This window comes from Sceloporus occidentalis, unplaced genomic scaffold (assembly GCF_023333645.1).
Source record: "Sceloporus occidentalis isolate IW3139 unplaced genomic scaffold, rSceOcc1.0.p SCAF_76, whole genome shotgun sequence".
NCBI lineage: Eukaryota > Metazoa > Chordata > Lepidosauria > Squamata > Phrynosomatidae > Sceloporus > Sceloporus occidentalis.
The window spans coordinates 4181014-4313651 of NW_028317056.1; the positions used below are offsets into that span (position 1 = coordinate 4181014).

The window sequence follows — 132638 nt, forward strand, 5'->3', positions numbered from 1 at the left end:
GGATCTTGGTGCTTGGGGCAAGGACGTTGGTCATGACAAGTGGCATTGCCACCAGGTGGCTCAAATGCACCCATCCTCCTTGTGGTGCAGCTGACCCTCTTGACCCATGGAAGTCATTGCCCTGGTTGGCTCATATGATTCTAAGATGGGGTAACTGGAGAATTGGCAGGTTGAGTTTTGACGATCAAGAACATCGACCCAACTTGGTAAGATCTTTTGGCACTTTAGGTGTGCTGGCAAGTGCCAGGTGGGGTCCACCAAGCCGATGCAACTGATAAAGATCTGCATTCATGGACATGCAAGAGAGGTCCATCTCAACTCATGACTGCCTAAGCCAGTTGCCATGTCTAATCCATCACAGCCGTGGACCCTTTGGAGGTCTTAGCAGAAAAAAATTAAAAGCTAAATAAAAAAACAAATCAGGGAAAATCTTCCACCAACGCGTTTTCCCCCGGGGCCATGAAACCTGAAAAGTTTTTGGAAAGTTTTTGATTGCTGATGCGCGTTGCAGGATACCCAACTTCATCGTCAGAATGTAAAGTCCTCAGCAGTCCATAGACATGACCTTGTATTATAGTAAGGGCCGGTCTTAGTGCCCTGAGGGTCCGGCACCTGCCTGGGGTGCATGGGCCAAGGGCCATCAGTAGTGACCCTATAAAAAAGAGCCCCTAATACGTAGAGGTTAGTCTGGTACCTAACAGGGGTGCAACAGAAGCCTCCACCATGTCAGAAAGATCTATGCCTCTCGTTCTATGCTTTCCGCATGGGAGGGGGACCAAGGTGCTTCTTGCCTGGGGAGCTGTTTGGTCGGGGGCCAACCCTGGTAATAATTATCTGCTGAGTTCAACATACTTGTCCCTGTTGGGATACTCACTAAATGCTTTATTATTATTAGTCGTTTTATATAGCGCCATCATATTCCGCAGCGCTGTACAATGGGTTAATACATGTCACCCATTGCAGGAAAAAAAAGCCCTCGCGGAGATCCCTGATGGACTCGGAGCCAAGCGCGTTTCTCAGACCACCTTTAAAATAAATTACTTTCCAAAATGCAAAAGTGTTCATATTTATTTTAGTGGATAGACCCTGCCGACTGATCGGCCCCCATTCGGCCCCCGTCTAGTCGCCCGTTTCTCCTGCTGTAAAGACTCAAACCTTAATCAGTCGTTGGTCTCGTCTTAGATTCAGGAGCCGTATGCCTATCCCATGCATGTTTAATACCCTCACTGTTTTACCCTCTACCACCTCTGCTGGGAGGCTGTTACAATCTCATGCGTGATTAAGTTCCCTAACCTCTGGCTGTAAGATTTAAGGCTCATCTCTGCCCAAATAGCCATCACCCTAAAGAAAATGATTTTTCGGGTGGAATTTTCCGAATATTTTCCCGCTTGGTTCTACAAACGGGAGATGACAATGGATGATCTCTCGGCCACCCCTGGCTATTGTCTGAACGAAGTAAGTTCTGCCCCGGGTCGCGGGACAAGGTGTGAGCAGCCTTGGATATATCGAGTATACAGGGAGGCGTTTTTATGTCGTTTCTTGGCAGGCAATGGATATTGACTCGGGGATTATTGAGATAAGGTGCTTCGTCGGAGCGTTTTGATTGGACCGTCGGGTCCAGAAGTTGACTTTTTATCGCATATTTTAAGTAGCACTTCAGAGAACAGCTCCAGCTGCACTCGAGTCTCATTCCTCCGCTTCCCTCCAAACCGTCGGGAGACACAAGTGGAAGTTTATGAATTAAAGGTTGTGAAAGACTTCAGGAATCCAGGCGCTCGGGTTCTTTTGCTCACAGTAAGTATAAAAATTAAAAATACTCGAAACACCTTCCAGAAACTCTTCAATTCCCTAATAATATATATATATTTTTTTTTACTTTTTTATATTTTCTTTTTATGAATTAAACATAGTTTCTAGTATCTACAAAAATAATATTCTCTTGTATAAAATTATAACTATCATGAGATATTGGTTATGGTGAAATGTGTGGGGTTTTTTTGTTTGTTTTTTGTTTTAGATCTTTTTTATGATATTATTATAAAAATATTAATATTATTATAATACTTATATAATATTAATACTTAGAATTCAGTATTTTAGCCCTTTAGAGTATAAAGAATTCCTTATGAAATTGTAAAGATTCCTCTGTTTGTCCTGAGTTGTCGCCTCTAATTTTTAAACACATATTTTTAAAAAGTATTTTATAAAAAAAATGTTTTTTAAAAAAAAAACATTCCTCTGATTTTAAAAGTACTATTTTTTTTTAAATGTATTTTTAAAATATGATGTTGCTGAAATGGTCACAACATTTTTTAATGATTTTTTTGTGAAAGGGGAATTTTGCGTTTAGAGAAGGTTTTTTTTTCTTATCGCAGAGGTTGATATTTTCAAGGATTTTAAGAAAAAAAAAAATGGAATATATGATTTTTGTTGTGTTCTTCTTATGTGATAGTTAACAGCTGTTGGTTTACTTGGAGACGTGGAAAACGAAGCATCTGTTTATTCTCATAGATGTTGTTTTATACGGTCGCTTATAATAAAGATCCACAACTGCATGGAATGATTGACATCAGGTGTATCCGAGATCCAACGCAGAGTATTAAAGAGAGGGGGCTACATACTGGTTCTCGCCGTTGGTCTCGTCTTAGATTCAGGAGCCATATGCCTATCCCATAAACATTTAAATTCCCTCACTGAAATAGCCTCTACCACTTCTGCTGGTCGGCCATTCCATTCTATTTACTCTACATCCTCTTTGTAAAGTAAGACGGTCCTCCGTCGATTCATCACACAATAGAATAACGCATAATGGAGTGTTGCGCTTTTTTTTACATTTTTTTAATTACCAAATAATGTTTTTCTGATCAACACCAGAAATCTAAATTTCTAAAAAGTTTTAATTTGATTTTTTTCCAGACTTAATAAGAAAATTGGTCACTAAAATGAAAAAAAAATAGAAAATGGATAAAATGGATATCAGGGGTGTCTTTGAACCTGTAATTGGTCTTTTCATTATAGATTAGAGGGACTAGTTTGGGGTAAATTGAGGTCATTATATTAATGTATAGTAATATCATACAGATGATTGACAGCGTGAAGCCAATTTTGCCGTCTTTTCATTACGGGAGAAATGAAAGTCACAGAAGCGGGACGGCTCACAGCGCAGAGAAAGATCCCGATTGGAACGAAGTTCTATGTTCTAGACCCGACCTCATTATTGGTGCTTCTTCTAGATCCCCAAACCTTGGATCTGAGATAAAATAGAGCGCAAGTTCCTAAAAATAAGCTAAGGTTTGGACGGGGATGGATAAACTCTGTAGCTGACGAGAGGTTGGGGATGGACCGAGGCGGTTATTGAATTAGTAGAATGGAGAAGGCTTATTGGAGTCCAAAGGGTTCTCCTTGAACTCTGGACCCAAGTGACCCAAGTGGAGAGGCCGGGATCGCGTGGCTCAGACGATAAGATAATAGTTACAGTCCGGGGGGCACTGAATGTGGCTCCTGAACGTGGGAACCTCGCACCTGCTTAGCCGATAATAGCCACGGTTCCAGGGACAGATCGTCCTCAGCTGGCCGCGGTGGCCACTGTCTCCCCAGCGTGAGCCACATCACGCTTGATTAACTCTTCACAATGTATTCGGGTTACTGAGGGTTGTTTGGCGTCGGGCAAGGATAAGCCATTTGTGGCAAGTTCCAGCTGTTACTAAACTACAACTCTGAGCATCCTCAGCCTATGCTCACCGTGGGGTGATGGGAATTGTAGTTCTAGCATTATTAAAAGTTCAAAGAGAGAATTTGTCACAATTTAGACAATCGCGCCCCGGGGTTTTTGGATCTGAACGATTGAGCTGCCTATTAAACGATCTCAGTAGTGGGATGCACTCTGGTGCCCTGATTTGTAATTCTGGGCATTCTGGGCACTCCGAGCTCAATCGGAATGCTGCTGGGTCTCCTGAAAGTTCTTTGGTGGAGAAGAAAGGCGATCGAAGCCACAATAAGGGACATTTAAACAAATAGCTCCCTAACTGATACGGGCCACCGAAAGGGGTAAATTGGCTACGAGGTCCTGGGTGCCAGCGTCTATTTGCCCCTCCCCCCAGGGCAATAAAGAGATTACCCCTTCCCGAAGGTCACTTTAAGGAGTGGCATTAGGCGCACTTGATGCCTCGCGGGCGTTTTGTCGCAGGGAGCGCCGCAGGATAGATAATGGTCGTAGGAAGCGGCTCGGAGTGTCCCGGGGAGCAGGAGACCTTCTTACGAGGTTAGGAATCCCGATGAGGTCTCTCCCGAGACAGCTATAGAAAGCGAGATACGTGACTTTTCCGCTATCTCTCTCCCCGCGATAACTTTTATCGGCATAAAACTTTGCACCCTGCGCACTTCTGTGCGTTTAAAGGGACAGCCGCTGATCAGGGGATACGATGTTACTTTTTAAGCAGAGCATTTCCCCTTTTTTATTTTTTTTTACCAATTAAGCCATGGCAACCATTCAGACTTAGGGTTTGGATGGTAGTAGATACGTGGGACAGCCTCCCAGCAGAAGTGGTAGAGGGTAATACAGCGAGGGGGGTTTAAACACGCATGGGATAGGCATACGGCTCCTGAATCTAAGACGAGACCAACGACTGATTAAGGTTTGGAGAAACGGGCGAATAGACGGGCAAATGTTTCTTTTTTGTGTGTTTTTTTTCTTCTCAGTTTAAAGTAATAGTAAAAGTGATGTTTTTGTTAAACGTTCATTGATTTCTTCTCACTATTTTATTAGGGCTATAAATCCCATTTTTGTGCACGATCTACGAGACCCATGACTTGCAGTTAAATAAGACTTTTTCAGCTTCTCTTACGATAATAAAGGTGATAAAAAGTTCTAAAAATTAGCAATTTTAACCGATAACAAAGACTTTAAGAGACTTTCAGAAAGGTTATCTGTGATGTTGTGGTTTATCTTGACGTATTGATTGGAAACATTCGTTATTACGTAATACGCGAAGGTTCCCAGTGATAGAAACGACTGCGTTGAGTTAATCGAGCCCTACTTCCCTTATAGCCGAGACAATGAACGACGTGGAAATGGGGCGGCTGTCCTTCAAAGACATCGACCTGGATATGAAACAAAAGGACGCCAAACCCCACTGGTACGAGAAGTACGTGCAGCCCTGTGTGGCCGAGCTCCTGGGCACGGCCCTTTTCGTCTTCGTCGGCTGCGTCTCCGTCATCGAGAACGAGGACTCCACGGGCCGGCTACAGCCGGCGTTGGCCCACGGACTAGCGCTAGGGCTGACTATCGCTATCCTGGGAGGAATAAGGTGAGCTCTATCTCGGTGTCCTTCATGACACCAACGTGTCATAAGATGTTGTATCATGATGTCATGATGAGGGTATTCTTACAGACAGGGTCTGGCGCTGACCTGTGACCCAAGGATAATTGATTGACAAAGCCGTTTCCTGCTGTTTTTATACACATTATCGGGGCTTTTAGGGCTGAAGAACCCTGCGATCCCCTCATACCCCGCAAACCTTGCCCCGGGGGGCATCAACGGACTAAAGGGGGGACAGAAGGGTTTAAGGTCCAAAGCGGGACTGGTTCTTGTAAACAGGGACACTTGGGATGTTTGCAATAAAGGCGGCCCTGATAGCCTATGTACGGCAGAAACAGCTAAGCGGCAGCCCCATTGCAGCTTATTGTAAACATTAACTACCGCTTAAGCTCCGTAAAGTAAATTGTTATGGCTGAAAGAGCCGCTTCAGATAAGAAGCAACAATATTTCCCTTGGTGGCCAAGGTCAGCTCCGTGTCAGTAAACCCCGAACGCGAGGATACTAACCGGTCTGCAGAGACCCCCGCACTGACGGACGCCTCTCCATCGCTATACCTCCTAATGCTTCCATTGGTCAAGGCCGGAAGCTTTTGTGTTAAGGGGGTGTGGTTAGGGGTGTGGCTGGAGACTTTTTATGGGACTTTGTGACATTTAGAAGAATAATGTATCGTCTTCACCCATCTCCTGCTCCATCTTGGTCACTTCTCCGCATGGCTTCCACGCTTCTTCTCACAACTCCTTTCTTCTCTATGACCTCTTCCAGAAAAAACCATCACTCATTCTTCTTAGGGCCCAAATCCAAACTACCGTTGGCCCCCATATGCATTGCTCACAACTACATCCAGGTACTCTCAGCACCTTCACCAACCACTACCGCCTCCGAGGCCCACCACAGTCTAACGGTCCATCAAGGTCCATCAAGCCACCGACGTATTACTAATAAAAGCAAACTATTGTTCTAAGGGGCTGATAGTTCTTTTATATTTTGAGGTATTTTATTTTATTTCTTGGTTTTCCTCGTAGTGGTGGACATTTCAACCCCGCCGTGTCTCTGGGCGCCTGCATAATCGGAGGGCTTAATATCATACTGGTTGTCCCGTACTGGATTTCCCAGCTGTGCGGGGGGATGGCTGGAGCAGCCCTGGCAAAGGTAAAATATTCAGACCTCCCATCCAAAAGAACATTGGACGCCATTTCAATTTTGAGAAGGTCTCCTTTTAACTCAATTTTTTTGACCAAATTCAATCTCAAAATCGAAGAAAAAAATGTTCGAGCCAAATTAAATCTCAAATCCGACAATTAACGGTTGGCGCCCATAGTTTGGATTAAATGAACATTATAATTCAGATTTGATCTTAAATTTGGAATTTGGAGCTCTGTGGGGTTCTGTTTTTTTGGGTATGATGGGTTCCTGCCTAGAAAGAGCAAAAAAGATGGTCTCCTAGCTTCTTATCTTCATACGTTGTAAAGCATCTCGGCATATGAGCCTCTGCTGTGCTAGGAGTTGTGATTTTACACGGTACTTGGCTCTTGCCCCCCAGACATTGCCCTTTATTCACGAAACTGCCCCTTGTTTCAGGCTATGACCGTGGGTATCAATTATAATAACGCCACGGGAGCGGCGTTCACGGCCGTGTCAGAAGACGAACAGGTACCGCGAGCCATCGGAGCCGAGATCATCATGGCGTTCTTCCTCGTGCTCGCTGTTTGCATGGGCGCCATCAACGAGAAGACACGGACCCCTCTGGCCCCGTTTTGCATCGGATTTACTGTCACTGTGGATATTCTGGCTGGGTAAGGGAAATATCTACCCCAAGAATATTCTATACTCTCATGCCCTAGTCTCGGGCAAACGCCATAAGTACCTTCTCCTCTTATGAATACTCAATGAATACCTAATGTTCCACCACCATTGTGTACCATGCTGCACCTAATGCTCGCCCCGTATTGAGTATCTATTACTTACTCACTTTACTCTCCCATATTTATGAGGACCAGATACTCTCCCGCTGCTCCTTCACAGGAATACACGAGGCTCTCCTCTGTTTCTGTCGAATAATGTCTAATATCTGCCCTTATCCTTTCAGGGGCGCTATCTCGGGGGCATGTATGAATCCTGCCAGAGCTTTCGGTCCGGCCGTGGTGGCAAATTACTGGGACTATCACTGGGTATATTGGGTAGGACCCATGTCGGCCGGATTGCTGGTGGGAGGACTGATCAGGTAAGAGACAGACATAAATTGGGAAAGTCATTTTAAAGATGGGCACATAGGAAGCCAATGAGCAGCTCTCTATTTACAATTCATTTGAACGGCCAAAGGCTGAAGATCTACCTGGTGGCTGCCCATGGTTTGTGTATTGGAAGAGGTGGGAAATCATCGTGGGAATTATAGTTCCCATGAAGTGACAATGGTAACGCTTCCCAGTACAATGCCACATTTCGCTGCTTGCAAATCGGTGCAGGCATTTTTTAGTTATCGGAGTTAGAAAATCCAAGATTTATTAGTTTAAAATGAATGTAGCTTATACATATCACGAATATATCTCACTAATATAATTATGCCTAACGTACAGATACATATAGACAACAGAACCAGATGAGCTTTTCGTTACGTTGAGACTGCTTTGTGACATCATTCTTCTCTCTTTTTAAGGCTACTCTTGGGCGACAAGAAGGTCCGTCTCTTTCTGAAATGACGTCACGGGCAAAGTCTCTCCGCTGCCCAACGCAAGGATCCCTCAAGTGGGAACATCCACCCAAAATACACCCCACTCAAACAGGACTTGAGCTCATAAACACTTTACCGATACCAAGAGTCCGAGTGAGGAGACAACTCCTGCTCATCCTGCCACGGACAGCTTACTAGTGGTGGCCAAGACAACAAAACTATCCTACTTACCACGTGATGTACACAGGATTGTGAAAAGTATTATAGATAAATAGTTTGGGGAGAGATCTATATAAATCAAGATCCTTCCACATCATTTTTCCCCCGGGTCCCCAGATGGGAATGTGAGGGTTGGCTTCCATCTTTGATTTTGCCAAGGAACCTGGCCAACACCATCATCTACCAATGTCTTGTAGACCCCATAGCAGCAATGTTGAATTTTTATACCAAGATGCTTTGGGTGAAGCTACATTTTCCATCTCCATTTGGCCACTGTGTGGTCCAGTCTTTTAAATCATCTTAAACTCCATATTTGAAAGATATATTAAAAAAAAAACATTATTTTTTTTAATGTTTGTTGGCAAGTGAAATTTCAAGGGTCACGTGATATCGCTAATCTATCTCACTCATATAATCATGCCTAATGTATATTTTTAATACAAATTGTCCAGTTTACTTATGTTTATAGCTGTGATGGCAACATTTAGAAATGTACAAATCTGTCATATTTGGATAATTTCCCTATATTAAAATCAGTAGATAACGCCAATTAAATTCAGCAGGATCTCTCTCTCTCTCTATATATAGATAGATAGATATATATCTATATATATTTTATTTTATTTTTTGGTTGCAAAATATAAACTGACCAGCAGTGGGCGCGCTCGATTAACCCACCACACTACTAAAGGATTTCTAAGGCAATTATTTACTTGTAAAAAAAAAAATGTTTCTATAAAAATATTTCAATCACCTATAATTAGTTTGTACATTATACAGATTATAACAATCCTGAAAATAAATGAAGTTTTTTTTGTAGTATTTAATATAATAAACAAACTGCTTGTTATTTTATGCTTTTGTCTTTTAATGTTTCTAATTTATTTGGGAATTACCTGCCTGCCCTGCCAGACTGTATTAAGGGTTTTTTTATTCATATGGATCACCATTGAGTAGCGGAACACGGGAAACTGCCCCCAGATGGCATTCTGTCAGGAAATTACCTATCACCCCTCTGGACCTGCCGCCCTAGACCCAGTCCTGGACCTGCCTAGGCCACAATACGTCACTGACTGTATCAGGACCCCATAGGCTACAAACTGTCCTAGGTGGCTGCAAACCCCAAAGATCTGCCATGTTTGTGTATGATACAAACCACCAAAGTGCCCCTGTTTCCTCCCCTGATGCCCCTCTTTTCTAGGAGGTCGGAATGTTTGCTGGGTATGAGGGGATCGCAGGGTTCTACAGCCCTAAAAGCCCTGATAATTTGTATAGAAACAGCAGGAAACGGCTTTATAAATTAAATGTTGTAAATAAAACTCATCATTCTTTTTCTAAACGCATCATTCAGTTACATAAGTCAAAAAGTCACATCAAAAATCTTAGTAAGGCTCCGCCCCCAGGCACGCCTCTAAGGTACAGGTGGGTGCTGGGGCCTCAGGTGTGTATGAATGTATATGTTTATATGTGTAAGTGTATGCTGTTAGTGTACAGTGGTAGAGTGAGCAGCCCCTTACGAAAAAATTACTGCAGTTTTTCTGAAGTAATACTGCAGTTTTTTGGACATGAAAAAACTGCAATACTGCACTTTTACTGCAGTATTACTGCATTTGTACTTCAATGTACTGCAGCTTTATTGCATTTGTACTTCCGTACAAAAATAACTGCAGTAAAACTGCAGTACAGTGAAGTACAAATGCAGTAAACGTGCAGTAAATGTGCAGTAATACTGCAGTAAATGTGCAGTATTGCAGTTTTTTCATGTCCAAAAAACTGCAGTATTACTTCAGAAAAACTGCAGTAATTTTTGCATGGTTTTAAAATGTGAGTGTGAGTGTATGGTGTTAGCGAGAGTTTGTGTTACTGTACGGTGGTAGAGTGTGTATTTGTTAGTGTAAGGTGTTAGCGTGAGTGTATGTGTCAGCATATGGTGTTAGAGTGAGTGTATGTGTTAAACTACAGTCTATTCTCTCATATTCCCGCACCATGCAGTTTATGGCTCCTTGTAGCTCTTTCATAAATCATATTCAATAACTATTTGCACCCTGATGTGATATAAATCTTGTCGCTAAATAGAAACATAGACTTTGCCGGCAGATCGGCCCCCATTCGGCCCCCGTGTAGTCGCCCGTTTCTCCTGCTGTAAAGACTCAAACCTTAACCAGTCGTTGGTCTCGTTGTAGATTCAGGAGCCGTGTGTCTGTCCTACGCTATAAAGGGCTTATGGGTGGCATTCCATGTCTGCAGCGTATCCGCTCTCCATCAGCACACACACTGTGTTCTGAGAAAGGCCCGAGCGGCCGCCGGTGACTCCGATATCATCCACCTGAGACGGTAACACAAATGCAAACTCCGCGCCGTCTCTTTTCCGCTGCCTTCGGGTGCCGCTCCATAAAACACATGGTGTGCAATAATCTGCGGAGAACACAAAGCTGCGATCTCCTGAACAATATACCCCGACATTATGAACACGAGAACAGGGGTGATGCGTCTATCTACGTCTTCCCGAAACACCATAAAAACAGCACGGGGGACAGAGCTCGAAAACGAGAAGGAGAAAGGGTTCCAGAACGTAGCAAAGATGGGGAAGTCTTCCTCCGAACTGAAATCTTTGGGGGAAATCAAAAAACATTTTTTTCTCTATTTTAGCAGTTGAAATCTGTATAGGTGTGTGTATGTATAGATGTGTGTGTATGTGTACGTGTGTGTATATGTATGTGTAAATGTATGTATATATATATATATATATATATATATATATATGTATGTTTTTGAATGTGCATATATACAGTATATATCCATGAAGAAAATAGGAGCACTCGCAGGGCTTCAAAAATGTTTATTAAATTAGGTCAGATTGACGTTTCGGTCTCCTACACGAGGCCTTCATCAGGACATACCGGGGAAAGTCAATTTATGGATTATTATTATTGTTAGTATTATTATTTATTGTTTTATATAGCATTAGAGTATGCCTTCTATGTTTTGGAAATATATATATATATATATATATATATATACATGGGTAGAAAGAGGATGAAAAATCTAAAAGGCAAACGAGCAAGATAAAAGAAAACAATGGGAAAAAAGTAAAGAAAACGTGTCAGCGAAATAAATTCTCACAAGACACAGAGGGTATGTGAAGCATTTAAATACATAAAGGGATATAATAGAGAACAGGAGGAGAAATGTTAAAATCAGAAGCCAAGATCTAAAACTAGAGGGCGAATATAAGGAGGTTTTACTTTACTGAGAGGGTGGTGGATAAGTGGAACAGCCTCCCAGCAGAACCGGTAGAAGAATTAGGACATGCATGGGATAGGCATATGCCTCCTGAATCCAGGACAAAACCAAGGATTGATTGAGGTTCGAGTCTTTACAGCGAGGAACACAGAGTCGATCTGCCAGCCAATTCTGTGTTTCTGTTCTTAATGTCAAATTAATTGTATTTTATTTTTTTAATGGTTTCAGGATGCCTGGAGCTGGATAATTTAGCAGACACGGTAATGGAAGGAAGCTCAGAACTCTGTCTTCCTGGTCATCTGGTTGAACCCAAAAAACATCAGCTAAACTAGTCTCTCTCCTCCTTTCCAGCACCCAACCAGGGCTTTGAGTTTGCTCAGACGCGAGGCTTCCCGGAGTGATGTCCGACGAAGTGTCAGAAGAACCAATCGATAGAGATTCCTTTACTGCACCGGTCCGTCTACGGGACAAGTTACTTCGACCCAGCAGTGTCTTTCACAAAGACCAGAAATGGGCTTCACCTATTGAGTAAATAAATCTCAGTGCCAATAAGTCAAAAGAACCAAATACAACCCAAAGATACATCGATGATTTTTATTGTTCCCACATTCTGTGCTTCTGTTAATGATACAAAGTTTCAGAACAGCCTTTGTCTCCTTACGGAGAGCCATGAATGAGTTAGAATCCATCCCAACTGGAACGCAAGGGAGACCGTTGGGTTGGAGACCGTTCGCCTGTACTGACCCTTCAGTGAAGAAGCCGCTGGAGACCACCAGGGTCTGGGTATAGAACGGTTTAAGATTTGGTGGGTGCTTTTCGGACGTTATTGGTGTACTTAGTAATATCAATGAAAATACATATGTGTTATATAAAGTATTTCAACCTGTAATCATGTCTAATGAATCAATGCACACGCTGCAGCTGTTATCACACGCAACAGATGTCATGTAGATCGTTTTATCTTCCGAGCAGCGACTACCAAACACATATTTCCTTAAGCATATGTTAGATGAAATTTTACCAACTTCTCCAGCCGAGCGGAAATGTCTTCTTTTTGTCGGAGAAATTATCCACAGAATTCATTCATCTGATTTTCATAACTTCACAATCATCCAGGTGGACTCTCAGTGGTTGCGGTGGGTTGAGGTGTGATCATCACCCATTCAACGACCAGTAGGTTTTGAACCGGTCCTTGAGGTTGTCTGGTTGAGTTGAGACCCTTCAAAGGAACCGGTACCTCCCATCCATCCACCTGTCCCTGGTGGAATTGCGGATGTTGTGGTGGGTTCAGGTGTGAAGACCAGACCAGACTCGAAGACCAGTAAGTTCTGAACGGGTCCTGGAGGTTGTCTGGTTGAGTCGAGACCCATCAAATGGATGAGGTACCTCTCATCCATCCAGCTGTCCCTGGTGGAATAGTGGATTTTGTGGTGGGTTCTGGTGTGACCATCACCCATTTGAAGACCAGTATGTGCTGAACCGATCCTTGAAGTTGTCTCGTTGAACTTGAGACCCATCAAAGGAACCTCCCATCGATACAGCGGTCCCTGGTGGAATAGCGGATGTTGTGGTAGGTTCTGGTATGAAGAGGGTTCTGGTATGACCACAACCCTCTCGAAGACCGGTAAGCTCTGAACCGGTCCTTGATGTTGTCTATTTAAGCACATCAAAGGAACTTGTCCTTCTGATCATTGCCATACCACACCAAAGCTCTCTTACATGTATTTCATGTAATATTTGCGTCCTTGGGGGAGCATGTGACCTTGGACAAAAAGAACAAAGAATTAGCCTTTTTTTTTCGTTCGGTCAGACGAACCAGCATCACAATCAACTCACCTGGACACCAATGAGTTAATGTATTTTTTTTTTCTCCCCGATGCTGTTCAATACAGATCATCTCCGTTTTTTTTTTCTTCCTTTTTCTCGTAAAAGTGTGAAGAAAGAGCGGGGTCTATTTTTAAAAATAATTAGCATGTTGTGAGCCCCAGTATTTGATTACTGGTATCACCCTGCAGAAAGTGAGACAGAGAGAGAGGCAGCAGAGCCATATTTAGCACGTAGGAAACTTGCATTGCGCAGGCAGGGTTAACCCTTTCACAGCCCGGCGCAGACAGATAGAACGTTCTGAGAATGGTCGAGGTTCGTTCTTTGGCACGGTAACTCAGGGAGGTGTCCAGGGGCCAAACACTGTCCTTCGGTGGAGATCATGGAAGAGGTGGGGACGGCAGCGTCGCGGTCTACTGAAGATTTAGGCTATTTTGGGTAGACTCTGAGAATCACGAGCAGATCCGAATCCATTTCAAACCACGCGGTCTGCTCTAAAAAAAATTATACGAAAACGGTAAAGCTTGTGACCCGCGTGAAGCTCAAGCTTGATTGCAGTAACCCTTGCCAGGCTGTCCCAAGAGGAGCAGGGCTGTCAATCCGGCTTGACTGCTGAAAACGCATCTGTAATAATGTGGATAGATGTCTGTAATATATTTGGTAAAGCCATTAAAAGCAATAGATGCCCACATTGTGTCCCTAAATATCAGATTTGGCTGCCATGGAACCCACCACACCGTGGGCATTTGGACCACAAAGCTGAAACTCCGCAATTTCAGATTCCAGCTAATTTGCGAGCATGTTTTTTTTTTTATTATTACATTACGAGCTAGTACACTTGCTGATAAATACAACCTTGCAAGGTATAAATATAAGGGAACAGCCTCCCAGCAGAAGTGGTAGAGGCTAATACAGCGAGGGGATTTAAACATGCATGGGCTAGACATACGGCTCCTGAATCTAAGACGAGACCAACGACTGATTAAGGTTTGAGTCTTTGCAGCAGGAGAAACGGGCGACTAGACGGGGGCCGAATGGGGCCGATCTGCCGGCAGCTTCTATGTTCCTTATATCAATGATCCAGGACACTTGGGGGGTAGAAGGCGGATACTCTTTCTGTTTTTAAGACCCCCCCAAAGCCTGATGTAATTATTTTTATCCAGATGCAGCACGGTGTCTGTAACAGGCAGCTTCCTATCCGTCCTTCGCCGCTTTAATTATTCATTATTCTCCTGCATGGTGCTAACGGCAAAGTCTTGTCATCCAGGGCAGAAGGGAATGGAGCTGCAGTGAATTCTTAGCTTTGATGGAAGAGACCCCCGTGCTCTGGAATCTGTGAAAAGACCGCGCTTCCATTTAACGCGATCTTTGGAGTCAAAGGAAAAAACGTGAATCGGCCGTATTGGGTAAGGTTAACGACATAGGGGAAATAGTCGGTGCGTGGCAAAGCTTGGAATTTTTTTTGCCCGCTGGGGCGAGAGACGCCTGGGCAGCGGATGTTACAGTGTTAACCGTCACTGATCTTTTCCCGGGCTGGTTGTGTGTCAGGTCCCAGGAGCCGTGGATAATTACGGCTGTGCGTTCTCAGACAGAAAGCCCTGTACTAAGTGTGTCCCCGTTGGCACGCTCTGCCCGTCCTCTCTGGCACGAGCCGGCAGATATCTGCTCCATTTTTCAAGCTTCTAACTGAATAAATCCCCCGGGCTCCCAGCATCTGCCGCCTGAGCGTGGAAAGCGAAGCCCGGCCGGTGTTTTCCTGAGCCGTGGCATGTATGCGGGATAAGGGCACGAAGCTGAGCCAAAGCCTGGGGCAGGTTGTGAAGTTTTGCCACACGACGGGCCCCCTAGTGGTTGCTTTAAGCCCTTAGTTGTCGCACACAAGCTGTTTGAGGGCAAAGATGGCACAAACAGGCTGTTTGGGGGTTAGGATGGCACTGTGGGACATTGCTTGGTGAAATTGGGGGCCTCTGGGCAATTTTCGCACCTGGGGTTTCTAGTTATGCCCCCGACATGAGCCAGGACTCTCTGGTTTGGAGGAACACATCACGGAGTTATCACATACAGTAAGGGAGCAGAAGTTGCGTTTCACTTACAGCTGTCTCTGGCCACATCCTGTTGCTGAGTTTTTCGGTGGTCCCGGGTTTCCTGCCCGAAAATGAGAAGTGAAAGAGTAACAGAAGAGAGAAAGGCTGCGGAACTCTCAAATGGGAGCTAGCGAGAGCGAGTCCCTTCGTATAGACCAGATCGGGGTCATCAGTGCCATCGGGTTATACGTTCTCCACTCCAGTGATGTGATTTCCATGGTTACTGCATCTAACGTGGGTGTACGAGCCGCCATAGATGAGCAGCCAGAGGCAGGAGCGTCTTCTGGGTTTCACCTGCAATTCCACATATAACCACCAGGGTGTCCAGAGTAACAACTTCAAGCATTTTAGCCACTCTAGATCTTTTCTGGACCCCCTTCTATAGACGGCTTCTTTTTTGGTGAAGGAGTACATGGTGTTTATTTGTCTGCAAGATATGCTTTGGGCTACTATAATAATCAGCCACTTGGCTGCGCATATCCTCTGGGCAAAACGTTGCCAGCCATTGAGAGTAGCCTCCTATACCTGTGAGAAGAACCACATTATCATGTTTTACCTTTATACCTGTATATTTAGGTTTTAGTTACTTTATGTTTATTGTTCATTTTTTTTAAATCATGGCTAAACTGATCCATTCATTGTACCGGCCTCAATAAATGGCGGCATAGTGAGCAGATTTGGGAGATTATGATGTTACAACGTGCCGTTGGAACACAGGAGTGATGGGAGTGATAGGAGTGATGCGAGTGATAAAGGGCCATTGGAACACAGGAGTGATGGGAGTGATAAAGGGCCATTGGAACACAGGAGTGATGGGAGTGATAAAGGGCCATTGGAACACAGGAGTGATGGGAGTGATAAAGAGCCATTGGAACACAGGAGTGATGGGAGTGATAAAGGGCCATTGGAACCCTTGAGTGATAAAGGGCTATTGGAACGCAGGAGTGATGGGAGTGATAAAGGGCCTCTGTACGTCTGTGAAGAGATTCCATTAAAAATCAGCCGTTTCCAGCTACAATAGTCAACATTAACCCCGTCTGCGCTGGATTTCTGATCCATTTAATGTTATTGTAGTGGACAAAATGTGCCTTTTTTTTTTTTTAAGGACCTTTCTAAGTGACCCCAAGCTTTTGAAGGTAGGATATTGCTGTATCACCTTAGGGACCGGTTAACTCTTTCTGCCCAATCTGGTGCAGTCAACTCACAGCAATGGAAACATCCTCCATTCCTCCATCCCCCTGACCACTGAGCGCAAGCACTAAAGGCTGTTGACAGGGTTCCTCCAAGTATTAAGAATAAAGACGCCGTATTGATGTCCTTGTCATCTCCTTGTACGTTCAGACATCGCACGCGCCAGACAGCGGACTGAAGAAGGACACAATAAGGATGGGAGCCGCAAACAGCTGAATGGGTCCATGTTCTGCGTTTCCTACAGAACGTCATGTATGACGCGACGCATGCATGTGATGTAAATGTATTTTTATAACAATGTTGCGTGTGGAGCTGTCCAGGATAATGGTACTTCCCTGGCTTCATGCCATCCTTCTGAAATACATTACTTCTCATCTGATTCCATCACACGCCTCACTAATTCCCTGCTGAAAACACATCCATCATTTAGCTCGCCGCCGCTTCTCAACACGTTCCGCGTTCTTATTAGCCTACAGATCCTTGCTGTGCTGCGCATGTTACTCAAGAAAACCCCTTTTGTGGAGATTGGGATTCATAAAGAAATGAACAACAGGTCCCGCCGCTATAAGGAAGTTACCCAGAACCCTAATGTCTTCCTTGACCAGCGTCCCTGGCTTTAAACCTGTGCACGGGCCAACTAGAGACTAGTCAAGAGCCACACTAGGGCCAACTGTTAGCCTAATTCTATATGTATAGAATATGTATATGTATAATTCTAAACGTAGAATGGAAGCACTCTCTCCTCGGTGGTATTTCGATGAGAATCTGCTGGGTTCCATAAACTGGCGTATACCTGATCCTTGGCCTTCCATCGAACAGAGACCTTGTTACTGGGTTGCATTGGTCGGATCATATATACTGTATGTGTTATTCATTATATGTTACTATTATTTACATTAAAATTAAATTCTGTGTATGGAAAGCGGCGCCACTACTCCCATTACAATAATAAGGAAGGAATTCTCTACTAGAATTAAGTAGACTCCTTGACCACTGAAGATGTAACTTCTGTAGGAACCATACATGGTCAACTCATGAGAACCATATGGTTTTGTAGCCTATTCCCATATTCATGCAAATACACCTGGTTTATATAGATCAGATCAAGATTTATTTGAATTCTACATGCCCCTTGGGGCAGTATGCTCATTTTAAGACAGTAGGACCAATGCCATGCCCACTATTACCCTGGTATCAACCATGGCCTCCAACAGTTGAGGTTGGTCCCTTTTCTGCTAGGATAGGACGAGGGAAGACCCATAGAGACAGCTAAAGAGGTAGTATTCATGTATTTTGTAAGGAAAGGGTTCTACATACATACAAGAAAATATCAGCACCTTATCCTCTTCTTCCTCCATCCCATGATGACAAGCCCCCGCTTTAAAGGTGGCTGTCGAGGGGCTGATACATGTTCTAGATACGTCAATCGTTACAGAAACGTATCGCTACGAAGACATTATTCGAGAACACGCCAAGTTAATAACAAACCAGACTCCGGGGAAACATATTCTTTAAGTTTTTTTATATTGTATTCCAGAATAATCTCTGAAATGACGAGTATGACTCAAATGCTGAATGGAATCCCAGCTCCATAAGCGTTCCTACGATGGAACCAGGACACGATACTCTACAGCTACACGAGTGTGCGAAGATACACGAGATCCAGGAAGGTTTAAAGTGTATCCAGCGCTCGAACGTCTGGAGCTCACCGTCTTCTTACTGCCAATGTGGGTCATCTCTGTATCCAGGTCACTCTATTAATTGGCACCTAGAACCAAAGTTATGAAACTGATGAAGGATTTGAGAGAGGCCGGACTGGATATTAATTTATTCACTATAATTGGAACGCGTTCCCTCTGGGAATCTCGCTGTCTCATTACTACGTTACGAATGCTGTGTAACCTCGATAGATCATCGAGAAAAAAAAGAAAGAAGAAAATAGATAGAAATATTTCTGTCAATCAAAATAATTATTGTTTAAGAATGACGATTCAGAAGACTTTTAAGGTCTACTTTATGAACCTAAAAAAAAGCTTCCTAATCGGGATTAAAGAGAGCGTTTAATGTCTCGGACAGCTTTAATAAAAAAAAAAAAAAACACCTTCAGGAGAAGCTGCAGCTTCAGAGCCCCCACCTGGTTCGCGGATTCTCGTCACTGATTGGCTGCCTGAATTACATAATTTATCCTCATAGATTCTTCCTATAACCTTTAAACCTGCTTCATCATCTACACTTTTTAGAATTTTACAACAAAAAAAACAAAAAACACTTGCGTTAGGGAGAAGCTGCAGCTTCAGAGCTGCAGAGCTGTGGTTCAATGATTCTCACCACTGTTCAATCTTGTCTTTTCCCCAAAATTTCTTAGACTTTAAAATGAGTTAAAAGCCGCAGATTTTAGTCCATGATAAAGTGCGGTTTTTTTTCCGCTGCCACAGAAAGCAAATTTACTGGGTCAATTTAATCGCTGTTTCTACACTGATCCCAAATAAACACCTTTTAACCCCAATAATGCAGCGGCTGATTTCTATCAGGGGATTTTGTTGTCCAGACTCACAAATGATCGGAATAAAAAATACAGAAAAACAGGAAATATGGTACTTTAATATTTTTTTCATCCCTTCGATATTTTCCCACCCAACAGAACTACATAGTAACAGTAATTTAGGTTGAAAGAAGACAGGAGTCGGTCAAGTTGGGCCTCGCTCTTGATCCAGAGGAAGGCAAAAAAATCCTCATTGAAGGGATTTCCAATTCTGCCTCGAAACGTGGAAAAGATCCTTTTTGACCCCAAAATGGTATCTGATTTTTCACTGGATGAACAATTTATAACTAATCATCTCCTTATAGCCAATGATATCCCCGTATATTCTTCTCTGCCGAAAAAATAATCAAGGCATCTGTTGGACCTGATAGCACAGCCTCTGCAGGTAGTGGATTCCACATCTTTACTACTCTTACTGTAAAGAACCATTTTCGCTGCTTTTAGCGGATGACCTCGTATTCTTTGCGCACTATTTGTATAATAATATAATTCTCTATCAACCCGCTGCCTCCCTGGTGTAGCTCGTGGCACAGGCGGAATATGTTTTTTTATGGAAATTAATTATTTCCATTATAAGATAGATTTGATCTATAATTAATCTTAATTAAATATATATATTTTTTTTAAAAAGAAATACATTTTAAAAATAAATGAAACATTTTTTTTAGATTGATAAATTATTTTAAACAAGACCTTGGGGGATTAATTGCATTTCTTTACATCGTGTTCCTGAAAGAAATAATTAATCTGATCTAAATCGCTTTCTTTTCACACTTCTTTTTTTTTTTTACTAATTGTTTTCATTTCTATGCCCAGATCCTTCCCGGAAATAATTCTTTAATCATTTCAAATGCTGTCTTATTTTAGCTGGGGGCAATTAATTGTCATGTGACATAAAAAGCAGACACCGATAGGTTGATGTAATACTAACGGGAACTTCTTAAAGTTCTTCTGATAAGGTTTATACGCTGAACCTGCTGGTGAGAGCAATGGATTTCTTGTCTTAGTGGGACTACCCCTTTAATGGAGGTTTGTAAACTACTTTACATTCATCCAAAGCTGAAAAAAAGTGAAATTAACAAAAAATAGGGGACATTAGCATTCAATATAGCTTTGAGTGGGTCACATTATTGGCAGCACCCCTGCCGCAAAACGGGGGGCAGATCACCCTCTCGGAAGATTAGCCCCCCTGGTGCACAACTGCCCCATGGGCTGGTTATGAGAGATCTCCGACACCCCCAAACCGCCATGAAGGCTTTACCTCCATGTAACTTCATACCCCGGCACTCCGCAGATAGGACCCCGGCATGGGAGGGGGGGGGGCCTGGGGGCAGTACCCAGGGTAAATAAATACATTACGGATCAAGTGGATACATCGACACACCCGCCGCACCTCACTTTATCAGAGAAAAGACAAAAAAATCAGGATTCGGGATGCATTTCAGACTTTTTTTCTAAATCATATACCGTATATATATATATAGCCCTCCGGGTAGGGTGGTATTCAGACACGATGGCCCCCTCCTCCTGTTATGGCCCCCGAAGGTATCGGGTCGATTGATGAATCTTTCCATCCGTATGAAAGCACCCAGGGGCGAGGGCCATTATCTCCGCATGTTTATTAACAGAATATTGACGCTCTCCCTGTCCGCAGTCTCTGAACATTCTGCGACCTCTCTCTGTTCGCTGACCCAAAACCCCGCGCTCTGGAATATTAATAATCATGGATTTAACCCCAGAAGAAACCCGTGGTTATTCACCGCAGCGCGTTTAGGGATCCATACGGTTCATGGCGTCAATGTATTAGTGTATCCAGGCCGGGACTAGCACACCGGCCAAATGCCCCAGCGCCGGTTTGGGGGCCGCAGTGTGTGGCCAGCAGCTGCCCGCCGCGCACTAAGTGATCATAAAGTAAAGCGACGCCCCTTTCCCCACCAGCCAAAAAGAAAGCCGTCTTATTGATTTCAGATAAATTGATTGGGAGCGCTTTCCTACTACAAGCAGCCTATCAGCGGCAAGAAGACCATGGGGGGGGCAGCTGTAGCTGCAGGGCTGCAGCTTCTACCTCAGTATTTGTATTTTTGAAGAATGTATATTAAAGTACTGTATTTAACCTCCAATGGCCCAGCGGACATCGGCACTGCCCCATCACCCAATAAACAGCTAGACTCTCCGTAAAGCGGCTGCAGGTTACCCCAAACGGTCTGTGTGTTTTAGGCGCTCCCTGAGCGGCATGCGCGGCGTCACAGCGGGCACCCTGACGGTATCTCAGGCCTGCAGAACACTCAGCCATAGATTTCAGTTCCTTTTGCTGCGGGTCTATGCAAATCCACAGGACGGGAAACACACCGAACAATAGCGTGGTCACAATACAGAGGGTGAAACCTGTATACCCGCCAAGTGTCCCTCGATAATATGAACAGTCCCTCTCTCCTCCCCTGATGCCCCTCTTTTCTAGGAGCTCTGAATGTTTGCTGGGTATGAGGGTATCGCAGGGTTCTACAGCCCTAAAAGCCCCGATAATATGTATAGAAACAGCAGGAAACGGCTTTATAAATTAAATGAAGTAAATAAAACCCCATTATTCTTCCTCGGAGTACCTTAGTTACATAAATAGCTATCAATATGTGACAAGGACACAAAAAAAAAATCTGGGAACAGCCCTATCCCTGCCACGTCTCTGACCCCACCCCTAAATAGTGTCCCTACTTGGCCCTTTAAAATCATGGGAGTATGTCATCAGTCGAAGCCACACCCCTGAGGAACTTAAACATTTCCTCCAGTTGCCATCTTTTCTTTATATATAAAGCAAAACATTTTGGATTTAACTAAAATGACAGATCCATACACACACAACAAGCGAGTAAAGATATTCTATCATTAGACTTACCTCTTCTTGTTCTTTTGCCTTCTTTTTTTAGCTCTTCTTGCTTCGTCCACGCTGGAGGTACTCGGAAGTTCTCTAACGAACCCGAACAATGCAGAAGGATAGAGAGGTGCTGAAACGCTTCTCTTTCTCCGCAAATGCGTCTGTGATAGTCTGGCCTTGTGGAGTACTTCAGCAAAAGGGCAGAGCCACAGGGACGGCCTTTCCCCTGTTCCTCCAATCAGGTGAGATGGTGTGTGCAGAGGCCTCGCCCTTTTGCAGAAGTGCTCCAGGAGGACTGGTTAACAGATCTAATAACAGATAGAAGCGGAAGAAGAAAGAAGAGAGAAGAACAAGAAGAGGCGAGAAAAGAAGCTGAGCTGCGGGAGAGGAGATGGGGACACGAAAGTGGCCGGTGGAGAAGGAAGGAAGACATTGACAGAGCATGAGAGAGAGAGTGAGAGAGTGTTAGAGTGAGAGAGTGTTAGAGAGAGTGAGAGAGTGTTAGAGTGAGAGTGAGTGAGTCTAAGAGCGAATGAGCGTGAAAAAGCAATGAGATGGAAAAAAGCTTTCTTTCTCGTTTTTGTTTCTTTCTTTGGGGATTCCAACTCTTCCAGACATTCATACTAATTAATGTAAATTAACAACAAATTTAATAAAGTCAAAGTGTAATATTTGTTATATAAATCACATATATAAGAATGTATTCAGAGTAATATGCACTATACAATAGAGCGCGTGTTCCTGGGTGGCCCCTTCTGATAAGGTCCAGACCCCAGCAGGCGGCTACAGGACCAATATATATATGTGTCAGTGCTGGTGGGTGTGTTTATGCAGATCTAGATGGGAGGGGCTGCAGGACCAGCGAGCGCGTTAACACGGGTAGGCGGGTCTCTGAAAAAAAAGGCGCGGGGCGTGTTTATGCAGATGCAGGGGGACAGGTCTGAATGACGCGCGGTGCAGGGGGGTGGAGCCGCTGTGTGCAGAGGTAGAGCGCAGTGCGCCCCGGGGAGAGCGGACACTGTGCACCGTGCGCTGCACCATGGCAGACCCCGAGCCCGACGAGACCATCACCCGCTTCGCCAGGAAGGGGGCTCTCCGCCAGAAGAACGTGCATGAGGTGAAGGACCACAAGTTCACCGCGCGTTTTTTCAAGCAGCCCACCTTCTGCAGCCACTGCACGGACTTCATCTGGTGAGTGGGGGTCGGGGACCTGGGGTTATGGGGGGCAATGCAGTAACCCCCCCCAAAAAATGCCCAGCCTGTACCCCCCAAAGAACAGAGCATCCTCCGATCTGGGCTTCCGAACCATACATTCCAGGAATCTGCTTTATTGGAGGTGTCTTGTTGAAATGTCAGGGGCATCTTATAAAATACGGGGGGCATTTAGTATTATCGACCCTACGGAGAATGCTTTGTAATGTATTGATTGCCCCCCCCCGAGCCCCAAAGGGTTAAACTTTAATTGCTACCGGCATCCATCCATTCATACCCGATGCGGGGTGTTCGAGCTGCCTGTGCCCCGCTTTCAGCCCGTTAATACCCCCCTCTATTCCCTTTAAATAACCTGTGGCATCTAATTCTGTTATTAACCCGTTAATGATCGTGCAGAATGCACAGAACACAAGAGATGCCCATGGAGGAGGAGAAGGGGGGGGGGTGAAAACAATTACCCCAAATTAGTGCAGTTTATCATCTATGGCCCCCTGCTAAATACCCATGTAATCTAGGAAGTTTTTATTTACCCCTACCCCTCCATTTGGCTTTAGTGGGGTAAAGAGCGTTAAAGGCGAGGGCATCAAATCAAGATATTGTGGGGTGGGTTTAGTGATTAGACCATCATGTGGTTATCTTGCCTTCCTGTTGAGTACATTACAGATAACATCAGGGTATTATTGCAATATTCATGGGTAGGGGCATTAGCAGCGAGGGGGGGTGCTTTGCTCTAGAATGCAGCGAATGAATGATATAAAGCATTCTTAGTGTGTGTTCTTATTGATTGGGGGCCAATGTATTGTTCCTGGCCCCCCCCTCCCCTCTGGTTGTAAGGATGGCGCGATTCACGGAATAATACCCCAAATGCCCTCTGCGGTAGCGGTGACATCTCTGGGGGCATTAACGAACGGGATTTAGTAAAGGAACTCCGAGACCGCATCGATAAAGCAGCGAGGGATTTGTAGACATCTGCTTGTCCGTTGGTGCTCGCGATCCACGAGACAGCCTTACTAATGAATGACGGAGACCGCATGAATGAGACGCTCAAGGAAAATGAGACACATTCCTCCACGGAGAGAGCAAATCTGACCCCACGCCGCTCGGAGGCATTATTCCTATTTCTATTCTCCGGCAATCCGGTCAAACCCCCCCCCCCCCAAAAAGTAATAATCCGCGCTGAGAATTGCTAAAAAAACCCCCCAAAAAAACAATTTTCCTGAATTTTTCCCAACCTAGAAAGCAATTTCTTAAGAGTATATATCTAACCGTATACATTTTTTGTAATAATGTTTGCTTTTTGAGATTTTTTTTTTTTTTTAAATAAATAAAAAATTGCATTTTAATTCGACTTGGAATTATCAAAAATGTAGCATCTTCCGCCGTAAGAGAACCTTACGTTTTCTAACAAGACGAGCTGCGCAAAAGACGTTTCTATATTTTGGGGTAAAACTAATGTTTTTCTAGTTTGAATTTCCGCTCATTGGAGTATATATATATATTTATTTTTTTTCTGTGGATGCGCATGTTTGGGATTAACCTCTTCATGCCATTTAAATTTAAATGATAACTCCTGCCGCTTGTGTGGCTGAGAGTGCTGGGACATGCGTGTAAACGTTGCGTGTGTGTGTGGTCGGTGTCCCTGCCTGGCTGCCGCGGTATCCGTGTCCTGTGCCGTGTTAATATTCCGGTGCAGGATTACACGGACGGGCAGCGCGGGCGGCTGTCTCGGTGCTCCTCGTGTGTGGGAGATGATGTCTGGCGGTGACTCCGCGCATGCGCTGCAGCCTGCGTGCTGACGATCTGCATGTTGCTGGTTGTGTGCGCCCCGAGCGCGTTGTGTGTGTTGCTGCCTCTCGGCGTGGCATTGTGTGACTGTCTCGTCCTTGTCTGTCTTTGCGATTGTCTCTTTGTATCTGTCACTTGTCATTGTGTGTCTATATGCTCTGCACCGGGGTAAATGTAGCGAAGCCCCTGTTTGACGGCGGGTCGGCCCCAAATAATCTACCCCTTTTTCCTGCTGTAATCAGTCGTTGGTCTCGTCTTAGATTCAGGAGCCGTGTGCCTATCCCATGCATGTTTAAATTTACTCATTGTAATAGCATCTACCACCTCTGTTGGGAGGCTGCTCCACTTATCTACCACCATCTACTTTTCTCCTCCTTTTGAAACAAACCTCCCTCTGGTGAAGGGAGCGCCGGCTGTTAATGGGAGTTTGGCAGGTTCTGCCCCAGTGGGCACCAGTAAAACCAATGACGACTTTAGAAGCCGCAAAGGCCTCTTTAGTAGCCCACATGCAATACGCAAATAGACGCTTGTTTCTCCTGCCCCCCCCCCCCATATGCCACAGGGCAGTTAGTTCCTCTGTCATGCAGGGTTATATGGACCGTGTGATCCCTCCGAGTTGGTTTGGTGCTGAGGATAGTGAGATTCCTCTCTGGTACCCCGCCACGGCCTATGTGTATAAATGTGTAATTTTGGGGAAATTCTCGACCCTCTTAGCAATTTTTCTCTCTTTTTTTTTTTTTTTGCAGGGGATTTGGCAAGCAGGGCTTCCAGTGTCAAGGTAAGTGCCCCTTCATCTTACCCTCGCTGCGGTTTAACCCCTTCCTTGCTCCTGTATTAGAGGAGGCAGTAGAGCTGTTTATTGCCACCCCAGGGTCATTCCATGCAACCCGTGTAACAGATAACGGCGTTACTTTCCCCAGGGGGCCGCTCGATAGCGTTATACACCCATTCAGCGGGCAGGGCTCTGCAGTGAATGACTTTCCAGGTGACTCCTGGATCACAACTCCCATGACTCTTAGAGCCTGTCTGAGGATGATAGGAGACCGATATCGGATCTTTTGACGGTGAGAAGGTCACCAAGAAGAGACCAAGAGAGGGCTTGGAATAAAAAAAAAAAATTTGAACAGACAACCCAGATCAGTAAAGCTTTTTCAAAACCATAGTTTGAAAGCCGCCATATTGGAGGTGGAAGGTGCCAATCTCTTTTAGTACCTGCGAGTGTCTGTAAAAGGGTTAAAAGCCATGAAAATAAATTGCTATATACTGGGGTTTTTTTTAAAAAAAAACAAAACCGTTTTCTTCAGTTTGTTCTGTTTCTCGTTTAGTTCCTTATTTTAAAAAAAAAAAAGTCTGTTAACCCTTTAAAATCACTGTCCGCTGGCTTTGGCACTCAGTGTTAATCACATACAAAACCAAGTAAAAATCTCTTTTGTGTGTGTGTGTGTGTGTGTGTATGGGAGAGGGTGTGTGTGTGTGTGTATGGGAGAGGGTGTGTGTGTGTGTGTATGGGAGAGGGTGTGTGTGTGTGTGTGTGTATGGGAGAGGGTGTGTGTGTGTGTGTGTGTATGGGAGAGGGTGTGTGTGTGTGTGTGTATGGGAGAGGGTGTGTGTGTGTGTGTGTGTGTGTGTGTATGGGAGAGGGTGTGTGTGTGTGTGTGTGTGTGTGTGTATGGGAGAGGGTGTGTGTGTGTGTGTGTGTGTGTATGGGAGAGGGTGTGTGTGTGTGTGTGTGTGTGTATGGGAGAGGGTGTGTGTGTGTGTGTGTATGGGAGAGGGTGTGTGTGTGTGTGTGTGTGTGTGTGTATGGGAGAGGGTGTGTGTGTGTGTGTGTGTGTGTGTGTGTGTGTGTATGGGAGAGGGTGTGTGTGTGTGTGTGTGTGTGTGTGTGTATGGGAGAGGGTGTGTGTGTGTGTGTGTGTGTGTGTGTATGGGAGAGGGTGTGTGTGTGTGTGTGTGTGTGTGTGTGTATGGGAGAGGGTGTGTGTGTGTGTGTGTGTGTGTGTGTGTGTGTGTATGGGAGAGGGTGTGTGTGTGTGTGTGTGTGTGTGTGTGTATGGGAGAGGGTGTGTGTGTGTGTGTGTGTGTGTGTGTATGGGAGAGGGTGTGTGTGTGTGTGTGTGTGTGTGTGTGCGTTACTTTTACCCCCTCCTGCTTCTGATACCCTTTATCTCATCTTTTTTGCGCGTTACTGTAGCACACGAGGGAATAGCCGCGCTGAAATGGCTTCCCGGGCGCCCCTTTGGCGCGCTAACAAAATCCAAAAGACTGTCTGCTTTGTTTTAACTACGGATGATCAGTCTCTAGTTAATTCAGCTGTTTATGGGCGACAACTCCCACCATCCTCAGCCATTTCTTGGCAGATAGAGAATAATAGGAGCCCGAGACAGCTGCCTGGGGAAGTGGAATGTTGGGTAACCAAGGGGTTAAAGAGAAGTTGTCTTGGTGGATGCGCTCGGCACCGATCGAACATACGCGGTGACTGATATGTTTCTTAGAGACGTGGAGACCCCGGCACGTTGCTTTATCTTTGCGCCTTGCGCCCGTTTTAAAGTCATACCGGTCAGCCCTGTGCTGTCATGTGGCATGAAGAGAGGGCGCTGATAGGTTCATGGGCTTATTGCCATAGCATGAGAGAAAAAATAATCTTTTTGTGATCAGCTTCGTGTTCTACGTTTTAGAATCCAATGCACTAAATAAACCAACGTGATGGTCTTTGCCGGTGTATATGCAACCTGGATATACTATAATTACACCTTTTATATATATATATATATATATATATATAGCCATATTTTCATGTTGAATGCATAGCGGAGCCCGTGTTGCACGGAATCGAGTGGGTTTCTCTGCATGCGAATAGGTGCAGGCGTTCTTTAGCGATTGGAGTTCTTTGGTCTCGTTTAGCTCCTCCCCTGGCTGCCTGTACTGAAAGCAGCGAGTGTACCTCAGTATGCTCCCGTCATGTGCTCCATTCCAGCTACAGGAAGCTGAGCTCCTCCTGAAACCAAGGGGGATAGCATCAGCCAGTGGCTGTGTTTTATTCCCTGATAGACTTCAGCTCACAGATTTGACTATGCATTGTGCTGGGCCGACCCCACTTGCAGAGTTGGCCCTTCATAATGCGTAAGGAAGCTGTGAGTTGTAGGAGTGTTTCGCTAGCTAATGGTTTAGTGAATAAACCCCAGACTCACCCCCCCCCCACCCCGGCCACACGCCCCTCGCCGTATCTCCTACTACATAATCCCGGCTTGGTAATACCCCCTAATAATACCCCCAAAAGGGCCGTCTCCGCTGGGTTTCGGTTACTCTCCCGTAACGCCTTATCTCTGCTTTCGTCTGCCCTCTTCCACATCCTTGTTCTCTTGCCAAATCCTGCTGCGCTGAGTCTTATTCAAATATATAATGCACACAGGGACTTGGGTTATAGCTGGGCTTAACCTGTTCATTGCCGGGGCGATTTCAAACAGGCTTGCGCTTCAGGAGGCTTGCTGAGGATGATGGGAGTTGGCGTTTCGGCGTGGTAACCTCGCGGGACGCCGCCATCGTGTTGCGAGCATCTGTTTCAGCTACGATGCTTTCGTTCTGTTCTACGGAATATACTTTCTTGATATATATATATTTTTAACCCTTTCTGCGTGCAATTCCCTGCGGCGTGTGCTGCTTACCCACATGGCACACGTATGGTTAAAAAAAAAAAAAAAAAAAGACATTTCGCCCCCATGTGTTGTTTTTTTTCCTTTATACATGTGCTAACATATGCACGGAATGCATTCAATCTGCGCGGTCTAAATTTTTAACCCCTTCAGTACCGGCTTCCTCGTGCCGTGTCTGGACTTGCTGTTCTGGGAGAGCCGGAAGGAGAAGATGAGGGACTGCGGTCTGCGTTTCAGCAGCTCGGGACGATAAAAACCCGGGCGAGAGAACGGGGGGCCCGTCGTTTGCTGTGGCCCCCTAATAATAATATGATGCGCTATACAGGATCATATAACAGGACACGCATATCCCACATGATCACGTCACGGGTACACGGGAACCGTTTTGTTGACTTTCTGCCAGCCGATTCTTGTTGCATACCGAGATGTTGGGGTTCAAGGGGTTAAGAAACCATCCTGGAGCAGTCACTGGGGACATTTCATTGGTTGCTATGGCGATTGCTCCTTGTATATAACTCTGCACCCTTTTTTTAAAATTTTTGCTATGGATATGGTTATTTTTATTGAAATGTTAGTAAAAACAAAAGACAGGAAATTGGGTTCTTTCTTTTGATCTTTTTTCTTAGTGGTTTTTGTTCTGATTTTTTTTTTTTGTTAAAAGGGAAGTTTTCTGCGGCTGGGCGGCGGATTTACGCCCTGCCGGTACCCGTGCCAAATCGCCGCGAGGCTATTGATCGGCTTCGGGATGGTAACCAAAGCAAACCTCCCCGCGGCACGATGAGTTATTTGGGCCCATTAAACGCGGAGCTTCTGCTGATCTTGGCTGCAGCAATTAAGTGTTAATTAATGGCATGAAATGTACCCGTTGTACAGCACCGCGGAGTATGACGGCGCTATACACGTCAATGAGTAATAATGCCCCGTCGTTGGAAGAAAGGCCTCTAAATGAACCATGCAGATTTTTGGCTGCTTGAGCGTCATGGGATTTGGAGAGGGCTACGGCTTAGTAACAGTCCAGTGGAGCCAATCGGTGATGAGCGTTGCACTCATCTCACCTGTGTTCAAGCAGGACCGATTTTATGTTGAATTGGCTTCTCTTAGATGTTAATATCCCCAGCATTTCAGACTGAACCTTATTGAATAGAGTGTGAGCTCTGCTCTCATCTAGATGCAACTTTTGGGGCTGGTGTTGCAGCAGCCAAAAGCTTTATAGAAACATAGAAACAGCCAGCAGATCGGCCCCTTTCGGCCCCCGTCTAGTCTGCCCATTTCTCCTGCTGTAAAGACTCAAACCTTAACCAGTCGTTGGTCTCGTCTTAGATTCAGGAGCCGTATGTCTATCCCATGCATGTTTGAACCCCTCACTGCATTACCCTCTACCACTTCTGCTGGGAGGCTGCTCCACTTATCAACAAAAATGTCCATACATTACATCAAAAATGTCTTTATTCCCCAAGTTTGTGGACGTCCTTTCCCTTGAAAGGTGCAGTTTTAGCTATTTGCGCGTTGGGAGCCGGATCATCTGGCTATGAAGTGCACATGCAGCTGCTGTTTGATGTTGGGCCCGTCCTCTTCATGCGCGCCACATTAAGCTCTTCTTCATGGTGCTTTGAGCCGCAGAGATTAAGGTGAATAACTGGAGGTCTGCACACATGATCCTCGTCCGGCTATTATCCCCGCTCTATAAACCAACGGCGACTCCCAGCCTTCCCGAATCCCAGCTGGCGTGGCTGGGTGAGCGTAATGAGAGTTGCAGTCCGCAGCTGGGAAAAAATGCCAGATTACCGCAAGATTTAGCGCTTTTGTACCAAAAAAGTAAGATATATATATATATATATATATATATCACATTTTAGATTGTAAGCTCCTCTGAGCAGCTCGCTCCTCACCTTTTTCTTTCTGTAAGTCCAGTTAGTTCCGTATGTCCTCTTTGTACAGCGCTGCGGAATATGACGGTGCTATGTAAGTGCCGGCGTTTCTGCCGGGGGCCAGATGTCCGGGGTGATTTCTGAGCGGTATCGACGAGTGAGCTCAGCGCTTCCTCCGCCGCTCTGGCCGAGGGGAAGTCGAGCTGATAGCGGAGAGAATGCGGGGGATCTTCTTATTTTTTTTAAATTTTTTGTGTGTTTTTTTTAACTGTAACTTGGCCTGGCGTCCAGATAACGCTTCTAATCCGGAGCGGGTTTCCGGTACAAGCCCTCCGGGACCCCCGGACCACCCGTTATCTGTCCTTTCAGACACTTTCCACTCACTGGCTCACAAAAAGCTTTTCATCTAGAATTATGTTTAGGATTAGACCCCCCCCCCCCCCGTTCTCTGCCTCAACTCCCATCACAAGCAGGCATCCTGTATCTGGCTGAGGTTGATGGAAAGGAACTCCAACAACAGGTCGTTGTGAAATGAATTTGCCCTGAGGTGGTAATTGCCTGCGCAGATGAATGAGCTGCCATCCATTTAAATATGTCGCATGTATACATAAAATATATACGCTGCCATACAGACGTTTGGGGTCACAGAGCTGTTTTCATGGAAAACAAGGACTTTTCTTGCCGTAACATAATCACAAAAGGGTTTCTACCCATCAATTAGCCTTTTCAACTTAAACTTGGATCAGCAAACACTACGTGCCATTGGGACACAGGAGTGATGGGAGTGATAAAGGGCCATTGGGACACAGGAGTGATGGGAGTGATGAAGGGCCATTGGGACACAGGAGTGATGGGAGTGATAAAGGGCCATTGGGACACAGGAGTGATGGGAGTGATAAAGGGCCATTGGGACACAGGAGTGATGGGAGTGATAAAGGGCCATTGGGACACAGGAGTGATGGGAGTGATAAAGGGCCATTGGGACACAGGAGTGATGGGAGTGATAAAGGGCCATTGGGACACAGGAGTGATGGGAGTGATAAAGGGCCATTGGGACACAGGAGTGATGGGAGTGATAAAGGGCCATTGGAACACAGGAGTGATGGGAGTGATAAAGGGCCATTGGAACACGGGAGTGATAAAGGGCCATTGGAACACAGGAGTGATGGCAGTGATAAAGGGCCATTGGAACACAGGAGTGATGGGAGTGATAAACGTCTATTGGAGGAAATGTATATTTTATATGCTGTTGGCCTAAATAAAGGGCCGGCTCCATGCGGACCGGGAACATAAGTTCACTTCTCCCTGTCCAGGTCAAGAGGGATCAGAGATGTTCTTCTGATCATTTTTTTTATTTTATAAATAAACTGTAAAAACCTTAAAAAAACAATAATTTGCATCAAGAACCCTCTTAATGTCTCCGAGTCGGTGTAATACGTCGTCGTTTTAAATGTCGGCTCCGCTGGTGAGATTTGTCTTGGCATAACATAGGAACAAGACTACTTAGTGGGACGAAGACCCCGGCTGGGGTACAGAAAGCTGCGGCCCCCCTGCTGTGTGCCTTGGCTCAGAAATTCACTTTTTTTTAACGCGGTGTCTTTGTAATGCTTTGTAGGGTTTCCATAGGTTACAAAATGGGTTTTAAATGGTAATTTTAAAACAACTCTGACAAATGTTCTTTAAAGAGGATCGGCCACCATATACTTATCCCTAGTATCCAATAAAATAGGTTTTCCTCAATATTGGGCCGTTTTTTCTTTTTTTTTAAATTTCTGCAGGAAACAATAGAAAGGCTCAGTCTTAATGGCCCAGCGTGACACTCTGACTAATTATGGTGTATGGAGAAATGGACTTCATTAGCATCGCCATAAAGCATCAGCTCAGTGCGTTGTTTGAGCCGGGAAAGTCACCCAAAATATCACATGACTGCCAGCAACGGCGGCTCCAGATCTGCAGATAAAGGGAGTTTATTGGAACAAAATGAGATAAAATTTTGTTACCGACAGACATTACTGTATACAGTGCTGGGGGTTATATTACTGTATACAGCGCTGGGGGGTTATATTACTGTATACAGCGCTGGGGGGTTATATTACTGTATACAGCGCTGGGGGGTTATATTACTGTATACAGCGCTGGGGGGTTATATCACTGTATACAGCGCTGGGGGTTATATTACTGTATACAGCGCTGGGGGGTTATATTACTGTATACAGCGCTGGGGGTGTTATTACTGTATACAGCGCTGGGGGGTTATATTACTGTATACAGCGCTGGGGGGTTATATTACTGTATACAGCGCTGGGGGGTGATATTACTGTATACAGCGCTGGGGGGTTATATCACTGTATACAGCGCTGGGGGGTTATATCACTGTATACAGCGCTGGGGGTTATTACTGTATACAGCGCTGGGGGGTTATTACTGTATACAGCGCTGGGGGGTTATATTACTGTATACAGCGCTGGGGGGTTATATTACTGTATACAGCGCTGGGGGGTAATTATTGTATACAGCGCTGGGGGTTATATTACTGTATACAGCGCTGGGGGTTATATTACTGTATACAGTGCTGGGGGTTATATTACTGTATACAGCGCTGGGGGGTTATATTACTGTATACAGCGCTGGGGGGTTATATCACTGTATACAGCGCTGGGGGTTATATTACTGTATACAGCGCTGGGGGTTATATTACTGTATACAGCGCTGGGGGGTTATATTACTGTATACAGCGCTGGGGGGTTATATTACTGTATACAGCGCTGGGGGGTTATTACTGTATACAGCGCTGGGGGTTATTACTGTATACAGCGCTGGGGGGTGATATTACTGTATACAGCGCTGGGGGGTGATATTACTGTATACAGCGCTGGGGGGTGATATCACTGTATACAGCGCTGGGGGGTGATATCACTGTATACAGCGCTGGGGGTGATATTACTGTATACAGCGCTGGGGGTTATATTACTGTATACAGCGCTGGGGGTTATATTACTGTATACAGTGCTGGGGGTTATATTACTGTATACAGCGCTGGGGGGTTATATTACTGTATACAGCGCTGGGGGGTTATATCACTGTATACAGCGCTGGGGGTTATATTACTGTATACAGCGCTGGGGGTTATATTACTGTATACAGCGCTGGGGGGTTATATTACTGTATACAGCGCTGGGGGGTTATATTACTGTATACAGCGCTGGGGGGTTATTACTGTATACAGCGCTGGGGGTTATTACTGTATACAGCGCTGGGGGGTTATATTACTGTATACAGCGCTGGGGGGTGATATTACTGTATACAGCGCTGGGGGGTGATATTACTGTATACAGCGCTGGGGGGTGATATCACTGTATACAGCGCTGGGGGGTGATATCACTGTATACAGCGCTGGGGGTGATATTACTGTATACAGCGCTGGGGGGTGATATCACTGTATACAGCGCTGGGGGGTGATATCACTGTATACAGCGCTGGGGGTTATATTACTGTATACAGCGCTGGGGGGTAATTATTGTATACAGCGCTGGGGGTTATATTATTGTATACAGCGCTGGGGGTTATATTACTGTATACAGCGCTGGGGGTTATATTACTGTATACAGCGCTGGGGGTTATATTACTGTATACAGCGCTGGGGGTTATATTACTGTATACAGCACTGGGGGGGTTATTACTGTTTTTAATACTTTAATGGTCCGGAGTCGGGAATGTTTCTTCTTCTTAGTAGCGTTTGTTTCACGCTAAGCGGATCGGATTCCGTGTGTCTGTCGGAAGCCGGCGTTGGCTGCGTGTTCTTGGCTTCGCCTTTACATGTCTTTATAAGATGTTCTGCAGGAAGCATCAGAATTCCGAATGCCAGGCGCTGCCAGGGACTCTTGGTATACGTACAGACCATGTATTGTTTAAAATCACAGGAACAGCCTCCCAGCAGAAGTGGTAGAGCGTAATACAGTGAGGGGATTTAAGCCTGCATGGGATCGGCATATGATCTCCCAGTGGTAGAAGTCAAGTTCTCTAAACGTCCGTTCCTATTTTCTATGCAATCCATGGAAAGAAGGCCTAGGGGACCCTTTAATCTGTTGTTAGGATTGCCCCTCATCGCTTCCTCTGACGTCAGACCCAGATGCTAAACGAGGGGCCTCCTAATAGGCGTCCAGGGGCTAGGCTTTCTAAACCGCGTGTCTGCTGCGACGGAGCGTCACGCGGGGACTGTTTACGAAAACGAGATAAAAATCTCTTATTCCGTGCGGCGGGGGTCTCCGCTTCTGTAACGGTCTCTTTAGAAAGGCGCTCGGTCCTTCGCGGTCTGTCGCCCGAGTCGATAATACTGCGGCTCCTCCGTCCAGAGCTCTGCGAGCAGCCGGCGATATCGATTGCTGGGTCGAGACCGGCGATCGTTCCTCGGAATTGCAGCCGCTTGCACGCTGTTAACCCTGTGCGGGAGGGCATTATTTCCTAAGCGGCTGCTGTTTCACATCTGTGCGTCATGGCACTTGGTTAGTTTTGCTTCCTTGAATAAAGGTGGTGGAGATACCTCGACGGACGTTGCCAACAGAGAATTCGGTGACGTTCAGCTGCGTCCGACGGGTTTTTTTTGCTGAGTTTAGTTGATCGGTCCCTGCTCCCGATCAGTCTCTACCAAGTTTTCCGCTTCATAAAGTAACTCGCCGTGACATCCGCCCAGGTCTGAGACCTCGTCTGTGGTGGTGGGCACCGGAGATGCTCTTTGAAGGGTTTTCTCTGCGAATTATTCTGAACTTATACTCCAAAAGTATTGAACTGGAGTCTAGGACTCCACACTTGGTCTGCTGGGGTATTTAAGACGAGCCTAGGGGTGATATTTATCAAGGGGGAGCAGGAGGACTTTTTGGTCAAAGTTCTGACCGCAGAGACCTTGTGGTCTTCTGATCATCAATCCACCACCCAAAATGTCTCTGCCTTCCCTTATGCTTTGGCAGCAGCAGTGACTTGATGACTTTTATGAAACATTCTATGGCGGTGATCGGCGTGGGTTATTCTTCATGCGGGTAGTTGGGCGGTCTCTGAAGATCAGGGGGTTTTGAGACCCCAAAATTCCTTAAAGAATGGCAAACCGAGCTGACTTTATGACTTCGTTATCCGCTGCCTTCTGTTATCTGGGCAAAACGTTTCTCTTCCTGTCCGTCTCGTTATGTCGACGTGGTCGAGGACGGAGTTGCTAATACAGATCCTGTGCCTACTAGGCAGTGAGAGTTGCTTCACTGTACAGAATACTCGTTACGTAGAGTTTGCAGGCAGATCGGCCCCATTCGGCCCCCGTCTAGTCGCCCGTTTCTCCTGCTGTAAAGACTCAAACCTTAATCAGTCGTTGGTCTCGTCTTAGATTCAGGAGCCGTATGTCTATCCCATGCATGTTTAAATCCCCTCACTGTGTTACCTTCTACCACTTCTAACGGGAGGCTGTTCCATTTATCTACCACTCTCAAAAAAGTAACACTTCCTTGTATTACATCTACATCCCCTTTAACTGGAGCTAAACGGATTTCCCGTCAGGCAATGAACATTACATCCAAGACTTACTCTATTTTTTTTTTGTATTGGTTAATTGGGCAAATTGGTATTAAAACCAAACCGGCGTTGCTTATTGGCCCAAAGCGCCGGAGACGTACCCGGGTCGTAAGCAAACCTCATCTTTGGGGTTTAGCTTCAGAAAATGCGTTCTAGTATTCACTGAGCGTTGGGGTTTAATGCGCTTTATTCTATGGTGGGAATGTCAGCGACGTTAAACTGTCCCTTTTTAATGTGTTGTTTTTTTTTTTTTCCATTGTTTTGTTTTTTTTCTGCTTAAAAAGTGAATTTGTGCATGAGATTAAGAAAAATGCTGCATTAGCCGAGCATTAAGAAGTGCCAGCTCAGGCTTTCTGCGGGGGGGGGGGGGGGGATACGCTCCGGACGCGTTACTCCTGTTAAGACAATAATGTCCTTCAATTCTTCTAATCAACTTGGCATGACCTTGCCGAAAACGAACGCCTTCCCTGCAAAACGGAGCAGAAATATTTATCCTTTTATTCAGGCTGCTCCCTGACTTGGTTAATTCTTTTCTTTTTTTATTATAATTTTTTTTATTTTAATTTTTTTTTTATTTTTTTTTACCGATCATTGACTTTTTAAAATGTATTTATTTTGTAATTATTATGGAAATTTCCAAAAAGTTGTTGCTGTTAATGGTTCTATCAATGATTAAATTATGGCCATAAAGCTAAATTGGGTAGAGGGGGAGGGGGATAAAAAAAAGAGGGGTTAAGGACTGTTACATAGATATGAAAAATATTGTATTTGTTTTTTTCCAGCATCTAAAATGAAATGATTAATCAAAACCAATGTTTTCCGTATATTTTTATTATTTTCACTAGAACCCATACATAATTTATTGGGACATCATTTGAATTCTTGCTTTGTTTTAAAAAGTGGATTGTTTGCTGAATTAGTTTTGGGGCAATACCTTGTTGCATTATGGTCCAATAAATAGTTTTTATCCCTTCACGTACTGACGGTTAAATCTGCTCGTTGTTTGCGATTGACTTTGTTGGTTTTTTTTTTGTTTTTTTTTAATTGAATGAATAAACAAAATCAAGAAAACCCCCTAATTATTCGGAAAATGTGGACTGGATGACGGCTTGGACACCGGCCAATAGAAAATTGAGCTTAGCCGGCTATGGTTGTTTCTGGCACTTTACTGAGAAAAAAAAAAAAAAAGTTCTCTCTGCTGATTGGATAAAGAGATGATCATATGTTAATATTGCTTAGAACATAGAATGTTTATTAAGATAGAATAATATAGTGTAATTTAAGATATGTGTCCAAAAAAAAAAGTCTCGTAAAACTGTAAGCTCTAAAGCCAAGATGACTACCCCGAGGATTTATGTTGCTGTCCAACACACGGCCCGCAGAATCTACGGGGTGGGAAATAACCATTTGCTTGATCTCTCAAGCCTTCAAGAGATCAACCTTAGAACGTTTTTCTGTTTGAGAGACAATAACGAAAAGCACTTGACCCAAATTACATGTTTTTTTATCACGACGAGGTCTCTGGTTTCAGGGCAAACAGAAGATTTGTTGCCCCAAAGCAAAATCTGAATGGCCGGGAGCCCTACCTGATGCGGCTGAACATTTAGGATGGGTTGTGAAAGATGACCCGTGCTTCCAGAAAGTGAGAGCGACTAAATATTCACGAGATGCTTCGCTTGGACAACTCCAAGAAATATGGAAAGATGTGGAATTTGACATTGACTTGTTTAAAAATTTTTAAGGTTCTACCCCAAGAGACCAAGGGCTGGAGGAGGACTCGCTGACCACTGATGTGTAAGGTTTTGGACTTCCTACATCCATTGCGTTATTTTCCACCGCGTATGTTGACCAGGCGTGGTGGGCCACTGGCTGACGTTGCTCCAACCCGTCGCACGCTACGTGAGCATAAGGACTGAAAATGTGGGCTCGTCAACATTGAGGTCCCAGGGCTGCCTCGTCTTTCCCAGTCTGGCTTATGTCCTTCTGTCTAGGGATGACATTGTAACCCTAGGGTCCTGCTGAGTTCTTCAGTAAGACACCGGGGTTCACCTGAACTTGTGAGAACCCATTAGTAAGCGACCTATCCATTCCTTCTGGGTTATTTCAGAGCCACTGACCCTCTATTTAAATTAAACAGGACTTAATCCCTACTCGACCTTTATGAACGGTTAAAAAAGTTGAGAGTTCCTTGAAGCTTCTGGATTTAGGGGAGGACTCGGTACAAGAAGTTTCTTGCGAGTGTTTGGTGTCACGGAGTGATTGTTCCTCCTTGTTCTCTAGGAATGCATCTCTAAGAGAGCGCTGGGTGAACGTCTCTGTCTCTTCTGTAACTTGGCAGAGTCTTTCCTTCCGTCTCCCCCTTTTCTGCCGTCTTGGTGTCTCCATCAATAACGTTATCAGAGCTTGAAGGAAAGGCTCGGCTTGGTTATTAAAAATTACCTCTGCTGCAAATTGGACAAATAATTGCCTCTGGGTGATACAAATTCACTTTTGAAAATGAATGTTTTTTTTATGATTCCTATTTATTTTTATCACATTTTATTGGAACTCTTTATGTTTTATGTATATCGTGTATGGCATTCCTCTCACTGCTTGTGGATACTATTAACTAGAATGAACGTATTCTGTATTCTATTGGAATAGTACTGAATATATAGAGTGATATATATGTGTGTGTATATGTACTGTTCCTATTGGCATTGCCATAAAGCATCAGCTCAGTGTGGTGATTGAGCAGGAAACGACGCCCAAAATATCACATGACCGATAACAATGGCCGCCTCCGGGTCGGCAGATGAAGGAAATTTATTGGAGCGAAATGAGATAAAACCTATAAGGTTAGGATGGCTGCCACGGGATCTCCCTATTTACACTTTTGGGGAATGCATATGGCTTCCCTGCCCAGTTTGATCAGGACTTGGTGCCTTTACCCAGCAGGCTAGGGTATTATAAAGCAAATATATCGCAGCCAAATCCCTCGCAGTTCGTGACCAACGCGCCGTACCGTCACAGGCATTCCATGAAGTGATACTAATAATAAAGTATATAAAAAAGATCCGGTCGGAGGTCCTCTTGTTGCCAGAGGTGGTCTTCGTTTTCCGGATGTCGCACGCTGCTGGCTTCTTCCCTCCTTCCTGACACTAATAGCACAATTAACGCACTTGTGAATAAGTGGATTGGTTTCAGAGAATAGAGCCGGGTGTGGGAGGCTGCGAGTGTGGAGTTTGTCATGGAATCACGCACCCCTCGTTTCATACGTGACAAATTAGCTGTTACCTTCTATATATCACAGTCGCCGTTATTATGAGAAGTACGGATAATGCGATCAGGGGATCGGTTTTAACCCTTTCAATGCCTGCCCTCCTTCAATGCTAAAGTGTATTAAGAATAAATGAAGCGGTAACTGTTGCTGCAGCTGCCCTCCTCCTCTGTGGTCTGTATATACACGTGTGTGTATATAATATAAAGATAGACTTGGGTAACTCAGTGGCTTAGGTAACTGAGTAACGCAGCAAGTCAAATCAGTGGCACCCAGAGACTATTGATCCTCACCGTCTGATTTACGCTCTGAGCCACTGGCAATCGGCTATTCTGGCCTGACTCGCAGGGTGTTGTGGGTAGAGAGGGCTTATTTTCAGCCTGTGTAGAGACCGGTTAGGTGCGCGCTGTTCTTCTCGCTGCCGACTCGACGGAACTCTCAGGGTGTTTGCCCCAATCTGAGGGTGAAGGGGCAGATTCTCAAGGTTATAAGGTTCCCGTGTGGATGCTGCCCCATCCGGGTCCAGAATATAAAACACTCCTAGAAAGGGAATGCATTTCCTGAAGAGGGACACTTGAGAGCTATGAGGACTGAAAGACACTCATCGTCAACGGTGGCCAGGATTAGGGCAAGAATATTTTTATTCCATCCCGTATTTATTCCAGAAAACAATGCCTGACCTTTGGAAAGCCAACTCATTGAGTGAGCGTATAAAGGCTTCTGTCTGTATTACAATCGGGAGAATATCGTCCCGGTGCCTGCAGGCGGATTGGAGAGGTTCAGAATTCTGGAGATCTGCCCACACGTTGCAGAGCGAGCGCTGAGGTTTCGCTCCGGCGGATTCAGTTCAATGCCAAGTGCGCTACTGTGTTTTTTCTTCATTCATTGGGGGGGGGGGGTTTAGCTAAAAAAATAAAAGGCTGACAGGCTGGAGATTTTTTCCCCCTGCGATATTAAGTTAATTAAAATGGAAAATGAAACCTTGATGACCGGAACCAGTTGGTTGAACCGAGATTCTGTTTTGGAACACCCGGGTGCCTCGCACGGTTGTCCCCGTCCGTTGACAGAGCTGCGTCCTTTACAGGTAGACCGCGTTGTGGCCCCGGAACTGCTGGTCAGCAACTCCTAATACCCTCAGTCAGCTTCTGATAAAGCTTGGTGTCCTCTGATGACCTGGCTGACCTAAGACGTTAATGAAATATTATTATTATTATTGCGTAATATAGCTCCTTTAATATTCCTGAGCGCCGTTTCATCCCATGCAGTTATATTAGGTATGATGTCATAAAGCACCGCGTGGGCTGCTGCCACCCTTTGCTGACCACAACCCAGTCTACTTGGACAAGAATAAAGCTGTCGGTATAGTCCAGGCACAGGCGTTTTAAGGTCCCGAGTTTTTTTTTCCGTCCCCGGCTTGTTTATCTCTCTGCTGTTTGTTAATTCAGCCTTCGGCGGCTTGTGCTTAATGTCTTCTGACAAGCAGAGCAGCTCCCGCCGCCCGTCATGAGACCTGCAGCAGGTACATCTCTCACGGCTCAACGGCTTCAGCCAACGGGCTCCATCCCGCTCACCTCCAACGAGGTCACTGCTAAACCGGCCAGCTGGGGGGGGGGGGGGCGCTAGTGAGGTCACGCAACCGTATATAATGTCATCAAAGTACCCTCTGCCGGGGGGCTACATTATTGTATGCGACACATTTAATGGAATACCCGAGCGTGCGCAGGAATCGAGCGTGGGGTTTTACCGAGACTCCCTGGAGGCTGGTGATCCCAAAGAGCTTCTCCTCCAAGAAGGTCGGCGATCTGGTCACCAGCAGAGATGGTAAGGGATCCTCTGGTTTAAGCAGTGAGTTAGAGGGAATCTACAGAAGAAAAAAAAATCCACTAGTTTTGTTCCAGCAGAATGAAAAATATATATATTTTTTTCTTTTTCCTTTAAATTTTTAAAATCCTCCGTTCCATCCATGTTGTGACTTTATGCAAATGAGCATCTACAATGGAGAGTCATTTGCATACACGGCTGCGCGGTAACCGACAGCAGACACGTTTGTAACGATTTTTAGCCCGTGAAACCGCTTGGAATTTACACGCTAGATCCATTAACACATTATAAAAAAGGTGCCTTTTTCATTTACTGATTATTGAGAGGGTGGTAGATAAGTGGAGCAGCCGTCCAGCAGAAGTGGTAGAGGTTAATACATTGAAGGTCTTTAAACATGCATGGGATAGGCACATGGCTCCTGTAGATGTGACCAGCGACTGATTAAGGAGTCTTTACAGAAGGAGAAATGGGCGGACTAGACGGGCCGAATGGGGCCGGCAAATTCTATGGCTTTGCAATGAAAGGCTGGGTTTCATAATTAGAGAGATAAGAAAAGCTTGTTTTGTAGCGATGCAAAGGAAATTGTAAGCTTTATGGTAATCCAGTGACGGTCCATTAAAATAGCAGAAGAAAAAAAAAAGATATCGTAAGAGCGAGCGCCCTTCCCCCGCACGCACACGCATAGAAAGCAAATATTTATCGTGCCCCTGATGAGCTGAGGACTGATCCGGAAATTATAAGCTAGTGATGCTTTTCTCCAAGTGTCCTGTTGTGAGACGGGTTAATTAGAGTGGCGCATTTATCAAAGAGTCTGACAGTGTGAATAATGAGAGAGGCTGAATGCGGCCCGGCTGACAATATGCTCGAGAAAAGGCAGCTAAATATACCATTTCACCCTGAAACGTAACGCCGTTCCTATTACGCCAGAAATCTGTGCGTAAAAATCGGGTATTTTCACATAATGAGCTGTATGGTTTTCTTGGAATGTGGGTGGGGGGGGGAAGTATTTTTCTGTTGCACTCCTCAGACTCTACTACTAAGCCTCTGTAAACCTAAGCAGGAAGTGGAGTGTGCCAAAAAGTTTGTGGTCCCCGGTGCTCTTTGAGGTGGGAAAAAAACATTCTAGAATAAAAATAATCCAGATTGAACATTGTAGAATCTGATGTCTGTGAGTGATGGGAGGCCCTCTTCATTTTGGAAAGGGTATGTTTCGCTCCAACCTGCGGGCGCCCGTCCGGCCTCAATGTGCTGATTTGGTAGGTAGTTGTCATACAATGAATTGTTTTGTGTTGTGGTGGGTAAGCCTTCCAGCAGAAGTGGTAGAGGGTAATACAGTGAGGGTATTAAACATGCATGGGATAGGCGTACGGCTCCTGAATCTAAGACGACACCAGCGGTGACTTGAAAATCGCACCCAGAGCCAGCCTAATAGTCCAGGGGGCTCTATGTAGGGCCACTATAGACCCGACCCACAGCCGCCCCTCTCATCTCCTATTATAAGCGCTAGAGGCTGTTGGACCTCAAAGTGAAACCTGTGGCCATGCTTAGAACTATTAAAACTTTGTGGATCAGCGGTGGAACGTCACTGAATTACATCCGGTGAGAAGAGGAACCTTTTCCCTCCAGTCACCATCCTCCATCTTTATTACCGTTCCAATCCTGTAACGTTTGGCAGCGCTTGTGCCATGGAACACTTCATTATTTTTTTTTCTGGAGGGGGTCGTTTCCTTATATATTGCCAGATCTCTCTAGGTTCCGTTATAATTGGAGGAAACGCTATAACAAACTCAAGTGTTTCGGCTTTCTGTGAAGTAGATGACCCAGGTATCTAGTAAAAGCTTTAGAATTTTTTGTAAGAAACACCCCATCTTGTAGGCCAGAAGAGTCGGACCAGATCATGAGAAGGTCTTGACCACAAAGTGCCATTTATTATAATTTCCAGTCGACCGGACAGGAGCGCGGTTTCCGGTGGGTCCGTCCAGACCTGCGCCAACAATCAGGAGATGGAACACCTATTTTCTCCACCGCTTGAAAGTCTCCTGGCTTGCAGGACAGCACAACGAAAGCTGGGTGCAGGTTCTTCCTCCAAATACCTGGTTACTCGTGACTTCTCCTTGGCCTTTCAGAAGGTCTTTGCAGAAGCACTTGACCTTGCCGTTCTAGATAGGATTCATGTGAACTTGGGAGGAACTACGGAGTTCCGCTGAAGACCTTATGGCAATTTAAATCAGAAGATGAGTTTCAGTTCTGCGAATAGCTAACAAGTCCATATGTTTGGGGCGTATGTATAGTTTTGAACCAACAGCGCGGAGATCTCTACGGAACTGTATTCTTATTTCTGTCTAAAAATAAAGCGTAACATAACTATACACCACTTCCTCTTGCAAGCTGAATAACTCGAAACATAATTATGAAACAAAACCTAAAAGCCCTCCGAACCAATAGGAACAATTTTTTTTTCTTCTTCTCCGTGTTTCATCTTGAAATGCAGATATAATGTATCGCTGAGCATCTTGAAACCCTCACGGTCTGTGTAGCCATCTGCTCTGGTGCAGAAGAATTGTAACAGTATTTGTAAACCCAGCTTGGTGACGATGTGGCCGCCTTCCAACTTGGCTTCTAAACGCCGTAATCTTGCGGTTTCCCCTTTTTTTTTCTTCTTCTACAGAACGGAGTTGCTCAAACCTGCAATTAAAGGGCTTCATTCTTGTCATAGTTTTGAGAATTTGTTTAAAGTGTGCTATGTCAGGGGTGGTGTTTCATCTGGGAATCTTGCCTTAAACCATGGCCTGACTTACCAGCGATCTTTGGAGTAGATAAAGTCAACAAATTATATTTATGGCTCACGGATTCCTCAGGAACACCTGAAGTCTACTTTTGGAACTTCAGGGATTTCCCATCTGTGGCTTTAGTTGTAACATTTTTTGGAACACCAACACATGACTCTTACAACGTACCTTCTAGAGGGACAAGGTAGACTTATAGCTCCACTGCCCGGCTCTCTCTCTTCCTGTTCCTTACTACAAAACACATTTCGTTATAAGAGTCGAGGGTTATGACATCATAGCCCATAATCTTTAGGAAGCAGCAGACTAGCCTGGGAAAAACAAGCATCTCTGCCAATGGAGAGGACAAAGAAAAATGGAAACCTGGACATCCCACCAAGTCAATATGGGGTATGGGTAAGCAAAGAGCAGCAGAGCTTCTCAAAATACGGAATGGGGGGTCCTCTGTCCCTACGGCTCATGCCTGCTCTCCCATTCTAGAATTCTGTGCTTGTTAAAAGAATGTTATACGGCACGCAGAGAAAGACGATAAATAGTGGGCTTCTAACAGATTTTGGAACGTGGCTCCAGGAATGTTCCTAGTTTGGCGTGACTGACTACATTTATGTATGGATTTTGTTGTGTTAGTCCAAGAGGAAGATGATGGCGTCTTACTCAAAGTTGATAGCTTTTTATTTTATTGGGCAATGTTAGAAAAATATAAGCTTTTGGGACCGCAGACCTCTCTTCTTCAGATGAATTTTACTATTTTATGTATGCCCGACACAAAGCTAAATTATAGTCTATCAATAGAAACATCAATGGGACATCGCTCCAGATTGTGTCAAAATTTGGCATTTAGCCCCAACATCAACGGGATTTTTCCAGGTGTCTCCTCTTCATCCCTTGTTGGCGTAGCAGAATCTGCGGTGCTGAAGCCACATTTCCAAGGGCCCTTCGCAGGCTGACATTCCGGACTGTATTTCATCGTTGCACGTGAGACAATTTGTCCATTTGTCCTCCCCTGCCCTAATTAAATGTCCCCGGCAGATGGCTGTAAAACCCAAGGACAGCCTGTGTATCTGAAGGTCGTGGCCGTCTTCATTCCTAAACGTTCAGAGAACCTCTATCTAGCAGGTGGCCGTAAATTAGGTGTTGCAATCAAGGCTTTAGGAATCTGATTAGCTCTCCTATTTAAACAAAGTCCTTATCGATCAATATCTGAATGACCTGCTGGCCCCAGCGGCGCATGCCGGGCAGAGGCAATTAGCTTTCCGGCTTTTAATGATGGATGTGCACCTGCTGAATTGATAGTCTCCTGCAAAACCAATTTCATTGTCGGGCCCCCCGAGTTCTCGATGAATCCCCGGAGCAGGATAACCGTTTACGGTGGATTTTTTTTTTATTTTTTTTTTGACTAATTAAAATTTCTGTGGTTCTTGGGTTTTAGTTAACGTTAAACTGTTGAGCTTAATCTTCAGAATATAATTTTTTGTTACATTTTTTTTTTTTTTTTTAACCATGTTTTGGAAAACCTCTCCAGGCGGTTCTAGAAAAGGCCAGGTCATTGTCTATTAAATTTAGAAGCCCACCTGCTGAGTGTTCCATCCCTTTTTGTTTTTTCTTCAGCGTCTTTCCAGAAGTAAAGGTTAGATCCTGACACTGACGGTGCCATTCTTGCGCTCTTCTTTTTTTTTTTGCAGACAAATTGCTTTTAATTATTAATAATCGCATAATACTGCCTTTTAAATGTTCAGCGTTGAGTGTGTGAGCCTTTGTGTGATGTTCCTTGGAGCGCGGGCGGACCTCAACAAACAGGACTCCGACCCCCCCCCCCGCTTTAATTTAGCCTGCCGAGTGCTGCCACAATGGGTTGTTCTGCCTTTTGTCAAGTGGGATCCATTCCTAGCAGCCTGCTTATTGTTATTTTAAGCAAACTGCAGCTTTTCAGCAGGTTGGCGGCCAACCTTAGCACACCTTAGCTGTCTCCTTATATTTAACCCTTTCAGGCCCAAGGTTTTTTAATAGGACCAGAGGTGTTTTTTTTTAAACATATGTTTGTTAAACCATAATTCCCCCTTTTCCATATTTGATGAACCCCGTACAAGATTATACAAGGTCAAAAAGCGCCTTTTAAAAAAATAAAAAAAAATAAAAAAAAAATCACAGAAATACATAAAACATAATTATTAATCACAATAGATTTAAAAAAAAAAACCTAACCTATACTGAAACAGAACAAATTACCTTTTTTTTTTTTTTAATGTAAATTTGCTGAAAATTTCTATGCTGTAGGTGCCTCTATGCTGAATAGTCATACCCCACATACATATTTTGTTATATTCAAGAGGGCCACAGCAATGCTTTACATCTTGCCCCACATTACATATGTTTAATACTGTTGTCTTAAGGGATTTGGGGGGTAGTGTGTATTGGCTCGATATTCCTTTGGGGATCTCTGATACATTTTTGATGTCATGTTGATTATTAATTTTTTATATTTTTTTTGGAAGGGAAGAAACTTTTTTTCCCCCCTCTCTTTCTCATCCTGATCTGTAAGGAAGAAAATTCCCGATCGCGTGATCAGGCATTCCTTGTATAACGGTGTACCGGCGCTCGTGCCCCATTGCACACAATCAGTGGGCAGGAATCCAGCGATGCTGGGTGCTGCCACCAGGGAAGAGTCCAGGCTGTCAATGCAACTAAGTCAGCAACAATACATCATAACGGGCTTCTTGGAACAGTTTTCAAGGACGCACCAAGGACTTGGAAGGTGTTAAATGAGCAATAGGCAGAATAGTCACACATAAATGAATCAAACATGTTTATGGTCAGTTTTCCTAATGGTTTTCGGGGTAAACACCATGATTATTCTCTGCATCGGTTTCAGGCTTTCTGTTTTCTTAACTGTGAAAAGGGGAGCTGTACAGTGGATACCAGCCTCATATTTTATACTTCCCTGGAAAAATGTCTGACCTTTTTAAAGTAGTCTGACCAGAGATCTGTAAAGTAGCTGAACCACCTCTCTTCTTTAACGCCTCTTGCTATACATCCCAGCACCCTGCTTGCTCTTTCCGATGCCTTATTACATTGCATACTTTCTATGAAAATGACCAGCAGACCCTTTTTTCGATTGACCTCCTCCATATGCCGTTTCATTCATTCATTTATTCATTCATTCATTTTTCAAGCCACCAATCTTAACTAAAACCATCTGTATCGGAACACAGTGTATCATCGAGCCCCAGAGCTTCTACCACCGGGACGTTTATGCACCTCTTCTGCTTCTGCATCTGCTCGTGAGCACCGTCCCTCTCATTAACTCGCTTTCTCAGGTGACTTGAACACTTCTCATTCTAATTTCATGCATGGCCTGCCAACTTAATCCAGGACTAATTAATTCCTCCGCCATCCCAATAAATGGTTCAACAGTAGAAACCACCGTACAAGCCGTCATCAGGAGAGCTGCAGCCTTAACTGCTTCATTCCGAACATGATTGAGACACAAATTTAATTAGTTCTATTTAGGTCATTAACTGTATTCCGCTCAATTCGGCTTAACCCCCTTAGTGTCTGTAGCCAGCGACGACAAAGCATTATATGTCCTATATGAATATAATTCAGATTTTGGCCAAAACTTCCAATAGCCCTTAGTGAGTGGGGGGGGGGGGGCTGTTAGTGATATTTATATGATTTATGTGATTCAAGAAATGTTTCCAAGGTTAAATATGCATTGTTTAAAAAATGAATAGTTTTTTTTTTTGTTTGTTTGTTTTTTCTGGAAAACAGTTGAAACATTACCTTAAATCGCCAAAGAGTACCATAAATATTAAAAATTTTATAAAAAAAAAAAAATTATTTTTTTTTTATTTATATTTTAGTAATGTCAGGCTTTCAGGATTTACAGCAGGTAGAAAAATAGGCCGATTTAGACGGGTCGAAGGATCTTTGGCTGTTGGCAGATTCCTTTAGAATTCCGTAGCCTCTGGCGTTCCGTCTTCATATTGCAACGTCGAACGTGTCGGGTTCTAACTTTGCAATTTACAGCAAAAAAAAATAAATAATAATAATTGTGTGAAGTTGTGCACGTGTCGTATTACTCCGCTCCGCTAACGGCGGAATTCTATTAGCACATCGCAGAGCGCCTGATTGCTTCACGAGGAAGTTGCGTTATTACATCACAGATGTTTCTCAGAATTCCAGTGCTGTGCAGGACTAGAAGTTTAAGACATAAATAAATAATTGGGTAGGATCGTCGCGAGGACCGTTGCCAGGTTCGCCTTAAACGAGGTGCCCGTGTCGTAACTTGACTCCAGGCTGTGGACAGGCTGCTACTCGTACCCTTTAAGTTTTGGGTCCTTCGAGGCTCTCCTGGAGGTTGGCTATTGTCACTCCTTAAGGCTGTCATCTGTAGCTGGTGTTCTTGGCCTTGTGGTTCCCGTAAACATGTTGCTTCTTGACCAAAGGGTCTAGAATAACTAAATACTTGACCCTGCTGATTATTCTGCGTTAGAATCTCTTTGAGAGCAACTTGTTGAAACATTGTATTGACCTAAGGTGGCTACGTGAATGTAACGTATCAACATGACTAAGAAAGCCAAGACTTTCTGCTTGACCTTGTCCACCGGTCCACCCAAGCAGTTCATGTGATCGCTCTCTTTTAAGACCCCGCCAGACAGGCTGTTTCTTAAACATGATTGCTATGTCTTTCGTGATTTTCCTTGACGGGCTTTTTGGTTGACTATATAGTTTCTTTCTGACCTCCTAGACAGACCGCTACTTCCCCAAAGCGCGTTAGGCTGGTTAAGACAGGACAAGAGGAGGTAGTTTTTGTCTAAAAGGAGGAACCGTTGCTGGTTCCTCCTTTTTAGACAGACTTGTTTTTTTCTTTTGTTTTTGGGATTCCGTGAGACGGGATACAACTTGAGCCCTGTGTCCTAGGAGTGTTCTCTCAAACCTCAGATCTAGGTTCCTTTGCAGGACCTCAGATAATCAAGGAGTGCAGCAGTTGATGCGATGAGAACTTTTCTCCAGAAATCGCATTCGTTATACAGGCAGCGTAAACCTTTTGCCAACCTGTAGAACCGGAACGTCTTGCTCCTCGGGTTTTTATACGCTGGTATCTGGAAATGCCAAAATACATTGGGGGTAGATTCAGAGAGTTAAAGCGAGATCGACAGGGATCCCCTAAACGTGTTCTAGAAAAACACAGCAACATTGTATCCAGAAACGAATCGTAGAATCGTCAAGGTCCGCTCTGTTGCGCAATCTTCCTTCTCAAGAAGCCTTATTCTTCTTGAACCATCGCTTGGTCTGCAGAGAGGGTCTCGCTCCTTTAATGCCTGCCTACGCCAAGTGCCATTTATTCAGATTGCGGCAAGCGCGTGGATGAGATTTCTGCATCTCCCCCCTTCCCCCTATCCGCTTGTCATCCCCGCACCTTTTTCCAGAAGACGTTCTGAGCTCCGTTAGACAGCTTCGCTGATGGAGACAGACAACCGATGTCGCGTGGAAAGCTCTCTTCCCACCGCGGATCCTCTCCTGCTTTCCACCCACTCTTCTCGTAGGCACCGGGGACGGCCGGTAACTCGGGGAGAAGAGGCATTAAGAAATGACTTCTCTGCTTATTTATTGCGAAATATGAAGTGACAGGCGCCCCCCCCCTTCTCTTTTTGAATGAGCCGGTGCATGAAGCGTTGCTGTGCGCTCGCCACCCACCCCTGCGCCAGTAATAATGTTTTTTTTTTTTTTTATTCTTTCGTGTAGAGAAAACAGATAACACGCTGACAAGCACTTAGCGATGACACCGTTCGAGGGGAAAAAAGCTTATTAGGTTTTTTTTTGCGTGTACATTAAGTGACGAAATCTGTCAATCAGCGTATCATAGATACATTGGATTTTTATATATATAAATAAATAAAATATGTATATTGTATATTGAACTTTCCATTTAGTGAATTTAGACCCCAGAATGAAGCCCTGGAGCAATTTTCAGTTTGGAGAAAAAAAAACCTCAATAAAACCTAAATTCAAATTGGCCGCTTTATAAGATATTTGGCATCTGATGGTTGGCAGTGTATCTGTTCCATACTTTATTCCACTCCTCTATTTATTGCCTAAATGCCCCTGGTTGGGGCTGCAGCTTCCTCTAACTTTATTTCCTCCGGCCCTTTCCGTTGGGATCGCTCATGTCGGTAATACCGTTTTTTTGGTTTTATTTACCGATGAGCTTCACCGAATGGTTAACCGGGCACGTTGCTCTTTGGAAGACAGATGAGTAAAAAAAAAAAATTTACTTGGTGGAGATTTAAAGGGACTATAATGGCCGGAGCGTCCCTTTTAACTATACAGTGTACGGGGCCAGCTTAGTCCTCCCCGCGGTAAAAGCTCACTGGGGTCAGCAAAGTCCGATATTAAGTGAATAAAGCCCCATATCGTCGTCTTCTCCTTGGCAGAGATCGGAGGTGTACAGAACCCGGTTAGCCAGCCTGCTGCGCCGGTACTAATCTCGTTATCGTTACCGATGCCGTGAAGTCCTTGGCGTCTGTCGTCCCTCCGTGAGCGTTTCTCATAACTTTATTATCCAAGTAATAATGGGAATTGCCAATGAACGTTCTAATTGGGCTGTTAAGCGCACAGCGTCTGTCGCCGCCGGTGCGATGGTAATCGGGGCCGGCTCTGCTGTTTGTCAGTTCCGTTTTAATAATATTACTTCTTAGGAACACGTTTACTTTTTACCTTTCTCTGCAGACCTGGAGCCGCCGTTGCTGTCAGTCATGTGATATTTTGGGTGACTTTCCGGCTCAAACACCACACTGAGCTGATGCTTTATGGCAATGCTAATGAAGTCCGACCCTCCATAGACTTCCATTAGTCAGAGAGTCCTGCTGGGTGAATAAGACAGAGATGCTCTATTCTTTCCCACAGGCAGTATGATAAGGAGTCGGGGTGTTTGTCTAGTAGATTGGGCTCAGATACTAAAGACAAAACACCCCCATTTGAATAAAACATATATTCCAAGAGACGATAAAGTTTTATCGTCGGCTGGTGTTGGCCTTCCGGGCATCAGAAGGGGCAGAGCGGGAACCCTGCATTTTTCGCAAGCAACAAACTGGAGATATTGGCTTTTTCTCGGTGGATGGAGCGGATACAACTTATTCCTGACGTGAAGAAGAGACCTCTGTGGTCCATAAAGCCTATGTGACTCTCAAACAAGATATCGGCACCAGTGTGTCTGTATTATTTTTCCATATTAAATAATGCAGTAGAAGGACGTACCTGAATGTATCCGACCAACACATATTCTCTTAAGATAAATCCCTAAAAACCCACTATTCAAAGAAAAAAAATTAGAACTTGTTTATTTTTTATTTTTTGGTATAAAAAAAAGTTGTGGTTCGGATCTCACAAAGCGATGGTTGACGCCGTAAAACGCGGGCGCTGCAGATCCGCGCTGCGTGGTGCCGGGGTGGGTGTATGAATTATGACCGCGGTTCTTGCCAAGCTCCAGTAATTAATCGCTGCACTCGGCTCAGGTGAGTGATCGATGGTCGATGACTTTGCCGAGTGTCCCCGAGAGGCCGGGAGGTGACGAGAGGATACATATTTAATGTCTCCTTCCATTATTAAACCTGAAACTAAAACCTCGGAGGCTTCTAAGGAAAGGGTGAAACGCAACGCTGAGTGCGATGGGGTCTTCTTAGTCTTAGTCTTCTCTAATAGGGCAATAAAAACCGTTCTAGAACAGCCATTAATTCCTGGCACGGAACGGTCTGCTCTAGAACGCGGCCTGGCGATCGGGAGCGGAGGTGTTGGGCGTCTCGCGTTACCCGTCCTTTGTCCGGAGCTGTATTCACAGAGCACTCTTGCGAAGGCGTTCGCTGGCAAGGACCAGGCTGATTTCCGTCTATCGGCGTTGATCTCGAGTTCTCGATAACGCCTCGTTGGCTCGGCCGAGGTGTAGATTTAAAGAGTGACCTTGTAAGTGAGCGCGTCGAGGCGCCCGCGTCACGCGATACTCACAGTGGACCCAGCGCGTTTTTTCCTATTTTAGGATTTTACTTCCCAGCGGCCAAAACTCCGATTGATGCCTCTTGACGAGAGGCCGGTTACAGTCACCTCCGGCGCTTAACAGAATTAAAAGGATTTTTGGTATGGAAAAGTTCTTGGCTAAGTCTTTGTGACCCAGCAGGGCATAGAATAGATTGCCCCTGTTCTATGTTCCAGCGCATGTTCTCCAGAGGCCCCAGGTCCTCAAACCTCGGACGCTCTGTGGATCTTTGCGGACCGGGGTTGACGTTGAATATCCTGAATCATCTGCGTTTTCGTGTCACGCCGGGTTGTTTTGATGTAGAATTCTAATCTAGAATGGGGTTCTGACTTCTCTATCTCCTCTCTCCGCAGTTTGCTGCTTCGTGGTGCATAAACGCTGCCATGAGTTTGTGGCGTTCTCCTGCCCCGGCGCAGACAAGGGACCCGCGTCTGATGTGAGTATTAAGCGCTCTGTGTGTTTCTACATAAAAGTGATTATAGCTGAACTGCGGAAGCCGTGTTTTATTCCTCCCCGGAGAGTATGCGATATATGCCGGCTCGGCTTTTCCGTTCTTTCTAACCGTGTCTAAATCTCTTGGAATTTTCTGCTTATGTGGATGCATCGTTTTGGGCTTTTGTACTGTTTCTGGAGGACTATTATCTCTGGTCATGCAGTAGATCGCAAGTCCTAAACCTTATACCCCACTACCTCCAGCGCAGGGTAGCAAACCTGTGCAAAAGAACCACCCGGCTGCCCTCGCTGGTTGCATGTCTAGGGTTTCAATGTAGCAGCGATCTGGCATGTTCTACCACCCATGAGCGGATGGATCACGAGGCCCTCTCTTGGGCTGGTGGGTTAATTGCTGAGGTTGCGTCCATTCTTGGGCACAGTAGTAGTGCTCAGGCAGCACTGACTACCCCCAGAGGCCGTCTTGGAGCGCATTTTTAATTTAAATTAATAAGAGCTACCTATAGGTCGTGGGTTTGTTTTTTTTTAAGGATAGGAAGTTAAGACAATAGCGCTTGCTGGTATTCACATAAGGATGGTTCCTATTGAATACATCTTTTAATGGTAGTGTACTTTTTTTTTTAGGGTTGAAATTAAAAATAATAAAAAATCTGGAAAATATTTCGAATTCAAATAATGAGGTCATTGGCTCTTTGTACATAGCCGCGTCCTCTGTTTTTTTTTTTCCCGTACCGCTCCAGCGGTGTCCTGGAAACCCTATTTTAGAATCCAGATCTATCCTTTGACAATGCCCTAATCCGCAGGCACCCGGGGCGTATATTTAGACATCTAATTAATGAGCGTTTAAAGAATATGAATTTTTTAACAGCTTCCATCTCTGTAAACGATCTCAGCGGGGTTGCTGTGGTCATATCTTTCATCTTCGGCCTGGTCCCCGTGCTGCGGATGTTCTATTAAGGGGGATTTCAGTTGCGTGCGGAGCTCCCTCTACTGGATGGACGAAGAACTGCGGCATCGTCATATAACCTGCTCTTTAATCACTTCTATGCACCAGTTACTTACTTTCTATCAACTTTCTGGTATTGTTACATTCTTATTTATTCTCGCCTTATTCCTCAGACCGTATAAAGTCCTTGATGGCCTCATCAAAAAGAATGTACATTATGAGTAGTTTAATATACATTTTAAATTAAAAAAAATATATAGATATAAAAAAGGGTACGTAGCATGGTAAGAAGAAGCTGCAGCTGCCCTCCTCCTCCATGGTCTGAGGATTCTTGCCGCTGAGTGTCTCCTTGAAGCAGTCAATCGGTGGCAGGAAAGCGTTCCTATTGAAATCTATGGGAGCATTTTCAGAAGAACCATCGCTGCAGCTGACCGGTGGCGAGTATGTAACGGTGGCCAAGGGTCAGATTGTCAAATATGTGGTGGGGGGGGTTGGATTTAAAGGCTAATGCCCCCCCCCATGGGGCATTAGAGATACAGTGATAGCAAAACCCTGTATCTGTCCACAGAGATATCTTTGCTCCATGTTCCAGTTGGAATACTTTTATATTTGTGGCTGCTTTAATAAGCTCCCTTTTAAATGTTACCGTAACCTTAGCTCCAGTTTGATATTAATCAGAATAAACATTAATAAAAGTTTTAATGGGGTCTTTAATTTTTTTTTTTTTATTTTGTTTATGGCACTTATGGCGTTTTTTGTTTTTTTTATTATTTTTTTTTTATTTTGTTTTTACATCGGTCACTTTTTTTTGCATCCCCTCCTCCTGCGTAAAAATTGTGTTTGATTGGAAATGGGGAATTTTAAATACATTTTTACCAAAATTTAAAAAAATGCTAAAAATGTACCTTTGCCAAAAAAAAAATAAAAAAAAATATATATATATATATATATATATATATATATATATATATATATATATATATATATTTGTATAGCGCTATGGAATTTGATGACGCTATATAAAACAATAAATAATAATATATAATATAAATAGCCGAAGGGTTCTGATAAAGGTGCTGTTCAGCAGATCTGTCATTATATGTTCTTTTCACCAAAGGTTTTAATCATTGCGGAAACCTTTTTAGAATCTTTTTGGACGTTTCCGTGGCAGCAGCCTATCGGTGCCTGTCTTTGTGTCACATGATAAGCGTTCCCGGCAAACAATGCTGAACGTGGTGGAATCTGACCTGGTTAAAGAATTATTTCTGGGATGGCTTTGGGCATCCAGCGCTACTGGTTATCAAACTTCATTTACAGAATTACAGGTGAAGCGGCCCCCCTCGGGATGCGTTCCATCCGGAGACATCGGCAGCTTGTTCCCGGCGGCGCGAGGTTAAAATAATCTGCCTCTAGGCAGAGGCCGGTTTTGCAGCCAAAATCTGTTCATTTTATTGATTTGAAGAACCTTCCCCGCTTTGCTTTAATCCTGTGATTGAATGAAACCGTGTAGTCATTTACTTAATGGCTGGAACTTTACCCCGGATCGTGAGCCCAGGAGGGGACGGCAGAGGTGACGGCGTGGATGGAATATCCATTCTAAGTTACAGCGGAACTAAGGTTGCACTTGAATGTGTTCAGAGACCAACGAGGCTACAGCAGTACCGAGTATCCACATCAACAACCTTTTTTTTATTTATTTATTTAAAAAAAAAAAATAATTTTGTAATTTTTTTTTTTTTATGTAATGGAGACGCCACTTTTTTTATTTTTTTATTTTTTTTATAGTGTATTTAGCAGTTGCTGTTTACTGACTTACTTAATGCACATATCCGCTACATAAACCAAACAAGGATTTCTTTATCCTATAAGAAAGACTGCGGAAGTGCTAAAAAAAAATAAAATAAAAAATGGACCATGCTCTAAGAAATGGGCGCGATTCGATGATTTGATGAAGTTGTTAAAAATATATAGAAAAAAAAAGGTAAAAAAGAATAATTAATAATTTCCGTTGGATTCTGCACTATAATATTCTACATCGCAAATGATTTGCCCCGCTCTCTCTCACAGCGAGGCGATCACTGCTTCCAAATCTTCTGTCTCCCAATTCTATACAATATATATATATAATATACTATCTTCCTGTTCCTCAGGCTCTGCATGCTTATTCCACCCCATTAATGTATCTCTCCGCTATCATTGAGTAGCTGATTGGCTCGGGGCAGCCTTTTAAGATTGGGGGAGGAGAAGGGAGGACCGGATATTCTACCCTGATTTGCAACCCTGCCAAACGAACAACCAATTAGCGATAAGAAGAGAGACGTGTTCATGTTCTAAATACAAGAGGCCAATGTGTTCTGTTGGGTTGCGTGTTCTAAGTACCAGAGATGGCTACAATATGCATTAAAGATGCCCTTTAATTACGTGGAATGGAGGAACTGACCCTACCCGGATTAGCGACCCAGACCAAACAACACGAGGGACAGGTCGATGTTCTAAGCACAAGAGACAGATGCATTCTAATGGGCTGCATGTTCTAAGTACAAGAGCCTTCTTCCGGCAACAGTGTTGTATTTGTGAAAAACAGAAATGTAAACAGCGCACGATAAAGGTGACGGCCGCCTATTTCAAAGGCCCTTCGACAGAAAGCTCTTTACCGGCCGTTTTTTATTTGCATAAGCGTTTTGCGGCAGATTTTTCAGCCTGACTTGCTGAAATCGCTGGCTTTAGCAGACGCGGCCCCCTGCCGAGCCTCGGAGCGGCTCCCGGCCCAGCGGGTACCGGGCACTTGAAGTGTTAAGAGATTTATAATTGCGTCGGCCGCGTTTTGGCGTGCTGGGAAAAGTGGCCATCTTTACCACGGGTCAAGGAAAATGACATTTTTTTACATCTGTATTTGCATATTATACAAAACGGTCTTTTAGCTGATAAAAGGGGAACCGAAGCTAAAACGACGTTCCGACTAAATCATCGCAGAAAGGAAGGTACTTGTTAAAGTCATGAAGAAAAGTGGAATTTATCTTTTGTTTTGTTTATTTTATTTATTTTTTATTCTATTGATTTGCTATGGTGATAACAGCACCTTTTACTCGTCCCTGCAAAAAAAATACGTAGATAGTCGCCCCCAGAGCTTACAATCAAGAGCCGAGCTCTGCCGGTCCTGTTTTGGAGGCTGTTTGTTAGAGAAAGCGAAGAGATCTGCCGTTCCTCTTTAATGCGCGCCCTGGTTGGAAACCATCAAGCCTCTTAGGAGCGTTTAAGCCGTAAGGAGCTTTGGAGGCTGCTCGTCCACGGAGGCAATCAGCCGGCCCCGGGATTTCCACATCTGCATTCAGTTAGATTAATGCCATCCATCGCTGCATGAACTGCGGCCCTGGCCCTGCCCGGGGGACTGGAGGGGGTTAAATCTGCAATTTAGGAAGAAATTTGCAGTCCCATTTATCCAGGGCCACCCATCGTTCATCCAGGGCCACCCATCGTTCATCCAGGGCCACCCATCGTTCATCCAGGGCCACCCATCGTTCATCCAGGGCCACCCATCGTTCATCCAGGGCCACCCATCGTTCATCCAGGGCCACCCATCGTTCATCCAGGGCCACCCATCGTTCATCCAGGGCCACCCATCGCTTATCCAGGGCCGCCCATCGTTTATCCAGGACCGCCCATCGTTCATCCAGGGCCACCCATCGTTCATCCAGGGCCACCCATCGCTTAGCCAGGGCCACCCATCGTTTAGCCAGGGCCACCCATCGTTTAGCCAGGGCCGCCCATCGTTTATCCAGAACCACCCATCGTTCATCCAAGGCCACCCATCGCTTATCCAGGGCCACCCATCGCTTATCCAGGGCCACCCATCGCTTATCCAGGGCCACCCATCGCTTATCCAGGGCCGCCCATCGTTCATCCAGGGCCGCCCATCGTTCATCCAGGGCCACCCATCGTTCATCCAGGGCCACCCATCGTTCATCCAGGGCCGCCCATCGCTTATCCAGGGCCGCCCATCGTTTAGCCAGGGCCGCCCATCGTTTAGCCAGGGCCGTCCATCGTTTATCCAGAACCACCCATCGTTCATCCAGGGCCACCCATCGCTTATCCAGGGCCACCCATCGCTTATCCAGGGCCACCCATCGCTTATCCAGGGCCACCCATCGCTTATCCAGGGCCACCCATCGCTTATCCAGGGCCACCCATCGTTCATCCAGGGCCACCCATCGCTTAGCCAGGGCCACCCATCGCTTAGCCAGGGCCACCCATCGCTTAGCCAGGGCCACCCATCGCTTAGCCAGGGCCACCCATCGCTTAGCCAGGGCCACCCATCGTTCATCCAGGGCCACCCATCGTTCATCCAGGGCCACCCATCGCTCATCCAGGGCCACCCATCGCTTAGCCAGGGCCACCCATCGCTTAGCCAGGGCCACCCATCGCTTAGCCAGGGCCACCCATCGCTTAGCCAGGGCCACCCATCGCTTAGCCAGGGCCACCCATCGCTTAGCCAGGGCCACCCATCGCTTAGCCAGGGCCACCCATCGCTTAGCCAGGGCCACCCATCGTTTAGCCAGGGCCACCCATCGTTTAGCCAGGGCCACCCATCGTTCATCCAGGGCCACCCATCGTTCATCCAGGGCCACCCATCGCTCATCCAGGGCCACCCATCGCTTAGCCAGGGCCACCCATCGCTTAGCCAGGGCCACCCATCGCTTAGCCAGGGCCACCCATCGCTTAGCCAGGGCCACCCATCGTTTAGCCAGGGCCACCCATCGTTTAGCCAGGGCCACCCATCGTTTAGCCAGGGCCACCCATCGTTTAGCCAGAACCACCCATCGTTCATCCAAGGCCACCCATCGCTTAGCCAGGGCCACCCATCGCTTAGCCAGGGCCACCCATCGCTTAGCCAGGGCCACCCATCGCTTAGCCAGGGCCACCCATCGTTCATCCAGGGCCACCCATCGCTCATCCAGGGCCACCCATCGCTCATCCAGGGCCACCCATCGCTTAGCCAGGGCCACCCATCGCTTAGCCAGGGCCACCCATCGCTTAGCCAGGGCCACCCATCACTTAGCCAGGGCCACCCATCGTTCATCCAAGGCCACCCATCGCTTACCCAGGGCCACCCATCGCTTACCCAGGGCCACCCATCGCTTATCCAGGGCCACCCATCGCTTATCCAGAACCAGCCTTCAATCCAGTCTCTGGCCACTGATCTGTCTACCTAAAATCTCCCACACAAGTAAATTATACTATGTAAGTGTCCTGTGGTTCCCCCTTATGGACTGCAACCCCCGGCACACTCGGCCAGATGTTGGCCTGGTATGGCCGCTGAGGTCTGCCAGCGGCATAGCAACCGAGAACAATAGGTGCCGGGTCACTTGCTTTTTAACAAGTTTTCTGTAGGCTTGGCATGTTCAGGACACCTGTGAGCAAGCAGGGGACTTGGGATCTGATGCATGCCGAGGAGCACACGGGACTCTCGAGTTACACGGAAAGACGCCCATGTTCTTCACCTGCAACCTTTGCCAGGTTGTCCTTTTAGGAACCAGGTCGTCAACCTGAAAATCTGTGAACATGAAATGTGGGATTTAAAGCAAAAAATGTACAATTAACAGCGATTCTTCTCCCGCGGCGTTCATGCGAGGTCACCGCGGTCAGTAGGTTATCCTAACGCCATCTGCGTCTTCTACCGGCAGACCATGGAAACGTGGCGGCTTTGGAGCCCGGGATTAAATAGAGTGAATTGTACCCGGCGCTCTTGTGTGTCGCTGCGATAACACAACCGGCTGCGTGTTTCCGTCGGGGTAGGACAGGGACACTGGGAGACGGACTCTTATCGCACTACTCACAAGCTGTGCGGCTGCCACGCTCGTCTGCCGCGATTTCTTCCCAAACTAAAGACAATAATTAATTCTACAAAGCCTGCGAAGACGGCAGCCGGGGATCATCTCCTCAAAAGCACAAGAAAAAAAAAAATACAATAAAGAAACCCAAATTGCTGAAGATGTCGCAGTATTTGGATTAATTTGAGCAGAAAGCTTTTTGCTATAAATACTCTGCTGGCGGGGGAGGGGGGGCTACAGCATTATTTCATTAAATAAAGTATTAAATCGGGTAGTGGAGGGGGGAGCTTCCCCCTTTAACTGGAGAAGCTTATGGATAATGAATTGCCACACTACAATATTTACCAAGATCTTAATTCCGGCAAAAAAAAAAAAAAATTTTTTTTTTTTTTTTTTTACAATTGGGGTAATTGGGCCAGCTTTGCAGGAAGAGTTCGCTGGGATCCGCGTAATACAGACTGAAATTAGGAAGTTAAAATATATAATTCCTCTGAAAACTGACAGCCCCATTAGGGATCTAATGCATAATAATAATAATATTATTTATAATAAGATAGACTTGGGTAACTAGGTGCGCAGTAATCGCATTGTTATCGCTATTGTCGCAATTGTTAAATAAAAATAAATAAAAAAAAAAAATAAAAAAATTTATATATAATATATATATATAAAGGAAATATATTTGAATGATTAATAAATTATTGCCAACTAGGCCATACCCTAATATTTAAAGGGGCAGATAATTAACGGGTAGTGTAAAAAAGTATGATGTCACTCTGGATAAACGGAAGAGGGAGAGGATGATGTAATAAGAGCATTAAATAGACGTGAGATGCTCCATTGTGGATTCACAAGGTCGCTCACCAGTCTTCTAAAACTGAGAAGAATCCTTTCTAGAGAGTCGATCGGACGCCAGCGCTGGTTTCTAATTGGCCGATTTTCCATGGCTTGGGGAATATTTAATACACGAGTATTGATTTCACGCCTGCTAAAAGATGTCATCGTGAGATACCTCTGCCCGGGGACTGGTTCGGCGCGCCCTGCGGAGATCACCACCGGGCTTCGTTCATGTTTGGGAAATTCAGATGCTTATGGGAGCCGGCCCGTGCCGTTGGCTACAAGAGCCGGATCCTATAAGCCGGCGATTTTAAAGGGTTCAAGGGGCGATTCGCGTTGCCGTAGCATCCTTGTATCTGTACATATACTGAGTAATAAGTCATTAGATTGTTTTTGATTTATATAGCGCCACCATACTCCGCTGCGCTGTACAATGCGACATAATCAACACTCGCGATCTCGGCACGTTTCCTTCTGTGATCCGCTTAAAAAAAGACAGATAAAAGATGAAAGCAGGTTAAAGAGCGATTTGGGTGCAAAGTATAAAAAGTGGTTTTATCACCATAGCAACCCTTGGAATGAATCGCTCATATGACCGCCCCGTCTAGTCGCCCGTTTCTCCTGCTGTAAAGACTCGATCCTTAATCAGTCGTTGGTCTCGTCTTAGATTCAGGAGCCGTATGTCTATCCCATGCGTGTTTAATACCCCTCACTGTATTACCCTCTACCACTTCTGCAGGGAGACCCTTCCACCTATCTACCACCGTCTTTAGTAAACTCTACTCTGTTTATTTGCATCGTGCTTCGTGTACAACTAATTCCATGCCTGCCATTTGCATTTTTACAAAATTTTAAGTAGTTTCAGGGTTTTTCTTAGAGTTGCCGGCTCTGTCGCAATGCGGTGAAAGAGGTGCTTAGCTTTCTAGAATCCGATGGGCGTCCTGTTTTTTTTTTTTAACCCATTAATAGCCATAGGGGGCTGATGCACACACTGCTCTGAAAAGGATAACCCCCTCTTGTTCCCGTTCCATGCGCGGGAATGCAGTATTAAATCCTCCCAGCGGAAGTGGTAGAGGCTCCCGAATGTAAGACGAGACTCCTGCTCAGCGAATAGCCCGGGAAGGGGCAAATGCGAATGGGGGGGTCATTCTGCAGAACCCAAACCCACCCCACCCACCCTTGCTCCACGAAACCTTCGAGACCCGGCAGCAATCACGTGCATTAAAGCGCGTATGGCGGCCGATTCTTCTAAATTGGCCGTTAATGTCATTTCTTCTGTGTTCGTATATAATTTTATGTATTCACAAACATCCGCCGGCTCTCACAGCTTTAGGCAGAAGCTCGTCTTCCTCTCCAAACGAAAATGACTTTCTTTTAATGGAGTCCGACGAAGCCGGCTGACGGGAATCACATCGGCGTTTATTTCATTTGCGTCTTGCTGTCGGCGCGCAGGATCGTGTCTTTGCGGAGATAAGGCGCCCTCGGCCGTTCTGCTCGCCGTTACTTGTAATTTCGTTTTTAAAAGTTCTCTTTGTTTAAGTCGCTTTTGTCAGAACAAAGTAGAATGTTTAGCGTCTTTTACGGCAATACGGTGCGAATAACGGCCAATGAGATAGAAGAATATCTTAAGAAACGGTCAACGCTTTTAACTCAATACCTCCAGCCTCATCCGTGCTTATTCACTGAACATAAGTAAAAAAAAAAAAAAATTAATTAATAATAATAATAAAAGTATAATAAAAAAAAAAAATAATAATAATAATAATAATGATAATAAAAGTAAAAAAAAAAAAATCATAATAATAAAGTATTATAAAAAATATATAAATAAAATATAGGGTGCTCCTGGTATTGAGGTTTGGGGCCTGTAGCCATCGGATCCAAGTTCTATAAAATGATTTGGGGGGTAACCTGGACGAGCGACGTAAATTTATCCCTTAAAAGATTCTCCTTAATTTTGATTAAAGATGAATTAACTTGAGGATTCTGACCAGAAATGCGCAGTTATTTATTCTCCCGGCTGATGAGGTCTGGCCATAAGAAAACAAAAAATGTATAATTATTTATCTTTTTATATTTTTATTTTTAAGGATCCCAGGAGCAAACATAAATTCAGGATCCACACGTATTCCAGTCCGACTTTCTGTGATCACTGCGGTTCCTTGTTATACGGACTCATTCATCAAGGAATGAAATGTGAAAGTAAGTTAAAGATTTCATTTTATTTTATTACGCGCCGGAGACTCTTCTCTCTCCCCCCCCCCCCCCCCCTCTTTTTCTCTATCTGGAGTTCCTGCAGTGTCTTGGTTGTCGTAAGAACATCTTTATACACAAAATATTATGTAATATTAAAGGGCGGCGTGTATGTTTATGTGTTGTATGTAAACATGCGTGCAGTCAGCATTGCGTGTATGCAGATATGTTCCTTGGAGTGAAAAACATGCGCGGTGAATATTATTCATGGGGTATGACCTTGAGAAAGGGGTTCCCAGCGCATGGGGGTATAGCGACCTCTAGTGGCTGATGTGTGAAGTGCAGTTTTGGTCCATTCGCTAATTTTGCTGGAGTTTCTTGGGGTTACATCAAAGCCTCTGATACGCCATAGATTTTATTTGTGTTTCTCCAGGTTTAAAATGTATAGTTTTAAAAAAAAAAAAAAAAGAAAAAAAATCCACAAAATGTAGCGGCTTAAGTACCGAAATCCATAGAGAGGAAGCCTGATGGCGTTGGCTGGTGGGGTTGTCCCCAGTTTGTGTAGACCCAGGACAGCTCGGGCTTCAATGAGATGGATCATAAATTGTACAAACCTATCCCCGGGGGGGGGGGGGGCGGGGGGTTCTTCTGGGTTTTCCAGTTGCCTTCTTCGCTGCCATTTTTTTTTTAGTAAAATCTGTTGCCCTCCAAGGCTGTCCTCATTCTGCACCCAGGGTCGGGGATTGCAGCTCCTGTGGTCCCAGGCACTCGATCTTCAGCAGCCACCCCGCTGTTCCTGGTTATTTTTTCTAAGGCTTTAATACTATAAACACACAAATTGTATGGAATCCACTACGACGGCCATTGGTCCTGTAGCGGTAATAATATAACGCGAGCTTCTTCCCCGAGTCTGATCTTGGATTCACAGAGTCCTTGGTGATCGTTCTAGAGCTCGGATTGACTTGTTAGACCCCTACGGATTCTCGTTGTGAGCGGAGGTCGTTTCATGCGCATGTTCTAACCCGTGTTTCTGCAGCTTGCATGATGAATGTCCACAAGCGATGCGTGATGAACGTGCCGAGTCTCTGCGGGACGGATCACACTGAGCGGAGGGGCAGGATACAGATCAAGGCGGAGATCAGCGAGGAGGTGCTGACCGTAGTGGGTAAGATTTATACGATAGCTCCGATTATAACAACTTCCAAACACCGTTACAGGACGCGTCTCACAGGTTCTAGGGGGGTCCGGATTTAACTATGGGAGTGCATCGGGTCTCTAGAGTTTAAAGAGGTCTAACTACAAGGATATGGGGGGATTATGAGGTAGTACACCCCCCAGCACTGTATACAGTTATATAACCCCCCCCAGCACTGTATACAGTTATATAACCCCCCAGCGCTGTATACAGTAATATAACCCCCAGCGCTGTATACAGTAATATAACCCCCAGCTCTGTATACAGTAATATAACCCCCCAGCGCTGTATACAGTAATATAACCCCCCAGCGCTGTATACAGTAATATAACCCCCCAGCGCTGTATACAGTAATATAACCCCCCAGCGCTGTATACAGTAATATAACCCCCCAGCGCTGTATACAGTAATATAACCCCCCAGCGCTGTATACAGTAATATAACCCCCAGCGCTGTATACAGTAATAACCCCCCAGCGCTGTATACAGTAATATAACCCCCCAGCGCTGTATACAGTAATATAACCCCCCAGCGCTGTATACAGTAATATAACCCCCCAGCGCTGTATACAGTAATATAACCCCCCCAGCGCTGTATACAGTAATATAACCCCCCCAGCGCTGTATACAGTAATATAACCCCCCCAGCGCTGTATACAGTAATATAACCCCCCAGCGCTGTATACAGTAATATAACCCCCCAGCGCTGTATACAGTAATATAACCCCCAGCGCTGTATACAGTAATATAACCCCCCAGCGCTGTATACAGTAATATAACCCCCAGCGCTGTATACAGTAATATAACCCCCAGCGCTGTATACAGTAATATAACCCCCCAGCGCTGTATACAGTAATATAACCCCCCAGCGCTGTATACAGTAATATAACCCCCCAGCGCTGTATACAGTAATATAACCCCCCAGCGCTGTATACAGTAATATAACCCACCAGCGCTGTATACAGTAATATAACCCCCAGCGCTGTATACAGTAATATAACCCACCAGCGCTGTATACAGTAATATAACCCCCCCAGCGCTGTATACAGTAATATAACCTCCCCAGCGCTGTATACAGTAATATAACCTCCCCAGCGCTGTATACAGTAATAACCCCCAGCGCTGTATACAGTAATATAACCCCCCAGCGCTGTATACAGTAATATAACCTCCCCAGCGCTGTATACAGTAATATAACCTCCCCAGCGCTGTATACAGTAATATAACCTCCCCAGCGCTGTATACAGTAATATAACCTCCCCAGCGCTGTATACAGTAATATAACCCCCCAGCGCTGTATACAGTAATATAACCCCCAGCGCTGTATACAGTTATATAACCCCCCCAGCGCTGTATACAGTAATATAACCCCCCAGCGCTGTATACAGTAATATAACCCCCAGCGCTGTATACAGTAATATAACCCCCAGCACTGTATACAGTAATATAACCCCCAGCGCTGTATACAGTAATATAACCCCCAGCGCTGTATACAGTAATATAACACCCCCCTCCCAGCACTTTATACAGTAATGTCGGTCAGTGACAAAAACCTGTTTTTATCTCATTTTGTTCCAATAAACTCCCTTTATCTGCAGATCTGGAGCCGCCGTTGCTGGCAGTCATGTGATATTTTGGGTGACTTTCCCCGGCTCAAACACCGCACTGAGCTGATGCTTTATGGCAATGCTAATGAAGTCCGACCCTCCATAGACTTTCATTTTCAGTTGTTAATTTTGTGTAAAATACAGTAGTTTGGGTTTTTCTCCCTTTTCCTACTCAAGACGGAAGTCTTTTTTCCGCCAGTAGAGAGGAAATAAAGAATTCTGTTTCCATTCCTGTGGAAAGCCGCATAGTCGCTATCAGGCTCTCCGTCTTCTCGCAGGGCCGGTGTCCGTGTCACGCGTGTGCCGGATAGAATGATAAATGGCCCAAAGCCCACTAATGCAGTGCGACTCCTGGGCTGGCGTAACTCCATCTCACCACTAGATGTCACTGCACACCAACCAATCATATTTCGGAGTTTCTTAGGTAGAGAAATGTTTAAAACTGCCTTTTTAGAAAAAAAAAAATAGTTTGATTAGAGTGAAATGAATGTACAACATCCCCAGCGTGTACAGTCCTCCCTATTTATGTAAGAACCATGCAATGCCTTTAAAGGGGTCCCATTAACATTATTTATTATTATTATTAATAATTAGAATATTTATTACTTTCAGTCCTCTACTGATTAAGTAAGAATATATTAAGTTACCAAAACTGCCTAAAATTAAATAAGAATCATTTCCTTTGTGTGCAAAGTGTTTGGAGTCTTTAAATCAAATTCTAGGCGAACAGCCTTTTTTTTTTATATATATATATATTTATTCTTTTTTTTTTTATTATTCCTTTTTATCTGCCTCGTTTCCTTTTCTCTAGTTGGGGATGCAAGGAATTTGGTACCTATGGACCCGAACGGACTCTCCGACCCGTATGTGAAACTTAAGCTAATCCCGGATCCGAAGAGCGAAAGCAAGCAGAAAACGAAAACAATCAAGTGCTCCCTCAACCCGTCGTGGAACGAGACCTTTAAATTGTGAGTGCGGACGCCTCCCTCGGGGGGTTCCTGACTGTGGGGGTGACCGCAACCCCGCCATCTGCCACCCTAACAGTGTCTTCTCCCTTCTGACAGCCAGCTGAAGGAGTCCGATAAAGATCGCAGGCTGTCGGTGGAGATTTGGGACTGGGATCTGACCAGCAGGAACGATTTCATGGGGTCTTTGTCCTTTGGGATTTCCGAGCTCCTGAAGTCTGGTGTGGATGGATGGTGAGTGGGGAGCGAAAGGAAGTGGCGGCAGCCTCTGATCCCTTTACACACCCAATAAAATTCACTCTCGTCTTATTAGAATCTTTTCATTTAGGGTGGATTTAGACAGATCTAAACTTCCTGTTCTCAGATCTGCGTGATTATTCCTCCCCATTAACCTATTTCTACTATTTTGTGACGTCACGATTTCAGTGATAGGCTAGTTGTGCCGCTTTTTGTCACAGGTCTCGCCTTAAATGGTAAAATTGTCCCTTATCCCTGGGGATGACTAAGCGGCCCCCGGCACTTTAAGGCCAGCAGCCACCAAACGATGTATGTGCGCGGCACACTGCGATACCCCATCGGCCCCGGCCCGCTGTGTCACATGTCCAGTGGGGCCGTTGTCCTTACCTACAAAGGCTGCTTTCATACTTGGTCTCCTCGGCTCCTGCTCCACCACAGGGCATGCGCTGGACGGTTGCGCTCTCCTGCGCAGCGCGCATTACCCCCCCCCCCTCTCCTCTTCTAATCTCCTCCTGCAGCATCTGCCGATTCTCATTTCCTTTTTGGTTCTGTGATGCGTGGAACCGGTTACCAGACCCGTCCCCGGGAAATCATTTCGGAGAGACTCGGGAGCTCTCTGCCGTGTCACCCTCTGTCTGCCGCAGACGTTTCCTTTCATGGTCCGGCAGAAAGCGAGGTTACTTATAAACCCGCAAAGCCTCAGTCAGATCTCAAACCCTTACTCGGCCGCGTCTTTGAATCAAAATACCCACATGCTTATCTCATGTTGGCTTAAGTTCAATCGCTTGATTAACCTCTACCACCTCTGCTGGGAGGCCGTTCCACTCTCTCAAAGAAGGAATAGTTTCAAACTTGGCATCTAAGCCTATAAACCTGTATATTCTGATGTATATTTCGACGTGGCACGAGCTCATCTATAGTTACATTTTAAAGTAATTCACTTCTACAGCCTAGACTGTGATTTTAATATATCCGTAGTCAATTCTGCACTCAATGGTGCAAATCTTTAAAAAAAAAAATAAAAAAATGCTGTTATCACCATAGCAACCAATGGAACGATAACACCAGAACCCAGTTTATTGCATAGTTTTGGAAGTTCCCTACAGGTCTTTGGGGTCTCTTTTTTAGGTTCAAGTTGCTGAGCCAGGAGGAAGGAGAATATTTTAACGTCCCCGTGCCCCCCGAAGGCGAAGAGGGCAACGAGGAGCTACGGCAAAAGTTTGAGGTGCATTTCTATGGCTTTACATCACGCTGTATAAATAACCACCAGAAATGACCCGCGGTTCCCGTATCAGATACTTAAAAATGCATTGTTGATTTTTTATTGGTTGTTGCCAGCACTTCTTGTTGTTGCCAGCGCTTCCTGGGCAGGGAAGGCGGAGCAGGAAGTTGGGAATGTAACATAGTGTCATAAAGATGATACCTTTTATTGGCTAACTGAAGTATAATAGATTGCAAGCTTTTGAGACTATCCGTGCCTCTTGTTCAGATATATTATAGCATCGTATATTCCTGAATGTAAGCCTCGTTCTCCACCCAACACCAACGTTAATTTGTCATAAAAATTAGGGGGTTTATTCAAATAAATAATATTAAAAAATATTAATTCAATATTAATATAAATTATATATATATATTTATATATATATAATTAAATATATTAATATATTTTAATATTTGTGGTTGAAGCCTATAATCAGGGGTAGACTAGCCTGTATACACTGAGGCAAAAATTGGGATTTTGTTTAAAAAAAAAAAATAATAATAATAATAAAAAAAAATTATATATATATATATGTGTGTATTTCTGGTGTTGTGCCAGAAGTCCTGATGGATAAATGTTTCATGGCGGAGACGGCCCCGATTGGGATTCCCGGGGTTTGTCGGATATCGGCTTTGTTCTCGCTTTCCTCTCGAATCCTTTTGGGAGCGTTCTAAGCAGAGGTTCCCGGCGGCTCTCCGGGTGGCGTTTGAAGTTTTCGTCGATGGGCTGAAATAATGAAAATAAAATAAAAATCTATCCATGTGATGAAGCTTCAGAAAAAAAAAAGCCTCTTCTGCTCCCTGGTACATTCTGAGCTTCCAAACCAATTTGTTTTCATGAAACAAAACAGCCCTCTGTCCCTCGGCAGCAACCCAAAGGCTTTGTATGAAAGTAGAACATCTCTTTCAAAGACAAACCCAGGTAGGAGAACGTCCGGGCCCTCCTCTTCCCTGCCACGACAGAATCTCATCAGCTGTCTTCGTGGAAGGAAGCCATTTTTAAATCCCCAGACCCGTGACACGCGGAGAATACTCTTGATTCATCGCAGCGGACACTTGGGATTTCAGAACATTGTGGGTAAAGCTCTGGCTTTGTTACATTACGATGTGTTCAGATGACAACCAGGATCCCCCCCTGGCGTTATCGGAATGCACGCACCTTGAGAGGGGAGATGAAAGCAGCTAGCGGGCTTTAAACATTTTTGATTAAGAAACATGTATATTGGGCAGCCTATATGTTCTAACGTACATTATGATGGAAGATATCTGTTTGGGTCCCTCCTATGCGGGCTGCCAGTGACCTTGAGGGGGGGGGGGGTGCGCGAGACGCTCTCCACGAACCAATTAGCCGGTGACGCCGCTGCAGGGTTCACACGGGAGCCGGTTATCTGCCGGAGAGCTGCTGGCAAGAAGCAAATTGAACAGCTCGAATCGGGCTAATGGAATTTCATGGCAGACTGAACCCTCCGCCGCCTGCTCGATATATGGCAGCCTCTCTCGACTTAAACAAATAAGGTAAAACAAAGCCAAGATAAACACGTCGGCGCCATGCCCCGGACCCCGCCAATGACATTCCGAGGACAGAATGTTAACATTCCGGATTCCCCTCCATAAAGATTCTCAAACCATTGTAGAATGTATTCACCATCCTGCCCCCAAGGATGTCTGTGGTAATAGCGGTCCATACGACCTACGTGGCTCTGAACAATCTCTAGCGCAGGGGTGTCCAGCCTGCGGCCCTCGAGGTGCTGCAGGACTACATCTCCCATAATGTCCTTTCAGCTAAGGTGCTGGCTGAGGAGTATGGGAGATGTAGTCCTGCAGCAGCTGGAGGGCCGCAGGTTGGACCCCCTGCTCTAGCGGCTCATGGCCAGCCCGCTAAACCAAAACAGGAAATGGCTTCCAGCTTCCTGCTTGGGCTGGCGGTAGGATTCCGATGCAGTGAAGGATCGTGGGAAACCGGAGAAAATTTGCATGGGTTACTTTAGCTCTGTCTTTTATATTACGAGCTGTGAAATATAACTCCAAATAAAAAAAACCAGAAGATTTTTGGTAATAACACAAATTATAGATGGTTTTCTGTACTGAGACATGTAAATTAATGTTAAATGTTAAAGTTGGAATTGCTACAAACCACATTTAAAGTCTTCCTCCCTTCAATACACCCCAAAAACAATACAGAATACAGCAAAATAACAATAAATAAAGTGGATGACCAGAAAATGTATATAATAAGTGAACAGAAAAGTAATGCCACCAGTATATGACCCAAAATATAAATCCACGCTGTATGTCAGATGTAAAAGGCAACAAACAATATATATATATTTTATATATTATATTTAATATGTTTTATATAAATATATATTGGTTTTTTTTTTACCTCTCGCACTGTGAGTTTGTTTTTGCATATTGTAACATAACTGTATTTTTTTCACATCGGTTCACATATATTTCTCACCCACTTGTTATTTGACGTCACACTGGCTGTATAATAAAAGGGGGAACATCTCGCTTTGTTGGGCTTGAAAATCATTTTAATTGTATATTTTCTATCGGGGCTTTAATGGCCGGTGCGTGGGACAGAAAGTGACGTTGGCTTTTGGTTTTTTTTTTTTTCCTCCCCAGAGGGCCAGGATCGGGCCCAGCTCGAAAGCCGCGGAAGAGAAGGCGGGAAACCCGGTTGCCAAACTGGACAACAACGGCAATCGAGACCGCGTGAAAGCGTCCGACTTCAACTTCCTGAAGGTGCTCGGCAAAGGCAGCTTCGGAAAGGTAAGCGAGTCACCGAAACCCAATAATTACCTTTTTAGGGGGTAAATATTATTATGATGTCAGCTCTGCTCCATTTTCCTCCCCGATCCTGCCTACACGTCCGCACGACTTGTAAACTTAAAAATAGAAGAGCTTAATCGAGCTCTTATCCTGGAGAATTTTCTTTTACGTGACAGCGGGAAGCAACCCTAAATAAACAAATATCTCCAAAAGCTGTTTTGTGGCCCCGTCCACCGGCTCTCGCTCTCCTCTGTTCCTTCTCCCTTCCTCCTATCCCAGTCCGTGACGTCTCTCCTTTCTCCGCTTTTCACTGCGCCGCCTCTGTTTTTTTGGGTTGGAAGCCTCTTGTTCCCCTTGTCTTGTATACGGGGAAGTCTGAGTCGGCCGATGCGTGGCCCCCGCAAAAATTGACGTAATAGTCTGCAGCTCGACTGCCCTATCATTAGTACAAAAAAAAAAATTGCCGCGTCTCGAACATTCTTTGAGTGTCAAGACTTTTCACCCATTAACCCATTAATCGCCGATCATTTCAAACCTCCCAAAAAGTCCCTTTTCAAGTTTGAAGTTGACTTTGCGTCCTTTTTTTTTTTTTTTTTTCACCCTCGATTACTACGTTACGCTTCGGATCTTCAGATACGCCTGTTTCCGATCTTTTTAGCCTTTTTAATTAGATCTGGCGGGTTTAAGTTTGTAAAACGCTCACGGACGACGGCTGAAAAGTCACAAATGTTATTTATTCCTCAAAAAAAGGTTTTTGCAACCTCTGACCCCGAGCGACGCAGCAAGCAGGTCCTATGGGCTGTGCTTTTCACCGGGACGTATTAAATGGCTGCGACACCAGCAAAAATGCATCTGTTTAGCCCAATATTTGCCATTTCTCTGCGTATCGCCCCAATATTGAAACGCGTTACCCCTCCCTACTCACCAGCCATCTGCTGGCCAAGTTGCATCTTTTAGGACCGTCACTGATGTGAGTATTGTTGCTGTCACAATAGGGACTGACTTTGCTAATCGCAGTTAAACAATGGCTTGTTAGCTACGACGATCGCCCGCGTTTATTACAAGGATAGAGCCCAAAATACATTGGCAGCCATTCGCTTGGCACCCGTTTGTTTGCGTTTAATTAATTGGAATTATATTCCGGGATTCTGTCTGTAGTCTCTATTAAAGTCGACCCAGCTGGATGTCGCTCTGGGTCCATTAACCTCTTATAATGCAAGGAAATAAACCCAATTGTGTTAAAGGGACAGTCTAACGTCACAAATAATGCATAATAAATTAAATTTGAATTAAAATTAAAACATTATTTAAAAAAAAAAACCCCAAAGAAATGTTTTTACTTTCTTCTCCGGTTTCCATGTTGGTCGCCAATCACTGGCTAGACAGGGTTGCCAGCCGTTCTAGTAAGCGTGGATTCTACAATAATAGCGTAGAACGACCAAGATTCAAAACTAGTGATATTTTAATCTCTACAGGACGCAATTTTATCGGTGCAATTTTTTTCTTTATTTGGGATACTTGGTTAATTTCATTTTAAATGTGTGTATTATACGCAATATTCTATCCCTACGGACTCCGTTACATCCGTCCATAGTTCAAAAGAAAAACAAATCATCTAGCCACATAGGAGGCTGCGGATAATGCTCATTCTTTTCTAGAATGACAATGAAAAAACACACAAAAAAAGGAAAAAAAAAATGTTGAATGTGAGCGTTACGAGCCGGGCTTATGTGTGATGTTGTCAGGTTTTGTTGAGCTCCTTTTAATAATTAAAAAAAAAAAAAATACGCAAGGATTCCAAATCCAAGCCTCTCCGCGTTCCGGCTTCCTCTCAAACCCACGAAGAGTTAAAAATCCCAGAATGCCGATCAAATTCGCGTCTGTACAGAGAACAAAGCCGGGATCTGTTCTAAGCAGCCGCACGCCAGCCGTGGAACGGGAGCCCTTTAATGTTTAGATAAAGGAAAGGAGAGCCTTCATCAGCAGAGCTTGTCCCGAAACAGCCGCCTCCGAGCACCTAATCCGTCTGCCAGCGAAACGCGCGCGGCAGCTGGCAGAATAATGGCCGCTCTTCCCACTTTCTCCTCTTTAATTGAGCAGACATAAAGGAAAACATTACTAAAAGACTTGTCTGCTACGAGGGGGGGAAGCGGATGGCAGAACGTTATAAATATGCTAATTGCCGTTCCTGCGCGCTCCGGGCTCCGAGCGTCTGAATAGATTTTTTTATTTTATTTTTACATCTCACCTGCGTTGGGGACGGGCCTTGTGTATGATCACGGGCCGAGCGTGGGCATCTGTCGTAGATTTTCACTTCTGCGTTCCACGCGCAATCCCCCCCCCCCCCCCCACACTCTTGCTTACACTCCGGACATACGGAATTCGACGTAAACATTCGCGGATGTTCACGTCCAACACTAGCAGCCGCGCTGCTTCTTCTTCCCGCTGCTGTTACTTTTTTGAAAGTTTTTAGTTTATAAAGAGAACGGGACGGGACTATTCCTCTAAGGAGCTATTTCAAAAAAATACCAAAAAATACTTAAATTGCAAAATGTGTTTATAAGAACGTTTTGTGCTTTTATACATATATATATATATATTTTTTTTAAATAGTTCCCTAAAGGAATAGTCACGTCCTGATTCAAGGTTCATAGCCGGAATGAGGTCATCAAAGCCTAAAAGCCGCTAGTCATTTTAATATTTTTTTTAATAATTTTTATTTTTTTCCTGCTTTTTTTCCTGGTATTAGGTGCACTTCATGGTCTTGATCAGCCCTGGAGATGAGACCCGGTAACTGATGCCATTTGGAGATCGTTTTCTATGCAGACCTCCCCATAATCCTCTTTAATTGTATTCTTCGAGGTTTCGTGTAGCCAGGTGCTGCCCACAGACCCTAAAAATCTAATTAGTTTGACTCCGAAGAACCGGCGAAACCCTAGTGTTTTAGCGCGTCGGAGCTTGTGGTTAATTAAGCATCTGGCGGGGTTCGATCCGTGCGTCTGGGTTACTGGAAATACGCAATTTACGGCTTCAGAGAGTTCGTTTTAATTGTTTTCTAACCTGTTCTAAAGACGTTGGGAGGCAGTCGGCGCGCCGCGTTAACTTCTGCCTGGATATGAAGGTTGAATAATCCGCCGCCGGGGAGAGGGGACATCTGGGGTCCTTTTGGGAGGCATTCGCTGAGATATGACGGGAACTCGTCTCTAGACATTCGCAAACAAAAACGTATTTCTCAAAAAGCCTCCTATGGTAAGGCTCTTGATGTGAAATAATGTTATTTGCGGGCCTTGGCTGAACAGATGGAGAGCTGTAGAGCGTTGGAGTCGGAGAAATTCTTTTTAGATACCCCCAAAAAAAGTAGTTTTGGCCCAAAACCCACCCTTGTTTCTGTTACGTTGTAGATAATATGGAATGTTACTGCTTATCTCATTCAATTTGTTTCCTCTTCCGTACATGAATGAGGATCGAGGGAGAATTAGCGGGCGGCTCGACTGATATCCGCGAGGTTCTGCGAGTCGGGTGACTTGGTTCCTTGTCTTGTGTTTCTCCTCTAACAGGTGATACTCGCAGAGAGGAAGGGAACCGACGAGCTCTATGCAATTAAAATCCTGAAGAAGGATGTGGTCATTCAAGACGACGACGTTGAATGCACAATGGTGGAGAAGAGGGTCTTGGCTCTGCCTGGAAAACCACCTTTTCTCACCCAGCTCCACTCCTGCTTTCAGACCATGGTGAGTGGGAGATCCAGAAACCGGACCCCCTTCCCGGTGATGAGTAACGGATGCCAAGCATGGCGTCCTCCAGGGAGCGTTCCCCGTCTGTAGGACAGGAGCCGTGTAGATGTTAATTATTCATCGTGATGCAGTCGGGGTAGAGTTTTTAAACCTAAATGTTAAATCCATCGGACCGTCTAATTTATAGAAATGTCATCGATAAACCCTTCCTGCGGTCCGCACAAGAAACCTCATTTCTTTAAGACGTCATGCGTTATATTTCCCTGCAGGGATGTTATATTGGGTGCCTGGAGGAATGTTGAATGGTAGTGTGTGTGTGTGTGTGTGCGTGTGTGCACTACGGATCAAAAGTTTGGGGTCACTGACCTGTTTTCATGGACTTTTCTGGCTGTAACATAATCACAAAAGGGTTTCTAATCCTCAATTAGCCTCTTAAACTTGGATCAGCGAACACAACGGGCCATTAGAACAGAGGAGTGATGGGAGTGATAAAGGGCAGTTGAAACACAGGAGTAATGGGAGTGATAAAGGGCCATTAGAACACAGGAGTGATGGGAGTGATAAAGGGCCATTGGAACACAGGAGTGATGGGAGTGATAAAGGGCCATTAGAACACAGGAGTGATGGGAGTGATAAAGGGCCATTGGAACAAAGGAGTAATGGGAGTGATAAAGGGCCATTAGAACACAGGAGTGATAAAGGGCCATTGGAACACAGGAGTGATGGGAGTGATAAAGGGCCATTGGAACACAGGAGTGATGGGAGTGATAAATGGCAGTTGGAACACAGGAGTGATGGGAGTGATAAAGGGCCTCTGTACACCCCATATCACTTTTCTGTGACCCCAAACTTTTGAACAGTAGTGTATGCATACATATATTTTTTCTCGGTAACTCCCTCACAGAGCCATCCCGCTGTTTGTTCCTCTTTCAGGACCGCTTGTACTTCGTGATGGAGTATGTTAACGGAGGAGATCTGATGTACCAGATCCAGCAAGTTGGCCGATTCAAGGAACCGCACGCCGTGTAAGTACTCCCAATGTTTTACTTTTTCAGAGAGTTTTAACCTTACGTTCTTGCCCCTTTTTTTCCCCCCCCAGAACGATTAAAACGTATTTTTCCATGCTGTAAAAGTAGGTGTTGTGTTATACACCCGCTGGCACTTAAAGGGTTAAACCGAAGATGTCACACTCGTTATTCTTCCGGCACTTGATTCCTTAAATGATTCCTCTAGAGAAGGCCTTTTGAAACGATCTTCGTGCGTTTTCCCGCTCCTCCGACCTTGTCGTTTCCCGGAGAAGAAGAAAGACGTCTCACCGAGATGCTGCGACTCACGGGATGTCTAACGCCTGAGAAGAGAGCGCGGGATCTCCCCGGGACGGACGTCGTCCCTCTAATCCCGCGCTGGAATTGTTTAATCAGACGCTCCGGTCATACAAGGACACGGCTCTGCTGGCTCCCATCCATGATGCCCGCTCGCCTCGCGCATGGCCAGACCCGCTGCCGACCCGGAGTCGCTTTAACGTGGCTTTAAGGAGCCTATTAAACATTGCAGTCTCTCTCTGTAGAGAAGAACGATATTTAACCCTTTCTTATACCGGCCACGTCCACCTGAACGCCGGGATTCCACGTCCGCCTAGCACAATCGCTTTATTATTTAAGCCATTCATGGGTTTTTAACTTGTTCTTTGCCGAGGGGGCATGCAACGCACGTCGCAGCAGACCTCGGCGGGGTTTTGAGAGTTAATGTGCCGGGGTGCGCGTGTACCGAGCAGTCTTCCGGGGGGTGTAGGACGACAGTCCGTATTATCGGCACATCTGTTTCGTGCCGTTAATGGAACTCCTTTCTTCTTTTCTGCGTTTAGATTCTATGCCGCGGAGATTGCGATCGGCCTGCTGTTCCTGCACACTAAAGGCATCGTGTACCGGTACGGAGATCCGTGTAATTCTCCCCGCGTGTGACATCGTACGCGCCCCTTAGTGTGCGAGTCCCTAGAGATTTATAGAATTTATAGATTTACTTTGGCTTTGGGTATTTTTTGGTAACTCTCTGTCCTCGTAGGGATTTGAAACTGGATAACGTCATGTTGGACTCGGAGGGCCACATAAAGATCGCCGACTTCGGCATGTGCAAGGAGAACATTTGGGATGGGGTCACGACGAAGACTTTCTGTGGTACACCAGACTACATTGCACCTGAGGTAAAGCAGGTTCCACCTGTGCCAAGGCAAAATTGGACTATGACAGCCAGCGCTCCGAAATACTGGTTGCAAAGTATCGTGTCATTGTGTTACTACTTAGATTTGTTTTCCGGTCTCTCTTGGAGGTGTCGTATTTTTTGTCTTCAGTCAAAATCTGGAAACATTTGTGTCACACACACACTGCCGTTCAAAAGATTGGGGTCACCTTGAAATTTCCTTGTTTCACTCCCATCACTCCTGGGTTCCAATGGCCCTTTATCACTCCCATCACTCCTGTGTTCCAATGGCCCTTTATCACTCCTGTGTTCTAATGGCCCATTATCACTCCCATCACTCCTGTGTCCCAATGGCCCTTTATCACTCCCATCACTCCTGTGTTCCAATGGCACGTTGTGTTCGCTGATCCAAGTTTAAGTGTAAAAAGCTAATTGATGGTTAGAAAACCCTTTTTGTGATTATGTTACAGCCAGAAATGTCCTCGTTTTCCATGAAAACAACTGAGTGACCCCAAACTTTTGAGCAGCGGGGTGTATATATTTGTTCTCGCGTTCTAGCTGTTTGGGCGACTGGATGTTAACGCGTTTGAAAAGCTTTAGCAAATAAGGACATTAAGTGTTTGATTATTTAGAGCCGCGGCTCCCCGCTGATTGGTTTAGCGTTGGGATAGTTGGCAGAACGTTTAATGCCATCAGTGCCGGGGGCACGAGCACGAAGCAGGAAGCAGCTTTTGCTACCCCGAAACCCCCTGCTCCTGCGCGGTTTGCGGAGTAGAGCTCCCTGCCCCTTTAAGGGCTGCTCTGCGGTCTGCTCTCCCCCCGGGGGTCTCTTGTTGACAGGACTGTCACAGATGATCTGTCACTGCATGTTTTTGATTAGACGGCTGGATCTGGGATTATAATGTGTGCCGGGATTCACAGCATTAGCAGGCTGGCTGTAATATATATTATATCATGTGACGTATATTATATATATATATAAAATATATAATATATATAAATGTTACATTTAACCCGTACCTCAGAAACGTATTTATAATCATTCTTTATTCAGCGCTAACCTGTTCCGTAGCGCTGTACAACTTATGGTTAACAAATATATAGAGATACATTGAGGACCGACCCATGAGCTGCCATCTAGCCTTATGGTACTTTCATACAGAGTTCCTGGCAAGAATGGTGGGCTCCTGAGCGCCCCCGCACGTGAGCTTACACTCGTTGTCATAGCTTGCCAGTGCTAAGACACCTCTAGTCCTTCTTCTTACTGCTCGTTAAGCTCTTCAGCCCAAATAGAATGCACCAGATCAACCCGTTCTGGAGTGAATCCTGTTTGTGACGTGACGTTTTATTCCTCCCCGCCGATTCTAAACACCCCTTTCCTCTCGTACAGATTATCGCGTACCAGCCGTACGGGAGGTCCGTGGACTGGTGGGCTTTTGGGATCCTGCTGTACGAAATGCTGGCTGGACAGGTCATTATGTGAAATCCGTGGACTCTCCCCGATGTTGTGTTTGACCGCAGATCTCTACCTGCCACGTGAAGTCATTGTGAACCCGTTGCCCTTGGTTTGTTTGTCGTCGCCCCCCCCCCCCATCCCGTGTCCACGTTCCATCGTCTTCATCTCCCTAGCGTCTCCTGGGCCGCCTGCCCATGCCTTGGCTTCTCTAGGTATCCCGGACCCGCTCGTTCATCCGGTTTCTCTCTTTCTCCTTCAGGCTCCGTTTGAAGGGGAGGACGAGGATGAATTATTCCAGTCCATAATGGAACATAATGTGTCGTATCCCAAGTCCATGTCGAAGGAAGCTGTGGCTATCTGCAAAGGGGTAAGAAGGTGGCTCTTATTCTAGGAGTAAAGGTTCAGCTTTACCTGGTAGGCAGACGGTCTTTTGGGAGATCATCATGGAAATCTCTCCCTCCTGCCATGCAACCTTCTAAGGCTATGATGTCGGGCTATGATGTCATGCCGGAGTGTTGGACACGCGGGGCAACGAAGAGAAGGTGTAAGATTTTCCTCCCTATTCTCACCATCGCCATTTTAATTTTTTTTTTTACTCTTGGCCCCTTTTCTGTGAGGGCTACAAAGACATACAAGCCATGAACACATGTTCTAGCACACGCCAGCTGATTACAGACCCCGCCAATCGATACACAGAAAAGGCTCGCGGCGCTCGGGTAGTACAAGCTGATTACAATTGATCCGTTGTTCACATGGATCTCAACTGATAATGCTGGGTGTGTGCCGGTGAGTGGCGTTGTGTGCGCATGGCACTGTCTGCCAGTCACTGTGCCACGGGACTCTTACCCTGTTTGCCATCCAAAGTCGGCGCGTGATCCGCTTCTAGATTCTTTTACACGGGGCTAATTAAATGACTTGAACATAGGCGGCTCCGGATTAGATACACAAAACAAATGCATAGGAAAACCAAATATGGAGGACAGAAAGGATCCAGTTATCATGTAATGCTGCCAGTTATTTTACAACCTGGTGGCTGTGTTTGGAACTGCAAGTAAAACGCATAAAATTGACAAGTGGGCAATTTCCCTCCTGGCCAACCTTTGTATGGATGCCTCCTGCATTATAATATTTATATATATATCGTTTTTTTGTCTTTCTCTTCCCTTCTAGCTCATGACCAAGCACCCTGGGAAAAGGCTGGGTTGTGGTCCGGACGGGGAGAGAGACATCAAGGATCATGCGTTCTTCCGCTACATCGACTGGGAGAAGCTGGAGGGAAAAGAGGTGCAGCCGCCATACAAACCGAAAGCGGTAAGCCGGGCCAGGCTCCGTGTGCTGCCGGGGGGCAGTGTTTGTGTGTGTTTGTGTGTGTACTTGTGCGCACTGTGTGTGGCGGGCACGAGGTTGGGGCATCTCTGGATTTGTGGGCACTGTGAGCACGCTTTCGTCCCCTTTTGTTGTGTGACAGCGCGGCAGCTCTTGTGTGTTTTTCACTGTGTGTGCGTCTATGGTCATGTATTCTTACACACGTGTGCATTGTATGTTCCCTCGCGCAGCGATGCAGTAGCCGCATTCTACCTCCATCTCTTCCCACGTGGAGAGAAGAAAGTCAGGACTCTTCCTCCGCAATAAGGCGATGATACCGCCCCCCCCCCCCCGATCTTGGGGTTTAAATGCCCTGCTCCCCTCCCCCTCTATTAATAATTCTCCTAATTGTCCTTAATAATATTCTCCCTCTACGATAGTTTTTTTATAAGTAATCATTTAAAAATAGACTATGGATAACGCAGCTTTTGCCAATTCGCGGCGCTTTTATCTCCTGATTAATGTGATCAAACCAGCGCCGCAGTCATCCTTCTGGCAAAAGGAAGGGTTAAATGGCCAGTTCCACGGCTTTAATGCACATGGATAATCCTCAGTCCTAGAGGTATAGACTGATATCGGGATAACTAACTACATGGGCTTAATTCGTAAAGCGATATTATCCGACGTTCTAAATATCGTGTTGTTACCATGGAAACCAACAGAATGTTCCTCCTGGTTGCTGCTGCTTTAGGGCCGTGTTACAGAATGGCTCGTTGTCTATGAATAACGGCTCCGAGCCTTCACCTATGTATCGTAACAGGAGCGAGCTGACATCCCCCCCCCCCACCCCCGGGGCCACGGAGCCATTTACATGGCGAGGTGGGGCTTTGGCGGGATCACGTGACGCCTCTCGCCCACCCCCGGCTCTTGCTTGGCTTTTCCGTGACCTATTTTAGCGTGAGCCGGAGAAGCTGAGGGATTCTGACAGTTTACAAGACCGCGGCGGTCTGAATAATTTAATCTTCGTAGTCTGCAGTTACATTTCGGTAAAAACGCACCATCTGTTTCCGTGGCTCTCTCTGGAAGGTGCGCGATGCCACGTGGCCCGTACACGTTACGTAATGCCGCGCTGGCCATTAGATAACCGCGTGTGCTATAACACGACACGGCTCTACACGTATGGCTCGCAAGCCTCCGCAGGCATTGGGGTGCGACGGCACCTTTTTCATTATTATAAATTCATTTTTAACACCTTCTGGGGGGGGGGGGGACGTTCCCTCGCGGCAGCAGAGGTGAATGTGTGGAGATAACACGGGATCACGCTTATTCCCTACTCCTAATTACACGCGTGTACCTCTGACAGATCCTCCCCTGGCCCTTTTAACACCTTCAGTCTGACGAGGACTGTTTATTTTCCTCCGGTGAGCAGGAATGGAAGGGCGAGAACATAAGACCCGTAGACAACGCGCTGGGCCACGCGGTACTTGATATAGAAAAATGGGTTGCAGGAACGTATTGAGCAGAAAAGCCCCCCCCCCCCTTAAAGAAGCACCCGCTTGGGTTCAGTTCCATTTTCTAGAAGTTGACTGGTGGCCTAACTAGAGAGGGCGTAGAGACAACCAGCCCCAGAGGACGATGTGGAGGCCAATATCTTGATGGTCTAGTGCTGGAGACAAAGAGATCTTATGCTAGAGAAACTCTTCCCTCACTAATCTACGTCTGCAAAGGATAATAATGGTGGCCTGGAGGCTAATGCTCCTCTACTAGACCTCCAAAGATAGCAGTTCCAGGTGGCCCTACAGGGAAAAAACAAGGGTCAATCGCGAGGACTAGTAGTCGAGGCACGTTATCTCTAGGCCACAACCTTGAATACCCCGCAATCACTAAAAAGCACACAAATAACAGGCGGAAAGCCATTTGCTTCCAGGATGGAAATAATCCGACATACAGGGCAAGTAACCCTTGGGATGGACACGTTAGATTGGGGGCAGAGCTCATGACTTTGTCATTTTAACATTTAAAGGTTAAAAGTCAGATTATGGGTCCACCATTCTTTAGCCCAGAAGCATTGGGGGTAACAGGCAGTGTAAGTATTGGCTAACCCATTTTCTAAAGCCAGCGCTCATGGAACCACAGCAGATCCAGACATATTGTGACTTTAGAGAGCGGAGAAATAAAACCTCACCTGTGGTTATGCAGGAATTATATAAAGGCTTAGTTAGCGGATCATGGCGCCAAGACTCCTGGTGTGAATGCTTTGATCGCTTGGGTCCTCTAGAAGATCCCTCTGCGAGAGAAAGGACATCGACTATAGAGAGCCAGTCAACGCTTCCCGTCAACAAGATGGTTTACAGACGTGACACCAGCAGGCTATACCGTGTAGTGAAAACATGCACATCCCTGACGATTGCATGTTTCAACACAACATCATCATCCTCACCTCTTCCACCCATGGAGCACGCCTTGTCACGGGAGCTTTCGTTCATGGACTGTTCCATTGGATTAGTCAATGGACCACATGCACGGGTTCTCGTTCCCTCATCATTTAAACCAAGATGATAGTTAAGGGATGTATAATTACCCCATCGGTGTAGATACCCAAAGTGGAGAAAACTCCAGTCTTTTTCCAAAGGCTCTTCAAACAGGCGACCTCATGCCGTAGAGTATCGCTGAAGCCCTTCACCTCCAACAAACAGATATGGCTTTCAGAGAGGATCTATCGCTCTTCCCCCAAAAACATAAGCATTATATATACATTAGAAACCCACCTTAGGGGTAGACCATAGGAGCAGCCAGCGTAACGGCTCCAGTTTTAGCTCCTTATTGCCGTTGGGTGGTTCAAGCGGCCTTTGTTGGTCAGAAGAAGGGTGAGAACTTCAGGGCAGGATATTTATTGGACATCGATGATTTTGTCTCAGATCTTAATTAAATGAATTTTGCACCAGCGGGGGTAGGGCTATCACATACCCCTACTTACCTATCATAGGCAGGATTTCCCAGAAGGCAGTGAAACATTTGTCCGATTCCCCGTGTGTGTTCACTCCCCGTGATAAAATGTTTCACTGTGATGTCATCACCATCCGTTTACATGTTGTCCTGCTTTTTGTTACATTATTCCAGCGTTGTTAACTGTCTGCAGCTTTCAATATTAAAGGATTCTGGACGGATTCAGATGGGAAAGTACCCTCCACTTGTACAACCCGCACCCCCCATTTACCTCCCTGAGCACCGGGGGGGGCGGGGTGGTTTGCTTTATTTAATATGTATACATGCGCAAAAGATGGCGCCCACCATCCAGCTCACGGAAAGCGTCACACTAACTTTTCCGACAGCTCTTCTACAAAATATATAGTCTTGTCTCCGCCCACTTTTACCCCATATGCAAATGAGCAGCTTTACTCTATTTTCATAAGAGTCACGGTAATGTCACAAAAGGAGGACGAGGCCGGGATATATATTTTTATTATCTTTATGCTTTATTAATCTGTCCCAAACGCTGACGGACTTAACCCTTTAACCTCCTGCAATTTAATGTGAACTTTGTCCCCCCAGCAGTTTGTCCATTAATAGACCAGCCTAAATTTCAAAGTAGGGGTAGATAACGAAGACCTCCCCCCACAACAAAATTAATGAAGAGGGGGCACGTTGAGGGCTTCCCATCTGAAGCCTGCACTTCTGTACTTTATCCATTCCTTCGCTCAGAATCCCTTCCCTCTACTATACATCTTTCTTTTTTTTTTTTTTTTTATTCCATTTGGTTTGAGAATTCGCTCTTTTATTGTTGTCTTTTATTTCTTATCATTTCCCATGGTTCATTTATTTTCCCCCTCCTCCCGTAGTGCGGCCGAAACGCTGAGAACTTCGACCGGTTTTTCACCCGCCACCCGCCGGTGTTAACGCCGCCCGACCAGGAGGTCATCAGGAACATTGACCAGTCTGAATTTGAAGGCTTTTCATTCATTAACTCTGTTTTTATAAAAGAGGAGATCAAGAACTAAAGATGGCTTCTCCTGGGAGCGAAAGCGGCTCACGCCGGGCGCCCGTGTGCCATAGAACTCGTCGTCTCTGCCTGCGCGTAACCGCCATCGTGCAGAGCGTGCCTGCGCGGAGCCCTGCAGCCAGTTCCATGTTATAACCATTAGCAAAAAAAGCTGAAAAAAAAAAAGTGTTTTCAACCCATTAAATGAACAAGCAGATGCATTAGTGAGCATGGGCATTAGCCGCGAGCAACATGCGCAGCCCTTCCCTTGAGATCTTAAGACTTTTTTAAGGGTGGGCTTGTCGGGACCCAAGTTCCCCCTGAGTAATGATGTAGCCAGAGCCCTGCTTCCTTGTATAAACTTCTTTAAAAACCACATCAGGGGGAGATGGATCTATAAATATATATTAAGTCTAATTGCCAGGGCTCCGTCGTTCCATATAGAGCGTGGAGGAATGAGCAGAGGGGTAAGCGCATGCCTAGCAGATATACGGAGGGTTAACTCCCACCCCCCTGGAGTCTTTGACAGCTGAGCCATGGCCCCCGTGGGCCGCACGTTGCCAAATCTCTTGTGACATCACAGGTTCAGCCTCGGCCTGTCTTACGCGGCTCCGGAGCAGCGCCGAACGCTCCACGTTTATTTCCACAGGGGCCAAAATGTATCGATGACAAAACCCAACAGATGTTCCTGTGTGTGAGACCTTCCCCTCCATCCCCCCCTTAGTCCTCCCCATCATCATTTCTGCATGAGCGGAGCGGATAATACGCAAACACAGCAAATGCCTCGGGCTCCTCTACAAATTGGCCATTCTGCATGCGGCTTTAGCCAAGCATTAACTCTCTACCCTCTGCGTGTCCGGCAGCCGGGGCCCCGTACCAGCTGCCTGCTTTGGAGCTGCTGGGGTTTTTGTTCCTCCCCGTATGTAAAAAATCAAGTCTTTTGAAGGTCATGGTTTCTTGTTAATATGTCAAATAAAAAATTCTCCGTAGACGTTGCATCAAAGCCACCCGAGGGCATGCTTTGGATTTCTGTTGGATTACAACACCCATCATTCCCAGCATGCACGATGTGGGTTGTAGCCAAGCAGCAATTGCCATCAGCCTAGCCCCAGACTCGTGTGTATATACGAGACGGAGCGGATGATAAGACACGAGGCTGCGTTTCCTTCTGAAAGCCAGTATATTAAGGTTATGGGCGCACTGGGATTTAACTACAACGCTCATCATCCTCATCAGCCACTTCCCTTTGTGCCCATGGGCTTAAAGCAAGAACATCGACAGCATAGGGTCCAAAGCTCATTCAGGATGATTGGAGGAGTGATCCTGCTTTAAATGAGTTGGTCTCTGAGTGATGAGCGTTGTAGTCCAAGGCAGCCGTTACTCCAGCGTTGGGGGAGGAATTCATCTTGGGGTGACGTTCGGAATTCTAGGTGTCCTTTAACCATTTAAACGCTGGTCGCTTCCCATTATTGTATTTCCTAAGAACCACCAGCGTGTCAATCTCCCAAAGATTATTACGGCACAAGAGCAGCCAACCAGGAAACATTACATGACCCTTCCATTCCCATGACGCTCAGCCAGGCCAAACTTTAAGCTAATTGTTGTGGGTTTTTAACTGGCAGAGGTTATAGTTTATTACACGTGGGGGTCTGCATACACATGACCAGGAATCATGGTAAATTATAGAGGGGGTCGCCTCTAACTATAGAGCGACCCTCGTAGCTAACTATACATAGAAGTTCATGCCGTTAATACTGAAAGACCCCTTTTGTTTCTGGACTTGCACCTCCGTCTTTGTCCATCCGCTTTAGTTCTTTAAAACCCACGCAAACGCCCGATTATCTTCCGTGGCCCTTAAACTCCTCGGGTCCGGGGGGGTTTTCTAGAACCGAAGACCTTTCTCGTTTCCCGACCTGCTGTTATCCTTAAAAAAAATCCTTTAACCGATATGCAAGACGTAGTCAAAGCGATGCCTGTGAATAACGGCCGAGTCTTCCCAAAGTCAGGAAAAGTTTTATATATTTTTGAGTAGTCTGCTACAAAGTATCCGCCGCGGCGTACGGGAGATTATCTCGCAATCCCTCCTCTTCCCCTCTCAGTGTTACCGTTTGTTTAAACACGGAATGTGCCAATTTATCTCTCCGTATTCGATGGAATAAATGCTGAGTTGGAATCCCGGTTTATGCGTTGGATTTCTTCCTTGTGATTTGGATCCACAGGAATGATTTTTTTTTTTTTTTTTTTTTTAATGAATTGTCACGATCTCGTCTAATTGTCTATAAACCGCTTATCTCACGTTAAAATGACAATGAGGATCTGGTGAGAAGAACGTAAACATCGTAGGGTAGGAGAAGACCATACCTGCCAAGAATTCCGTGTTTCTAAGAGTAAAAAGCTCACAAAGCTCCCCAAAGTATCCCAAGCTGAATTTTACATAGGCCACCAATTCGTGCCATTCCCACAATGGTGGAGCCGCCTAAAGTATCTACAGATGAGGCCACCACCTAAGCGACACGGCCGGTCATAGTCCTTCCGAGGCAGTAAGCGGTAGCCCTAGATCTATAGCAGCGTTACCTTTAGTGAATACATTACTCGTTACAGATCAAGGCTCGTTAACGCGTTTTGACGTCCTGGAAAGGGTCGGAGGAACGTAAGTGGCCATCTTATAACGAGTCGCAAGAATCTATACCAGCGCTCCTCTCTCGTGAGAGATCACCAGAGCCTGCGATTCTTACAGTGTGCTGCGTGGAACGTGGTAGAGAGGTTGCCATGGTAACTGTCAGAACATGTGGGTTCTGGGCATCTCTCCGAGAGATGGGTAAAAAAAAAAAAAAAAAAAGATTCTGCCGCTGCTGCGGGGACTTAACCCTTACATTGCTGCAAGGACAATAAGCAATTTGATTGGAGGGAGAGAGAGTCGGTTCAGACATCAGCTTTATCTCCTAACGCGGAACTGAAACAATTCTGGGTAAAAAGGGAGTATTCTGTTCCCTGTTCGTTGAAGTCGGTATGATTATAATTTGTGAAGGATCCGAGCGTCTGGGTATTTAGTGGAGGATTGAGTGAAAGATGGTTCCTTCTATTGAGCCGACATGTACAACTTTATAAAGCTACATGATCTTATAGGATCTCAGAGGTCTCTTCTTCAGATGGAAACCATTAATCTAGGTAATGAGTGAGTCAGAGTTGTCCCGGGTGTCATTCGACACATTAAGTTTTATCAGCCTAAGTAAATATATTTCAGCTACTTCTGATGTATACATATTTCCCATTATAATATAACATAGTGATCACTTGATGTTGGCCAAGTATATCATGGATGGTAGCTGATGCCGTCATGGGGTTACATATAAAAAGTCACCTAGTGTAAAGAAAAGCGGTTTTAAAATTATAAAAAAAAAACTAAAAATGTCCTGTTAATTGGACCATTCAATTGGTTGCCATGGCAATAAACCAGATTTTTAAGGTTCACTTCTTAAACCCAACGCAAAATAACTCAAAATGGAATCCACAATCGCAAAAGAAATTTACTTTGTTCCCGGATAATTTCTACCGTTTCTATATTATAATTTCAGTTCCAGAGCTACTTTTTTTCCCATCATTTAATAATTAAATAATAATTTTAAAACCTTGTATTTTTTTTGAGTGCCAGAATGATGAAAATGAACATAGCTGTAAACAAATACACATTTTTGTTTTTAATGATATACCCACGTTCCGTGCTTGGAATGCCGCTTTTAGGTTACGATTAATATTTTTCCTGTCCTGTACCTAAAGAATTGGGTAAGATGGTGACCTGTGACCCTTTCCAAGTTTCTTTTCTTAATTATTTTAATTAAAAAATGACATACAACTAAAGAAACGGAATGAAAATATAAAAAAAACTATAATTAAATATATAAATTATTTTATAAGTTTTTTATAATGGGTTTTTTTATCTTCTCTGTTGGAGTGCAAAGTTTTTTTATTGGCTGTAGAATAATTCACCCGCCGGTACCATCCCATCGATCATCTTGTCACTCTCTCACCCCTGTATAACCGAGGGTTTGTTCGATTCTCCCCCTTTACAGAAGGACAAGAGAGACACGTCTAATTTTGACAAGGAGTTTACTCGTCAACCTTTGGATCTCACTCCCACCGACAAACTCTTTATCATGAACCTGGATCAAAATGAATTTGACGGATTCTCCTACACAAACCCGGAGTTTGTGATCGATGTGTAAGAGGTGGGGATTGTTGAGGAGGTCCTTCCATTCCCAACACAAGCGATTCCACCAACCTCCCTCAAGGAACACCGTGGTGGGAACCTCACAAGCAGAATACCTCTGTTAACTCTTTATCTCTGGAAGCATTATATGTCCAATCACTTGACCAAGGGTCTGGTTAAATATTATGAAATATGCTTGTCTAACGCTTCTAGATGCCTTGGAAGGATACGGTCTTCATTCCAGCTGATCCATGGATAAGGCTACAAGGAGACTCCTGCGGTAGACGCTGGGGAAGGTTTGTTGGTGACTGTCATGGAGATGGTGGAACTTCATTGTTGTGGGTCTGTTTTCATACCTAATTATGAGGTGTTTTAATTAACTAAAACCACCCGGGCAGGTCATTGAGTAGATCTCAAGCTAGTAGAACCCATGAAATAACCAAGCATTTAGTAAAAGTGAAATTATAGCCGATCAGTTTCCACATTCCCAATAATTTACCTTGATGTCACATGGTAAATGTATTCAGGGACTTTAAGATGCTAATGAGGCCTTTGGGCTTCTGTATAATAAGACGCATTTATCAAATTAGAGTTATTTTGCAAAGCAGTCCACTATTCCAGGCTGTTCTAGATCATTGACTGCTTAGAACCTAGAAAGAACGGAAACAACGGATTATCTGTGGAGCGCAAGCAGAATGCTGTGTTCTTTAATTGAATAAATACAATATCGAGAGAAATCCTGGACCTCCGGGGAATGGGTTTGACACCCCTGAGCTTCCATACCTGCACCAAAGAACCAAGGAGAATGCATGAAATCTCCAATTCAGATTGGAAGCCCCAAAAAAACATATTCAAACCACCTAAATGTGATACATTTTAAGACATCTTAAGGAGAGATATAATGTCCCTTTAATATTAGGACATGGTATGACCCATAAGAATCCACTAGCTTTATAAATATCTTGATATCCTTCTTTTCTGCGGCGGTTACACATGATGGACAAACAGGTGATCTAAACGTGATCTCCATGGGATTGTGGGAGATGTAGTTCATAAACTACCGGAGATACCCAAGCCTTGAGAAGACCGCTATAGATTTGTGCCGCCATGTTTTATCCAAGGGGTAGATGAGACATATTGCAAAGACCGTGCTTCCATTAATATCATGTGACCTCGATATAATGCAATTCTTATTTGTATAATACCTCTCTACACTCGCTGTACCTGCAGTTTTAGGTCTTCTTGAACAGGTCTCGTGTATTTCCTCATTTATCTTATTTTTGCATTCTATAGGCAGCTAGAAACCCCCAGGGAAAGAAAGAATTCCCTTTATCATGGGATTTATTTTATCCATTGTTTGCAAATGATCCAGTCTTGGTAGAAAGTCTCCCTTAGAATCTGGCTCAATGTTTTAGTAGATGCCTCGTTTAGATAAAATGTCTCGTTTAGATAATATCTTGTCCAAAGCTCTCCTTTGCCAGCTAACACCCCCCGCCCCGGTAAATATTAGTTCAACCTGGTATAGGGGTATATTCACTAAAGGGAGAGCTGATAGGAGAGATTCCACAAGTTATAGTTTCCACTCTCTTATTCACTATTCACAATACATTGCCAGGTTCCTCCAGCAAGAAGGGCTGAGCCGGCCCTGTATAATGTATAATTAAATGGGTGAGGAGACTGAAGAAATCTCACTGATTTAACTATACCTTGTACAGGGTTCTTCCTGCACCAACAGCTCATTGAGGTTGGACCCTCGCAATGTATAGTGGTCAAGGAGCTGAAACACAACCTGTGTTATCAGCGCTCCCTTTAGTGAATAAATCTCATAAAATTAGTGAGATGAGAACTTAAAAATGATGACCTCATAGCTTTATGCTGATGAAGTCATCCCTTCTGTGATGATCGAAGGCTACCTAGTCCTGAAAAGCCCTTCCCACCCTTGGTCGAAAGGCTGTTTCCCATCGCGTAACCTAAATTACGAGCTACGGCTCTGGCACGCGGAGTTAATGATGCCGCAGGAGCCTAAATGCTGTTTGTCCGAACACCCAGCTGGGATCGCAGTTTGGCGTTCGTTCACCCCGAGCTTCCTACGGAGAATGATTTCCATGCGACGTCTGCTTCTGTTTACTTAACTGCGACGCGCACAGAGGGGGGGCTCCAAGGGTCTGAAAGATGTATTAAGCCACCGTTGCTCGGGCTGCCAAGTATTTCTAAACATTACTTTTTTTCCCCTAAATTATTATCCCCTTTTCCTTTTCCAGCCTAATTTATTCTGATTTCGCAGTCCAGCCCAATCTACAAAATAACCTTCAGCAGGAACGTTCTAATGATGTCTTTAAAGGGTAATTGTCACTCTAGCAGAGTAAGGGTGGGATAACGAAGCCTCAACTCAAACAGGTTTAATATTAAAAGGCGGCGTTCGCGCATGCCTGTACACTGAACTCTCAAATTTGGTTAGATGTTTGATGTCCCCAAGATGGATCAGCTGTTTCCTAAGCCCTTGGGAACTGAAAGCGCAAAACTCTATCGAAACATGAAATCAGATTCCGTGACATTTAGGGCGCCTGTGAGAGCCAAACGTGTTCTCGTTTCATGCATGAGTTCAGCAGATGGAGGGTTTAATGAGGAAGGCTTTTACATTATAATTATTTTACTCTCCCCTCATAAAAACATCTCCTTCATCCCAGGTTAATCGTGCCACATAGGGCTGTGTCAAAGTCAGGAACTCAGCTGGAACTCTAGAACTTAGCTGGAGGTTCTACGCTTTTACACCCAATCATGTCAATCATGTCATAGGACTCAACTTGGTGGGCAATGGGGCTCATTACACCAAGACCACCCATTGAATCGTGTGGTCTCTGTACCACGTTCATTAGATTCTACTCAACTGTGTTGTTCCAACACCACAAAAAGGTCCACAAAGCCACTTTGTACTTATCTTCTTATACAGCCAGGGCCGCTCTTAGTGCCAGGCGAGTTAGACAGCTACCTGGAGTGCTTGGCCCGAGGCTCGATAGTCCGATAGTCATCCCAACAAATGCCCCCAATGGGTAGAAGGTAGAGCGGTACCTGAAAGGGGTGCAACCAAAGTCTCCACAATCACATGGGCAAAGGATCTATGTATTCATTGGCATTCTGAATGTATGAAAGAGACATGGTATGTGGTCTTGTGGGGCGACCAAGAGGATTCTCTTGAAAGGGTTGCCATTTGGTCAGCGACCAGCCCAGAATACCTAAGCCGGGATGGTCCTGAAAATGTTTACTGCTCCCAAAGGGAAATTATTAACGGAAAAAAAACATCTTTGAACAATAAATGTAAGCTTAGTGGACGGTTGGAGGAAAAACAAGGTCTCTAATGTGACTTTTGGAGGTCACCATCTGCTTCCATACTAAATCGTTCTGCCATTGTTACTGCACAGTTTGTGAAGTCCTTGTTTACTACAACAGTAAAGTCTTGTTAGGTTTATTTAGCAGAAACAGGCAGCTACCAGTGAGCTATGGCTACGCGTTAGTGTTTTAGTTATATTTTTTTGGCAAATACACTGTGTTTCAACCAAACCGACACTGTTTTTATGCAGAAATCTATGCAAGCATGTTAACTCATTGAGTACCAATAGGGTAAGTAGTGCATTACTTTCGATGAGAGGGTTAAAGGATGTTTATAAAAGAATGTAAACATTTTAACGATATTTTGTGTTTAAAACAGAGAAATGGCTCAGCATTATGGGATTTGTAGTCTAATTGCGGGCCGGCTAAACCTGTTTCAGAACATAAAGGAAATTAAATGTGTTTCACTAGTTAGCTAGAAACCTGGTGCTTTAATGGTAACATTATATACTTAAGTATCTTATTGTTTTATTAAGTGTTCTATATTAATTATGCAAAGAAAATGTCGTCTGGGTTTCTATGTTTTCTGTCCTGCATGGCAGTAAAAGAGAGTAACGTGTGCCTGATTACATGTGAGCATGTTAATTGTCCCGGGAGGTTTTCTTTTGGGACATCAGCTACAAGTAGATGAGGTCATAAAGAAACCATACTTGATCAGGTTTTGTAATGGTTTGACCCGTATGGTGATGGCAGATTGGTGCCGGGGGTCCCAATCGTTGACACAAGCTGGAAAGGGGTGCGTGGTGGACGTATCTCCTTGTCTCCTGCTGGATCGCCAATTTTGGTCCTTTTCAAGTTGACAATAAAATGTTTGTGGTTTCATGAGGTCGCTATGAGGTCGCTACATCCAAAACATCTGATCTACAGCCATCTACTGAGTACGTTGATTCAGGACCATGGCTAGCTCCCCGAGAGTCATCAGAGCCGGAGTGTGTGTGAATGGGGTGAGCTAAGGAGTAGTGCAGAGAGGTGAGCAGCCAATTAATCCCATTAATGTCTTTCGGCCCCGCTGGCCAGAGCCTGGTGTCAAGAGGTAGTTTCCCAGATGCTAATGAACTACAACTCTTAATCACGAGACATATGATTCAGTAACATCTTAGGAGCTACTAGATGGTTAACCTGATATACAGCTACAATGTAGCCAATCATTTTACCCAATAAGAGGAGAGGTCTTTGAATTGCTTGACTCCTATTGGCTGCGCCCAGAATTCTAATGTAGAATTGCTAGGTATGCGGATTTACTTTTACGTATCCCGATAAGAGGCTATAATTGTCTTCCATTATCTGCTGATCTATGTATTCTGGGGCCACGTACATTAATCCTGATTACTGCATGTATGACACGAAGAATAAAAAAAGTCTACTTTTAAAGAATGATGGCTTTGACTATTATTATATACTTCTTTTTTTCTTCTTAATAGTCTGCTTTTCCAAATCTTGGCGCATGCCCAAGCACCTTTCATCTACATGTAACACATATTGTGCAAAAGCCTTTATACGTCCAGATCATAAACTCTTTGAATAAGAGTTACACAACAAAGAAGACATCTTAGAGGGATATGATGTCATTATGCAACAGGACTGGATTGGCAACGACGAAGTGGCACTGGCACTGGCGGAATGAGCCACAAAGTGTTATATTGGCGATAGTGCTCATGACTTCAAACTAATGTTCCTTTTTTTTCATTATTTTAGCCTAAAAACACCCTCACATTGTTTAGCCATCTCTCTACTCACCCCAATTTCTGCCCTACAAGATAGCGGTCGGCTTACTACCGGGTAGCTATTATTATGATGGGTATTTATTAAAGTGAAGTCTCATCTGGTTATCGTATTTTATATAAGGCGTCAGCATCAGAGGGTAGTTCTCTCTGATCCTTTGAGAAACCATTCGGAAATTGGGTCTCCAAACCCAAAAATGGCCTCCAGGACCAAGACCCAGATTGTGGATGAAATACAAAAAAAACATAATAAGCATAAAAAAAACATTAGAAATCCCACAATAAAAAAAAAACAAAGCAGTTTGTCTAGATGTGCTGAAGCACAACAGAAATTTCTGCCATGGCTGTCACTTCCTCAGCTCATCAAAGATGATGTAAAGAATACAGTCTCATTAGTGATCCGGGCTACGGCCAAACTCCCACAACCCACTCTGACCTTCATCAGGAGACCCCTCCGGCGGATTCATAGACACTTTATCCCTACCATCATCCACTTCTGCTCATTATCCTTTATTTAAGGTTTTCTTGCAGCGTCGGATTCAAGGAACGGGGAGGTGGCACGAGAAGTCTTTCTGTTCATTAGTGGCAAAATCCGCATTATTTTTCAAAAAAAAAAAAAGTAATTTTTTTTTTCTCACATGGTTTGCAGTTAATGGGGATTGAGGTCATATGTTACGAGATCACCCGCCTCCCCTTTTTCTGTTAAGGGATATTATTTCTATTTTGTAATGCGGTCAAACTGCAACTTGCAGAGGTTCCTTCCGAGTTTAATTTTAAATTGCCAAAATTTAATTTTAATTGAAATTTTAATCCGTTCAGATTCCTAAAAGCTACCGTAATAGCATAATGGCGGACCGGACCAACTTGATACAGATGGCAACATACTATGCTTTCATACGCATGTATCCAGCCGGCCGCCATGCACTGAAGGACCTCTATGTTTCTCTATTGTTACAAAAAGTTCTGGCAACAATTTTCAGACGTATAGCGTCCAAGAGGTTGGTGATCTAGACAAAGGTTTATGGTTCTTTCAATCACAGAACGATTGCAGTTTTTAATTGGAAAAAGTGCCGCAAGGTTTATAAAGATAAAACGTCGCATTTTCAAGGAGGTGAGACCGGAGTTAATGTTCTGTAGCAGAGCTAGGATTAAACAATGATGCATTTCAGGCCAGAAGATGTAGATGGAGGGGAGAAGGTGCCCGGCGAGTAATGTATTGTTATATACATTGAAGATAATAACAATTGGAGAGCCAGCCAGAAGACTCTACAATACGAAGGACTCCGTAATGACGGCAGAAACAAGCCGAGCACCTTACGGTGCCTCCAGTCATTCTGGATTAATGGCTGACATTAATATTTTGTCTAAGTGGAACAGCACCTTTAATGCACACCTTAATAACTAAAGGCCATCTTGCGATGTAAGATCATAAGCCTCTTTGTATGTGGGTCCGTCTTGTATTGCATAGACGTCTATAAATTGTGTGTGTGCAGGAAGTGTACTTAAGTATGCTTCCTGTTATATTTCCTGGTTTCAGAGTAGGCCAAGAGAGAGATGACTACTTCAATGAATAAAACTTTCTTAGGAAGCCATTTTTTTTAGTCATATTCTAATTTTATATAATTCCATCATGCATTTTTGTCATGATTAAATTATTCACAGACAAATGAGTGTAATAAGTGATACATAAACAATTAAATGTAAGAAGGTGATAATTTTCTCTTTATGTAAATTAAATGCAGCAATGTGAAATTCACAGTGTTCTGTCCCGATCTTGAAATTAAGGTTATTTGGGAGAAGGTAGCTGTTTTTCTGCTCACACCTATGTACGCTAACAGCCTTTTCTGTTCTCAGAGCACGGATGTTCTTTACTGCTGTTGTAAAATGTCCATTTCTATAGGCGACCTCAGCAGTAATGTAACATATGTAATAATATGAGACCGATATGATGGAATTTATTTCTATCAGTCTTTTCTTCCAACCTGAGCTACAAACTCGCCTGTTTCAAGTGGCATATTCTGGCCCAGGCCTAGTAGGCCTAGGGGGCAGAGCCAGGAGGTAGTAGCCCCTCTATTGCATAAATGTGGTAATAACTCCCTAGCAAGCCATTGCTCCATATATATATATACACTATAGCCAGCACAGGCTCCATAGTAGACATATTCATTAAAAGGCAGCACGACTGGATATGATGTCATATTATAGCACGACTGGATAATGATGTCATATTACAGCACGACTGGATGTGATGCCCATTATGCTGAGCGCTGGGATATGATGTCAGCATAATAAACAGCAACCACAGAGGTAAATGGAATCCTTCGGGTTCTTCATAAACCTAGAACCCATTTAATAAAATAAAATGAATTTTTTGTAATTTTAAACTTTGATTATTTTCCAATAACCCGAGGATTCTGGGTACATCTAGACGGACCCTCGGTTATCCAGGCCCTTCCGGAGCATCGCTTGTTTGGCTTATAGGACATTTCTTCAAAAAGACGGTTGTAATCCTCACAGCCATTTAGTAATATTCTATGGAATAATTCATTGAAACGCAACATTTCGGCATCCTGAAGAATATTCTAGAAAGAATTGGATTCTTCATCTTCTGAAATCTTTTTTTTTTTGTTCAGTTACTGACAGTTGGAATACAATATGAAATTTCCCCCTCGTTTTAATTAGTTTACAAAATAGGTTTTCTGACACCACTTCAAGGCGAAGGCGAGGAAACAGGAAGCAGCCGAGTGAAAGCCATCGCTCCCTCGCATTAATAAATAAAACGCCTGCCGTAGGAAATTGTCGGTGGTTATTTGAGGCTGGCGGGGGTCTGCGTTTTCACTGCTAAAGGTTTTAATGACCGGATCCAGATTATGATAGAGATTCTCCTCAAAACCATCATCAGTATCCTCACAAAAATAAATAGTTAGGGTTCTTTCGTTTCCCATGCTCCCTCAACATGGATTGTGTCAGAATCCTACTGTCGGTCCACTTCCTGTTTTAGCCGGCTGCCCATTGTCCTCTAGTTCTTATACAGCCGCAAATGTCCTCTCTAAAGCCATTATCACAGACATCCTAGAATGAGGAACGGAGTTGAAATCAAGATGGCAGCTCCCGCATGTAGCACAAAACAAAATAAAAAAGGAAAATAATGCATATTTGGTCGGCCTGGCTTGGTGGATATCCGCAGTTATGGGCATCAGAGGTGTATATCGGAGCTGCCCTAGGCCTGGCTCGGGGCAGTACTACTAGCTGCCCCCTCCACAGCGGATGTTCTCATTGCAGTGTGTTGGGATATGACATCATATCTTGAAACTCCGGTTTAAGCATGGGGTTTAAAACATATTTTTTTTCTCGTTTAAGTGGAAATATAAATATTTGACGTTTCTGTTAATTGGATTAAGTCCATGACCCGTAGCTCAGAAATGACCGGTATGTTTATGCCCTCCATCTTATCTGAATAGTTAATTACTTGCTCTGTGTAATTAACAAATCACTAGCTGAGATTGTAAATCTTGCCCCTCTCTCATCTGAATTTAGGTAACCAGAAATAAAGCGGCAATCTTAGTCATTGAGTGTTCCAAATCATTCTCATTTTGCAATAATTACATTTCCTTTCGCCCCTCCGCTTTACTGGATAATGACTCCCGTAATTTGATCGCTTCCCCCGGCGTTTAAACGAAACGCCATCGCCCCCCCCCCCCCGAGACACGCAGGTCCTCATAAAGCACTCTTAGCCTCTAAGTGATTCAATTTCATGGTGGTGTCAGTAAATACATTATTTCTGTAATATACGATCAGTAAGCGTCGCCATAGCGGATATATTGATTTTTTTTTTTCCAGAAGACACCAAGATAAGCTAAGGAGATAAATTTAAAAGCCAAAAAATCACGTGTGAGCCCCCCCCCCCATATCAAATCGAAAAATGGTCACATGGTTAAAATCATGCGATTTTATACAAGCAGGTTGGGTTTAAGTTTAAATATTTAAAAATAGGTAAATAAAAGAGTAGTTGTTTTTAGGATTGGGAGTACCTCGGCTTTTAATTAACTATATTGTATGAACAGCTAAAAAGAGGTCCCGCCAAGACAAAAATTTATTCCACTTGAATAAATATCGAAAGTACAACCTAGTAAAATCAGTATTTGCCAAAATTCCTAAACCCTCGTCTCCTCGTCTTATATCTGGATGCTGTGACACTCAATAAAAAAGTTTTTTCATGAGTTCAGTGCTTGCTCAAGTTTTCATCTGGGGAGGAACAGGGCATCAAATGTATTGTCAGGATGTCTATTTCATGCAGAAGTGGACCTTACATGGTCCAAGAAGCTGGTGTGTCCTTTTGAGTTCAATCACCAAGCCCAAAATAACAGCAGTGGAGCATTTGGTAAATTGTAGAGACCATAGAGGGTTCCATAAGGTAGATACCAGAAACTAGATCGACCCTACAGCCCCAGACGATGAGATGTGACGGTCGCTTCAGCATTTTGACCCACAGTCATCACTACCCCCCCCCCAATCTCCATCTATGATCCGCCAAGGCTTGGCCTACAAAATCCATGTTGGAGTCTGACATTTGAGGTGGTGAACATCACTATGGGTCTAATCGGTGTTAAGGAAAGATGTGATTGATCTAAAAGGAGGTATTTAGGGGTAGAAGATAATTCCTAAGTGCTAGTTTAAATCAGATTGGTTTCGCCTGAAATTCCAATTTTAATTTCTAGGAGACCCTGATTATAATGGATGCTGTTTGTCACTCTTAGTAAATGGGTATAGCAGGGGATAATGCTGCCCGTCTGCCTGGAGAAGGAGGAGAGTGACCCAGAGACTCAGAGAAAGGTACTTCACCCGGAGACTCTGCGTGAAATCTAGAGTTCGGTCATGAGCGGCGTAATTGTAAACCATTATCGGTTTGGTGGAATCCCCAGACTCAGGTCCTGTAGGTTCTTTGAGGCAGTTTTCCCGTCAACTTTTATTAGAGCATTTTATTTATACAATTCAATTTATAAAGCCGTTCTTGCTGTTTCTATACACATTATCGGGGCTTTTAGGGCTGTAGAACCCTGCGATGCCCTCATACCCAGCAAGCATTCTGACCTCCTAGAAAAGAGGGGCATCAGGGGAGGAAAGAGGGGCATTGGGGGAAGAAAGAGCAGCACCAGGGGAAGAAAGAGGGGCACAGGGATTTAGGGCCCAAAGAGGGACAGGCAGTGTTTTTTGGGCTGATTTACATTTAAATAGTTAGTATTATATATTACATCAGTATTAACTTGGATTTTTACAATTTTGGAGAAAAGTAAAAAATAGGAAGGATTATCCCTGCCCTAAAAGCATCAAGATGGAATGTATTCATCCTGTTAAGAATGTGGCTCCATGAAATAGTATAACATTAGATAAGACGATAGGCTTTCGCACTGAGTTTTAACCCCAATGAGATCTTCATGGTCAGTGTAGATTAAAAAAAAAAATTCTTTTTTTTACTGTGTGCCATCTCAGCTAATAATAATCTCCAAGCTTTTCTTAAATTTGATGTCGTTATTTTCTTTTTTTTGATAAATTATTAAATTATGCATAAAAATCTTATGCAATTACAAAATCCAGAGCTCACGTAACCCCTTAATTGTCAAACTTGAGCAGCCAAGTCCAACCAGCTAATAGACGAATAAGAGAATCTAATCATAAGTGATTACCTGTTTAATATTCATTCAAAGAAAATGCAAAAAATTTGATTTTTTTGATGCTTGATTTCCTGCTTAATTGAATGAAAGCTTTTAAAATCTATTCATGTTTAATTCATGATCAATGGTGAACAATAGAGGACATAGCATTAACAATAGTTACGAGCCAACGTCTTTCACGTTAACTTTCAGAAATGCATATTCACGCTCCGACCTACGGGGAAACTTTTTCCGATATCCAAAAAACAGCAGAAAGTTTATTTTTTTTTTTTGTTTTTTTTTAAAATCACGTTTCCAACTGTTCCCTATGGCAAAGGAAACAACAGAACCGTCATGTGACGGCCATACATTCCCCGTCTCGCGTGTCCCCATCGGTGTTGCCATGGAAGGGGGCAAAAACGTTCCAGTAGTAGCTCCCCAGCAATATTTTTCGACTTTTTGCCCAGTTTTACAGACACCTATGAACCGTGACGGCATATTTGCCCTTGATGGCCAGAGTTTAACCCCAGATAGGAAGCTACAGACTCTTTCAACCGATTTATATAAAATACGTTGTCTGTATCTGAAGGTCAGAGTTTCAAATCGGTAGACAACCAATGGGAAGCAAAAGAAGGATTGACGCTCTCATTATTGAAGACAGCTTAACCCTGGTAAATTCTGATTTTTTTGTGAATAAACCCGATATATATATATAGGCTAGAAAAATTCCAGGGGGTAAAGAAGTTAAACATATATTGTAGTTTATACAAAAAAAATGAAAAAATAAAAATCTTTAAAACGCTGTTTTTTGTTGTTTTTTTTAAACCAGCCCAGGCTGTCTTTTTTGATCATCTCAGAAATTAACTTTCTAGCCAGAAATGTTTTAACGTCCGTAACATTATTCAGATTCTTTAGTCAGTATCTATCACTCTCAATTTTTATCCCTAAAGCAGAACTCATCTAATTAATTTAAAATATTATATCAATTCATTTTGAGACATGTTATGTTATTATGGGCTTTTTTTTTTATACCAAAATTATAATTAATACAAGCGCTAAAAGCATTACAACTACAATTAAACACAAATTTGATTAATTATGGAAAAGAATGCTTTTATATTATGGAACTGGAATTTTATTTCATTTATTAATTAACCATTTAAAAAAAAAAAAGCCCTTTTTTATTTTATTTACAATCAGACCCAGACAGGCAAATGCCCGGTGGGCTGGTGGGTGGCAGGGGCCAAATAATAGTTTCATGCACTTAAGATGTAGCAAACTTTGTGCTGTTTGTGGTTGTACTGATGGTCCATAGAAGTTTGTGATTCTGTTTAGTGACCGACATTTATAGATTAAGATGTGGAGCAAGAAGACCAGCTTTCCAGTTCTTCAGAGGCCCCTCCAGATATCATCGCAAACTTTTTGTTGTTTAAATGGAAACCAATGGCTGGAAGTTGTTAAGTAAGAGAGATGCATAACAGAATGAACTTTAAATTGGTGGTAGAAGTGGGATCACGGTATATGGTGGGGCTACTCACGGTCAGATCATGTAGCAAGAAAGCCTTAAAGACTAAGGAACTGGAGCCAGGACTGACATTTCAGAGCGGGAGAGAATGACAATACAACCCTGGCAAGTCACAGAGCAAAGAACCGAAGTTACGGCTACATCTGCAGACAAGTGACAAATTATCCACGATAGCACACCGAGGCGGGAGAGATGGTTTTCATATAGGCAGCTAATGAGGCGGATGGGTTCCAGGTGAGTTGCCAGTTGACGGGTTAATGAGAAGCCTAAAGACGATATTTTAGTGAGCTCCCAAATTTGACAACTCTTGCGGTGGCTCGTGAGCAAAAGGTATCCATCAAAACCAAGCGCCGGGCTCCTTCGCAGGCACGTCTTGACAAGAGCGTTCAAGGTAATTCTGTGTACATGCAGAATAATGAGTCAATGTGCTCTGTGGTTGAGCGAGCCAGGCATTTGGGAACTAATACAGACTCTGCAGCATCATCACGCTTGGAGTGCAGAGGAAGGAAGCCCTCTTCATGAAGCTATTCAGGCTGAAGACCCTCTAAATGTGTCCCTGGTCTCTGGGCAAAGAGAGTCAAGAGAGATACACAATGTATCACAATTCTCCAACTAGCCCGTTCCTTTTACACAAATATTATATTGTAATGTTTCTTATAAATACGTAATGCATGTAATCCCTTCTGAAATACCAGTGATCCAATCAAATATACCTTTTGCTACTAATAAGGTAGGAAGTGAACTAAGTGGAGAGTTAAGTGAGTGCCCAAAGTACCCATTGTATGGTGAGACCCATGGCAGGCACTAAAAATATTGCAAGGACTTATGGCCCATCTGAAAATGTTTATGTTTACCAAAAATGAAGGATCAGAAATCCTGCCTCACCTACATTAAGGAGGCCGGTTCTGGAGACCTCATCCTCAGAAAGATCAGCAGTAAAACTATAAGATAAGGACCCTAAGGAGGCCAAGCTGCTTAAATATATAGGCACCACCACGTACCTTCCTTGTTGTGGTCTAGCGTGAACATTTTCCCTTAAGAGGGACATCATGTTTACAGGAAAAGGTACAGATGCAAGGATTAACCTCCCAGAGAGACCGTTGACACATTCAAAATATTGACTATACAATAGAGAAATCAAGACGGTTGTGCTTTTTTGGGGATGAAAGGGACAGACAATATACATCTTTATGGGTCCTTACGACAAGGAGCATCCTTAAAAAATCACTGTAGCATATATGATATAATGTGTATGAGCCTTAAGGACTTGGAGAACACATTCCTCTCCTGGCAGCCCCAGATCTGATGCTAGGATGCTGGAAAAGAAAACAGTATTATCACCACCATATCCGACGAAAAGATTTATGTCCATCTCAAATTTGTATTATTTACAACAAAAATCTATAACAGCACATTAAAGATAAAAAAAAAAAATCAAAGCCGCGGAAACAGTTCTTTGCCCTGGGCATGGAATGTGTGACTACAAATGGTATTATTGATTACATCTCCACGGTCATATGACATGTGAATTAAAGGCACATTAATTCTAGTTTAGAGTACCCATTTTTAATACTTCTAGGGTATGAAGAAGGACTATATATATATATATAGATAGATAGATAGATAGATAGATAGATAGATAGATATATAGATATATATAGATATATATATATAGATATATATATACTCATCTCAGCATCTCAGGAGGCAGAGCAGGACGGAGGGGGATCACAAGACTCCATCTTTTTAACAATTTTTTTCTTACAACTTTTATAATTTTTTTGCAATCCAGGGCACTAGTGATCCTGAATGGCCTGCTTGCGCAAGTGCTGGCCACTGGGTTCAATTTAGCCAAGGAAGGGCACTCATGGGGTACCAATCACCCATCGCGAAGGATTTACGTCCTCCTGTCTTTTTCGGCATAACCAGCAAGGGTTTAAGGCTGTTTTTCTCTCTGTCATCTGGATCTTGATCATCTTCTGTCACTGAATCTTCTTCCTTATGCGTATTACCAGCAGAGCTTCCTCCGAGCAAATAAGGAGGTCACTACAAGGTTTTCCGCTCGTTATTCCAACAATTAAAGGGACATTACCACGACCTCCATTTCAGGTCTAAAGCCATCACATCTGAGATGCCCTGCATCCCCCGGTACATTTTATAATAACCCCTAAAGCTATCAAGAGGTGCTTTTATCCTGAGAACAAAAACCTGCATGAATAAAAAGGTTCAACCTAGAGGAATCTTAAAATGTGGACATTTCAACCATTTCCCATAATCTTAATCTCAATGCCCAATAATATCTCACATCAGTAATATTTTATGCAACATTACACACCAAATGAATGCGATAATATGAATATAATCATGCCCTGCGTTAGCATTGGCTATTATAAGCGTCTAAAACATTCCCTTTAAAATAATATCAGTCCCAGCAAGAACACTTTTTTAAAGCCTCATACAATTAAAATCCCTGTCACGCCTTTTAAATTATATTCCTGGTTAGCATAGCTTGGAGTAATAAATTAAAAGGTGCCCTGGGATGTGTTCGGGGTAATTAGAAGCAGGCTTGGTGATTTGGCTTGTGCTTCTCTGATGATTAGGTCCTCTGTCATAGAGTGAACGCTGTCCCTTTAAAAATCAGCCTTCTCCCAAGTCTAATTCTCTCTGCTTCAGTAGACTTCAGCTTTTGCATAATGAAAGTCTGAGTGGCATTGGAGGGGAGAGGAGACCAGAGAGAAGCCTCCTTATAATAGAGGTGAGAGTCAAGGAATGCAAGGGTGAGGGAGAAGGGAGAAGGGAAAACAGGAGGTTAAAGGGAGGGAGGAGATGGAAAGATAGGAGAAGAGGAGAGAGAATTACCAACAGCCTGAGATGCAGAACTGAGAGTGAGGAAGATTGAGAGTGAAAAGAGGGAGAGGAAAGAAGAGAGGGAGGCAGAATAGAAAGGGATAGATAAAAAGGGGAGAGAGGGGGGAAAACAGAATGGGAGGGACAGGGAAAACCAGGGAGAGAGAAGTAGAGGGGTAACAGGGAGAGAGATAGGGAAAAGAGAAGGGAGAAAGGAAGGGTGTAAGAGAAGGAGAGAAAGGAAGAGAGGGGGAAAGAGGAGAGAGGTGATGGAATTTGCAGTGAAGGATGAAAAGTCTACTGACTGTAGATGTTGGGTGTAGAAGGCTTTGAGTTCTGAATACTCACATTTGGAATTCCAGAGAGACTTTTTTCATCTCCGTGGGCTGGCATGATCCAGGGCAAACTTTCCTAAAGGGACCAAGGGAATGGGCTTTCGTGGACTCCTTCATCTTCTCTGGATCCAGCTGGTTCTCTGAGGACCAGGCTGGGGAATCACTGCATAGGAGTGCAGCCTAGAATCCAGATCAACAGGAGCAGACTGGACCAACACAAGCTCCAAATGAAGGTGTCTCCTGACTCTGAAATCGAACTTCAGAAGCAGACAGTCGATGGATGGATGTCACACCAGAAGAGGGGGAAATGTACTGAGAGAATATAGACATTATTTAAGGCAAAGGATCAGGGTGGTCAGGTAGTTTTATGAGAAGAAACCAGACACCTTGTTCTCTTCTCAGACACTTTGCAGTCTGGAGTTGCCTTTGGACACAATGACGCAGGGAGCAGGAGCAACCTGTTCAGTGCCAGGCTTGGTCTTCTTCTAGATGCACACAGAAAGGTCTGGAGAATTTGCAACATTTTTCTCTGTAAGTCGCCTTCAGCGAGACACAGCAGTGATACATGGTAACAAAAAATCATGCATGCATTCTGCAAACATTCTGCTTGTTTTCTGGCTTAGGGACTCGCAAAGGGAAATTGGAGAGGAGTCTGGAGCTGTCCCGTCTGGACCACAAGTTGGGTCTTAAGGCATAGTGACCTGGAGCTGTCCCATCAGCACCACAGGGTAGATTTTGAGGGATAGTGGTCTGAAGCTGTCCAATCAGCACCACAAGATTGATTTTAAGGGATTAGTGGTTTGGAACCATCCCCTCTCTTCACCAGAAAGTCCAGTCTCAAGACTGACAGACAAGGGCTATCAGCTGTCCATCAGCACCAAAGATATACTCCCAACTACAGATAGGGCAGAAGCTCAGGGTCTTGAAAAAAAACAACAAAATACAGCCTTCATGAGGGTGAAAATGCTGCTGGACACTTTGGTCATTTTTAGGCTTGAAAGGAAGAGCACAAGCTAAAAATACATTAAAAGTGCATCGACTCAGACCCTAGGGTACTCCAGCTGCTGGCGTATAGATATAAAGTGGCTCACCCAAGGTCACGCACAGCTGGTTTGGCCAAGTCTTCCCGAAGTGGGAAACCTTTCCCGATCATCGGTGAGCCACTTGGGTCATCTGAAAGTTTCTTCCCAATGATTTACTACAACTTTTTGTATCTCTACTGAATATATTTCATTTAACAACATGAAGAAGGCCTGGAGGTGTTGAAGCTTTTGGGAGACTGGAGTCATCTCATTGGGGAACAGCACCCAACAATGGTTCCTCTATAGGTGGGATCCCCAATATCATGACCAAGCATGAGGATGTGTGACAGAGGTGTCCAGATGTTAATCACCACCGTGGGGGCCTTTGCAGCTTTCAGTCTGATGACCATAGCTGTGGGCACAGATTACTGGTTATACTCAAGAGGTGTCTGTAAGGCTAAATCCACTAATGACAATGAAACTAGCAAAAAAAATGAAGAAGTGATGACCCACTCGGGACTGTGGAGAACATGCTGCCTTGAAGGTAGGCTACCTGTCATTGTTCTTAATTATATAAATGTCTAATGGTTGTTGATGTATCACTGAAATATGGAATCCTTTTGTTAATTGATGATTGAGTTCCAAAGTACAATACCAGAGGCATCCTGGGATAATGAGGGTAGGACCATTCTGACCTAGGACAGTGGTGTTAACTATTGAAGTGTTGAGAATTGTACTGGTGATGATGATAAGAGGATGGTTGTGTTTTTTTGTATGCTTTGTATCTCTTCTCCATGGATGTCCCTGTAGGACATAAAAGGGCAAGGCTGGTTTCCCCCTACAGAGAATACATTAACCAAGTCAGATTGAAGGGACAACTTCTCGTAGAACGAGCAGATGAACCCAACGAAGTATGTTCCTCGGGTCATTTAAGCAGATAAGGTGGAAGTTTAATATGAACAGGCAGCTCGGTTTCTCAACTGGTATGAAAACCGTATACAACCAGCTCTTCATCTTGATGTCAAAGACCTGAATTTAACCTTCTAGGTCACCGGATCCCTATGGATCTCCATCCTTTCTAAGGCTCATCCTTAAAATAACTTCTATTCGATTTTATTTTTCTTTAGAATTCATTCTATTCTAATATTAGTATGTGTGTGTGGGAGGATTGCTTAACACAGATTCACTTTCCTTTTTCCACTGAAAGGGTTAACTGCTTCGCAGCCAGTGGCCAGCCAGGCAACATTGAGCGATTTCCTCATATTTGGTACTTTAACCCCCAAATTACTGATTTTTCTTTAATCCAAAATAACCGCTTCTTCTGTTGGCTCCATATATTATAAAACTAGCCAATGCTATGCTTTTAACCCTTACCTGAATCTTTAACCCCTGATGGCTTTGGGTCGAAACGTCTGCCTTTTTTTTTTTTTGCTCATTAACCTATGCTTGATCAATAAATCAAATGTGCACCCAGCCGTAGTTTTTTTTTATTTTCGCCTCACCAAACAAAAAAACAAAAATCAAACTGGCATAAAAAAAATAAAAAAAAAAAAAAGACTCAAAAATTACAAAATTCTCTCCATATAATGTTTATGTTGTACCACGATGGGTTAAAAGAAACATCCTCTGAAAGTAAAATTACTTTTGTTAGCTAAGTCACAAATTCTCTTTGTCTTTAATCTTCTTTTCATTTTTCCAGATTAATCGAGCTTTTCGCCAATCTTTTTTGCCTCCCAAAGCCCTTCACCTTCATTCTGAGCGATATTTAATGAAAATATATCAGGCTTCTTACAGAGAACAGAAATCCTTCATAGCTTTACATTTACCATGTATTTTAAGACAAAAAAGTTGATTTTATTATGTTTTTTCCTTTAAGTCGATAAAACTGTTGACCGAGTGCAACTTAAATAAATTAATAAATTAAATAAATAAATAAAATAAATGTTACAGTATTTTTTTAATTTAACATAGAGAACCCGTCATAATTTATGTATTTTATGTGATTCCGAGCTAAAAGATTTTTGCGTTTTTTTGGATGTAATACGGAATAACCGTATGACTTATAATATAGAACACAGGAATATATACATTTTAAATTTCATATATAAAACCCCCAAATATATATTAAAATTAGACAATTTTGGATATCGAATCTAGGGAGATCTTTTAGAATTTTGAAAAGTGAGTCTTTACCAATTAATTCAGATTTCTCATTGTTTTTGTTTAAGAAATTATGTTTTAATGTATCTCTAGAATGTATTTAAATAAAATAATGAACTGGCGTCACCTTATACATGGGAATGTCCGTCACCAGTACACAGACGTGGCCTCCCAGTGCCTTATGGGAAATGACCCATCTAACGGAGATCTAGAGATTCGTCACCTGAACGTCTATCGTTAAAGCAAAGACCCAATTATTTCCTATATTTAAAAGTCATTTGGAATGAAAGATGCTGCTAATTGGTGGACTTGGCAGGAGAGACACTTCAGATCAGGGGTAACCGCCAGCTGAAGTCATTGCCGTCAGGGTGATATTTAACTTGGTATTAAAGGGATTTGGCCCCTGAACAATATTTGGAACTGGAGAGGCTTGATAGGTAAATAAAAATAAATATAGCGGCATTGAAATCAACTCTCGCTGCTGCAGCCGGGATGCGGATTTCCCTATCCAAATAGTTCATGGTCTCCCTGCAGCCGTCTTTCCATAGATTCCCCTTTCCAACATATTCTCCTGCTGTAAAGACTCACTGTATTGGCATCTACCATTTCTGCTGGGAGGCTGTTCCACTTATCTACTACCCTCTCTATATTCAGGAGTTCTATGACTATCCCACGCATGCTTATATTCCCTTACTGTGTTACCCTCTACCACTTCTGCTGGGAGGCTGTTCCATCTACCATCCATGTTGTCAGTATGGGCGGGAACACCAGTAAGAACACCAAAAGGCTTTAAAGGGGGAATCCGGCCAACATATGCACTTAGCAACATAGGCCCAGTGCACATGCGTAGACAGCTCTCCCATTGATTTCAATGGGAACACTTTCCTGTCGCTGATTGGTGCAGCCTACGGACCACAGAGGAAGAGAGCGGATGCAGCAGCAGGGCTGCAGTTTCTTTGTCACAGAGTACTGTGATATGCTTTCTTCTTTAGAGGGCCGTCGTTGTGAACCTTCCCAGAGAGGAGAGCGGTGATAATAATACTGCTAATCTGGTAAATAATGGGATTCCTCGTTTCCTTTTTTTCATTATCCAGAATTTCCAGCTTTCTATTATTTTATAGATTTTAGTAGCCTATTATTTCATTTCTGTTAATAGCTTTAATGCATCATCATCTTACTCTATTTTACTTTTGGACCATTTAACCTGAACCCCTTCGCTAAAATGAATTGACTGCCATGCCAATATTATCTACCAAGAGGGTAGTGGATAAGGGGAACAGCCTCCCAGCAGAAGTGGTAGAGGCTAATACAGTGCATGGGATAGACATACGGCTCCTGAATCTAAGACGAGACCAACGACTGATTAAGGTTTGAGTCTTAACAGCAGGAGAAACGGAGGGCCGAATGGGGCCGTTCTGCCGATTCAAAGGGAAACTGTAAGAAAAAGGTATTCTAAACACACAGAAGCGTTTTTTGGGGGGTTTTTTTAGAATAAAGCCTCTTTTTTCAGTGAAGTCCTCCTGCCGATCTCCGCATGCAAATATTTCAACGTATGCTGCTACCCACAATGCTTTGCTGGCCCTCGGAGGAACATAATCACGGAATGTGGATGTTTTCTTATTAAAAGCCATCATTTTCTTTGCTTTTCTAACATGTTACGCTGCGTGTTCCTCGTTACGCACCGAAGGAGCGCTGATCCGTCGGCTCACGTCTGTGTCCTGTGCATGTCCCGGCAGCTGGTGATAAAACACCCAACTAATCCTTCAGGAGACTCATTTTCTCGGTACATTTCTGGAGATTAATACAAATCTTATTTGCGGGGCCGGTAATCCGTCGGTCATATTAACATTCATTCAGCTGGGCTATTGGACGCGGTAATGACCCGATATTGGAAGGTTTAAATAAGCACCTCGATATACTTTCATTACAGTAAATGGCAATAATAACCCAAATCCTATTATTATTAGTTAAATATAAAAAAAAAATATTTTTTAATTATTATTTTTTTTTTTAAATATAATGTTTTTAGGCAGCTGCATATCAGCCATTTGTATTCTCGCTCTGTTATCTGAGCCCCGATCTACTAAACAAACCCCCCGACTCATTATCATACTGCCTGTGGCGAACAATAGAATGACTCGGTCTTAATGATTCAGGTGGACTCTCTGACTAATGGAAGTCCATGGAGGAACAGACTTCATTAGCATTGCCATAAAGCATCAGCTCAGTGTGGTGTTTGAGCCGGGAAAGTCACCCAAAACATCACATGACTAAATTGTACATACATCATTCCCTAAAGCCTTTTTAACAGAAAAATTGGAGACTTTCGTTTACTTTTAATTTCTAAAATATAATAATAATATTCTTTTTTGTATCCTTTGTGGGTCTTGATCTACTTTTGGGTTAATTGCGTGGATTTTTTCCCCCATTTTTAGAAGGTGAAGGTCTGTTTCCCGCTGGAGCGTGAAGCTCTCCACATTAACCCTTCGTAATGCGTCGCCCGCGGTTTGCCGCCACAGCCTTAGATAAGCGCTTAGAACAGAACAAGATGTAAATTTTATCTCCCCGTCTGGAATGCATCTTTTGCATTTTTAATCAAAGGCACGTCGTGTTATTTGGAGTTAAAAGAGAAAGCATGGATGCTCAACGGAAGCAGAGTAATGAGTTTGGACTGCAGTGAACCTTGGGGTAGTTTGAGGCTGAAATACCATGGAGGATTTGTTGAATAATCCAGCGTCTCCATACAGTTCTTTTGATAGTAGGCTGGTTGGCTTTGCTAAAAGAGCGATAGATAAGTGGAACAGCCTCCCAGCAGAAGTGGTAGAGGCTAATACAGTAAGGGGGATTTAAACACGCATGGGAAAGGGCTGTAGAACCCTGCGATACCCTCATACCCAGCAAACATTCCGAGCTCCTAGAAAAGAGGGGCATCAGGGGAGGAAAGAGGGCATCAGGGGAGGAAAGAGGGGCATTAGGGATTTGGGACTCCTAGCGGGACTAGTCATCTTAGAGAAGGACGGTAGGGAGGTTTGCCATGTAGGAACTATATGGTGGGGGGCACATTTGGTTATATATACATATATAAAGGGATAAATCATCTCTGTATACATGGCTTGCCCGCTCCCAGCGGGTTAATTGCCCCATGTAAGGATTCCGTCGGATCCGCGGCTTGGCTCCGGGTTTTCCTGCCTTGGCGTCTCCTGGACATGCGCCTCTCGCGTTGTTTTACATAAAATACGATGCATAATTCATCCAAAACCTTATTAAACGAGGCCGTGGCAGGGAAAGCCTTGAAACGCGTCCTGCTCGCGCAGTCATCTCTCCTTTCATAACTCGGACCCACAAACGATGAAAGCTTTTCTCACAATCCCGCGGCCGGCAGAGTCAAAACGCTCATTAAAAAGTGCAAAAAAATCCTCGAAATAATAAAAAAAAATACATTTAATTGGTTTCTTTGAATCGGACCCATAAGCTGCGAACGCTTTACATAGTAATGCAAAAAATGCAGGCAATATTTAGAGATATTTTAAAGATTTCCAGAAAGATCGTGATGAGATTTATGTATTTATTATTTCAAGGTCATTATATTAGTAACATAGGTTCATCTCTGTATCAGATTGAAATACATAATTTGAGGACAGATCGGCCCCATCCGGCCCCCGTCTAGTCGGCCGTTTCTCCTGCTGTAAAGACTCAATCCTTAATTGGATCAGTCGTTGGTCTCGTCTTAGATTCAGGAGCCGTATGTCTATCCCATGCATGTTTAATACCCTCACTGTATTACCCTCTACCACTTCTGCTGGGAGGCTGTTCCCACTATCTACCATCTATCCTTGGTCTCTGGTGGGGAGGGGCAGAATATGCGGCCCTCTGCAGCACACTCGGCAAAGCCTATGAATCCATGACGGGAGGGATTTGGACACCGTGGACGTTGACATGATATGTGGGACAGTCTTAACGTGTACGTGTACCGTATAAACATACAAAGCAAGACATTTAAATACTTTGTTTCCCGGCATCTGTCTTGAAGATCTTGTGTTTAGCTCCTTCTCCAGAGACGATGTGGGAAGGTTTTACGTAATATTTTATAAAAGAGAAAATGCCTACAACCCCCCCCCCCACCCAAAAAAAAGACAATTTTCAGCTATTTTCACAGTTCTTATCCAAAAGTGTTTTTAAGGCCCGATCTAGTTTTCTGCTCACGTAAGCGCGTTATTAGCGGGTGGCACACATGCCAGTGCGGAGCGGTTAGACGATGCCGACGTGACCCACCAGAGACAGACAGTACTAATGAAGGCGGACAGCCCAACACTCTCTGATCATAACAAGCCTTAGCACATCATCCTATCGCCTGCCCTCCGATCCCCTTCTACCCCGACCGCTCCTCATCTCTCCTTTCTCCTATTTCTTTATTATTAATCTATAGACCGGGGTCATCTTAACTCTACATCTAGTCGCCCGTTTCTCCTGCTGTAAAGATCGAACCTTAATCAGTCGTTGGTCTCGTCTTAGATTCAGGATCCATATGCCTATCTCATGCATGTTTAAATCCCCTCTACCACTTCTGTTGGGAGGCTGTTCCACTTATCTACCACCCTCTCTGTAAAGTAACCACCCTGTCAGGTGATCTCCCTTATTATGGAACATGAGTGTTCCAACCAGGTTTGACATTTGAGACATGAGCTGCATCGTATGTCCGCATGGAGACCCCTCACCCTCCACGGCCTTTTGTAATTATGATACCAGTGGTAACCTTTAATTAATCTTTTCTTAATTAGTTCTGGGCAATCAAATGTCCTCCTAAATGTTTCTGATGCCTTCGAGACCCGTGTATTAACGAGCGAGATATTGGTGAATATTTTCAGGCCTCGTTGGTCTGCGCTCATCTTAATTATTGTTTTGGTCCAATAAACGATATCACAGCCCCGGGAATGTAATCATTGTAAATGCTTTAGGTTTATAAATGACTGGTTTAGAACATATAGAACATATATTTACTGGTAGAACGTATATTTACTGGTAGAACGTATACTTACTGGTAGAACGTATATTTACTGGTAGAACGTACTGGTAGAACGTATATTTACTGGTAGAACGTATACTTACTGGTAGAACGTATATTTACTGGTAGAACGTATATTTACTGGTAGAACGTATACTTACTGGTAGAACGTACGCGTAGAACATATATTTACTGGTAGAACGTTCGGGTAGAACGTACTGGTAGAACATATATTTACTGGTAGAACGTACTGGTAGAACATACTGGTAGAACATATATTTACTGGTAGAACGTTCTGGTAGAACGTACTGGTAGAACATATATTTACTGGTAGAACGTACTGGTAGAACATACTGGTAGAACATATATTTACTGGTAGAACGTATACTTACTAGTAGAACGTATACTTACTGGTAGAACGTATATTTACTGGTAGAACGTATATTTACTGGTAGAACGTATACTTACTGGTAGAACGTATATTTACTGGTAGAACGTATACTTACTGGTAGAACGTACGCGTAGAACATATATTTACTGGTAGAACGTACTGGTAGAACATACTGGTAGAACGTATATTTACTGGTAGAACATATATTTACTGGTAGAACGTACTGGTAGAACGTACTGGTAGAACATATATTTACTGGTGGAACGTACTGGTAGAACATACTGGTAGAACATATATTTACAGGTAGAACATACTGGTAGAACGTACTGGTAGAACATATATTTACTGGTAGAACGTACTGGTAGAACATACTGGTAGAACGTATATTTACTGGTAGAACATATATTTACTGGTAGAACGTACTGGTAGAACGTACTGGTAGAACATATATTTACTGGTAGAACGTACTGGTAGAACATACTGGTAGAACGTATATTTACTGGTAGAACATATATTTACTAATAGAACGTACTGGTAGAACGTATATTTACTGGTAGAACGTATATTTACTGGTAGAACGTACTGGTAGAACATATATTTACTGGTAGAACATACTGGTAGAACATATATTTACTGGTAGAACGTATATTTACTAGTAGAACGTATATTTACTGGTAGAACGTATATTTACTGGTAGAACGTACTGGTAGAACGTATATTTACTGGTAGAACGTATACTTACTGGTAGAAGGTATATTTACTGGTAGAACGTATATTTACTGGTAGAACGTATATTTACTGGTAGAACGTACTGGTAGAACGTATATTTACTGGTAGAACGTACTGGTAGAACGTATATTTACTGGTAGAACGTATATTTACTGGTAGAACGTACTGGTAGAACGTATATTTACTGGTAGAACGTACTGGTAGAACATACTGGTAGAACGTATATTTACTGGTAGAACGTATACTTACTGGTAGAACGTATATTTAGAGTCTCATTTAGTTTCAGTAAATGCATTCCGAAACATTTAAAAGCTGAAAAGGTTGAACAATGTCTAATCATAATTTAAAGGTTGAACTTTAATGACTCCCAGCCACCCACCCATCCCCCCCCCCCCCGGACACATGCCACATAACACCCACCCTCATCACTCGGCTGCCTCCGCGCGGGGGGCACGTCACAGCGTTTTGGGGGCAGAGGGCTTGTCTTCTGCTCCTCTGGTGGGTGGACGTGACCTCCTAGCACATCAACGCGTGACTTCCGCCAAGCTGGCGTATTAAAGCAAAAGCTCCTTGGTTCGGAATTGTGACCTTTTCAATGATTCAGCCACATTAGAGGATTTTGAGAGAAAAAAATATATATATATATATATAACCCGAGGGCAACTTGTGCATTACCGGCGATGCGTATCTCTGCGGAAGGAGGGCCCGGTTACCGCGAGTACACAGAGGTTCAGATAAAGTCAGCGGCAGAAGAAATATAATTTGCTCTTTGTGAAGAACCTTTTTTTTTTTGGAGCTAAAATAAAATCTGGATTTCTTACATTGTTACAAAAAGAAATCGTATATATGAGATCCTGTTGGGGGGTTGAAGCTTTGGTGACATTGGACAATCCCAACAGAGAAGCTTCGCTCCCACCGCAGGCATAGCCCTCAGCAAAGATCCTTTTCTTTTTGAAGACCATTCTCCCACCATGGTCCACGGTGGTCTCTGGATAGTCCATAGAAGTCAGTCACGATATGATAAAGTGTTTGGTCATTGCTCTGATACCAGCCGTTTCTTTCCAGGAGATCCCTGAACCTTGTCTTGTGTTTCCAATTGGGCTTTGAAGGTTCAACTATGATTGGCACTCAACCGTTGGCCCTTAGTCGATAATTACTCTAGAACATTTTCACAAGAATATCTATTCCAGAATTATTGTTTGTTTATTTGAATTTTAATGTATAAACCAGTTTCCTGCTCTTTTTTATACACATCATCGGGGCTTTTAGGGCTGTAGAACCCTGAGATACCCAGCAAAACATTCTAGAGCATCAAGGGAGGAAAGAGGGTCATCGGTGGAGGGAAGAGAGACTTGGGGGATTTGGGTTCCAAAGAGGAACTGTCCATAATAATAGGGATAGGTGGGAAACATGAGCGGACTCGAGACGACATGGTCGTGGGCTACAACCTGTTAAACGAGGTCTTGTGGCTGAGACAGACACGAGGAATAGACGCACGCTACTTGCTACATTTTTTTGAGACGTCGCCGTGAAGGTCATTGACAATTTTCCCGTTTCCTGGGAATAAACCTCTGCGGAAAATATATCGACAAATCCATTTAAAGTTCTTTTTGATGCCGCGTTACTGTGGATTTACAGACCGCTACGTGTAGGTTTTGGAGCGTACTCTCTCCTTGTGTTTGTGTCTGTCGGTGTCTGTTTTAATCTGTGTGTGTGAAACATGCGCGCGAATGTGCCCTGGTGCGTGATGCTATTGGTTACTATAGAGACCAGAAGTCATTATGAATGCAACGTTAATATTCATCCCTCTGCCAAGAGCCAGCGTCTTTTCCTCTGAAATGTTGTTATTTCCTCTTCGTGAGGATGTTACCTGTCTCTTTCAAAGCCTCCCGGTGCCGGCGGGGCAAGCATTTTGTCTGAAGTTGCTTTCCTGCTGGTTACGCCATTGTGTTTGGCAGACAGAAATAGATTATAACAATGCGAGGGCGCAGGGCCAGCCTTGCTTTCTCTGGAAGTCTTGAATGTTGATCCCAATTATACAGAGTCTTTGTGCGGCTTGGAAGCCATCAGGCTGTGTGAATAGTTACACAACGAAGCATAGAATGGCTACAGATAATACACGGCCAGTGCACCATCTCCATGAGCGATATCAGGCCCGGAGTGGCCATCTGAGACGGTGTGGCCGGGGCTGACTGCACCCAATCTTCACCCAATCTGCCGCTCCACCGCCATTGTGCCACACTGAGCACCCATGGGCGCTAATGCCTAGCTGTACGCTCCATGAGTATAAAAACAAAATGGAAAACATCCGGCGGTCACACTTATGTGATTTGGTGGCCACCTAGTCATCCTCAGTCTGGCCCTGTGCACTTTGGTCCCCTTATCACCTTATTTACCATAGTGGAGTGTTTTCTTTTGAACTCCCGGTCGTTGCTGTGAATTATGAAGGACAAACCCAATGACACGGTGCATACTACCTCTTTTGTTCATAAACCCTTAAGCGATTAGTAAATCAGTGACAGACAATCTTTGTATTGTGACGTTACCATTCCCCTATGCTTAGGCACGGCGGCCATCAGGAGGGGTGCGCATGGTCCTGGTGTAGAGAGCACAGTGAGAGAACAGAAGGGGTGTGCTGAGGTGGGTTCCGTGGGTGCATGCCACCCAGGCGCTCAATATTTGAGGTACCCAGGAGGGTCACATAATGTGACCCTGAGGAAGTAGAGAGACAGCAATGTGTGTTAATGTATGGCGTTAGTGTGAGTGTGTATGCATGAGTGTATGATGATAGCATGTAAGCTGTAAGATGTAGCTGTAAGATGTTCGAGAGCATAGGATCTTAGCATATGTGTGTCTATTACTGTATGCTGTTAGCGTGTGTAAGTGTATGGTGTCAGCATGAGTTTGTGTGTCTGCTAGAATTTGGTGTTAGCATGTGTTTCAGCATATGGTGTTATTGTGAGTGTGTGTGTGTCAGAGTATGGTGGTAAGTGCACTCATGGGAGGATCATAAGGCGAAGTGATGGGTGACACATCGGCAGAGCAATGGGATCAACATGGGGTGGGTTGATTAGAGGGGGATGTGGGCCCAGGCTTAAAGTCTGTACAGGGCCCCAAGATTTTTAATAGTCAGAATCAGAAGGTCAAAAGGGCAAGCAATTAGTAACAATCGGTGAGAACGGGTATCCTCTGAAAACACTAAATAAACTCAACCGGATTCCCTTGAAATTGTTTTTGCCGCAATGCTTCGCTGCATCCTTGATGGTTTTATGACGGTAATCCCATAACCCTCAACCCTGACTCTTAATTCACATCCAGTAGAAATGTTAAAAATAACTCAGATCTTGAGCAGTGAGAAGAAAAACCAAATCATGGCAGGATTAGAGAAACACACAGGCTTCACACGCAGGCTTTACACGCAGGCTTCACACGCAGGCTTTACACGCAGGCTTCACACGCAGGCTTCACACGTAGGCTTTACACGCAGGCTTTACACGCAGGCTTTACACCCCGGGTTTACACGCAGGCTTTACACACAGGCTTTACACGCAGGCTTTCCACACAGGCTTTACACGCAGGCTTTCCACACAGGCTTCACACGCAGGCTTTACACGCAGGCTTTACACGCAGGGTTTACGCGCAGGCTTCACACACAGGCTTTCCACACAGGCTTCACACGCAGGCTTTCCACACAGGCTTTACACGCAGGCTTCACACGCAGGCTTCACACACAGGCTTTACACGCAGGGTTTACACGCAGGCTTTCCACACAGGCTTCACACGCAGGCTTTACACGCAGGCTTTCCACACAGGCTTCACATGCAGGCTTTACACGCAGGGTTTACACGCAGGGTTTACACACAGGCTTTACACACAGGCTTTACACACAGGCTTTACACGTAGGCTTTACACCCCGGGTTTACACGTAGGCTTTACACAAAGGGTTTACACACTGGGTTTACACACGGACTAAACATGCAAGGGAGAGGAACATCGAGACCAACGACTGATTAAGGTCTGAGTCTTTACAGCAGGAAAAACGGTCAGACTAGACGGGGACGATGTGCCGGCGGATTCTACGCTTCTATGTTAATAAAGTGTTCCTGATCTAATAAGGTCTTCTGAAAGCGTTGTTACAAAGTATATACTTAAACGTTACTATCTACAAGTCATCGTAATGAGAAAAGGCTCTGATACTTATGTACTTTTTGCATCTCATTATCAAATAGGTTGAATGGTTTAGTTAATATCCTAATGTGATTATCCATCTTCTTTTTTACACGTGTATGCAGCGAGATCTACACGTGCATAAACCACTGCATGAACACACACTGCATGAACCACTTGTAAAAGTATTCCATGTATGTTTGTGAAAGATCATCAAGAATGCTTGCATTGTCCACTCTATAGACGTAGTGATCCATAAGCGGGCCATGGGCTAACAGTTGGAGGACTATGTGTGTCGCAGTTGCCACCCTTACAACAGGATGACCTAAAGGCAGCTAGCCAATGGTGGAAACTACAATTCCCAAAACGCTGAGTTAGCCTAAGATGGCTGATCCTCACGAAAGCATAATGGGAATTATTAATGGCAGCTATAGAGTTCTGTATGGATCCATTTCCATGCTGAGCTGGCCTATGCTCGTCGAAACATATGAAGACCTAATGAGAAGAGTAGTGTAATGAGAGCTGCAGAAGCACCTATTCTTGGTGATCCTCACAAAAGCATAATGGGAATTATAGTAAAATAATAGCTATAGAATTGGAGTTAAAACTTTGCTTCTAATAACTGATACAGGAATCCCCCACCCGGTAAATTGACCCAGCACGGCACAGCGCACACCATTCTATAGTCTTCTCGGCCGTATGCCGCGACCTGCTCCTCTCATCTTCTACCTTTCTGCGCCGCAGGCACCATTACCTGGACAGATAGAAGCACTGATCCGTGCCCCTCAGAGCAGCCAGAAACGCGGATGAATTCGGAAAGTGGGCAAAGGACACATGAGGGAGTCCTGTCCCCCGGCATGTGTAATTTATACTGGCACAAGAAGCCAGTTAGCTAAAAGCAGTGTAGTAAACCAACCTTAACCTGTTCAGTGCCAGGAAGGCAAACAAGACACAGAGAAGACCTTTGTCAATGTGGAGCTGAGAGGTCACCTGGGGGCTCTAGGCAATAACCTCTAGGTTCTGCATGAGAAGCAAGTAGGTCTAAAGTTCAGTTGTTTGTCATATTACAGAGGTATAGTGATAACTCGGGTAACTTGACAGACTTATTTCGAGAGCACTTGATCATGGCAACTTAAGCAACAACTGTCCGATCGTAAAAAAGTCAACCTGTTGAGACAAGATATGACGAGTGCAGTTGTTCAATTTAACTGCTATCCATTGAAAACCATTTTGGGTCCCATTATTCCGAGATAAAGCTTCAGCTAACTAGGAAATGCCATCCATTCTTGTGATGACACACACGCATTCACGCTAATCCCACACTAAAAAGAGTTATTTTTGTTCGATACATATAGACCATGTTTTGTTATGTGCTCTCAAGCATCTTGTTGTTGACAAGTTCCATTGACTATATATATATCTCTTAATATTAACTGTGATGGGTTTTATAAGTGGTGAAACGTTCCATATACGCTCCCCAAACAATTTCTTATTTAAATGCTAAAAAAAAAATACGATGTAGGATGGAATATAGGTCAAATGTATCTTACTGACAGTTAAGACGTAACGAGCAATAATTATAATAAAAGAAGATATTCTTTCACAGGTGGAGAACGAAACATCTGATATTTATTCATGAATACAACTCTCAGAATGTCATTTTGGGATTATTGATTCGGCTTTAACCTTTACGTCGGGATTTTGCGCTCAAAGATAAAAACAGATTAGTTCTTTTATATTGTTAAGCAAAATGGAATTCTTTTCTGTTATTCTTCTTTTGCAATTTATTTTAGACTGTGTAACCGAAGTCATTTGTCGTGATGGGGGTCACGTTTCTGCGGGTAGGGAGAAAGCGAGGATCTATAGAACCTACTTGGGTAGAACCTACTAGGGTGGTCTCTAGGGGTCCCTTGGGTACAGAGATGGGGGGGTGCAGCTAGATAAAGGCATGGAGTATTGGGGTCCCGGGGATGTAGTTTGTCTAGGTTGCTACAAGGCCCATTTCTGTGTTGGAGACCACTAAGGATTTAAAGAAAACAAGTAATAGAAGAGGGTCCGGAAAATTTAAGCCAAACCTTCCAACATTTCAATTGGCTAAACAATGTAACCTTTTTTTTTAAGGGGTGTGGTTAGAGGTGTGGCTGTGGGTGGGGCTTTAATAAGAATTTATAAGCGACTTTATAAGCTATTTGCTGGCTGTTTAGTACTTAGAAATTGTGCTAATAATAAAATACTATTATAATGATATTTTATAAAATGGAGTATCTGCAGTAAACACTTCAACAGGCGTTCTATTTCCTGGAATTTGGCAAATCGTCTATACTGAAATTAACATTTTTTGTTTGCAAGATAAATTTTATGGGGAAAAAACACCTCTAGAACACTTGTGGTGAGAGTAGTGAAGGGATTATGAAAATGACTTAATTTGGTATTTTTTCTGGGATAGAAATGAGATTTTGGGCCAGCTGTACGTGGTACGCTGTACGACGGTCTCCGCTTACTGATATTTCACAAACATATGTACAGGAGGACTTGGAAATTGGGTTTGGTTCATTACCCTTGCCCTTCCCTCCAGCGAGGAATAGATTTTATTTCTCTCCATCACACGCACTGGAAGGTAGACAAACATATTCTCTGTAATCGGGGGTTATTCAAGTGTGTTAACCGTTCGCGTCCCAGAGAGCCCATATACCGTACAATGTCAGCACTGCAGGGACGCAACGCCCCGTAACGATCGTTTCAGAACTATAGTGCTTCTAATTTAGGTCACGCATGTTCACAGCCAAGCGCACGGGGACATTGTCACTGGCGCACAAGGCGTGCTGCTGTGTGGATAGGGTAGAAGAAGAAGCCACGTTAACGGGGTCTGTCTTAGATAAAATAGCGCCCCTGAAAATCCACTGAGGACCCCTTATGTGCCATACCCTGGGGCAGGGCTGAGACACTTGGTATGCTCATTCCGGTGATAAGTAGTCGTTGCCTGAAAACACAAAACAATCAACACAATGCCTATTAAACAACCAAGGACCTAGGCGATTAATGCTCCTTAAGGCCCCCACAAGGAAAAACCATAGGTACCCCCGACGTAATGACGTTCGGCCCTCAAAAATATGGAATTCTAAAAAAAAACAACAGATTATTTCTGATACTTTTATTCTCCTGAGCTGATTAATCACGATAAAACAAAGTTCCTTGGAGAGACATGGAAATCTTTACGGGCCGGATGAGATCTACAATGTACATTAAATAATGAAACAAAAATAATAATGTAAAAAATAAATATATATATATAGTAGATATGAAAACTCTTTATGTTACAGTTAGAAATGTCCTTGATTTTCATGAAAACAGCTAAGTAACCCCACACTTTTGAATGGTAGTGTGTATATATATATATATATATATATTTTGTTTAATACCAAGGGATTAATATATTAATATATATATATGTGTGTGTGTGTATATATATATATATATATATATTTTGTTTAATACCAAGGGATTAATATATTAACATATATATATATATATGTGTGTGTGTGTATATATATATATATATATATATATATAGTTTAATACTGTGGGATTAATAAATAATCATAGCCCATAATGGTATAGGTGGAGATAGTTAATTATTAAGTAAATTTGGGTCACATTAATGGTTTTTAGGGCCGCTGTCATTTCATGGACAGTTGATACATAAAGATTTAATGATCATCCTACGTCTGCCGAAGCTTTGTACATCAGAGGGGTGGAAATCGCTGAGTATGCTTCTTTTATTGTGTTTTTTTTTTACAAAAGGCCTCTTATGCCAGAAGAGGTTTTGCGTCTGTAAAATTTTGGCGTGTTTACTCGTTTTGTATATAAAAAAAAATTATCTCTCTCCCGCAGGAGCATTTCGAGGGATGTGCAAGAAAATTGATCACTTCCCGGAGGACGCAGATTATGAACAGGACACGGCGGAGTATTTACTGCGTAAGGATGTTACTATTTCAGAGCGGCCTATCTGGACCAAACAGCTTAAAACGGAATCCCCAGCGACGCGACCGTTCAAAAACTTATCTATCCGTTTGCCTCTTGCAACAAAGTCATCTTGAAGAAGACGGAAGCATAGAAATACTCAAATGAGCTTCCCTTGGCATAGTAAAAAAAATAACTAATACTGTAAATCGGCCAAGTTTGAAAAGTGGTGTTATCGCCATAGCAACCGATAAAAGGTTTCAATTGGTTGCTATGTTGACAAGACCGGCGTAAAAGTTGTGCTTACTGACTTTCCCTTGGCATAGTGAAAATAACGAAAAAAAAAAAAAAATTAATTGGCCAAGTTTGAAAAGTGGTGTTATCTCCATAGCAACCAATAAAATGTTTCAGTTGGTTGCCCTGGTGACGAGTGTGCATATCCACTTTGTGAATGTAAAAATAATTGCCAGGTTTAATGTGTAATGTGTAATCGAGCTGATTAAAAAATATGATATATATTGTATGTATATATATATATATATATATATATATATACACCGGTGTATATATATATATATATATATATATATATATCGTATATATATATTATTTTGTTTGTAATGCATCCAAACACTAGATATTGTTGAATTTTCCCTGTTCAGCATAATATATCTGTAAAATAGCCTAGGTCAGGGGCGTCCAACCTAGGGCCCTCCAGCTGTTGCAGGACTACATCTCCCATCCTCCTCGGCCAGCCCCTTAGCTGAATGAGCATTATGGGAGATGTAGTCCTGCAGCAGCTGGAGGGCCGCAGGTTGGACAGGCTGGTCTACTTGGTCTTCTTGTGAAACCTCGATGCCTGAAGAATCTGCAGTCGGTGAGATTTGTCCAGCTGTACCCTGCACGATATAGTTCTGATATCAGGAAAACGTGCTAAAATGTGGTGTTTTTTTCCTTCTTACCTAGAATACTTTTAATAGGTAATTTATCTTAATTTAAAGTAAAGATTAATTGCATGGAATGATAAAGGTTCTGAACAGCCCAGGGCTGGCCATGGACAAGAGATGCATCATTACAAAGGCATAAAAACAGCAGTTGCACAGAAGCCGTTTGGCGGCCGCTGGCCTTAAAGTGCCGGGACCACTTAGTCATCCCCAGCCCTCCCCAGTTTTGACTCTCAGACCCTCTATGTCTGGTGTTCATTTAAATGCACGGCCGCGCCGCTTTGCGGATCTAAGGCAATTCGGCGTGTAGCGAGCGGTGCCCGGAGCGAGCCGACTGATAAGACCAGCGGACTCCCAGGGACTCGGCTTAAATAAATACACCGAGATCGTTTGTAGCAATCCAAGAGCCTCCAGCATTTCTCATTTATTGGGAGGCAGAAGTTTCATTTTTTATCCCGTCTGTCTTTATCTGTCCTGAAGATTCTGAAATATGTTCTCTTGTAATAAAGACCCGGTCAGAAGCTGACATAGATTTATTTGTGCGGAGGAAACACGGGGATAACAGAAAGCCTATTGTATTTCCGTCCAGGAACGGAATCTGCTTATCAAATTCAGGGGAATTACGAGGGAAAGACCGAGTATTAATATATTGGGTTTATTATTTCTGAAGGGACGATATATTCCGCGGCACAGAACAAAACTTCTACAAGTACATATTGCCGAGGGCTACATTTATTGTTAATAGAAGATGTTTTCGGAGACGCTCTATTAATGTATCAGGGCTGGGTGTTCTCTACATCTCCCCTAAAAGATTTTGTTGGAGGAAAGTCCAGGGGTGCAGTGCCAGGGGTCTAGCGGGACATGTACTTCCAATTACTGCAGATGTGACCCCGTCTCTCATCAATCTGAATTTTTTAATAGTTCGTACTGGTGTAAGCGGGGGTGTATTAACCCTGCGGGCTGCACTAGGCATACGGTACAACGACTGTAGGTACATCATTTGGCGGCCACTGGCCTTAAAGGTCCTGAGCCGCTTAGCCAACTACAAAACCGGCCCGGCTTTGTATCTAAGACCCTTAATGTTTAATAATCATTGAAATGCGTGTCCGGACTGCGTTCCAGGTCCTAAGCCAATTCCGCATTCGGCCAGTGGTGCCCGGAGCAAGCGGACTGATAGGAGTAAGGCGTCCCCTCGCACTCACGAGCGTCCCCTCCATGGCCGCCATCCTCACCGTAGAGTGCGAGGATATAACGTCATATCCCGGCACCTTTTAAAGGTCTGTGGAGGCTGTGCCGACACAGCAAAGTTGCCTCCATTTCTTTTATATTCAGGGTTCTCTGCAGACGGAATCGTGAGGATTCCCTCCCAGCCCATAAAAGAAACGAAATCCACCCTAATGTGTACGCTGGATGTGAGCAGTTATGGCTCCCAAATGAATGGACCTTTGGACGAATGCTAATCAACTAAATATCCCTTATTCTACCTTTGATCCAGGTGCTGTCCGCGCTTCCAGTATCTTCCCAATCCTCAGCGTGGGTCTTCTGTTCTTTGGGGGTCTTTGTGTGGCTGCCAGTGAGTTTTACAAAAACAAACACAATGTTATCCTCAGCGCGGGGATCTTCTTTGTCTCAGCAGGTCAGTATTGTAGGCGATCTTGGTGGTTTTTCTGGGGTCCAACACATAAATGCAGTGAAACAACGAGGTCCCAGGCTCCCCGGTTTAATAATCAGAAATAATCCTCTGCTCAAACTGTACTTTTATTACCTATACTACATGACTTTTAAAAATGTAAACTATACTATTACCAACTTTCTTAGCTTTATGGAGCCATGTAGGAAGGAATATAGTACATCCATCCAAGCAAAAAAGCAAAAAAAAAAAACACCCAAAGGATACAAAAAGATGCCCTCAAATTCACATTTTCTGTCCAGAAAAGGGATTCTCTAAATATATACAAATAATGGAAATAAATAATAAAAACATATGATGTCATAATTAGATGCACACTGTTCACCTTCTAAAATATGGGGATTTGAGTCAAGGTAACCTGAAAAGGTTAATGATTTTATGGATTAGAAATGTTAAAATCATTAATATTTTGTAATAATTTTGTAACAATCTAATCGCTTCTGCCTTCTCCAGGATTGAGTAACATCATTGGGATTATTGTCTATATTTCGGCTAATGCTGGCGACCCAGGCCAAAGTGACTCAAAGAAGAGCAACTATTCCTACGGCTGGTCCTTTTACTTTGGGGCTCTTTCTTTTATTATCGCGGAGATGGTGGGAGTTCTAGCCGTCCATATGTTCATTGAGAAGCATAGGCAAATCCGAGCCAAATCCCACTCAGACCTCTTCAAGAAATCAGCTTTCTCTCGGATTCCCAGCTACCGATACCGCTTCCGAAGACGTTCCAGCTCCCGCTCTACTGAGCCTCGATCCCGAGACCCATCGCCCGTCGGTAAAAGTTTCAACCCCATTCCCACTAGCGATATCTCCTTGTACACGCTGACCGCCCGTGACCCTACCAAGGTGACCGTGGGCTCCTTGCTAAATTCTGAAAGAGAACATAATTTTCTTCAGGTCCACAATTCCATCCCGAAGGACTACAAAGACTCTTTACACAACAACCCTTCCAACAGACGCACCACCCCCGTCTGATCCTTCCCGTTCGTGGAAAGAAATTAAGAAAACTAGCCTTGAAGAAAAACCTGTAAAGAGGCGAGGAACCCTCAATTGGTTCCTCTACGTTCTACAAGAACCCATGGAGACTCATGATGCTGCGATCTTCACCAACGTACCCATGTATGACGCGCCACCTTCCAGAAGCTGAGAATTTTCAGACTCACTTTCACTTCACGTACATTCACAAGGAGAAAAAAAAAAAACATGAAATCGGGAAGAGGATTAAAAAAAATGTATAGGATGGGATTGAAGTCTCTTCACGGCTCGTAGGGCTGCCTCGAAAAACGAGATCTATGGAACCCACCATAGACATAGTATTTTTTTTCTGTAATGACGAAAGCAAATGTTGTATATTCAATCAGAAGACCGTTCCTCGTCGAGAGTTAGAGAGAATGATTATCTGATCGCTATCCGTTCGTGGTGGTTGCAGTCGGACTACGTTGCAGAGCTCGTAGCGTTATGTAGAAGGAAGAAGGACTGCAGAAATAGGATTATATCCTAATAATTCTACTCCAGATTAGTAATCTTTAATAACTCCACAATCTAAAGTCATTGGGATGCTAGAGATTGAATTTTAAAGGGATACCTTAATAGAGAGATAGAGAGAGGGGTTAGTAAATTTGGGGTCCTCACACAGACCCCCCCCAAAAAAGGCCTTCTGGACAAGAGGGTGGGAAGAAAAATAAAGGAGAGCGATTGCCGACAATATTTCATGAGAACCGTACTAAAAACACCTGAAATTTGCATTTATGTAGTTAATCTTTTAATTCCGACATAATAATAATAATAATAAAAAAATATATTTAACATTTAAAATGCCAGTTTTGTTTGGGAAAATAAAGATACGTTTGGACGTGGAATGAAACCTCGTTAATAAGAGTTTGTTTTTGAGTTTTCACTGAAATTAGTAGGAATTACTTAAAAGGACAGCATTTATTGAATATCGGAACACGCCATAATGTAAGTTTGAATTTATCATAAAGCAATCTCTTTCCGAAAACTCTGCAAGACAAAAAAAAGTGTGTGCGCGGAATTTTAATATAGGGTGATCTCTCCCCACGCACATTTTTTTTTTGAGAGAGAAAGTGCTGTTTTGACAGGAGTGGGGGCGGCGGTAGGTACAATGTAACCATGAAAACTGTCTGAGCCAATCAGGACGCTCGAAAATTTTAAGTATGCATATGTCCCGTGTTTATGAACAGAAATCATCTTTTTTTAAGGCCAGCAGAACGAAGCTCACTGGATAATCTAATTTGTGACTCATACCGAAGAAGACATTTATTTATCGGGTTCTGTCAATGATGCTTAAAAATATATAGAAAGTAGAGGCACGCATAACCTAAAAATCATAAGAGGCATACACATTCAGGTTCCGGGGTTCCTGTTCTGGGGTTTTCAAAGAAGATGGTCTTCCGAAGAAGTGTTTAGTTATGGGAAACCGTAAATTCTATTGAAATGCAGACATTTAGCAGGCAAAGATTTTTGGTGGGGTTTTTTATATATTTTGTCATTCTTATTCTTAATATTTTTATTTATTTTTTTATATTTTTTCTTAATATTTTGGGGGGGTCTTAAATTAACATTGACAAAGCTGGCCATATACAATGTTACCTGTTTTATAGCTAAATGGTGATTGGCTCAGCTAAGTCGGCTCAAATGCTTCCTCTTGTGTAGTAGTTTGGTCCTTCCGTGGCAGATAAGCATAATATGACTTTTGTCTGGTTTGCCAATCTCTATTTCTAGAAAACAAATTCCTCTTAAAACCCTTCCAAAAAAAAGTAACTCCTAGAATTTTCCGGCAGATCGGCCCCAGTAGTCCACCCGTTTCTTTCCTGCTATAAATACTTTTCATTAAAATGGAAATCATAAGAGAATTGTCGTTGACGGGCTTCTTCTATCAGTGTTCTTCTATCTGCCTGTCTTTGAACCAAAGTAAATGTATTTCTGATTCCCAGCTACAGGTGACACATTCCGTATTCCATTAAAATGATTTAGGACGATTCTAACAATTCTCACATCACGTTCTATGACAGTTTGACAAATATGCGTCTTTGAATGAAACCTTTTTCAGAATTGAGTCAAGGGCTATCAGCATCTCAAAAACCCGGGGAAAAAAAAACCCATTGCAGCCAAAGCTCATTAAATAGTCTGAAAAATGACAACCCTGCTATACAGGATGAGACGGGACAAAGAGGGTGGAAGAGGGACATCATAACCTTCACGGTATGGCATTCCTATAGGTTCTCAGTACATTTCTTGGTCCATAGCTGTGCTCTTCTTACCCCAGAATATTCTTTGGGAACCATGTATATGGCGCATGGTCCAGGAGACACTGGAGGATTCAGACTGCTTGGCTCTATTGGATAAACTCAACAATAATGGACAGAAGGTCCTGTCTTTATATGATTGACCATACAAATATAAATTATGATTTCCTTTGCTGAAAGGGTTGTAGATAAGTGGAACAGCCTCCCAGCAGAAGTGGTAGAGGGTAATACAGCGAGGCGATTTAAACATGCATGGGACAGACGTACGGCTCCTGAATCTAAGGCGAGACCAACGACTGATTAAGGTTTGAGTCTTTACAGCAGGAGAAACGGCCGAATGGCTGATCTGCCGGCAAATTCTGTGTTCCTACCCTTTTTTTTGCATTCTGAGGGTCACTGGTAGTCCGTTAGCCAAAGCCTGGATACCCCTGATATGCTCTACAGCCCGCAGCTGAGGACACGCTGATTAACAAATCCATTTTCTCCGGAGTAACAAGGTCGTTGGCACTAAGAGTCCTCCCTACAAAGCACTTCTCAGCACCTTTCCTGAGAGTCTCACGCTCACGTTGTGAAATAAACCCAGAGCTCATTTGACGGCCATCAGCTCTTAAGCCGCAGTAGAACACGATAACAATAGCGTGATTTTTATTTAGCGGACGGATTGTCTTCTTTTGACCGGTCTGTGCGTGGGGAACCGACAGTCTTTTTGTGTGTGTCTTAAGTGCAGAACGGTTATCAGCAGACAGACTTTGTGTTTCGTGCCAGCCGTTTATCTCATGCGCTCACCCCAGAGATTTCAAAACCCAAAACCCCGCAGCTCAGCTAAGATGCAGTTTCCAAGCCCAATGTAATTGCTTGGATCTATTTGATTTTAGAGTTTTTGGAACAGAACGGCTGACGGCTGAAGGATTCCGTGTAACTGCGTGTAAGTAGAAGCGTCTTATTTATCAAAGAAGATGACGCAGAACAGTAAGATTTAAGGTCAGCGGCTGCCTGATGACCTAAGTGCGGCCAGATCGGCTGAGTGTGACGGCCAGTCCTGGTGAGATTGGTAGAAGATCCGGAAGACTTGCGCTTACAATTAGCAAATATCTGGACTTCCATTTACTTAGTAAACGGTACTAATAATGCAACATCCAATACATTTTAATATCGTAGCAGAGAAGCATCAATGGATTGTCAACACTAAAGGAGGAAATAGTGGAATCTGGGTAGAGAAGAGTGAAAGTGGGGGGTAAACATCGCTCCTCTGCCACCTGGAGGCTAAAATACTGCCCCAGTGACACAGCAGGCAGCCTCAGGGGCAAATTCCAAGTGTATCGAGGTACGCAGACAGTATGATGGCCTTTGGACCGGCAGCTCTATATGGAGTTGGCTGCATGTGGTAACAGGTGCCCCTTGTGGTTAAATCTGGAATCACATGTGAAAAGAAAAAATGAGTATGGTCCAACTTTTTAATACACCCCCAGGGGTACAAAAGATATTTGGCAGCCCACCCTCTATTAAAAAAAAAATGTAAAAATGGGTGGCCCTCATTAAAAAGTGGAAACATTTAGCCTTTTCCTATCTGTCATCAAAATTTCCAAGAAACATAGACTCTGCCAGCCGGTCAGACCTATTCGGCCCCATGTGGTCTGCCCGTTTCTCCTGTTGTATAGACTCAAACCTTAATACGTTGTAGATCTTGACTTACAGATTCAGGTGCCTATGCCACGCATGTTTAAATCCCCTCACTGTGTTTACACCTCCCCCTTCTGCTTGGAGACTGTTCCACTTATCTACCACCCTCTCAGCAAAGTAAAAAGTTCCTTATGTTACATCTATTTTTTTGGCATTTTATTCTCCACTTCATTAAAAAAAAATGCTGAGAATAAAACAGAAGTGGAGCTTCGCATCTACAGCTGCGGTGATTAGAATGGAAATATCCGAGAAGGGATGTTGCGCTTCTCGTTACTTGAAGCCAATAACCCAAAGCAGCCAAGATCCTGAACACGCTAATAGCAGGAACTCATCAGGAGATGTTCAGCCGGGAAGCGGATCGTCTCCCCATTGAGGGAAATAAAGGAATAATTTGCCGCTTCCAAAAACAAGGGTATTATTTTTTTTATAGTTTGATCTATGCATGGATTCAGCTGCAACACGCTTCCCGTCGCATTCTTCTCCCTGCAAATAGAGATGCGTAATATCTGCGAACAGGCCCGGGCCGGGGAAGCACACCAGGCAATGGGTCGCTGACCGAGATCGCCCCACATGCACCTGATCTCCATACCTGGGAACTCGCCGCTCCTCCACCTCTCTGGGTCGCCACCATAAAACCTCCGCTCTGACATGCCCCACTCCCTGCCCATTTCCTCCTTAAATAGTGGCATGTTTGCAAAGTCGTTGGGACGTCCTGCCCGTATCCTGCAGGGGGGGGGCTCCCGGTAGTCCAGGTATGCTGATCTCCCGCTCCAGTGGCTGATTGGGGTCTACAGTGTGCACCCACCAACTTGGCTCCATGCTACATGAGCATGGATGTGAGGGATGAAGTAGAGAGCAGAGTCAAGTGTGAAACCAAGGCTCTGTCAGTTAGATGGTGAGGTGGCCAACAGTGATAGAGATGTCAGGAATCGTGGAGAGAGCGGTTGATGAGATCACTATAAGCTTGGTCTTGGAGATCGATCGATGTTGAGCTTCCATTCCATTTTATTCCAAGATACGAGTTGTCCAAGCAAAGAGGTGAAGATGGAAGAGTAGAGGCCCAAGAACTGAGCTCTGAGGAACACCACCAGACAGCAGTAGGGGAGAGGTTCCAGTGAAGGAGACACTAAAAGTGAGGTCAGGGACGTAGAAGTTAGACCAGGAAAGATCTGTGTCACGGATGCCACATGAAGGGTTTGTAGGAGGAGGGGGTCGGTCAAATGTATCAAAGGCGGCAGAGAGGTCCGTGAGTAGCGAGAAGTGGTCTTTTGTTTTAGTGGTTTTGTAGTAAATCTATTAGTACTCAAAAAATACATATGTATTAATAAATAAAATGTGGAATAAATGGAAATGTATATATATTTGTGTATGCGCAGAACTGATAAAACACAGATAGAGGCACAAAGAAACTGCAAGGGAACCTCAAAAACCATGAGATATGATACACGTTAAATGTAATAAACGGTAATAAGGACCCTGCAAAACGACATCAAATAAAAATATAACAAAGAAAATTATATGCATATTTAAATTCCCGTATCTACCATCTTTTCAGTAAAACAAAGCTTCCTAATGTTACTTAATATAGATTATGAAATAATTAAAACATTGATTTCCACATAGGATGTCTGCTCGAAATCATCTAAAGCCAACTTTATTTTTTATTATTTTTTTTATTTTATTTTTTATTATTTTATTAAGGAAAATACACCAGAAAATGTATTTTGGAAAAGTACCGGAATTTAAAAGTCATCTGTAAACATGGATTACCTTTACAGACAAATAATTTCAAGCATGAAGAGGAATTGCCATTGAAGTAGGGGAGATCACACACTTCTAGGGTGAAAAAAAGGGGTAAAAAAATGTAAGAATTTAAAATACACCGAGACTTATTCCCCGCGGAAAACACTTCATGTACCCGGAGGTTTGGAAAGGATTTAAGCTCCAGAATACCATATGTTCCGGTAGGGCTTGTCCTCTCAGCCCCAAGAAAACATTTCACTCCGCATCTCATCAAAGCCTCCAAATCTCTCCTCCCGCAGCGAAGTCTCCCCGTCTGGTGGAATTGGAATCCGTTGGTGGAATAAATATCTTTTCTGACGCATGTTCACCATTTAAGACTCTTGCAGGACGGGGACGACAATACTCAACTGCTTACCAATTTTCTACACATATAGAATGACGTACTAAAAATACACTATGGGAAAATTCTAAATAAATAAAGAAAGAAATTTGCATTTTTTTATACTGGGATCTGCCGATAAGGCACTTAAAACATGGCCCCGACATCTCCTGCGCTTAGTATGATGTCAGGGCCCATACGTCCCATAACCTTTACATTCCAGAAACAATCAAGCGTTTACAATGTAACAGTCAGAATTCTTAATTATTATCAATAAAGGTGCATTTTTTAAGCAGTGTTATTGCGCCCTCTAGTGGTGAGCAGAAAACTAATCAAGCTGCGCAAAAAATGTGTTGTTTTTGGAGGTTGACCTTTCATGATGTATAGCGAAGTCAAGGAGCTAAAACCACAACTCTGCCTTTAGTAGGTAGACCCCTATGTCTTATTTTTCAAATAAAGCCAAATTTTCTGAAGGTTTACATAAACTTATTCCTACTGGTCCATTACTGGTGAACAAGTGTAAAGCCTATTCCCGGCATAATCTTTCAAATAAATATGAGCAGGAATTGTACATTTTCAGGTTTCGCATGGATCTTGGTCTTTATTCTCAATAATTAAGGGTACCGGAGCATATCATGAGGATGAGTAGGAGCCTATGCCATAAAAACATGCATCCACCACTGAGAGAAGCCACAAGGTTCTAGAAGTATCATCCTTAGTAGCTGAAGGACCAGATCTTCTAAATTGTGGGTGACTGAAGACCTGCTAGTAACAATGAAACGCTACACTCCGCAAGCCAGATCTTCAACGCCTCCCGTAATGCGATCACCATCCAGGCGCACATTTTCCACGGTAAGGATATATTTGTTACAGTTTATAAAGCTGACTTCTCAATGGAACCCAGAGCTTAAATGTTTTAGTAGGAAAAGGTACTCACAAAATAAGAAAGGGTTTAATGACCTTAATGTAAAATAAAAGCATTAAAGGGACATATAATACATATATATCCTACTACTGGAGGGATAGGAACTCTTAGCCAGAAGCATAACACGGGGCACCTGCTCCTTCTAAAGTGGAGGAGGTCCTGGTATAAGCCCCCCAAATGCTTCTAGGTGCAGAAAAGTGTCATTTGAAACTGGCCCTAATCTGCTGTTAATCATGCCTGTAATATTTTACCAGCGAGTGCACACAAAGTATGGGGGACTTGTTCTATAATTATTAACTTCATCAGTTCAATGACATGTTCTAAGATGCAGCCAGGTGGATGCAGAACTAAATACAGACACCGGGAAGAGCCCCTGAAAAATAAATTTGCAGGATTCTGTGTTTCGCCACAAAAACTTGACCCTTATTATTGTTGTGACAAGTCTAGACAATAAAGTGACCTTAATAAACTTACCAACACACCTAGCCACCAAGCATACGCAAGGAAAGTACTTTCCAGCTACGTCAGACTATGGTGGAGATATTCTGTTACAGCTTCAGAGCTGCAGCTTCCTGCTAAGGTTTTTTTTTTATTAATTATTAATTCAGCATGCCCCCCTGGGACACTGGTGTATCCCTTTAAAGATGCACACGGTTACAATATAAAGTTACCCTTATTCAAGAAGAGGTTTCCACAAGAATTTTGTACTAAGGTAACTCTGTGTGTAAAAAAAACCCCACAAAAAATTGCTACCATAAATCAAATTAAAGATGGGGGCATGATGACCAGAAGGTAAAAATAGAAATTGAAAAATGTGCACCTTCCAAATGCGGCCTTTTAGCCCCCAAATAACCTGACAAACGCATGTCTGGGTGGTATCACTGTACGGCGCATGTGATACCCTTTGTGAAGTCCTTTGCCCTTATTGGAGGATCGGGAGAGGACGTCACCGCAAGCGCTGCCATATTGCCCTCAGTTGGCACTTTCGATGACGTCCTCTTCCTCTGGGACTGGGGAGGACACCACCGCAATCCTCGCCATTTTGGTGGAAGTTCCCGGCAGGTTATGTCAGAGGAGATGCGGACAAAGAAAGAAGAAAGCAGATTGAAGAAAGAATTGAGAAGGGAGAAGATAGAAGGAGACGGGGAAGCGGAAGTGGTCGGCAGAAGCGGAAATGGTGGATAGAGAAGGTAGGGGAACACTTAGAGAGTGAACAAAAATGTGAGTGTGAGTGAATGCGGACCCACGAATAGGGGTCTGGCCTCATTTGCGGGTTTTATACACATCACCGAATTTACCAAAACTCGAATGTCTACATCTTCTTCTAAAGAAAACAATATAAGTTGCGTGGTTTCACTAAATGACGAAAATTACAGCTAAACATGAGTACTGCAAAAATATTGAAACAGCCTCGGTCACGAGGGCACAAAAAGAAAACGGGAGTCATTGGAGAAAAACAAGGTGGGAAAAGGGTCCAAAATAAAGCGTCAACAAAAGAAAAACCGATTGAGTTTGTGTGCATTATACATTATTTCTTTTTAGTGCTAATTCTTAAAAAATTTATTATTATTATGTTTTTTATTTTCTTTTTTTTAAATGCCATTTAAGTGTTCTGTGCCTTTAAGAATATAGAGTTTTTTTCATGCGGACAGGTCGGGATCTGCTGACGTCACCGGCCCGCGCTTCGTCACCTCTGCCATCGATATTCAAAAATAAACGATAACAGTGCCAGGACTTGCCTGCCCTAATCCAAAATGGCGCCGATAACCACCCTTGTACGTGCGCGTGCGTGAGTGCTCATTGGAACATAGCGTGTCGCCCGCGCAGATCTGCCTGGAAACCCCGTGAGGTAGACAGACGGTCAGTTCGCCATTAGCTGCTGTGAGGAACGCGTCGAAGAGATTCTTTGGACGGTTTTCGGATTTGCGAGGGCTCTCGTAGCCCAAAGTTCACCCCCACAGTCCCTCAGGGACCATCCAAGGGGGTTTACCGTGGGGGGCGAGCTTCGACTCTCCCGCCTGA

General features: G+C 43.9%; 3 protein-coding genes across 3 annotated transcripts; all 3 read left to right on the top strand.

Annotated features, from left to right (window-relative positions):
* The first annotated feature begins 5055 nt into the window (after positions 1-5055).
* On the top strand, positions 5056-8014 carry LOC149285826 (aquaporin-8-like). The gene is made up of 5 exons (XM_089494879.1): positions 5056-5306; positions 6341-6467; positions 6897-7111; positions 7405-7539; positions 7972-8014. The coding sequence occupies exons 1-5, from the start codon at positions 5056-5058 to the stop codon at positions 8012-8014; spliced, it is 771 nt and encodes a 256-aa protein (XP_089351005.1).
* Positions 8015-22997: 14983 nt separating this feature from the next.
* LOC149285827 (protein kinase C beta type) lies at positions 22998-82908 on the top strand. Its single transcript, XM_089495082.1, has 17 exons — positions 22998-23149; positions 25702-25733; positions 52278-52360; positions 62076-62187; positions 63215-63343; positions 65791-65947; positions 66044-66178; positions 67310-67406; positions 70073-70219; positions 73777-73950; positions 74887-74978; positions 75818-75880; positions 76015-76153; positions 77540-77620; positions 77865-77972; positions 78776-78916; positions 82750-82908. Exons 1-17 carry the CDS (start codon positions 22998-23000, stop codon positions 82906-82908), a joined length of 2001 nt encoding a protein of 666 aa, XP_089351208.1.
* A 21009-nt stretch (positions 82909-103917) lies between these two features.
* Positions 103918-123598, top strand: LOC149285828 (voltage-dependent calcium channel gamma-3 subunit-like). The gene is made up of 4 exons (XM_089494984.1): positions 103918-104128; positions 119925-120008; positions 122433-122573; positions 123081-123598. Exons 1-4 carry the CDS (start codon positions 103918-103920, stop codon positions 123596-123598), a joined length of 954 nt encoding a protein of 317 aa, XP_089351110.1.
* Positions 123599-132638: the final 9040 nt, after the last annotated feature.

Excerpts from the sequence above, each read along its gene's own strand:
- LOC149285827 (XM_089495082.1), top strand. The coding sequence starts at position 22,998 with ATGGCAGACCCCGAGCCCGACGAGACCATCACCCGCTTCGCCAGGAAG. Across the intron at positions 52,361-62,075 it reads ACAAGGGACCCGCGTCTGAT|GATCCCAGGAGCAAACATAA; the intron begins GTGAGTATTAAG and ends TTTATTTTTAAG. Across the intron at positions 62,188-63,214 it reads TCAAGGAATGAAATGTGAAA|CTTGCATGATGAATGTCCAC; the intron begins GTAAGTTAAAGA and ends GTGTTTCTGCAG.
- LOC149285826 (XM_089494879.1), top strand. The coding sequence starts at position 5,056 with ATGAACGACGTGGAAATGGGGCGGCTGTCCTTCAAAGACATCGACCTG. Across the intron at positions 5,307-6,340 it reads GCTATCCTGGGAGGAATAAG|TGGTGGACATTTCAACCCCG; the intron begins GTGAGCTCTATC and ends TTTTCCTCGTAG. Across the intron at positions 6,468-6,896 it reads CTGGAGCAGCCCTGGCAAAG|GCTATGACCGTGGGTATCAA; the intron begins GTAAAATATTCA and ends CCCTTGTTTCAG.
- LOC149285828 (XM_089494984.1), top strand. The coding sequence starts at position 103,918 with ATGAGGATGTGTGACAGAGGTGTCCAGATGTTAATCACCACCGTGGGG. Across the intron at positions 104,129-119,924 it reads GAGAACATGCTGCCTTGAAG|GAGCATTTCGAGGGATGTGC; the intron begins GTAGGCTACCTG and ends TCTCTCCCGCAG. Across the intron at positions 120,009-122,432 it reads CACGGCGGAGTATTTACTGC|GTGCTGTCCGCGCTTCCAGT; the intron begins GTAAGGATGTTA and ends CCTTTGATCCAG.